We start from the raw sequence: 137,921 nt of genomic DNA on the forward strand, positions 1-137,921 counted from the left end.
ATACACTACACTATACACTACACTACTATACACTTCACTATACACTAAACTACTATACACTATACACTTCACTATACACTAAACTACTATACACTACACTATACACTACACTATACACTAAACTACTATACACTACACTATACACTACACTACTATACACTTCACTATACACTACTATACACTACACTACTATACACTACACTATACACTACACTATACACTACTATACACTACACTATACACTACATTACTATACACTACTATACACTACACTACTATACACTACACTACTATACACTACACTATACACTACACTATACACTACACTATACACTACACTATACACTACTATACACTACACTACTATACACTACACTATACACTACACTACATTATACACTACACTATACACTACACTATACACTACACTACACTATACACTACAATATACACTACACTATACACTACACTATACACTACACCAGTGGTTCTTAACAAGGGGTGCACGCTGCACCACCTTGAGTGTTTTCGAGATGCCCTTTCTGGAGGGTAGTGAGACATGGCCAGATTTATCTTTTTGCTTTTTTACGGAAGGTAAATAATCAAAAACACAAAGTCAAAGACAATGCGTACATCTTAACGCAACTGTTTTAATCCTTTTATACTAAGGTCCCATGATACTTCACAATCATCAAGCCGCTCTGCGTTTATTAACATCGTAACAACAATTAGTGTTTTTATTCTTAGTTCTTTCGGTAAAGTCACGTTGAAGGGAAACAACAAAATAATAAAATATATATAAAACAATAAGAAATTCTCACGACGTTTCGACCATAACACAAACGGTCGTCTTCAGGTGTGTTGGTTTGCATAAATTTATTTTTAAACGGTTTATTTAAACGGTGTATTAAAAAAAAATTATGCAAACCAATAAACCGTTTAAATACGCCGTTTAAAAATAAATGTATGCAAACCAACACACCTGAAGACGACCGTTTGTGTTATGGTCGAAACGTCGTGAGAATTTTATTGTTTTATATATATTTTATTATTTTGTTGTTTCCCTTCAACGTGACTTTACCGAAAGAACTAAGAATATGAATTACTGCAGTCACGAAAGCTTTAAATCAAAATTAGTGTTTTGTTGTTGTTGTTGTAACTATTGAGAACCAACGGGCTGCGATAACGGTGAAGATGACCACCGCTCTCGAACCGCGAGTTTTCCCCGTGGCAAATAGCAAGCGGATTTGTTCTGGAACGGGCAAACTTGCAGGACCTGTCTGGACTCGTGTCGAGAGTCGACCTTCAAACCGAGCGGCGTTCGCGTGGCATCATAAATGGCCCGGGTGGTTCACTACGCAGCGTCTACGATTTTGAAAATAACAAAAAAAGTGCTTTGTTGTAGAGGCGTTGTGATTGTGTGTACGTTGAAATTATTTCGCACCGTACGTAGCCAAACGTGATAACCTGTGGTTCTCTGCGGGTCTCTATGGGTCTGGGGAGTCTATGGGTCTCTGCATGTGTGTGTACGTTGAAATTATTTCGCACCGTACGTAGCCAAACGTGGTAACCTGTGGTGTCTCCATGCTCTATAATTATTTATTCATGAGTAAACTTGCTCAACTTCGCACTGTTGTACCGTTTGTTGCATATATTTGTTGTTTATTGATGTTGTTGGTGCTGTTGATGCTGTTGATGGGGTTGATGTTGCTGTTTTGATGCTGTTGATGTTGATGCTGTTGATGTTGAAGTTATTGGTGCTGTTGATGTTGTTGGTGCTGTTGATGCTGTTGATGTTGCTGATGCTGTTGTTGATGTTGTTGATTTTGTTGATGTTGTTGATGCTGTTAATGTTGTTGACTGTGGATGTTGATGCTGCTGATGCTGTTGTCGTTGATGCTGTTGGTGCTGATGTTGATCCTGTTGACGCTGTTGACACTGTTGATGTTGACGCTGTTGATGTTGTTGTTGATGATGCTGTTGTTGATGATGTTGTTGTTTCTCACCCCATCCCTGTATCCCACCTTGCTGGACGCCCGTGATTCCTCCCACAGTTGGTGCTGATGCGTTGCCATGGCTTTAGTGTCGCCAGCAACCAACAACCGCGCTGCTTCTGTATCCCTCGCTGACGATGTTCTCGCACACACCAAAGACAAAGATCCACCGTGTAGCCTTCACAGACTGTAGGGGCAAGTGCTGTTAGCGAGCACCTATAAAGGCCCGAACAGAACACTAGGGGGTGGGTGGCCAGCACCACGCCCGACCGCCTTTGTCTCCCCTAGTGGCGATGTTTACTGCACACCGCACCAGGTACTCATTTGAGGCTGTGTTGGTGGCCGTGATCGGGAATTGCACTCGGGTCGCCGGTGTTCGTAGGCTAAAATGCCAGGTATGGGGGTTGTTTGACCATACTTCACCACATTTGGTGGTAGTGGGATGGGGGAGGTGGGGTTCTGTATGATCATAAGGTCATGGGCCCCGAAAGTACGAAGTTTAACGGCCAGTCATGGCTCTCTGAGTGAAGACTAACCTCCAATCTATGGGTCTCATGGGTGACGTCTATGGCTCTCTGTGTGAAGACAAACCTAACATCTATGGCTCTCTGTGTGAAGTCTATGGGTCTCTGTGTGAAGTATATGAGTCTATATGTGAGTCTATGGGTCTCTGTATGAAGACTAACCTTTAGTCTGTGACTCTCTGTGTGAAGTCTATGGGTCTCTGTGTGTGGTGTATGCATCTTCATGTGACTATATGGGTCTCTGTATGAGTCTGTGTCTCTGTGGGAAAACTAACCTCCAGTCTATGGCTCTCTGTGTGAAGTCTATGGGTCTCATGGGTGAAGTCTATGGCTCTCTGTGTGAAGTCTATGGCTCTCTGTGTGAAGTCTATGGCTCTCTGTGTGAGTCTGTGGCTCTCTGTGTGAAGTCTATGGCTCTCTGTGTGAAGTCTCTGTGTCTCTGTGTGAAGTCTATGTGTCTCTGTGGGAAAACTAACTGAGTCTTTGACTTTCTGTGTGAAGTATATGGGTCTCTGTGTGAAGATTATGGGTGTCTGTGTTAGACAATGGGTCTCTCTGTGAGTCCATGGATCTCTGTGTGAAGACTAACCTCCAGTCTGTGACTCTCTATGTGAAATATATGGGTCACTGTGTGAAGTCTATGGGTCTCTTTGTGAAGCTTATGGGTCTCTGTTTGAGTCAATGGGTCTCTGTGTGAGTCCATGGTTCTCGGTGTGAAGTCTATGGGTCTCTATGTAAAGTATATGGGTCTTTAAGTGACTCTATGTGTCTCTGTGTGAGTCTCTGGGTCTCTCTGTGAAGACTAACCTCTAGGCTATGGCTTTTTTGTGAATTCTATGGGTCTCTGTGTAAAGACTAACTTCCAGAATGTTACTCTTTGTGTGAAATCTATCCGTCTCTGAGTAAAGTATATGGGCCTTCATGTGACACTATGGGTCTCTGTGTGAGTCTATAGGGCTATCTGTGAAGACTAACCTCTAGTCTGTGACTCCCTGTGTGACATCTATAGGTCTCTGTGTGAAGCTTATGGGTCTCTGTGTGAGTCAATGGGTCTCTGTGTGAGTCCATGGTTCTCCGTGTGAAGACGAAGCTCCAGTCTATGGCTCTTTTTGTGAAGTCTATGGGTCTCTGTGTGAAGACTATGGGTGTCTTTGTGAAGTCTATGGGTCTCTGTGTGAAGACTAACCTCCAGTCTATGGCTCTTTGTATGATGTCAATCGGTCTCCGTGTGAGTCTATGGGTCTCTATGAAGACTAACCTCCAGTCTATGGCTCTCTATGAGGTATATGGGTGTCTGTGTGAAGTCTGTGTTTTAATGTGACTCTATGGGTATCTGTATGAGTCGTTGGGTCTCTGTATGGAGACTAACCTCCAGTCTGTGACTCTGTGTGAAGTCTATGGGTCTCTGTGTGAAGTCTATGGGTCTTTATTTGAAGATGAACCTCCAGTCTTTTGCTCTCTGTTTAAAGTCTCTGAGTCTCTGTATGAAGACTATGGGTCTTTATGTGACTCTGTGGGTCTCTGTGTCAATCTATGGGTCTATGTGTGAAGACTAAACTCCGGTATGTGGCTCTCTGGTTGAAGTCTATGGGTGTCTGTGTGAAATCTATGGGTCTTTATGTGAGTCTATGGGTCTCTGTGTGAGTCTATGGGTCTCTGTGTGAGTCTATGGGTCTCTGTATGAAGACTAACCTCCGGTCACGGGGTTTTGATTGTCTCGAAGGCTTTGACCGTGTCAATGAAGCAAAAAGTGGGGGAGCTGTCGGTCCGGTTAAAATTCCAAACACACGCCCACACGTACACGCGCAGACGTACACACATTCGCACACACCCGCACACACAAGCGCACACAGATGAGACAGATACACGTACATTCACCTTGTTTTCACTCACCACACCGCAGGTTGGAATAACACGCTCACCAACTCGTTCACTCGCTCACTCACCCACTCGTTCACTCGCTCACCCGCTCATCCACTCGTTCACTCACCCACTCGCTCACTCACCCACTCGCTCACTCACCCACTCGTTCACTCGCTCACTCACCCACTCGTTCACTCGCTCACTCACCCACCCACCCACTGATCCATTATCCCACTCACTCACCCACTCAATCACCCTCTCATTCACCCACTCACTCACCCACCCACCCATTCAACCACCCACTCATTCACCCACCCACTGATCCACTCTCCCACTCATCCACCCACTCAATCACCCACTCATTCACCCACTCACCCACCCACCCATTCAACCACCCACTCATTCACCCACCCACTGATCCACTCTCCCACTCACTCATCCACCCACTCAATCACCCACTCATTCACTCACCCACTCACCCACCCACCCACTGATCCATTATCCCACTCATTCACCCCACACACTGGCCACACTGGAGGTCACAACAACTCACCCACTCACTCCACGCAGGTCCCACGCTCATGTGCACACGAACACACAATGCCACAAACCAGAAGCAATCGCATAAACCACACACGCACACACAGACAACTACACACGCAAGCCAAGGCAAAGATCCCCACTGTAGCCTGTAACAGACTGGAACGGCATCTATGAGGTCGGCACAGCACACGAAGGGGTGGGTGGCCAACACCACGCCCGACCGCCTTTGTCTCCCTCGTGGCGATGTTTACCACATCGCGCGCAGGTACTCATTTGAGGCTCGTGGGTGGGAATCGAACTCGGGTGGCCGGGTTCGTAGTGCAGCTACACACAAGGACACACACACAGAGGTAGGAGAGCAGAGTCTGGACATCTGTAGAAAAAGAGCTTCATAGCTCATCGGATTCCTCCAGGATAAACACACATTGTGATTCTGGTGACCTCTCTATGTGCTCTTGGAAAAGGCCCTTTGCCTGAAACGTCGCCTGTTGTGTACCCTTTTTTGTTAATTTCAAGGCCACATGCACAGTGTAATAACACGCACACGTGCTTTCAATTAAGAAACTTAAGTTATTTAGAATATAATGGAACAATAATTAAAGTCAAAGCTGAAATGAGCATTGAGGAATTGATGCTCATCTTCTGTTTACAGCTCTGCAGAGCCAGTCACTGGAAATTCCACATTAATATGGCGGGCAGGGGGGGGCGAGTCTGTCCATAGGACAACCACTGTCGACCTGTCCACAAGGCGGTACTTATTTTTATCCACCCCAGACGGATGATGATGATGGAGTGATTCAACTCGCCGAACCGGGATGTGAACTCTCAACCTACCAAATTTGGTGGTCCGGGATCAGAATATTTCAGACTTTGTATTTTATTTTAATACTTGAGGGGGAATACGATCAGCTAAAAAGCTATTTTTCTACAGATGTCCAGGGGCTAGGAGATGTTAACGACCTCGCCTGGTATACAGGAGTTCGTGGGTTCGATCCCGACCCTGACGATGCCTGCTGCTGCTGCTGTATATGTTTGGATGTTGCACGTTGTCTCCGGATCCGGATTTTCACCTCCACATGTAGAATCAACATCACGCGTTTAGAGTGTTTGGTTGCTGCTGTAGATTTCCACGTGATAAGGCCACTTTTTTGAGCTATCATTTGTGGCCAGGTCGCTTCTGAAAATAACATAATAGTTGACGTTTAATTTAGATACTGATGCTGCTGCTGATGATACTGCTGCTGCTGATGACACTGATGCTGATGATGATACTGATGCTGATGATGACACTGATGATGCTGCTGCTGATGATACTGCTGCTGCTGCTGCTGCAACCGAAGGCACCGATGCTGACGCTGCTGCATCTACTGCTGCTGATGATGATGCTGCTGCTGATGCTGATCTTGATGAGTTGAATGCCGCTGCTGATGATGATACTGCTGCTGATGATGCTCTTGAATGCCGCTGCTGATGATGATGATACTGCTGCTGATGATGATCTTGATGAGTTGAATGCCGCTGCTGCTGATGATGATGCTGCTGCTGATGATGATCTTGATGAGTTGAATGCCGCTGCTGATGATGATACTGCTGCTGATGATGATCTTGATGAGTTGAATGCCGCTGCTGATGCTGCTGCTGGGGCTGCTGATCGGCGATACGGACCGAACCTGACCTGGCCTCCAACCACGACTCACCTTCATCTCAACGCCCCCCACCCCCCACCCACCCCCACCGTGACCTTGACCTTGACCTTGACCTCACCCGCACCCCCCGCGCGTCCAGTTTCACCTTCCCACAACTTCGCGCACCCATCCGGGCCAAACATTATTCAGCAATGCCCATATTTAGACATTCCCTCTGTTGCCCGAAGCAAACGCCTATCCCTCGATCACCCCCTCCCCCCACCTCCCAATCCCCCTCCCCCACTATCCCCCCCTCCCCCTATCCCCCCCCACCTCTATCCCACCACCTCCCCCCCACTATCCCCACACCTGTCGATCCCCCCCCACTACACCTTCCCCCATCCCCCCACCTCCGTATAGCCCCCTCCCCCTATCCCCCCTACCCCCCTGCCCTATCCCCCCTCCCCCTATCCCCCCCCACCTCCCTACCCCCCACCACGACCCCCTCCTCCCCTAGTGGGAGGAGGCTTCTGGGAAATTGCACGGAGCGACGCCGGTGATTGGACAGCCTCCGTGTGATGTCATTTCTGAGTAGCAGGCGCGAGCGGCGAGGGGTGTGGGGGGGGGTGACGAGGGGTGGGGGGGGGTGACGAGGGGTGAGGGGGGTGACGAGGGGTGGGGGTGGGGGTGACGAGGGGTGGGGGTGGGGGTGACGAGGGGTGGGGGTGGGGGTGACGAGGGCGGTGGGGAGTCGTAGGGAAATCCCCGACAATGAAAATATTTCCCCCACATTCTGTAACCTTGCTGGCTCGCCCCTAGGTCGACTCAGCCTTTCTCAAATGTGGATCTTGTGGTGGTGGTGGTGCTGAGACAAGTGAGCATCGCCCGCTGCCGCTCGGGGAGACAAAGGCGGCCGGGCGTGGTTGCTGGCCACCCTTCGTGGCCACGATGACGGTCTTCATAGGTGCTGCTGCTGCTACTCGCTAACAGCACTTGCCCCAATAGGCTGTCTTTGTGTGTGTGTGTATTTGTCTGTTGTGTGACTTTGTGTGTTGTTGTTGTTTTGCGTGTGTGTGACTTAGTCTTGTGTGTGTGGTTTGTGCGTGGGGGGGTGAGTGTGTGTGTGTGGGTGAGTGTCTTTGTGTGTGGTGTGTGTGTGGGGGGGTGAGTGTGCTTGTGTGTGTGTGGTGTGTGTGTGTGGGGGTGAGTGTGCTTGTGTGTGTGTGGGTGAGTGTCTTTGTGTGTGGTGTGTGTGGGGGGGTGAGTGTCTTTTTGTGTGTGTGTGGGGGTGAGTGTCTTTGTGTGTGGTGTGTGTGTGTGGGTGAGTGTCTTTGTGTGTGGTGTGTGTGTGTGTGTGGTGTGAGTGTCTTTGTGTGTGGTGTGTGTGTGTGGTGTGAGTGTCTTTGTGTGTGGTGTGTGTGTGGTGTGAGTGTCTTTGTGTGTGGTGTGTGTGTGTGGGTGAGTGTCTTTGTGTGTGGTGTGTGGGGGGGTGAGTGTCTTTGTGTGTGTGTGGTGTGTGTGTGGGGGGGTGAGTGTCTTTGTGTGTGGTGTGTGTGGGTGAGTGTCTTTGTGTGTGGTGTGTGTGGGGGTGAGTGTCTTTGCGTGTGGTGTGTGTGGGTGAGTGTCTTTGTGTGTGGTGTGTGTATGTGGGGTGAGTGTCTTTGTGTGTGGTGTGTGTGTGGGTGAGTGTCTTTGTGTGTGGTGTGTGAGTGTGTGTGGGTGGGTGTCTTTGTGTGTGGTGTGTGTGTGGGTGAGTGTCTTTGTGTGTGGTGTGTGAGTGTGTGTGGGTGGGTGTCTTTGTGTGTGGTGTGTGTGTAGGGGTGAGTGTCTTTGTGTGTGTGGTGTGTGTGTGTGAGTGTGCTTGTGTGTGTGTGTGGTGTGTGTGTGGGGGTGAGTGTCTTTGTGTGTGGGGGTGAGTGTCTTTGTGTGTGTGTGGTGTGCTTGTGTGTGTGTGTGGGGGTGAGTGTCTTTGTGTGTGGTGTGTGTGTGTGGGGGTGAGTGTCTTTGTGTGTGGTGTGTGTGTGTGGGTCAGTGTCTTTGTGTGTGGTGTGTGGGGGGGGTGAGTGTCTTTGTGTGTGGTGTGTGTGGGGGTGAGTGTCTTTGTGTGTGGTGTGTGTGGGGGTGAGTGTCTTTGTGTGTAGGGTGTGTGGGTGAGTGTATTTGTGTGTGGTGTGTGTATGTGGGGTGAGTGTCTTTGTGTGTGGTGTGTGTAGGGGTGAGTGTCTTTGTGTGTGGTGTGTGTGTGGGTGAGTGTCTTTGTGTGTGGTGTGTGAGTGTGTGTGGGTGAGTGTCTTTGTGTGTGGTGTGTGTGTAGGGGTGAGTGCCTTTGTGTGTGGTGTGTGAGTGTGTGTGTGAGTGTCTTTGTGTGTGGTGTGTGAGTGTGTGTGGGTGAGTGTCTTTGTGTGTGGTATGTGTGGGGGGGGGGTGTCTTTGTGTGTGTGGTGTGTGTGTCTTTGTGTGTGGTGTGTGTGGGGGGGGGTGAGTGTCTTTGTGTGTGTGGGGGGTGAGTGTCTTTGTGTGTGGTGTGTGTGGGGCGGGGGGTGAGTGTCTTTGTGTGAGGTGTGTGTGTGTGGTGTGTGTGTATGTGGGTGAGTGTCTTTGTGTGGTGTGTGTGGTGTGTGTGTCTTTGTATGTGGTGTGTGTGTGGGGGGATGAGTGTCTTTGTGTGTGGTGTGTGTGTGGGGGTGAGTGTATTTGTGTGTGGTGTGTGTGTGTGTCTTTGTGTGTGGTGTGTGTGTGTGTGGGGGGTGAGTGTCTTTGTGTGTGGTGTGTAGTGTAGTGTGTAATGTGTGTGTCGTGTAGTGTGTAATGTGTGTGTCGTGTAGTGTGTAGTGTGTTATCATGGTGGGCAACGGGAGGTTGTTGTGCATCTGTTAATTGTGTCATTCGGTGAACCTGTAACGCACCTGGGTGTGAACCCGTGACCTTGTTGCCGGCACACCTCACGTGACCTCAAAAGCCCCGTGGTCACGTGACCACCACCATCACTTGGCAGCGATGTTTTTTTGTGGGTTGTCGATGGTTTGTGTATCACAAAGGCAAAGATCCCCCAGCTTCACGTGCTGTCGAGGGGCAAGTGCTGTCAGCGAGTTATCAGCGGCAGTCACAAGATGTTCATTTTTTTTAACTATCTCAACCGGTTCTGGCCATCGCCTAGGTCGACTCAGCCCGAAATGTCTAAACCTGGTGCGCTGTGTGCGTGCATACCAGCGTCGACTACATTGTCCTGTGACTACCTCGGGTGAGATTCAAACTCGCAGAGACCAGGAGAGAGAGAGGGAATCCAATAAAATCCGCCATGTTAAACAAACCCCAAAGCACATTACCGGTTGGATTAGACCCACATGAATTATATCAATATATATTTTTGTTACATGTCAACGTTCTCACGGCTGCAGACTCGGGGCGCTGCGTGGAAGCCCAATAAGTAAACAACAACAACAGCCGCCATTAAGTGTAGGTGACGTCACCACGACGCTTGTGCCAGGCTAGGTGTACCTTGAGGCCACGTGAAGTGTCGAACGCCCGCTGGCATAAGGTCACGGGGCAGACCCAGCAGGTGCCACGGGTCGACTGACTGAGATGACCGAGACGACTGGCCGATGCACCACCTGTGCCCCCTACCGTGCCAACTTGCTGTGCTTTATCCACCCGGCGCTCCGCTCGTTGTTGTGAGCGTCGCGCGCACACACACTCACTCGCACACCGCCCAGTTTCAAGTCGCCGTAAATATTCTTGACGAGTGCTGGATGAATGGAGTAGCAGCACGAGCAGCAGCAGGCAGACACATTTGCAAAAACCAAAAAGTGTGATGTGTAACGTCCACCATGAACCCCGTTGCAGCTGCAGATATGGATCGTTTCAATGCTCACGTGTCATTGTGTCGAGAGAGAGCGAGCGGCTGCTGTTAAATTGGTGGTGGGGTGTGGGAATATTTTCTTGTTTCCTGCCTCGAGCCCCAACCTTGATGTATCAGACTCATGATTTATTTGAGTAAAAACCTTGGATGGCGAGGAGCACAATTCGTTCCGGAAACGTGTGTGTAATCCAAAGCACTCGTATATCAAAGCACTCGTATATAAGGTGTGAGCACGTGACGCTCGGCAGTACAAAGCGTCTACACGTACTGCTCGTACTTGCAAGACCCTCGCTCGTTTATCTAATTATTATTTATTTAAAACGTTTGCTCGTCTTGCAAAACACTCGCAGACCAAGTTACTCGCAAATCCAAGGTTTTACTGTATTTTTAAAAAATATATATGATGTATTCATATTAGTAACTTCATTAGCATTGAGTCTATTGTTGTTGCACCACCGATCGTAGTTTTTACATTATTCGCGTTCCACCCTCCAGTCTAAATAAAGATTCGTGTTCACTAACTGACCCAACCACCAGTTTGAGGTGCCTCGCTGCATCTTCTCACGAGGACATGAGCCACAACAATTATAGCAGTCGACGTTCACCCTTGTCTGGGCAGAATAAAACCGACGTTGCGTTAAGGTGTTCGAACGTACCCAAAGAGGTGATGCATTTTCGCAAGGCACCATCAAGTCTGCACTAACCACACACAGTACCCGCGGTAAAACATGAAAACAAACACGCTCTGACGGCAACATTGTTTCGCATTGCATTTGAAACGCATTCGGCCTGCGCCAAGGGACGTGCTTCTTTGGTGACCTCGTGTCACCACCGGTGTCGAGCCATAGAACAAAAACGCAGAAAAAAATTGGGAGCAGTACAAAGACACAATGCTACGCATCTTCTTTGGTTCTTACGGTAAAGTCACGTAGAATGAGAGTAAAATAATAAATTAATAAAATAAAATAACACAAATTGCTCACGACGTTTCGGCCACAACACAAGCGGCCTTCATCAGGTGAAGGGACGAGACTGACTGGTAGGATTTAATTGTGTTATTTTATTTTATTACTTTATTAATTTATTCTCATTCTACGTGACTTTACCGAAAGAACCAAAGAAGATGAATCATTGCAGTCACGAAAGCTTTAAATCGAAATGCTGCGCATGTTACGCATGTTGAACTTGGGACTCTGTATTTTTTATTTGCCAGCATCAAAATTACGACGGAGAAAACAAAAGTAAGATGTTTCAAAAACACGCAAATAGCTGGCACCTCTTGAAAATAATCAAGGCTGTATTAAGCACACGCGCATTTGTGGCAAAAAAAAATAAACATGGAAACAAACATGCTCCGTCTGAAATTTCGATTTGAAGCTTTCGTGACTGCAGGGATTCATATTCTTGGTTCTTTCGGTAAAGTCACCACGTAGAAGGGAAACAATAAAATAATAAAAATATAAAACAATAAAATTCTCACGACGTTTCGGCAACAAAGCAAGCAGGCCCCTGCCAAGCTTAGCGGCGTTCATTAGGACGCTGTCTTTCTGACAGCTGTGTTCTTCACCTGAGGACGGCTGCTTGCGTTGTGGCCGAAACGTCGTGAGAACTTTATTTTATTACGTTTCATCTTAATTATTTTATTATTTCCCTTCTACGTGACTTTACCGAAAGAACCAAGAAGATGCTTCCTCCCTGATTTGAAGCTTTCGTAACTGCAGAAATCCATACTCTGTGGTTCTTTCGGTAAAGTCCACGTAGGTAGAAAATTAAAATAAATCACAACGCTTCGATCGCAACACCAGCGGTCGTCCTCGGGCGGATAAAAAATATAGCATCCAGCAGTGGAACTGCTGAACCAGCTCTAATAGTAACAATGAGGGCCCAGTCTCACCACCAATGTCAGAGCAGAGAGCAGCTCCAAAAAGACATTGCCACACGTAGCACGACAACTTGCTCGGCTTCAAGCAGTTACAGTGAGGGAAAAAAAGTATTTGATCCCCTGCTCATGTTGTACGTTTGCCCACTGACGAAGAAATGAACAGTCTGTAATTTTCATGGTAGGTTTATTCGAACAGTGAGAGACAGAGTGTGCGGTGCCACAACAGCGAAGCCGCTCCGTCGAAACCGGAGCCATCGCTGTGCTGCTGCGACCGAGAAGCCACCCGGCTCCCGTCACAGCTCTCCCCCCACATAAACACTCAACACTCACGTAGGGCCTCGTGGGGAGGGGGGGGGGGGCATCTGCCCTGGGTTTTTACCCGAGAGGCCCCCTCGTGGGGGTGCTCCACGGTTTCTCAGGCTCAGGGAATTGGCAGACACCCCCCCCCCCCCCGCCCCAGGCCAAATGGCACTGCGGTGCCGTGGTTTAACTTAAATGACCACCAACTCTTTGGTTCTATTCGGTAAAGTCACGTGGGTAAAAAATAAAACAACAAAAATCACGACGTTTCGGCCACAACACAAGCGGCCTTCATCAGGTGAAGGGACCAGGCTGTCTCGAGGACAGCGCTGGAGTGAAACACAGCCACGCTCAGACCGCGACCTTTAAGCTGTGTGCGAGGAAACAAGGTGCCTTGACAAAGGAATTAGCATAAAAATTAGCATTTGATTGGCCGACTTAGCATGATGAACGGTGTAGAGGTGGTGTACATGCGGGTGAACATGCCGGTTGGCGAGGGGGGGAGGGGGAGTTTACCTATTGATGGTGTGAAAGGGGAATTTAAGAGCTGCGAAAGTTTGGGGTACCACTACTTGAAAAATATACTGTACCATTGAAAATTAGTTTAATGTTTGGTTCGATTTAGAACATCTTTCCAATGGTTGCTTAATTTGAAACCATCTTCTCGGTTGAAATTGTGTCTGTGCTTGTAGATCTGAATTGCCTCGTGAACAAATCTCTGATAAAAACCCGTGGGTTTGCAAAGAACCTTGGTATCGGAGAAAATTTTATCGTGATCACCCACAGCGTTGTAACAGTGATCAGCTACGGCAGAAGAATTCGTTCTGCCGTGTTTCAAATCTGATTTGTGCTCGCGAATTCGGTCAGAGACATGTCACTGTGTCTCCCAGATATAGCAATCACCGCAGGTACAGCTCAATTTGTAAAACCCGGGGTACTGTAAGTCAGGAATGACATCCTTCACAGATGGGATCAGATTACGAATTTTGTGTACTGTATTGAATCCGACCTGAATCTTGTTTGTTTAGAATTTTGGAAATCTTTTTAGTAACGCCTGCTATATATGGTAGTGTGATGGTTTTGACTGGAGTATCAAGTGGTTGTTTCTGTATGGAGGGAGAAACAGCTTGGCGGATGGTACGGTCAGAGTATCCATTCCTTTTGAGGGCCAGGTGTACATGTTTTAATTCACTGGTCAGGTGGTGTTGGTCCGAAATGCAATGAGCCCTATGGTATAAAGTTTTGATGAGAGAATTCTTTTGGGCTGGGTGGTGGTGGGAATCAAGTTTCAAGTAGGAATCTGTGTGGGTGGGTTTCCTGTAGACAGAATGCCCCAATGAGCCATCAGGTCTCCTCTCAAACAGAACATCTAAGAATGGTAGCTTGCCATCTTTCTCCAATTCCATGGTGAATTTGATGGCAGGATGTCTGGAATTGATGTGGTGTAGGAAAAGGTTCAGAGCTGGGAGGCCATGTGGCAAAATGACAAAAGTGTCATCCACATATCTCTTCCACAGGGAAGGTCTGAGGGTGGAAGTCTGGATGGCGTCTGATTCAAATTTCTCCATGAAAATATTGGCTATCACTGTGACAAGGGGGATCCCATGGGGGTACCCTCATTTTGTTTGTAGAAGGAGCCATTCCAAGTAAAGTAGGTATTGTTGAGGCAGTGCTTAACCAGTGCAGGTGTATCGGGGTCTAGTCCATGTTGGACCAAATTTTCAATTATTTCAATGGTATCTTGGTGGTACCTTGGTGAACAAAGAGACCACATCGAAGCTGACAAGGATATCGTCAGGGGACAGTAGAACATCTTTGACTATAGAGATCAATTGGGCTGAGTTAAGTACTGCTGAGGCAGTCTTGCCAGTGAAAGGCAGCAAGGTATCTGACAGAAAACGGGCTAGTCTAGAGGTAGGGGAGTTGATCGTGGAGATGCCCAGGACACACGCGGACCAGCAGACAGGTGGGGAGCGGGGCAGCGTGGGTTAAGCGTCTTTACCCATGGTGCACCGCGGGTTAGCGTCTCTACCCATGATGCACCGCGGATTAACGGCTCTACCCATGATGTACCGCGGATTAACGGCTCTACCCATGATGCACCACAGATAGGCGGCACGAGGGCTTTGAAGGGAGCATAAAAAGGGGACGCTTTGGGGAAGCACGGGGCCATTTTTGACTGGAGATCAACAGGAGGGAGGGATCGAGGAGCCGTCACCTCACTGTTACTCGCACGTCCGTGAGACGGGGCAGAGAACAGCCAGATTCCGTTTACAGCATCATCTTTCCAAAACCTCCATCGCTGCGAGGTCGGACCGTAAGTATAAGGGAGAGAGGTAAGACAAAGGGGCGAAATTCGGAGAGAAAATAGAGAGCGGACAGGTCGATTAAGTATCAGGCAGTAGAGGGATAGGTTAGACCTGTCCTGCTGGCCCGTGCTGACACGCACAGTCTAGTTCGTTTATTCGTGGGGAATAAACCGTCCGTAGGGTATAAACCGTGTCGTGTTGTCTCTGTGAGTACGAAGGGGCGGTGCGTGGTGTGGCGAGCCTGCACGCTGTGATTCCTTTGTTAGCGCACGAGACGGGGTTTCACTCCTGCGCGCTGTGGTTTCTGTGTTTACGCACAGGTATGTAATTTCGCCCGCGTGTGTACGCTTATCGCGCACGTTAAACCGTGAGCCTGCGTAGCTCGCCGTGATTGTAAAGTGGTTAGTGCAGCCAGTTAAATCATGCCCCGAGGAGCAGCAGCGAAGGGGGGGGGGGGGGGAGCGGGAGGACGGGGGGGTCACGGGAGGACGGGGAGGCGGGGGGCAGCAGCCCCTGCAAATAACAACAAAAACATCCAGAAAAACGCATGTCAAAAATGTTATAAATTGATTTGCACTTTAATGAGCGTTTTATACATCTTAACACAACTCCGGGCCTGGGCCTCCCCTAGGTTGACTCAGCGTCAAATGAGTAACCTGGTGCGGTGTGTAGTAAACATCGCCACTCGGGAGACAAAGGCGGCCGGGCGTGGTGCTGGCAAACAACCCCCCCCCCCCCATGTAGCACGGTGCCGGCGATCGTCGGCGCTGCTACTCACTAGCAGCACTTGCCCCGACAGTCTGTTGCAGGCTACACGGGGGATCTTTGTCTTTGTGTGTGCGCAGCAAATGGGCGCATTCATGCGGTTGCTTATTACGACTAGCGGAGATCCTTAAACTTGAGCGCTAAGTGCATTTGTGTGGGACACATGTCAAGGTCGCGATGCATAATGTCATAGACTCGCCACTGACCATGGACCCAGCAATGTCAATACACTTAGCACTGCCCATAGACTTAACACTGCCCATAGACTCAGCACTGCCCATAGACTCAGCACTGCCCATAGACTCAACACTGCCCATAGACTCAGCACTGCCCATAGACTCAACACTGCCCATAGACTCAACACTGCCCATAGACTCAGCACTGCCCATAGACTTAACACTGCCCATAGACTCAACACTGCCCATAGACTCAACACTGCCCATAGACTCAGCACTGCCCATAGACTCAACACTGCCCATAGACTCAACACTGCCCATAGACTCAGCACTGCCCATAGACTTAACACTGCCCATGGACTCAACACTGCCCATGGAGTCAGCACTGCCCATAGACTCAACACTGCCCATAGACTCAGCACTGCCCATAGACTCAACACTGCCCATAGACTCAACACTGCCCATAGACTCAGCACTGCCCATAGACTTAACACTGCCCATGGACTCAACACTGCCCATGGAGTCAGCACTGCCAATAGACTCAACACTGCCCACAGACTGAGCACTGCCCATACTCAACACTGCCCATAGACTCAACACTGCCCATAGACTCACCACTGCACCATTGACTCAACACTGCCCATAGACTCAAAACTGCCCATACTCAGCACTGCCCATAGACTCAACACCACCCATAGACTCAATACTACCCATAGTCTCAACACTACCCATAGACTCAACACTACCCATAGACTCAACACTGCCCATAGACTCAACACTGCCCAAAGACTCAACACTGCCCATAGACTCAACACCACCCATAGACTCAACACTACCCATAGACTCAACACTACCCATAGTCTCAACACTGCCCATAGACGCAACACTGCCCAAAGACTCAACCCTACCCATAGACTCAACACTGCCCAGAGACTCAACACTGCCCATAGTCTCAACACTGCACACAGACTCAACACTGCCCATATATTCAACACTGCCCATAGACTTAACCCTACCCATAGACTAAACACTGCACCATAGACTCAACACTGCACCATAGACTCAACACTGCACACAGACTCAACACTGCCCATAGACTCAAGTGCCCATAGACTCAACACTCCCCATAGACTCAACACCACCCATAGACTCAACACTACCCATAGTCTCAACACTACCCATAGACTCAACACTACACCATCGACTCAACACTACCCATAGACTCAACACTGCCCAAGACTCAACACTACCCATAGACTCAACACTGCCCAGAGACTCAACACTGCCCATAGACTCAACACTGCCCAGAGACTCAACACTCCCCATATATTCAACACTGCCCATAGACTCAACCCTACCCATAGACTAAACACTGCACCATAGACTCAACACTGCACCATAGACTCAACACTGCACACAGACTCAACACTGCCCATAGACTCAAGTGCCCATAGACTCAACACTCCCCATAGACTCAACATCACCCATAGACTCAACACTACCCATAGTCTCAACACTACCCATAGACTCAACACTACACCATCGACTCAACACTACCCATAGACTCAACACTGCCCATAGACGCAACAGTGCCCATAGACTCAACACTGCCCTATAGACTCAACACTACCCATAGTCTCAACACTGCACCATAGACTCAACCATAGACTCAACACTGCCCATAGTCTCAACACTGCCCATAGACTCAACACTGCCCAAAGACTCAACACTGCCCAAAGACTAAACACTGCCCAAGACCTAACACTACCCATAGACTCAACACTGCCCAGAGACTCAACACTGCCCATATATTCAACACTGCCCATAGACTCAACCCTACCCATAGACTAAACACTGCACCATAGACTCAACACTGCACCGTAGACTCAACACTGCACAAGGACTCAACACTGCCCATAGACTCAAGTGCCCATAGACTCAACACTCCCCATAGACTCAACACCACCCATAGACTCAACACTACCCATAGTCTCAACACTACCCATAGACTCAACACTACACCATCGACTCAACACTACCCATAGACTCAACACTGCCCAAAGACTCAACACTGCCCATAGACTCAACACTGCCCATAGACTCAACACTGCCCATAGACTCAACCCTACCCATAGACTAAACACTGCACACAGACTCAACACTGCCCATAGACTCAAGTGCCCATAGACTCAACACTCCCCATAGACTCAACACCACCCATAGACTCAACACCACCCATAGACTCAACACTACCCATAGACTCAGCACTGCCCAACGACCCAACACTACCCATAGACTCAGCACTGCCCAACGACCCAACACTACCCATAGTCTCAACACTACACCATAGACTCAACACTGCCCATAGACTCAACAGTGCCCATAGACTCAACCCTGCCCATAGACGCAACAGTGCCCATAGTCTAAACACTGCACCATAGACTCAACCATAGACTCAACACTGCCGATAGACTCAACACTGCCCATAGACTCAACACTCCCCATAGACTCAACACCACCCATAGACTCAACACCACCCACAGACTCAACACTACCCATAGACTCAGCACTGCCCAACGACCCAACACTACCCATAGACTCAGCACTGCCCAACGACCCAACACTGCCCATAGACTCAGCACTGCCCAACGACCCAACACTGCCCATAGACTCAGCACTGCCCAACGACCCAACACTGCCCATAGACTCAGCACTGCCCAACGACCCAACACTGCCCATAGACCCAACACTGCCCAACGACCCAACACTGCCCATAGACTCAGCACTGCCCAACGACCCAACACTGCCCATAAACCCAACACTGCCCAACGACCCAACACTGCCCATAGACTCAGCACTGCCCAACGACCCAACACTGCCCCTGTACATGAAGCAGTCCCACATCCTTAACCTCCCTCCGTTCCTATCTTTAAGCCTCACCACCTCTCCACTCCCTTCCCCTCCCCTTCGCCCTCCACCCCTCCCCGCGACCTCTCTAAGCACCGCGTCTAACGCTGCTGCTGCTGCCGCTCGAGACCTCGTAGCAACGCTTCCTTGCCCATCTACATCATTACATTGTCACCGTTCCGTACGACATGTCATCGTGCGATTTGAGTGAAAGTGTTCTGTAAATAAACGAGATCAGATACAGAGTTACGTCACACCGTTCTTGAATTGAAGCAAGGCTATTCTTATAGGAGCTGGGGGGAGCTGGAGGGGGACGATGGTGGTGGTGGTGGTGGCGACGATGGGAGACGAATTCCAGAATTCCAAAGCGGGGCAGTACGAGGGAAGAAGCAGAGAGAGAAGTGAGGTGAGCTGCAGGGTGATTAGGTGGGTGAGTGAGTGGGTGAGTTAGTGCGTGTGTGGGTGAGTAAGTGGGTGAGTGAGTGGGTGGGTGAGTGGGTACGTGGGTGAGTGGATGAGTGAGTGAGTGGGTACGTGGGTGGGTGAGTGGGTGGGTGGGTGAGTGGGTGGGTGGGTGAGTGGGTAGGTGAGTGAGTGGGTACATGGGTGAGTGGGTGAGTGAGTGGGTGGGTGAGTGGGTACGTGGGTGAGTGGGTGAGTGGGTTGGTGAGTGAGTAGGTGGGTAAGTGGGTACGTGGGTGGGTGAGTGGGTGGGTGGGTAAGTGGGTACGTGGGTGGGTGAGTGAGTGGGTACGTGGGTGAGTTAGTAGGTGAGTGCATACGTGGGTGGGTGGGTCAGTGGGTGGGTAAGTGGGGAGTGAGTGGGTGAGTGGGTACGTGGGTGGGTGAGTGGGTGGGTGAGTCAGTGGGTGGGTGAGTGGGTACGTGGGTGGGTGAGTGGGTGAATGAGTGGTTGGGTTGGTGGGTGAGTGGGCGAGTCAGTAGGTGAGTGGGTGACTGGTTGCTTTTGTATTACAAATAATGATAGAAAAAACGACGACTTGCATAGCTTCTGTGCCACTCTCCGCACTCCTGGTATGCAGGAGGTCGTGGGTTCAATCCCGACGCTGACACCTGGTATATATTTGGAGGTTGCGTCTCTCTAACCCCCCCTCCCCTCCCCACATGGTCGCGTGGATTTTTCTCCGGGTCCTCAGGTTTTTTTTTGCCTCCACATTTCGAACGAACGTCACCACGCGTTTAGAGAGTAATTGGCTGCTGCTGCTGTAATGTCCATGTGACCATGATGATGGTAAGACGACTTGGTTGCTGCTGCTGCTGCTGCTATCATTTGTGAGCTACGTAGCTCATATTCAGAAGCCACCCCAGGCTATCACGAACGATAACAGCTCAACGAAATTGGCTCAGGTGGAATTGTTTCTAAAGGTGGAGGGGAAAAAATTCACGCGACCACGGGGAGAGAGACAGAGAGAGAGACGCAAACTTCAACTACACAGGTGTCAGGGTCGAGATCGAACACACGACCTCCTGTGTTCCAGGCGAGGTAGTCAACATCTCCTAGCCACCGTGATGATGGTGAGAGACGCAAGCTCCAAATACACAGCAGGTGTCAGGGTCGAGATCGAACCCACGACCTCCTGTATACCAGGCGAGGTAGTCAATATCTCCTAGCCACCGTGATGATGAGAGAGAGACACGCAGACTCAAATCACACAAGAGGTGTCTGGGTTGAGATCGAACCCACAACCTCCTGTATACCAGGCGAGGTAGTTAACATCTCCTAGCCACCGTGATGATGAGAGAGAGACACGCAGACTCAAAACACACAAGAGGTGTCTGGGTTGAGATCGAACCCACGACCTCCTGTATACCAGGCGAGGTAATTAACATCTCCTAGCCTCCGTGATGATGATGAGGGAGAGACACAGACCTCCTGTATACCAGGCGAGGTAGTTAATATCTCCTAGCCACCGTGATGATGAGAGAGAGACACGCAGACTCAAATCACACAAGAGGTGTCTGGGTTGAGATCGAAACCCACGACCTCCTGTATACCAGGCGAGGTAATTAACATCTCCTAGCCACCGTGATGATGAGACACAGACCTCCTGTATACCAGGCGAGGTAGTTAACATCTCCTAGCCACCGTGATGATGAGAGAGAGACACGCAGACTCAAAACACACAAGAGGTGTCTGGGTTGAGATCGAACCCACAACCTCCTGTATACCAGGCGAGGTAGTTAACATCTCCTCGTCACCGTGATGATGATGAGGGAGAGACACAGACCTCCTGTATACCAGGCGAGGTAGTTAACATCTCCTCGTCACCGTGATGATGATGAGGGAGAGACACAGACCTCCTGTATACCAGGCGAGGTAGTTAACATCTCCTAGCCACCGTGGACGCCCTCAGTACTGTGGAGGCACCAGCCGCAAGGGTTAGTGGATCGCCAACAGATGGGCTGTACGTGCGCACGTTTAACTTCTCTCGCGCCGTACGTTGACAACCGTGCCAATCGGAGGTGCGAATCTCCCTTCCCGTGGGAGTCGAGGAGCCTTATCCCTGGCTCCGCTAGAAGGCAAAGTGTGTCGACCAATCCCCATCTGTTCCATCTGTATGGGGGATAGAGCGTTGTCCCCTCGCACAAGGCGTGGGGTTTTCTCCGGGTGTATATGGTTTCCTCCTCCTCCCCATGTCAATAATAAACACAACTCATCATTGTTTGTGTTGAACTTCTTTCGCACCGTACGTAGCCAACCGTGTTAATTTTGCAGGGGTGGGTGAGTGTGTGGGTGAGTGGGTTATGTGAGTGGCTGAGTCACTATGTGAGTCTTAGATATGCGTGTATGTTGAACTTCTTTTGCACCATACACAGCCATTCGTCAGGGTTGAGAAACTCAAAACGTGGCTTTGAAGTAATATAAATACGTTAGTATTATTCTGCTAAATAAATACATGAGTATTATTCTTGTAAATAAATACATTATTAGTCCTGTCAATAAATGCAGTATTACCGTAACTAAATACTTGAGTATTATTGTCAATAAATACATTATTTCTTGAGCTAAAATCCTCATCACCCTCCCCGACCCCCAGTTCTCCTTGAAGGATTAAAATCGCGAAATATCAAACACAATTGCACGTGCTAAAGGGCTTAAAATAAAACTTATTTTTGAAGTCCTTTCTTTACTTTACACCGAACACTCACACGTGTACGTCTGCTGCACCCACTCGCTTTCTGTTTTAGTTTCGTGGCTAGACATCGCCTGCACAGTTGGCGTCTTCAAAAGTGAAAGTGGCGGCGGCGGCGCGCAATGGCGTTACGGCATCCGATGGACGTCGCGATGATGATGATGTTGCCTTCGCAGCGACGTCACAACGGCGACGTCTGCCCAACGCCATTATCACGTAACGCGACAGAACGGACGGCCAGCTGAGCAGAGCGCCGACACGTGGGTGCGCAGGCAGAAACCGACACTTGGGAACCAGCTTTGACGGCAACAGAGATGAATAAAACAGGTTCTGGAGCACCAGGCACAATCCTATTATGACGCATTGCAAAGCCTTCGACAACAACGCAACCATTAAAAAATATATCTTCGCGTATCTCGACGCCCACCCAGGAGGAGATTGGGCACAGCACTCAATATCACAATCTCCAACGCTGTAAACGGTTCGAACATATTTCCCCCTCCCCCGCACTCTTTTTCCCCCCGGAGCCCGGGAGGTTCGGCTCACCGGACGCGCCCCCAGACGGTCCCGCACGCGACGATCGCGGTCGTACGACGGCCTGCGAGTGGCTCCCACGCACACAACCACCCTCCCCCCCCCCCACTGTGTATTCCTATGTACAGACTTCTTGACGCTGGCAAGATCGGCAACTGCTGGACTATTTACAAAGACGCGTGGGAGCGCTGTGTATTTACAGGACACGCGATGTGACAGTTCCCCACTGTCTGCTAGCACATGGAACATCCTTCGGAACGCATCTCCGTCGTTTATACGTGTTGCAAACCTCACTGCAAAGTTAAATTCGTACTCGCCGTCATTTTATTGCGTGCAACACGTCCGTTCCGTGCAAATGAATACTTTACATTTGTGCACGTGCACGTATGGTGGCGGTCTGCTTTGAGTCTTCCAACATCGTACGTAAAAACCTTTTAATCCCCCCTTTCCCAGCTGCAGGTTGGCTCTTTTAAGGGCCAAAATAAAGACGTCGCCGGCGATTCCCCGATTCATTTCAACCGAATCCGAGAAATATTGATCTGCTCAATGTGTTTGTTTTTGTCAACGAAGTGGCCTGCCGCGACGTTTTTAAAGACACTTTTTAAAAGTTCAAGTACGCGCGCTAACGATATGACGACACTGGCAACGACATTGACGATAAATGATATCACAGTGACATTGACGATGTCCCAATGACATTGACGATGTCACAATGATGTCACAATGACATTGAAGATGTCCCAATGACATTGACGACGTTGCAATGAACGATAACAACGGTGACATTGGCGACGTCCGCGGCGACGTCACGGCGACGTCCACGACGACGACGACCGCGACGTCACCGGCGACGTCACGGTGACGCTGATCGCGGCGACGTCCGCGATTAACCGTGACGTGACGTCACGGTGACGTCCTGGCGACGTGAAGCACGCCAACAACGCATCTCTCACGCGAGCAGTGGGAGAAGCAGCAAACATAGATCACAAGTTAAAAAAAAAAACCCCAACCCCCGCCTCAAACGTTCCTCCCTCTGGGTCTCTTATAAGACAGTAACATTACATTCATTAACGCAACCTACTACATCTCCTCGCCACTGGGTGCCCGCTGGCTAGGAGATGTTAACCGCCTGGTACGCAGGAGGTCATTGGGAGTTCCATCCCGACTCCTGACGCCTGCTGCTGCTGCTGCTGCATATTTGGAGTCTGCGCGTCTCTTTCACTCTGCCCCTCCTGCCCCCCAGCCCTCCTCCCGGTTCCCCTCCACGTTTATAGAATCGACGGGCGCACCCTTGGCTAGCGGGTGGCCTGCTATAGATTCCCGCACGACGACAACGACGATGGGCGATGAAGGCACTTCTCGTGGCAGTCTACTTGTCGTTCGTGGCAGGGTCGCTTCTGAAAGAAGATCTGCAGCTCAGCGGGGGAAGCCTTCTGTGGTGATAAATAGTTTTAGTTCCATTATTTACGCACGCAGGGACGAGACCAAACTTCGTGCAGCATTGTCGCTAACCAACAGGCGCAAGCTCGACGGGGGGGGGGGGGGGGGGGATTCGACCAATCAGAACGATGCCGATTTGAGCAGCAGCAGCAGCCAGCAGTGCCAGCCGACGTCGAGTTATGTTCGCTGCGGCGACAAAACGCGAGGTCCGTACAAATCCCACCACGTACAAACACAGACGCACGGCGTGATCGTCACCACGACAAAGAACGGCGTGATCGTCACCACGATGACTGAACTACGCCGAATCGGTGCATTTCCCGGGTCGTGCCGCTGCGCCCGCTGGGTGTTACCGTCGGGGCGGCGCGACGTCGTCCTCGCTCCGGCGCCTCGCTGCTCGCTCCTTTGCGGGGGAGTCACTCGCGTGGCGCTGACTACCCCCCCCCCTCCTCTTCCCCACTCATCTAGGGGCTGGGTGGGTCGGTGGCCCTGCTCGGCAAGCGAGATTTAGTGTGTGGTTACAAGAGGGGCGCTCCCCCCCCCCCCCACCGCCGCCCCCGCGGAATCGCTGCCCGACGCGCGATAATCTGGCAGCCAGCGGGATTGAGGAAGAAAAATTAATTATAGTAATTATTATAATTGTCGAAATTAAGTATCATCATAATCAGAGGGGCACGGCCCACACAGGCAGCCTCCGGAAGCGCGGCAACACGACGCTTCCCCTCAAAAAACCACGCGCAGAGGGCAACGGACGGGGGAGAGAGAAGCCCTCTCTCTCCTCCCTCTTCCCTCCAGCGCGATGGCCGTGGACAAGTGGCGATGGCGGCGGCGGCGGCGGCCTCTTCATCATCGCCTGAAGGCGCCCATCATCTTGGCGCCGAACTGGTACGTCAGCTTCTTCTTGATCTTGCGGATCTCGCCCGTCGCCTCGTAGTTCCGCAGCGCCCGCGCCAGCTTCTGGTAGGTCATCGCCTTGCGGTTGCCCTTCCGCTGGCCCCACTTCTTCGCCAGCTCCTCCTTGTGCTGCGACGAGAACTGGAAGATGCCCTGGCGCTCGTCCACCCACCAGATGCAGTGGCACATCCTCTGGTCCTGGAGGATCTCCATGAGGAACTGGTACAACCTCGTCTTGCCTCGCTTCCCCACTGTTGGGGAGAGAAAAATTGGTCACACGACGCACAAGAGACACGAAGTGGGCCCCCCCTCCGCCCCGTGTGTAGCCTGCAACAGACTGTCCAGCGAGCAGCAGCATCTACGAGGGCCGGCAGTGTGGCTCACGAGGGGGTGGGTGGGGCCAGCACCACGCCCGGCCGTCTTTGTCTCCCCAGTGGCGATGTTCACACATCAGCACCGGGTACTCATTTGAGGCCGAGTTGACCGAGGGGAGGCTCAGATAATCGTCACACGCCGCACACCGCACACACAAAGACAAATATCCCCCCCCCCCCCCATGTAGCCTCAACAGACTGCTGGGGCAAGTGCTGTTAGCGAGTAGCAGCACCTACGGAGGATACCGGCACTGTGGCACACGAGGGGGTGGAGTGGCCAGCAACCACGCCTGGCCACCTTTGTCTCCCCAGTGGCGTTGATGACACTGCTTGTTGTTGTTGTTTAGTTTATTGCCCTTCATCCCCGCACCTCCGATTAGCACGATTGGGCAACACAACATACCGAATCAGAATATTGTGTTCATACTACAGGAAGAATCCGATGAGCTATGAAGCTCTTTATTTTACAGATGCCTGGGGGGGGTGGGGGTGAGTAGGAACGTCACAACGACGACACTACGCTTGCTGCTCTCTCACCTCCTTTCTCCCTCTTCACAGTCACACCACGAGGTAGCTGCTGCTGCTGCTGCTGCTGGTGCTGGTGGTGCTGCTGGTGGGTGGCGGTGGCGGCCCTGCTGCTGCTGCTGCTGCTGGCCGTCGCCGCCAGCGACGCTGCCGAAGGGCGGCAGCTCAACCGGGCGGCACCTCCTCCGGCAGCCCTCCTCGTCCCCCCTCCTCCTCCTCCTCCTCCTCGTCCTCGCTCTCCGTGTCGGAGATCTGCAGCGTCGGGACGTCGCTGTCGTAATCGGCGTCGTCCGCCGAGCTCAGCGTCGGAGACGGCACGGAGGGAGCCGTGTGGGGCTGTGCACGCACGCGGAGACAAAGCTTCCCCTTGTAGGCTCTGCCCACTGACGGAGGGGGCAAGTGCTGTGTGCGACCCACTGTGCTACCCCGCACCCACACACCGCACCTGCGCGAAGATCCCGGCGGAGCCCGCATCGGCCCCGGGGGGGGGGGGCAAGTGCCGTTAAGCGAGGAGCAGCACCTGCCCGTGGCACGCGAGTGGGGAGGGTGGCCGGCACCACGCCCGGCCGCCTTTGTCTCCCCTGTGACAATGTTTACTGCACACTGCACCAGGTGCTCATTCGAGTCGGCCGAATCGACCTCGGGGAGGCCCCCAGGACCGGTTCAGAAAATCGTCACCGGCGTTGGCCGTGAGCGGGAATTTAACTCGGGTCGCCAGGTGCGTAGCGCGCTAACCGCTCCGCGCACACGCACTCGTACACGCGTGTGGTCACCTACAGCTTAATAAGACAGGGTTCTGTGTTGGAACTCTGTCTTACTACACGCAAGCCCGGTGGCAATGCACCCATGGTTTTCGTGGGGAGCCGTGGGAGAGAAAAACCGCGAGGGTTGGGGAGGACTTTCGGTGCGTCAAGTCACGTGACGTTGTTTCAGCGAACGTCACCGCACGGTTTTACTCGGTCCCCACCGCACGCACTCACAGACGGACTGAAGGACAGGGGGCGGACGGACGGACACGGGGGGCGGACGAACTGATGGACGGACGGACAGGGCGGCAGATGGACGGACAGGGGAGCAGATGGAAGGACAGGGGGCCAGACGGACTGATGGACAGACAGATGGACAGGGGGGCGGATGGACGGAGAGTGGGGCGGACGGACGGACAGGGGGCCAGACGGACTGATGTTCTGATGGACAGACGGATGGACAGGGGGGCGGATGGAAGGACAGGGGGCCAGACGGAGTGATGGACGGACAGGGATGTGGACGGACGGACACGCGAAAAGGGGTTGCGAGGGGAGACTAATCAGCGTCGCACATCGGAGCTGGCCGAGAGACGGAATCAAAATTCACCTCATCGAGCAGGGACTGGTAGGAGGACTCGGAGCCTTCGTACCCAGACAGCGTCACGTCGCTCCCACTGATAAAGTTTTTATCTGCGGGGAGAAAGAGAGCGAGAGAGTGAGTGAGTTAGTGAGAGAGAGTGAGTGAGTTAGTGAGAGAAAAAGTGAGTGAGAGCGAGTGAGAGAGAGCGAATGAGAGTGAGAGGGTGAGTGAGTGAGTTAGTGAGTGAGAGAGAGAGTGAGAGAGAGTGTGAACGAGTGAGTTACTGAGAGAGTGAGAGAATGAGAGAGTGAGTGAGTGAGAGTGAGCAAATGAGAGAGAGTGTGAGTGAGTTAGTGAGTGAGTTAGTGAGTAAGAGTGAGTGAGTTAGTGAGTAAGAGTGAGTGAGTTAGTGAGAGAGTGAGTTAGTGAGAGAGTGAGTTAGTGAGAGAGTGAGTTAGTGAGAGAGTGAGTTAGTGAGAGAGAGTGAGAGAGAGCGAGTGTCTGAGAGTGAGTAAGATAAAGATAGAGACAGAGAGAGAGTGAGTGAGTTAGTGAGAGAGAGAGCTAGAGAGATAGAGACAGAGTGTCTGAGAGTGTGAGTGAGTTAGTGAGAGAGTGTGAGTGAGAGATAAAGATAGAGACAGAGAGAGAGTGAGTTAGTGAGAGAGTGAGAGACAGCGAGAGAGATAGAGACAGAGTGTCTGAGAGAGTGAGTTAGTGAGAGAGATAGAGACATAGAGTGAGTGTCTGAGAGAGTGAGTGAGTTAGTGAGAGAGATAGAGACAGAGTGAGTGTCTGAGTGAGTTAGTGAGAGAGATAGACATAGAGTGAGTGTCTGAGTGAGTGTCTGAGTGAGTTAGTGAGAGAGATAGACATAGAGTGAGTGTCTGAGTGAGTTAGTGAGAGAGATAGACATAGAGTGAGTGTCTGAGTGAGTGTCTGAGTGAGTTAGTGAGAGAGATAGACATAGAGTGAGTGTCTGAGTGAGTGTCTGAGTGAGTTAGTGAGAGCGAGAGGCATTCGGTTCACGGTGTTGTACTTGTAGATGGGTTTTGAATCTGATTTGAATCCCATGGTTCTGTATGGGATGAGACGCGGGTTCTGTATGGGATGAGACGCGGGTTCTGTATGGGATGAGACGTGGGTTCTGTGTGGGATGAGACGTGGGTTCTGTATGGGATGAGACGTGGGTTCTGTATGGGATGAGACGCGGGTTCTGTATGGGATGAGACGCAGGTTCTGTATGGGATGAGACGCGGGTTCTGTATGGGATGAGACGTGGGTTCTGTATGGGATGAGACGTGGGTTCTGTATGGGATGAGACGCGGGTTCTGTATGGGATGAGACGCAGGTTCTGTATGGGATGAGACGCGGGTTCTGTATGGGATGAGACGTGGGTTCTGTATGGGATGAGACGTGGGTTCTGTATGGGATGAGACGCGGGTTCTGTATGGGATGATACGCGGGTTCTGTATGGGATGAGACGTGGGTTCTGTATGGGATGAGATGCGGGTTCTGTATGGGATGAGACGCGGGTTCTGTATGGGATGCGATGCGGGTTCTCTATAGGATTAGACGAGGGTTCTATATGGGATGAGACGTGGGTTCTGTATGGGATGAGACGCGGGTTCTGTATGGCATGAGACGAGGATTCTGTATGGGATGAGACGCGGGTTCTGGAACGTTGAGATTTATAAGGGGCACGGGGTGATCAATCAGGTCAGAATTGGTCTGTAATAAGGTAGGGCACTGATAAGGGGTTGACAGGCCTGAGACTGTACCTGAGTTCCCGCACTTCTGCAGCTCGTGTATGATGTACTGATCGATGATGTCCAAAGGGTCATCATACTTCTACACAGACGGAGGGAGACGGGGAGAGAGACACATGACCGAGTGTCCACACGTCGCTTAACGTTTGTGCACGTTCGCTCACATCCGAGGGGAGTCAAACCACGTTTCATTTTGTTAATTTATTACAAACTGACATCGGCAGAATAGGTTTCAGAATCGAGAGTTTTGAATGACACTCGGATCCAAGAGACTGGGTTACAGGATCACAGGAGTCTTGAGACTCGGGGAGACCGGGTTTCTGTATCAGAGTCTGGATTGAGAATTGGATCCAGAAGACCGGGTTAGAGGATCAGGAGTCTTGAGACTCGGGGAGACCGGGTTTCTGTATCAGAGTCTGGATTGAGAATTGGATCCAGAAGACCGGGTTAGAGGATCAGGAGTCTTGAGACTCGGGGAGACCGGGTTTCTGGATCAGAGTCTGGATTGAGAATTGGATTCAGAAGACTGGGTTAGAGGATCAGGAGTCTTGAGACTCAGGGAGACCGGGTTTCTGGATCAGAGTCTGGATTGAGAATTGGATCCAGAAGACCGGGTTAGAGGATCAGGAGTCTTGAGACTCAGGGAGACCGGGTTTCTGGATCAGAGTCTGGATTGAGAATTGGATCCAGAAGACCGGAGTTTTCCGGATCAGGAGTCTTGAGACCTGAGGAATGCCTTCTTGACTCGTGACTTTCATTTGACCTCCGCCGCCTTTTTTACAAAGGCCTAGCACGTTTTCGGGCAGGGCAGGGCAGTCCGACAGGGTTAAGGCATTTTTCTCCGCTAAACACCCGCGCGTGTCTTAGACTCTCAGTCAAAGCAGGGCATCGCCGGCGTGCCGACGCGTGGGCTTATTTACCAAGGAAATTTGTGAGCACGGCAAGGCGAGCTACCGTCTTTGGCAATCGTTTGCATGCCCAGGACGGCTCAACGTGGCCATGTCCCGAGACAGCCCCCTGAGCGCAGCACAGCTGAAAAAACCTCGGTTCGAATCCAGGGTGTGTGTCGGCCGCGCGTGAATGCCTCAAAAGTCTCGTCGTCACCACCAACCACCCATGCATCAGAGTCTCCCCCGTGGTTGACAATCTCTGGGCCCCACTCCACTGCCTAGCTCGGTGGCCTGGCCTCCTCCTCCACTGTGCACACCACATGTCCCACCCATCACTACCTCCTCGTCATAGCCACAACACCTTCCTGCCCCCTTCTATTCCCAGCCTACAAGTTGATCAACCCGGTCCTGTCGTAAATATGAAGTAATGAAACGTCTCCTTACCAGGCTGTTGTCCGTATCCGAGCTGAACAAATGGAGGAAACACAGAGAAAGGCAGAGGGGAGGTTAATTTGCCCACGCTCAAAACAAACCCACACACACGCGTGCGTGCACACTGTACAACTGTTAATAAAATGCGCGACATCGCTTGCGAAAAGCAAAGATGTTGTCAATCTTGATTCGTCAATCTTGTGTGTGTGTGCGTGTGTGTGTGTGTGTATTGGGGAGCGGTGATGTAGCGGTTAGCTAGCTGCGCTACAAACGGGGTTCGATGCCCGCTCATGGTAAACACCAGTGATGATTATCTGAACCGGTCCTGGGCCTCCCGCCCCCTAGGTCGACTCAGCCTCAAATAAGTACGTGGTGCGGTGCGTAAACATCGCCACTAGGCAGACAAAGGTGGCCGGGCGTGATGCTGGCCACCCACCACCTCGTGTGCCGTGCCGACCTTCATAGGTCAACACAAAAACAGCACTTGCTCAAAAGTCTCTTAAGACTGAAAGGGGCATCTTTGTCTTTGTATATATATACATTATGTATGTGCGTGCGTGTGTGTGTGTGAGCGAGTAGTCACCTGTATGTTAATGATGCTTCATCGTCATAGCTTGACGCTGCAAGACAGAAAAAAAGCAGGTTTCTTTGATTAGATTACACAAGCCATCAAAACAAGTTACGTAAAACGCACCGCTTAAAGCCAGCGCACATGAACATTGCGGTGTCGCTGTCCAATGTACAACGCACGGAAGATTTTCCGCATCCAAAACAGAACCCCGTCTCAATAAGAATTGGCTTAACCCTTTCTGGAAATGAAATAAGCCAAAAGGTGATAACCTTGGCAACGGAATCACGACCGCATTGACCACATGTACTTGTGGTGAGCATGCAAACAAAACATGCCCTCGTAATATATGCATTGTCTTTGAAGCTGACTTTTGTCGATGTTTGTATGCATGTATGCATGGCTCGTGCGTTTACCTAATGCGTCTCGCAGCTCGGCATACATGGGCTGCATGGTGTGCATTGCCAGCATCTTCCGGATGAGAAAGGCTCTCAGACCAAACTCTGCAAAATGCACAAACCAACCGCACAGGGAGGAGGAGGAGGAGACACAGGCACGGCCGTGCGTTATACCACCGTGCGTGCATCCTTACGCTCGCTTTAAACTTAAACTATTATTTCACCTTGATTTGATGCTTTCGTGACCGCAGGAATCCATACTCTTTGATTATTTCGGTAAAGTCCACGTAGGTATAAAATGGAACTAAATAAATCACGACGTTTCGATCGCAACACAACAAGTGGTCCGTCATCAGGCGGGAAAAAAAATATAATCCAGTGGTGGAACTGCTGAACCAGCGAGAGAGCTGTTACAACAACAAGGAGGTTATTTACGTGGTGATGGGTAACCATGTTAAGGCCCCACTAAGCTGCTATGCAGGTCTCTTTCAGAAGCGATCACACATGATAGCCCAATGAAGTTGGCTTATCATAATCACCACGTGGAAATGTTATAGCAGCAGCCAAAGAACTTTAAGACGCGTGGTGACGTTGACGCTAAACATGTGGAGGGGGAAACACCGGAGGACCCGGATATTAATCCACGCGGCCACCGCGGGGAAAGATAGAGAGACCCAAACTCTAAATATACAGCAGGCGTCGCCGGGGTCGGGATCGAACCCACGACGACCTCCTTGCGTACCAGGCGAGGGAGTTAACATTCCGCGCAATAAAAAACACGCGTGACGTAACTCGTGTGATTCCGTGACCACGTTCATAACGTGTGATTTACCACGCAAAGCCCACTGAGCAACCAGGCTCTTGTTCGGATGCGACCTGGCCACAGGTGATGATAGCTCATCATCGCTAGAATGGCTTGCTTGATATCACCATCACCATTACTCACACGCACGAACACACTCACACTGACGCACGCTAACTCACACGCACACTCACAAACTCTCTCGCACACTCACTCACAGGGACGACAACAACCTCCGTTCGCCTCGAAGCAGCGGTAAATGTCACCACAGCGCTTGTGCCAGGCTATGTGCACGTTGAGGCCACGTGAAGTGTCACACTGACACACACTCCCCACAGACTCTCACTCACCACACACACATATGCTAACTCACTCACACAGACTAACTCACTCACACTCTGCAGAAGAGGGCAGAGAAAACACGCGATCTCGGGCTAGCGCAAACACGTGCATGCATGCACACAGTAATTTATCGGAATGCAAAGACAAAGATCCCCCGTGTAGACTTAACAGACTGTTTGGGAAAGTGTTGTTAGCAAGTAGCACCTTATGAAGGCTGGGGCGGCACACACGAGTTAGGTGGGTGGCCAACACCACGCCCAGCCGCCTTTGTCTCCCCAGTGGCGACGTTTACACACCGCACCAGGTACTCATTTGAGGCCGAGTCAACCTGGGGGGGAGGCCCAGGACCGGTTCATTGGGTCGCCTGGAGTTTCGCAGCGCAGCAGCGGCGCTAAAGCAAAAATCCACCCCCTCGTACAGAGACAAAGCTCCCCCGTGTAGCATTTAACAGGCATTCTAGGGCAAGTGCTGTTTGCGAGCAGCACCAGATCAAAGTCAATATGAGGAATTGGCGTATGTCTCTATACAAAGATCCCCCGCATAGCCTGCAACAGAGTGTTGGAGCAAGTGCTGCTCGCGAGCACCACCGATTAAGGCCGGCGCACAATGCATGCACACACACACACAGACATACACACACACAACACACGTGTGTAGAGACACACACGTGTGTAGACACACACACACACGTGTGTAGAGACACACACACACGTGTGTAGAGACACACACACACGTGTGTAGAGACACGCGCACACCCCCATCACACACATGAGACGCAAAGACACAACGACGACGCCTTTCTCAACTAAGCGGCGGTGACGTCACCACGGCGCTCGTGCCAGGCTATGTGCACGTCAAGACGGACACACGCACCATGCACACACACACTCACTCACCCTATAGCAATCAAGCGGGCGGGCGGACCAACTCTCTCCTCCCGACTCTCTTCTTGGCTGGCCGACGTCGTGGTGGTGATGGCACCAAGGGTGACGAGCGATGGCGAGCGTGCGTGCGAGCGTGCGTACGTGCGAGCGAGCAAGCGAGAGAGGAGGTTGAGTTGGGGGGGTGGGAGTCTACGCGTGGCCCAGGCTTGCTAGGACTGTGTGTGTGTGGGGAAGCGCAGGGAGGTGTATTTATAGAGAGAGGCGCGCAGCAAGAGGGGGCGGGGGATGTGGAACGGATTTCACCACGGCCCATCTCTAGTAAATGACGTCGCGGCAGGGGGCGGGGACGTCGTGATGTCACTGCCGAGCGGCCGCCGCGGAGAGAGCCAGGGCCACGTGTCTTCCCAGAACCCCCCGTGACGTCACGCGGGGGGGGGGGCAGCACCCCCATCCCCCCACCCCCTACGCCGAGATGTGTAGTGTGTTATTATACATGCATGGATGTGTAGTGTTATTATACATGCATGGATGTGTAGTGTGTTATTATACATGCATGGATGTGTAGTGTGTTATTATACATGCATGGATGTGTAGTGTGTGTGTTATTATACATGCATGGATGTGTAGTGTGTTATTATACATGCATGGATGTGTAGTGTGTTATTATACATGCATATATGTGTAGTGTTATTATACATGCATGGATGTGTAGTGTGTTATTATACATGCATGGATGTGTAGTGTGTTATTATACATGCATGGATGTGTAGTGTGTTATTATACATGCATGGATGTGTAGTGTGTGTTATTATACATGCATGGATGTGTAGTGTGTTAGTATACATGCATGGATGTGTAGTGTGTTATTATACATGCATGGATGTGTAGTGTGTGTGTTATTATACATGCATGGATGTGTAGTGTGTGAGGTTATACATGCATGGCTGTGTAGTGTGTTAGTATACATGCATGGATGTGTAGTGTGTTATTATACATGCATGGATGTGTCGTGTGTGTGTGTGTTATTATACATGCATGGATGTGTAGTGTGTGTGTTAGTATACATGCATGTATGTGTAGTGTGTGTTATTATACACGCATGTATGTGTAGTGTGTGTTTTATTATACATGCATGTGTAGTGTGTGTGTTATTATACATGCATGGATGTGTAGTGTGTGTGTTAGTATACATGCATGTATGTGTAGTGTGTGTTATTATACACGCATGTATGTGTAGTGTGTGTTTTATTATACATGCATGTGTAGTGTGTGTGTTATTATACATGCATGGATGTGTAGTGTGTGTGTTAGTATACATGCATGTATGTGTAGTGTGTGTTATTATACACGCATGTATGTGTAGTGTGTGTTTTATTATACATGCATGTGTAGTGTGTGTGTGTTATTATACATGCATGGATGTGTAGTGTGTGTGTTATTATACATGCATGGATGTGTATTGTGTGTGAGGTTATACATGCATGGATGTGTAGTGTGTGAGGTTATACATGCATGGATGTGTAGTGTGTGTGAGGTTATACATGCATTAACGTGTAGCGTGTGCGATTATACATGCATGCGTGCCTTCCCAGAACCCCGTGACGTCACGCACGGGGGGTAGAAACCCCCACCCCCTCTTATCCCCCACGCCCAGAGGTGGCTTACAACCGGAAGGTCAATGTTGGATTCTACATGCATGCCTGTGTAGAGGGTATGTGTGGGATTCTACATGCATGGCTGTGTAGAGGGTATGTGTGTGTGTGGAATTCTACATGCATGTCTGTGTAGAGGGTGTGTGTGGGATTCTACATGCATGCCTGTGTAGAGGGTGAGTGTGTGTGGGATTCTACATGCATGTCTGTGTAGAGGGTGTGTGTGGGATTATACATGCATGCCTATGTAGAGGGTGTGTGTGGGATTCTACATGCATGCCTGTGTAGAGGGTGAGTGTGTGTGTGATTCTACATGCATGTCTGTGTAGAGGGTGTGTGTGGGATTCTACATGCATGCCTGTGTAGAGCGTGAGTGTGTGATTCTACATGCATGCCTGTGTAGAGGGTGAGTGTGTGTGTGATTCTACATGCATGTCTGTGTAGAGGGTGTGTGTGGGATTCTACATGCATGCCTGTGTAGAGGGTGTGTGTGGGATTCTACATGCATGCCTGTGTAGAGGGTGAGTGTGTGTGTGATTCTACATGCATGTCTGTGTAGAGGGTGTGTGTGTGTGATTCTACATGCATGCCTGTGTAGAGGGTGTGTGTGGGATTCTACATGCATGTCTGTGTAGAGGGTGTGTGTGGGATTCTACATGCATGCCTGTGTAGAGGGTGAGTGTGTGTGTGATTCTACATGCATGTCTGTGTAGAGGGTGTGTGTGTGTGATTCTACATGCATGCCTGTGTAGAGGGTGTGTGTGGGATTCTACATGCATGCCTGTGTAGAGGGTGTGTGTGGGATTCCTCATGCATGTCTGTGTAGAGGGTGTGTGTGGGATTATACATGCATGTCTGTGTAGAGGGTGTGTGTGGGATTCTACATGCATGCCTGTGTAGAGGGTGTGTGTGGGATTCTACATGCATGTTTGTGTAGAGGGTGTGTGTGGGATTCTACATGCATGCCTGTGTAGAGGGTGAGTGTGTGTGTGATTCTACATGCATGTCTGTGTAGAGGGTGTGTGTGTGTGATTCTACATGCATGCCTGTGTAGAGGGTGTGTGTGGGATTCTACATGCATGCCTGTGTAGAGGGTGTGTGTGGGATTCTACATGCATGTCTGTGTAGAGGGTGTGTGTGGGATTCTACATGCATGCCTGTGTATAGGGTGAGTGTGTGTGATTCTACATGCATGTCTGTGTAGAGGGTGTGTGTGTGTGTGTGATTCTACATGCATGCCTGTGTATAGGGTGAGTGTGTGTGGGATTCTACATGCATGCCTGTGTAGAGGGTGTGTGTGGGATTCCACATGCATGCATGTGTAGAGGGTGAGTGTGTGTGTGATTCTACATGCATGTCTGTGTAGAGGGTGTGTGTGTGATTCTACATGCATGTCTGTGTAGAGGGTGTGTGTGGGATTCTACATGCATGTCTGTGTAGAGGGTATGTGTGGGATTCTACATGCATGTCTGTGTAGAGGGTATGTGTGGGATTCTACATGCATGTCTGTGTAGAGGGTGAGTGTGTGTGTGAGATTCTACATGCATGCCTGTGTAGAGGGTGAGTGTGCGTGTGATTCTACATGCATGTCTGTGTAGAGGGTGTGTGTGGGATTCTACATGCATGCCTGTGTAGAGGGTGTGTGTGGGATTCTACATGCATGTCTGTGTAGAGGGTGTGTGTGGGATTCTACATGCATGCCTGTGTAGAGGGTGAGTGTGTGTGTGCTTCTACATGCATGTCTGTGTAGAGGGTGTATGTGGGATTCTACATGCATGCCTGTGTAGAGGGTGAGTGTGTGTGTGATTCTACATGCATGCCTGTGTAGAGGGTGTGTGTGGGATTCTACATGCATGCCTGTGTATGTGTAGAGGGTGTGTATGGGATTCTACATGCATGCCTGTGTATGTGTAGAGGGTGTGTGTGGGATTCTACATGCATGCCTGTGTATAGGGTGTGTGTGGGATTCTACATGCATGCCTGTGTATGTGTAGAGGGTGTGTATGGGATTCTACATGCATGCCTGTGTATGTGTAGAGGGTGTGTGTGGGATTCTACATGCATGCCTGTATATAGGGTGTGTGGGATTCTACATGCATGCCTGTGTAGAGGGTGAGTGTGTGTGATTCTACATGCATGTCTGTGTAGAGGGTGTGTGTGGGATTCTACATGCATGCCTGTGTAGAGGGTGAGTGTGTGTGGGATTCTACATACATGCCTGTGTATAGGGTGAGTGTGTGTGGGATTCTACATGTGTGTATGTGCAGTATATGATGTGTGTGTACACATGTACATGGCATGTACTGTGTATGTGCATTGCACATATGCACACGGCGTGTACTGTCTATGTGCATTGAGGCCGAGTCGACTTAGGAGAGGCCCAGGACCGGTTAAGATAATCATCACCGCTGTTGGTGGCCGTGAGCGGGGATCTAAGTCGGGTCACAGCCGGGTTCGTAGCGCCGCGAACTAACCAAGCTCCCCCATACACACACACACAGTGACACACACACACAGTGACACACACTAACCACAACTCCCCCATACACACACACACACACTGACACACATACAGTGAGGGAAAAAAGTATTTGATCCCCTATAATTTTAATGGTAGGTTTATTTGAACAGTGAGAGACAGAATAACAACAAAAATCCAGAAAACGCATGTCAAAAATGTTATAAATTGATTTGCATTTTAATGAGGGAAATAAGTATTTGACCCCCTCTCAATCAGAAAGATTTCTGGCTCCCAGGTGTCTTTTATACAGGTAACGAGCTGAGATTAGGAGCACACTCTTAAAGGGAGTGCTCCTAATCTCAACTTGTTACCTGTATAAAAGACACCTGTCCACAGAAGCAATCAATCAATCAGATTCCAAACTCTCCACCATGGCCAAGACCAAAGAGCTCTCCAAGGATATCAGGGACAAGATTGTAGACCTACACAAGGCTGGAATGGGCTACAAGACCATTGCCAAGCAGCTTGGTGAGAAGGTGACAACAGTTGGTGCGATTATTCACAAATGGAAGAAACACAAAAGAACTATCAATCTCCCTCGGCCTGGGGCTCCATGCAAGATCTCACCTCGAGGAGCTGCAATAATCATAAGAACGGTGAGGAATCAGCCCAGAACTACACGGGAGGATCTTGTCAATGATCTCAAGGCAGCTGGGACCATAGTCACCAAGAAAACAATTGGTAACACACTACGCCGTGAAGGACTGAAATCCTGCAGCGCCCACAAGGTCCCCCTGCTCAAGAAAGCACATATACATGCCCGTCTGAAGTTTGCCAATGAACATCTGAATGATTCAGAGGAGAACTGGGTGAAAGTGTTGTGGTCAGATGAGACCTAAATGGAGCTCTTTGGCATCAACTCAACTCGCCGTGTTTGGAGGAGGTGGAATGCTGCCTATGACCCCAAGAACACCATCCCCACCGTCAAACATGGAGGTGGAAACATTATGCTTTGGGGGTGTTTTTCTGCTAAGGGGACAGGACAACTTCACCGCACCAAAGGGACAATGGACGGGGCCATGTACCGTCAAATTTTGGGTGAGAACCTCCTTCCCTCAGCCAGGGCATTGAAAATGGGTCATGGATGGGTATTCCAGCATGACAATGACCCAAAACAAACGGCCAAGGCAACAAAGGAGCGGCTCAAGAAGAAGCACATTAAGGTCCTGAAGTGGCCTAGCCAGTCTCCAGACCATAATCCCATAGACAATCTGTGGAGGGAACTGAAGGTTCAAGTTGCCAAACGTCAGCCTCGAAACCTTAATGACTTGGAGAAGATGTGCAAAGAGGAGTGGGATAAGAGGAGTGGGATAAAATCCCTCCTGAGATGTGTGCAAACCTGGTGGCCAACTACAAGAAACGTCTGACCTCTGTGACTGCCAACAAGGGTTTTGCCACCAAGTACTAAGTCATGTTTTGCAGAGGGGTCAAATACTTATTTCCCTCATTAAAATGCAAATCAATTTGTAACATTTTTGACATGCGTTTTTCTGGATTTTTTTGTTATTCTGTCTCTCACTGTTCTACCATTAAAATTATAGACTGATCATTTCTTTGTCGGTGGGCAAACGTACAAAATCAGCAGGAGATCAAATACTTGTTTCCCTCACTGTAGTGACACACACACAAACCACAGCTCCCACACACTCACACTCACTCCACGAATCTCACACAAAGATCTCTCCCGTATAGCCTGAACAGACTGTACGGGCAAGTGCTGTTAGTGAGCACCTATAAAGGCCAGGACGGTACACGAGGGGGTGGGTGGCCAGCACCACGCCTGGCCGCCTTTGTCTTCCCTGAGTAGCGATGTTTACACACCCAGGTACTCATTTGAAGCCGAGTTGACCTCGGAGAGGAGGCCCAGAACCGGTTCAAACAAATCGTTACCGGTGTTGAATGTGAGCAGGAATTGAACCCGGATCCGCCGGAGTTTCGCGGCGTAGCAACACGCTTAACCGCAGGCTGCACCACCGCTCCCCGGGCGGGCACACGAACAACACAACGCGCACACAAATACAAAGTTCACGACGAAATCTTCACAAGCGTGGGATTACGCAGAGAGAGAGCGAAGAAGACTCAGATATGACCGACGGCGACACCACAACGTGTATAGTGGACTATACTAGGGGACTGACAGCAAGTGAAGAGGATTCCGGTGTTGGGGCAGCGTGGCTGCAGGGAGCCGCGTGGCGCGTCGGACGAGCCCGATGATGACGGTGGTGACGGTGGTGACGGTGGTGGTGGCAAGGCAAGCCCAAGCAGCGTCCCGTAGGTCTCAAATGAGCACTGCACCCAGTGCAGTGAGTGTAGTAAACATCGCGCCACTGCGGAGACAAAGGCGGCCGGGCGTGATGCTGGCCACCCACCCACCTCGTGTGCCACCGTGCCGACCTTCATAGGTGCTGCTACTCGCTAACAGCACTTGCCCCAACAGTCTGTTAAGGCTACACGGGGGGGGGGGGATATTTGTCTTTGTGTGTGTGGTGTGCGGTGTGTGACGATTATCTGAGCCTCCCCTCGGTCAACTCGGCCTCAAATGAGTACCCGGTGCTGATGTGTGAACATCGCCACTGGGGAGACAAAGACGGCCGGGCGTGGTGCTGGCCCACCCACCCCCTCGTGAGCCACACTGCCGACCTTCATAGGTGCTGCTACTCGCTTAACAGCACTTGCCCCAACAGTCTGTTAAGGCTACACGGGGGACCTTTGTCTTTTGCACGTGTGTTCTTGTGCTAAGGTGAGTGGTGGCGCTGTGGTTAGCGTGCAATGCTACGGGACCACACATTTCCCCCGTGATCTTCCCGTCCTGATAACGCGGTTTCACCTGGTGACCCGAGTTTGACTCCTCCTCACACCTAACAGCAGTGGCAGCAAGTGACACACTACAGATAGTCCCCCGAGTTACACGAGGGTCCGACTTACGACATTTCGATCTCGCGATGGCGATATACGACAAAATTGTTAGATATTTTAAATTTCGCGCGGCAGGCAAAACTCAGCAGCAGCAGCGTACGAGGTACGATACTGGACGTCGGGACGCTGCCAGAAAGTACGCGTCTCCCGCCCTGTGTGGTTGATGCCTCACTCTCAACAGGGGTCGACGGAGTTAAGTTGTCCTCGGTGTTGGCGCGTGTATTTTTTTTCTGTGTTTTTTTTCGTGTTTCAAAGCATGTTAAGAGTTTTTTTTATAGGTTAGATAGCATTGTTTCCTGGGGGAATTTTTTTTTTTCTATTAAATTGCAGTTCATATTGGTAGGCTAAGAATTTACTTTTTTCACTTTACATTTTACTGTGTAATACAGTATTGTAATTAATAAATACATAAGAGTTTAACATGTAGGCTTTCGCGACCGATATTATTCATAATAAAGGTTTTTGGGTTAGATCGCGTTATTTATAAATGTGTCGTAACCCTCCACCACCCGACACGGCCAATCAGCAAAAAAAGTGTCACGTTGACAAAAGACAAATAATTCACTACTTTAGCCCACCGGTGTGTTGAAGAGTGAATCCACAACATTTACAGTTTGAGTACGACGTTTCGCTGGTAATTACATCCAGCATCATCGGGCAATTCGCCAGAATGGTAAAGCCCTCGCTTGCTCCCGGTCTTAAATAGAGCAGCAGGGTGACGTCATCATTGAACTAATTTCAGGTGCAGTGATTTGAGGCGGAGGGGTGGTATTGTAATTATATAATCGATTGGTAATTAGTCAATGGTTATGATTAGTAATGAGTTGTAGATTAGTAATTAGTTGTAATGTGTGTTATTGTGATTATATGCTACGTTAGTAATCCGTTAATTAGTATGTGTTTCCCCTATAAGGAATTGTAATATGTACTATTTAATAATACGCTTCCAAGCCGCACTAAGCCTGTAGTCTTTGCCAGTAATAATTCGTTTCACACAACACTTCAACGTTATCAAAATCAATTGAGTGTCCTTGTTGACAAGCATGTTCTGACACTGCCCACAGTTGTGTTTGAGATCATTTAATATTTCTTTGGTGTTGTTTTAGGGCTTCACCATTCTGGCGAATTGCCCAATGAAGCTGGATGTAATTACCAGCGAAACGTCGTACTCAAATTTTAAATGTTGTTGATTCACTCTTCAACACACCGGTGGGCTAAAGTAGTGAACTATTTGTCCTTTGTAAACGTGACACTTTTTTACTGCTTGGCCGTGTCGGGTGGTGGAGGGTTACGACACATTTATAAATAACGCGATCTAACCCAAAAACCTTTATTATGAAATACATAGTTTATACAGTACGGTACTGAAAATTGCTCCGTTTTGCTAAATTATCACCATTCTTTAAGACTCCTGGGTAGGCTAAGGCCATCTTCGACTTACGATATTTTTGACTTACGATGGGGTCGTCGTAACGCATCTCCATCCTAAGTAGAGGACTACCTGGTATTTATGTGAACCAAGTCGTGGTCCTCCTTTGGGTTGACTCAGCCTCAACTGGGTACCAGGTGCGGCCTTCACAGGTCGGCCGGCGAATAGCACCTGCCCCCAAACAGTCGGGCTCGGAGCTTTGCCTGGTAGGATGGGGAATAGTTTAAGTCGTATTAGTATGCGTTTCGGGTGATGTGTTGACCTGCCGTGTACATTGCACTCCGATCGTGTTTGTTGTTGTAACGTTCTTACCCCGTGACCCCCCGTACTGGACATCTGTGAGCTTCATAGCTCATCGTATTCCTCCTGCAGCCTTGAATAAATACTGTGACGCTTCTGAGTCTGTCCGCGTGCGAATCCACGTGTCTGTGTGTGTGTGTGTGCACACGAGTCCATCTGTTCAATGCACGTGTCTCTCACGGCACGTGTCTCTATTTATCATCCTTTTACTTTGAAGTATATACCATCTGTCGTCGATTACCTGCGCTGATGAAGGTGCTTGCGTAACTAACAACGAAGTGAAGCGATAGATATGTATTTATATTTTAGCAGTTAAGGGCCACTGAGCTGCTTGAGATACAGCTCTTTATCATCAGCAGCAGCATCAGAAACATCTGCAGCATCAGTAGCATCATCATCATCATCAGCAGCAGCAGTATCATCAACATAGCAGCAGTATCATCAGCAGCATCAGTATCATCATCAGCAGCAATATCATCAGCAGCAGTATCAATATCTTCAGCAGCAGCATCGATATCAACAGCAGCAGCATCAGTATCATCATCAGCAGATTCAGTATCCTTGCCATCAGATTCAGTATCATCAGCAGCAGATTGAGTATCATCAGAAGCGACCTGGCCATCGCGAATTACAGCTCACGCGAAGTGGGCTCATCATCATCGTCGAGATCATCATCGTCGTCGTCACGTGGAAATTCATAGCAGAAGCCAAATAACTCTGCACGCGTGGCGATGTCGATTCTAAATGTGGGGGGGGGGGGGGGGGGACCGGAGGCCCCGGAGAAAAATCCAAGCGACCACGAGAGAGAGACACTCAAACTCAAAATATAGAGCAGCAGGCGTCAGGGATCGAACCTATCAGAGGTCGTGCATAGCTCTCAGTGGCGTCCTAATATAGAAACCCAGAGACCCACAGAGACCCACAGAGACCCAGAGACCCACAGAGACCCAGAGACTCACAGAGACCCACAGAGACCCAGAGACTCACAGAGACCCACAGAGACCCACAGAGACCCAGAGACCTACAGGAACCCAGAGACTCACAGAGACCCAGAGACTCACAGAAACCCAGAGACCCAGAGACCCAGAGACCCACAGAGACCCACAGAGACCCACAGAGACCCACAGAGACCCACAGAGACCCACAGAGACCCACAGAGACACACAGAGACCCACAGAGACCCACAGAGACCCACAGAGACCCACAGAGACCCACAGAGACCCACAGAGACCCACACAGACCCACAGAGACCCACACAGACCCACAGAGACCCACACAGACCCACAGAGACCCACACAGACCCAGAGAGACCCACACAGACCCACAGAGACCCACAGAGACCCACAGAGACCCACACAGACCCACAGAGACCCACAGAGACCCACAGAGACCCACAGAGACCCACAGAGACCCACAGAGACCCACAGAGACCCACAGAGACCCACAGAGACCCACAGAGACTCACAGAGACCCACAGAGACCCACAGAGACCCACAGAGACCCACAGAGACCCACAGAGACCCACACAGACCCACAGAGACCCACAGAGACCCACAGAGACCCACAGAGACCCACAGAGACCCACAGAGACCCAGAGACCCACAGAGACCCCACAGAGACCCACAGAGACCCACAGAGACCCACACAGACCCACAGAGACCCACACAGACCCACAGAGACCCACACAGACCCAGAGAGACCCACACAGACCCACAGAGACCCACAGAGACCCACAGAGACCCACACAGACCCACAGAGACCCACAGAGACCCACAGAGACCCACAGAGACCCACAGAGACCCACAGAGACCCACAGAGACCCACAGAGACCCACAGAGACCCACAGAGACCCACAGAGACCCAGAGACCCACAGAGACCCACAGAGACCCACAGAGACCCACAGAGACCCACAGAGACCCACAGAGACACACAGAGACCGACAGAGACCCACAGAGACCCACAGAGACCCACAGGAACCCAGAGACTCACAGAGACCCACAGAGACCCACAGAGACCCACAGAGACCCACAGAGACCCAGAGACCTACAGGAACCCAGAGACCTACAGGAACCCAGAGACCCACACAGACCCAGAGACCCACAGAGACCCAGAGACCTACAGGAACCCAGAGACCCAGAGACCCACAGAGACTCATAGAGACCCACAGAGACCCACACAGACCCAGAGACCCACAGAGACCCACAGAGACCCACAGAGACCCACAGAGACCCACAGAGACCCACAGAGACCCACAGAGACCCACAGAGACCCACAGAGACCCACACAGACCCAGAGACCCACAGAGACCCACAGAGACCCACAGAGACCCACAGAGACCCACACAGACCCAGAGACCCAGAGACCCACAGAGACCCACAGAGACCCACAGAGACCCACAGAGACCCACAGAGACCCACAGGAACCCACAGGAACCCACAGGAACCCAGAGACCCAGAGACCCAGAGACCTACACTCGTATGTATGCATGTAGGTGAACTTCTTTCGCACCGTACGTAGCCCAGCCGTGTTAATCAGAGGTGCAGGGGAGGCGGGGGGAAGGACAACAAACTAACCTGGGGTCCCCAGGTTAAGAACCACTGCACTACACTATACACTACTATACACTACACTACTATACAATACACTACTACACTACACTACTATACACTACACAATACACTACACTACTATACACTACACTACTATACACCACTATACACTACTATACACTACACTATACACTACTATACAGTATACGTTACTATACACTACACTATACGCTACTATACACTACACTATACGCTACTATACACTGCTATACACTACACTATACACTACACCACTATACACTACACACTACTATACCCTACAATATACACTATACACTACACTATATACTACTATACACTACACTATACGCTACATTATACGCTACATTATACACTACACTATACACTACACTATACACTACACTATACACTACATCAGTGGTTCTTCTTAACCTGGGGTGCACGTCGCGCCCCCTGAGGGTGCGTGATTCCCTTTCTGGGGGGTAGCGAGACATGGCCAGATTTATTTTGGTAAAGAAGGTAAATCAAGACGCAAATTAATCCCCGGGGCACGTGAAGTTATAAAATTACTTCGTTTCATCACACCCCTGCTGTGTGTTTATTAACATTATAACAACAATTTTGTAACGCTTGAGAACCAAAGGGGGGGAGAATAAGGCTTGCCCTAAAGGTTTAGAGAATTACTCATCGAGACGATAACTTTTTTTGAATAGAAGGTACATCATTGGCACGCAAATTAAACCCACAATAAGTTACAAATTACTTCGTTTCATCACACTCCCTGTTGTGTGTTTAACATTATAACGCTTTTCTTGCAACGATCGAGAAACCAAAGCGGGTCGGAAACTCGACTGCAGTGGAGAGGTGAGAGGAGCACCACCGGTTTAGACGATGATTAACAAGTAGGGCAGCTCTCAGCTGGGCCTCATCGCCCATACCCCTGTGTGGAGTGCGATGGACTGCGATGGAGATGGAGTGAGATGGAGTGGGATGGAGATGGAGTGCAATGGAGATGGAGTGAGATGGAGTGGGATGGAGTGAGATGGAGTGGGATGGAGTGAGATGGAGATGGAGTGAGATGGAGATGGAGTGGGATGGAGTGAGATGGAGTGAGATGGAGTGGGATGGAGTGAGATGGAGTGGGATGGAGTGAGATGCAGTGAGATGGAGATGGAGTGAGATGGAGTGGGATGGAGTGAGATGGAGTGAGATGGAGTGGGATGGAGATGGAGTGCGATGGAGATGGAGTGAGACGGAGTGAGATGGAGACGGAGTGGGATGGAGTGAGATGGAGATGGAGTGAGATGGAGATGGAGTGGGATGGAGCGCGATGGAGTGAGATGGAGTGAGATGGAGATGGAGTGAGATGGAGTGGGATGGAGTGAGATGGAGTGGGATGGAGTGAGATGGAGTGGGATGGAGTGAGATGCAGTGAGATGGAGATGGAGTGAGATGGAGTGGGATGGAGTGAGATGGAGTGAGATGGAGTGGGATGGAGATGGAGTGCGATGGAGATGGAGTGAGACGGAGTGAGATGGAGACGGAGTGGGATGGAGTGAGATGGAGATGGAGTGAGATGGAGATGGAGTGGGATGGAGCGCGATGGAGTGAGATGGAGTGAGATGGAGATGGAGTGAGATGGAGTGGGATGGAGTGAGATGGAGTGGGATGGAGTGAGATGGAGTGGGATGGAGTGAGATGGAGATGGAGTGAGATGGAGTGAGATGCAGTGAGATGGAGATGGAGTGCGATGGAGTGAGATGGAGTGAGATGGAGTGAGATGGAGATGGAGTGCGATGGAGATGGAGTGCGATGGAGATGGAGTGAGATGGAGTGCGATGGAGATGGAGTGAGATGGAGTGAGATGGAGATGGAGTGAGATGGAGTGCGATGGAGATGGAGTGGGATGGAGATGGAGTGAGATGGAGATGGAGTGAGATGGAGATGGAGTGGGATGGAGATGGAGTGAGTGGGATGGAGATGGAGTGAGATGGAGTGAGATGGAGTGAGATGGAGTGAGATGGAGTGGGATGGAGTGAGATCCATGGAGTGAGATGGAGATGGAGTGGGATGGAGATGGAGTGAGATGGAGTGAGATGGAGTGGGATGGAGATGGAGTGCGATGGAGTGAGATGAAGTGAGATGGAGTGGGATGGAGTGAGATGGAGTGGGATGGAGTGAGATGGAGTGGGATGGAGTGAGATGGAGTGGGATGGAGATGGAGTGAGATGGAGTGAGATGGAGATGGAGTGGGATGGAGATGGAGTGAGATGGAGTGGGATGGAGTGAGATGGAGATGGAGTGAGATGGAGTGGGATGGAGTGAGATGGAGTGGGATGGAGATGGAGTGAGATGGAGATGGAGTGAGAAGGAGTGAGATGGAGACGGAGTGGGATGGAGATGGAGTGAGATGGAAATGGAGTGGGATGGAGTGAGATAGAGATGGAGTGAGATGGAGTGGGATGGAGTGAGATGGAGTGGGATGGAGTGAGATGGAGATGGAGTGAGATGGAGTGCGATGGAGTGAGATGGAGTGAGATGGAGTGGGATGGAGTGAGATGGAGATGGAGTGAGATGGAGTGCGATGGAGTGAGATGGAGTGCGATGGAGATGGAGTGAGATGGAGTGCGATGGAGATGGAGTGAGATGGAGTGCGATGGACATGGAGTGGGATGGAGATGGAGTGAGATGGAGTGAGATTGAGATGGAGTGGGATGGAGATGGAGTGAGATGGAGATGGAGTGAGATGGAGTGAGATGGAGATGGAGTGAGATGGAGTGAGAGTGAGATGGAGTGAGATGGAGTGAGATGGAGTGGGATGGAGTGAGATGGAGTGAGATGGAGATGGAGTGGGATGGAGATGGAGTGAGATGGAGATGGAGTGAGATGTAGTGAGATGGAGAGAGATGGAGTGGGATGTGGAGTGAGATGGAGTGAGATGGAGATGGAGTGGGATGGAGATGGAGTGAGATGGAGTGAGATGGAGTGGGATGGAGATGGAGTGCGATGGAGTGAGATGGACTGATATGGAGTGGGATGGAGTGAGATGGAGTGGGATGGAGTGAGATAGAGTGGGATGGAGTGAGATGGAGTGGGATGGAGATGGAGTGAGATGGAGTGAGATGGAGTGAGATGGAGTGGGATGGAGTGAGATGGAGTGAGATGGAGATGTAGTGAGATGGAGTGAGATGGAGATGTAGTGAGATGGAGTGTGATGGAGTGCGATGGAGTGAGATGGAGTGTGATGGAGTGCGATGGAGTGAGATGGAGATGGAGTGAGATGGAGATGGAGTGAGATGGAGTGAGATGGAGTGGGATGGAGATGGAGTGCGATGGAGTGAGATGGAGTGAGATGGAGTGAGATGGAGTGGGATGGAGTGAGATGGAGTGAGATGGAGTGGGATGGAGTGAGATGGAGTGGGATGGAGTGAGATGGAGTGGGATGGAGATGGAGTGAGATGGAGATGGAGTGAGATGGAGTGAGATGGAGTGGGATGGAGTGAGATGGAGTGAGATGGAGTGAGATGGAGTGAGATGGAGATGTAGTGAGATGGAGTGAGATGGAGATGGAGTGAGATGGAGTGAGATGGAGTGGGATGGAGTGAGATGGAGTGAGATGGAGTGGGATGGAGTGAGATGGAGTGAGATGGAGTGAGATGGAGATGGAGTGAGATGGAGTGGGATGGAGATGGAGTGAGATGGAGTGAGATGGAGATGTAGTGAGATGGAGTGAGATGGAGATGGAGTGAGATGGAGTGTGATGGAGTGGGATTCCCCTTTGGCTGAAATGGGGCCCCCTACTTTGTAGTGTTGTGTGTGTGTGGTGTGTGTGTGGTGTGTGCGGTGTGTGTGTGGTGTGTGTGTGGTGTGTGTGTGGTGTGTGTGTGTGTGTGGTGTGTGTGTGGTGTGTGTGTGGTGTGTGCGGTGTGTGTGTGGTGTGTGTGTGTGGTGTGTGTGTGGTGTGTGTGTGGTGTGTGTGGTGTGTGTGGTGTGTGTGTGGTGTGTGTGTGGTGTGTGTGTGCGGTGTGTGTGTGCGGTGTGTGTGGTGTGTGTGTGTTGTGTTGGTCATTCACTGTCGCAAGAGGCAGCGCAGCATGGGGGAAGTCCCCTCAATCCATCAGAGAGCCAGCCAGCTGCTGGCGAGCACCACCACCACCAACACCACCAACAGCAGCTGTTGGGTCTTGTCGTGTCTCTCTCTCCCTCCGGCTTTTCCCTGGAAAGTCCCTCCCGACCAAAGCAGATCGGCGTCCTGGGTTTTTTTTTAATTGGATTTCCCGCCTCCCCTCCCCGGTGGTTTCCAACTATAATAAAGATGAAAGTCTATCATAATGGGGCCTTGTTTCTGGGGCTGTTGCCGTGGAACCCACCGCCACCCGACACAACACAACCGGTGAGGCTTTGTCACGTGAAACAACACGTGACCAATTCGTTCACGAGTTCAGCACTAACCGGCTGTGTGAGTTGGGAGAGTAAACCCACTACAGCATTTCCAATTGTGGTGGAGTGTATAGTGTAGTGTATGGAGTAGTGTATAGTGCAGTGTATACTAGTGTATAGTGTAGCATACTAGTTCAGCATTAACCGGTTGTGTACCGTAACATTTCGCCGGAAATTACATCAACAAGCAGCATCGTTTGTTGCCAGAAATCCCGACGAGGCGTCCAATAGGAGAGTGCTCGCTCATCGCTACCAGCTGTCTCGTGTCCGCTGGTCTGTGTTGTCTGTCTGTCTGTCTCGTGTGTCCGCTGGTCTGTGTGTTGTCCATCTGTCGGTGTTGTGTGTCCGCTGGTCTGTGTGTTGTCCATCTGTCGGTCTTGTGTGTCCGCTGGTCTGTGTGTTGTCCGTCTGTCTGTCTCGTGTGTCCGCTGGTCTGTGTGTTGTCCGTCTGTCGGTCTTGTGTGTCCGCTGGTCTGTGTGTTGTCCGTCTGTCGGTGTTGTGTGTCCGCTGGTCTGTGTGTTGTCCGTCTGTCTGTCTCGTGTGTCCGCTGGTCTGTGTGTTGTCCATCTGTCGGTGTTGTGTGTCCGCTGGTCTGTGTGTTGTTCGTCTGTCTGTCTCGTGTGTCCGCTGGTCTGTGTGTTGTCCATCTGTCTCGTGTGTCCGCTGGTCTGTGTGTTGTCCGTCTGTCGGTCTTGTGTGTCCGCTGGTCTGTGTGTTGTCCGTCTGTCGGTGTTGTGTGTCCGCTGGTCTGTGTGTTGTCCGTCTGTCTGTCTCGTGTGTCCGCTGGTCTGTGTGTTGTCCATCTGTCGGTGTTGTGTGTCCGCTGGTCTGTGTGTTGTCCATCTGTCGGTCTTGTGTGTCCGCTGGTCTGTGTGTTGTCCGTCTGTCTGTCTCGTGTGTCCGCTGGTCTGTGTGTTGTCCGTCTGTCGGTCTTGTGTGTCCGCTGGTCTGTGTGTTGTCCGTCTGTCGGTCTCGTGTGTCCGCTGGTCTGTGTGTTGTCCATCTGTCTCGTGTGTCCGCTGGTCTGTGTGTTGTCCATCTGTCGGTCTTGTGTGTCCGCTGGTCTGTGTGTTGTCCGTCTGTCGGTCTTGTGTGTCCGCTGGTCTGTGTGTTGTCCGTCTGTCTGTCTCGTGTGTCCGCTGGTCTGTGTGTTGTCCATCTGTCGGTGTTGTGTGTCCGCTGGTCTGTGTGTTGTCCATCTGTCGGTCTTGTGTGTCCGCTGGTCTGTGTGTTGTCCGTCTGTCTGTCTCGTGTGTCCGCTGGTCTGTGTGTTGTCCGTCTGTCGGTCTTGTGTGTCCGCTGGTCTGTGTGTTGTCCGTCTGTCGGTCTCGTGTGTCCGCTGGTCTGTGTGTTGTCCGTCTGTCGGTCTTGTGTGTCCGCTGGTCTGTGTGTTGTCCATCTGTCGGTCTTGTGTGTCCGCTGGTCTGTGTGTTGTCCGTCTGTCGGTCTTGTGTGTCCGCTGGTCTGTGTGTTGTCCGTCTGTCGGTCTTGTGTGTCCGCTGGTCTGTGTGTTGTCCATCTGTCTGTCTTGTGTGTCCGTCTGACTGTCGCGTATGTCCGTCTGACGGTGTGCCCATCTGTCCGCCTGTCGGACAGACGGGCAGGGAGCGGTGGTGCAGCGGTGAGCGCGTGCTGCGTTACGAACCCTCTCTTAGGTCAACTCAGTCTCAAATGAGTACCTGGTGCGGTGTGTGTAAACCTCGGCACTGGGGAGACAAAGGCAGCCGGGCGTGGAGTTTGCCACCCACCCCCTCGTGTGCCGTGTCGGCCTTAAAAGGCACTCGCCAACAGCACTTGCCCCAACAGTCTGTTAAGGCTATACAGGGGATCTTTGTCCTTAACATATATAGTGTACACACATGGGCTTAATAGGCGCTCGCAGACTGCACTTACGCAACACCACGTCGGAGGGCTTTCCAATTTAAAGATGCGGGGGGCATGCACGGTTTGATAGGCGCTCGCAAACTCTACGTACCGTAACAGCATTGCAACGGGCTGTGTCTGTGTGCATATTGAGCTTGCATATTTACAGGGAGCGGCATCATTTTTTGCCTTCATGGATTCTCCCAAACCCACGCACGGCACCCGTCCCGGACGGCTGCTCTTGTAAATGAAAGGAACTTGCAAACAAGCGCAAACGTTTACGAGTGGACCTTGAAGTAAGTTGCGCTTGACGAAGAGCACGTGGGCCAAAATCGATGGGCTGTTGTGATCGTGATGACAAACGACGCCGACTCAACAACACGGCACACTTGATGGATAATATAATCACCCACGCAATCACAAAGACTAAGCGTCCCACCCACCGTGTACAGCCCTTTCACAGACTTTGTTGGGTCCACTGCTGTTCCGGTAGCGAGTAGCAGGGAGCGCCTATGAAGGCTGGCACCGTGGCACACGACAGACGGTTGTGGGGTGGTCAGAACCACGCCCGGCCGCCTTTGTCTCCCCAGAGGCGATGTTTTTACACACACCGCACCGAGGGACTCATTTGAGGCTGAGTCGACCTAGGGGAGGCCCAGGACCGGTTCAGATAATCGTCGCCGGTGTTGGCCGTGAGCAGGAATCGAACTCGGGTCGCCGGGTTTGTAGCGCGGCGTAGCGCTAACCGCTGCACTACCGCTCCCCACACGCCATGCATGCACACACACACACAAATACCGTCCTTGTAAATAAAAGCTATTTCATTAATATTTTTTTACTGGGTAAGGCCCCACTGAGCAATGTCGCTCTTTGTCAGACGCGACCCTGGCTATCATCTTATACGACAGCTCACGAATTGGCTGGGATTGTCATCGTCGTCATTGTGTAAAATCAACGCGATCACGGGGGGAGAGACACGCAAACTCAAAATATACAGCAGCAGTAGGCGTCAAGGTCGGGATCGAATCCACGACCTCCTGTATACCTGGCGAGGTAGTTAACATCTCTTAGCTACCGTGATGATGATGATGAGAGAGACATGCAAACTCAAAATATACAGCAGCAGGCGTCAAGGTCGGGATCGAACCCACGACCTCCTGTATACCAGGCGAGGTAGTTAACATCTCATAGCTACCATGGCGAGATGTTAACTACCTCGTCTGTACGTTACACTGACTATGCATGCATCATGTAGACACACACCACCCTTGTAACGTGTGATGACTATGCATGTATCACGTAGACACACACACCACCATTGTAACGTGTGATGACTATGCATGTATCATGTAGACACACACACCACCATTGTAACGTGCACTCACTATGCATGTATCACGTAGACACACACACACCACCCTTGTAACGTGTGATGACTATGCATGTATCATGTAGACACACCACCACCCTTGTAACGTGTGATGACTATGCATGTATCACGTAGACACACACCACCACCCTTGTAACATGCACCGACTGTTGCACGTATGGCACAGACACACCCAGACACACAGAGACAGACACACACAGACACACAGAGACAGACACACACACAGACAGACACACAGACAGACACACAGAGACAGACACACACAGACACACAAAGACACACAAAGACAGACACACACACAGACAGACACACAGACACACACAGACAGACACACAGAGACAGACACACACAGACACACAGAGACAGACACACACAGACACACAGAGACAGACACACACAGACACACAGAGACAGACACACAGAGACAGACACACAGAGACAGACACACAGAAAGACACACAGACAGACACACAGAGACAGACACACACACAGACACACACACAGACACACAGAGACAGACACACACACAGACAGACACACAGACAGACACACAGACAGACACACAGAGACAGACACACACAGACGCACAGAGACAGACACACACAGACGCACACAGACACACAGAGACAGACACACACAGACGCACACAGACACACAGAAAGACACACAGACACACACAGACAGACAGACACACAGAGACAGACACACACACAGAGACAGACACACACAGAGAGACAGACACACACAGAGACAGACACACACACAGAGACAGACACACACACAGACACACAAACAGAGACAGACACACACACAGAGACAGACACACACACACAGACACACAGAGACAGACACACAGAGACAGACACACAGAGACAGACACACAGAGACAGACACACAGAGACAGACACACAGAGACAGACACACACAGACAAGACACACACAGACAAGACACACACAGACAAGACACACAGACACAAAGATACAAAGATCCCCCATATAGCCTTAACAGACTGTAGGGGCAAGTGCTGTTAGCGAGCACCTATGAAGGCCGGAACGGTACACGAGGGGGTGGGTGGCCAGCACCACGCCCGACCGCCTTTGTCTCCCTAGTGACGATGTTTACACATCGCACCAGGTACTCATTTGAGGCTGAGTCGACCTAGGGGAGGCCCGGGACCGGTTCAGATAATCGTCACTGGTGTTGGCCGTGAGCGGGAATCGAACCCGGGTCGCCAGGTTCATAGCGCAGCGCGCTAACCGCTACACTATCGCTCCCCACACACAGACAAGACACACACACAGACACACACACAGACACACACACAGACACACACAGACAGACAGACAGACACAGAGACAGACACACACACAGACACACACACAGAGACAGACACACAGAGACAGACACACAGAGACAGACACACAGAGACAGACACACACAGACAAGACACACACACAGACACACACACACAGACACACACACAGACACACACAGACAGACAGACACAGAGACAGACACACACACAGACACACACAGACAGACAGACACAGAGACAGACACACACACAGACACATAGAGACAGACACACAGAGACAGACACACACACAGACAGACACACAGAGACAGACACACAGAGACAGACACACACAGACACACAGAGACAGACACACACAGACACACAGAGACAGACACACACACACAGACACACAGAGACAGACACACACACAGACACACACACACAGACACACACACAGAGACAGACACACACACAGACAAGACACACACACAGACACACACACACAGACACACAGAGACAGACACACACACACACACAGACACACACACAGACACACACACAGACACACACACACAGACACACAGACACACACACACAGACACACAGATACACACACACAGACACACACACACAGACACACACACAGACACACACACAGACACACACACAGACACGCGCGTGTGGGAGGATTGCGTGGCATGCGTTGTTTGTTGTAAACGCGTCACTTATGAGCAGCAGCAGCGGCCGGCGCTTCTGCTGATGATGAACAAAGGATCCTTGGGGGTGAGGAGGTGGGGGGTGGTCAGGGAGGGAGGGCGAGATCATGGCGGGGGGTGGGGGTCAGCGGGGGAAGCTTTCCCCGATGTGACGACTGTCGTGGACCTCCCGGGTCCGAAGTCGAACCTGTGTTTTGAAGGTGGATGGGTAGGGGGAGGAGGAAGGAGGCGGGGGGAGGGGTTGTACACACACGACGCGACGCAGTTTCCCGAAAGAGGGGGAGTTGTTGTTGCAACTGCTTGGGGGGTGTGTGTGTGTGTGAGCAACACTCAAATCGGGAGTCTTCATTCATTCCGCGATTCGTTCGTCACCCGCGTGGCGATTCACTCATTCAGGAATCCACTCATCGGCTCCTCACTCACTCACTCACTCCTCACCGTTCGTTCGGCCATCCGTGCATATGCGCCACGTGTTTCATTCGCACGTTAAAGCGCGCCCATCCATTGCACTGCTTCGTCTGCATTCAATCTCGCCGATTCGTTCGCCGACTCGTTCACTCACGTGGCGACTCACTCTCCTTCCGCGTCCATTCGCTCGTGCGTTCAGCCACTCGCGAACACGCCGAACGATTGGTGCGTTTTTTTTGGGGGGGAGGGGGGGGGTTAACGCGCCACATCTCATCGATTCGTCCTATTGGGGGCTCGTTTGCTCGCGCGGCATTTCATTCCCGACCCGCGTGCATTCATTGGGGCCATTCTGGCGTTCAAAAATCGACGCGTTTTCATTCACGCATTCCTTTTTTCATTCACGCATCGACACGCAACCTTTCGATTCATACGTCGAAAACACGCTCGTCGCAGTCGCCTTTGCCGGGCCGCATTCATTCCAATTGATTCGTTCGCCGAGTTGTCCACTCGCGCGGCGATGGGCTCAGCGGCGAGCGCGCCTTTTCATTCATTTGTGAACGAAAGCGGTTGTTAATCGCCCGCCGCGGTGGTGAATGCACGGTCACGTACACGTCTTGCTATGATGGATCCACTGTTATTCAACCACTCCGTGTCTCTTTCATTCTTCATCGTCGTCATCATCATCATCATCCACAACCAATCCACTGCTGGATGAAGGATTTAAATCACTCCGTGTCTCTTGCATGGATAACCCACTACAACTAAAACGCCTTTTGGCGTCATCTGGTCGAGCACCAATTGGGTCGAGGCTCAAAACAAAGCCGTCCCTTGGTGTGGCCCAATCAGTTTCAAGGACAATGCCAATATATTATCATAGTGTATGAATTTTAGTTTGTATTTTGTGGTTAATGCAGTAACATGAATCCTGGTAAAAAGGTTTCAGTTTTGTTGCCAGAAAAAAAGGGGAAAAACCCTATTATTATATCTTGGTACTGGCAAAGGAGGTCTAATGATGTAGTATACTAGTTCAGCACTAATCGGCTGTGTGTTGGAGAGTAAACCCACGACAACGTTTACAATTAGAGTAGCCGTGACGTTTCGCCGGTAACTACAACAACAACCAGCAGCAGCATCATCAGGCAACAGCCACAGAGTTCTGGATAAATTCTACATTTGAAGCTTTCGTGACTGCAAGGATCCATACTCTTTGGTTCTATTCGGTAAAGTCACGTAGTAGGTGAAAAATAAAACAACGACGCTGTCCGCTGGACAGTTTGGTCCCTTCACCTGATGAAGGCCGCTTGTGTTGTGGCCGAAACGTCGTGATTTTTGTTGTTTTATTTTTTACCTACGTGACTTTACCGAATAGAACCAAAGAGTTCTGGATAAATCCTCACTCCTCCTCACGTGATAAACCCTTGTCGGGTGGTGGTGGTGGCGGCGGCGAGTTCAACGACACCATTCATCTTTACGCGATCCAACCTTAAAAAAATAAACTCTATTATGACTTTGTATTTATCTTTGTAAAATAAGAAGAATAAGATATTTTGTTTAATTTGTTTTACCAGGAGCAAGGCCCCACACGACTGAGCTACGGGGTCGCTCTTCCGTCAGAAGCGACCTGCACATCACAAATAATCCGCCTCAACGAAGTGGGCTCATCATCATCGTCGTCGTCATCGTCGTCGTCATCATCATCATCATCATCGTCGTCGTCGTCATCGTCGTCGTCATCGTCGTCATCATCATCGTCGTCGTCATCGTCATCGTCATCGTGGTCATTGTCGTCGTCATCGTCGTCGTCATCGCGTGGAAATTTATTGCGGCCAAAATACCGCCCAGAACCAACATCTGTGGTGGACAATATTGGGAGCGTTCCTCGAAGTTTAGCAAGAAAGATGACGAATAAACAAAGACGTGCTTTGAGACGTCGAACGTATCTGGCAATTAAATAATAACAAATATTTATTTTAAAAAAAGTAAATAAACCGCGCAGATTTTGTGGGCGTAGCGGTCGGCTCATTCGCTGCTCCACGCAAACCCCTTGGTGGGGTGCCCAGATCGGCTTCCGGCCACGGGTGGCAATCAGTGGCGGAGCGTGGACCGGCTGTCTGCCTCCTCGCCGCCCCTTTCACTCGCCAAACTGGGCTCTTCGTGCATTTACAACATGGGCCGCTTCATACAACATTGGTGTCATTTTTAAAACGTATAATTATTTTGCACCCTTCAGTTACGCACGCGCGTCCCTTCGATGGAAACATTCACAGTGGTTTGTCAACGTCTATCGGTGTATTTTATTCACGAAATCTGAACATGTTTGTCAATAACACAGTCTCTCTGTGTGTGTGTGTGGTCTCAAAGGGCAACGTTTCAGGCAATGAGCCGTCTTCATAGCACACAAAGGGCCAATCAGCCCTTTGTGGATTTACAAAGGGGCGCTATACAGCATTGTTGTTATTTTTAAAACGTATAATTATTTTATTTCCATTCCACTTCCTTTTGCACGCTTCACTCAAAGGGCAACGTTTCAGGCAATGTGCCATCTTCATAGCACACAAAGGGCCAATCAGCCCTTTGTACAGCATTGTTGTTATTTTTAAAACATAGAATTCTTTTATTTCCATTCCACTTCCTTTTGCACTCTTCACTTCCGCAAGTTCATCCCTTGAATGTAAACATTCCCGACGGCTCGTCAACATTTATTCGTGTATCTTTAACAACAAAACTGAACACGTTCGTCAATGACGCACCGTCTCTCCGTGCCTGTGTGTGTGCCTGTGTGGTCTCAAAGGGCAACGTTTCAGGAAATGAGCCTTCTCCTCCATAGCACGTTAAGTGCGGCGCTATGCAGAAGGATAATTTTCCGCCCCCCACCCTTCTCGTGATGTGAGACAAAGGCGGCCGAGAAACATGAAGAAGGGTTATTGCTCGAAACGTCAACAAATTAATTATTCATTCCCCCCCCCCCACCTTTAAAGGCCAAAGACAAAGATCCCCCATATAGCCTTAACAGACTGTAGGGGCAAGGGCTGTTAGCGAGTAGCACCTATGAAGGCCAGCATGATACACGAGGGGTTGGGTGGCCAGCACCACGCCCGGCCGCCTTTGTCTCCCTAGTGGCGGTGTCTTTATACACTGCAACCAGGTACTCATTTGAGTCTGAGTCTACCGAGGGGAGGCCCAGGACGGGTGCAGAAAATCGTCACTGGTGTTGGCCGTGAGCGGGAATTGAACTCGGCTCTCCAGGTTCGTAGCGCAGCGCGCTAACCGCTACACTACCGCTCCCCCCCCACACACACACTTGTTAACTAACTCCTACTATATTTATTTTACCAGGTAAGAAAGCTCCACTAAGGTTGTTTTTGACCGGGTCCTGGGACATCCGTGAGGTCAGCTCGGTATTAAATGAATACCTGGTGTGTGTGTGTGGATGTCTGTGTGTGTGTGGGTGTCTGTGTGTGTGTGTCTGTGTGTGTGTGTTAAATGTCAGGGGGGAGCGGTAGTGTAGCGGTTAGCGCTACGCTGCGCTATGAACCCGGCGCCACGGGTTCGATTCCCGCTCACGGCCAACACCAGTGGCGATTATCTAAACCGGTCCCGGGCCTCCCCTAGGTCGACTCAGCCTCAAATGAGTACCTGGTGCGGTGTGTAAACATTGCCACTGGGGAGACAAAGGCGGTCGGGCGCGGTGCTGGCCACCCACCCCCTCGTGTAACGTTCCGGCCTTCATAGGTGCTCGCTAACAGCACTTGCCCCTACAGTCTGTGAAGGCTATACGGGGGATCTTTGTTAAATGTGAGCACCTCCTCCTCGTGTGCCAAACATCGCCGGCCTAAACGGCAGGCGCCCTCACCACGAACCTCACTCGCCCCAACAGTCTGTTGTCCGAATGTTGTAGAATGTGACCAGGTAAGGGGCCGTCCATAAATGACGTCACGCGATTTGGGACGATTTTTGACCCCCCCCCATCGTCATAAAAAGTCAGACCCCCCCCCCTCAAATATGACGTCATAAAGCTCTGTCCCCCCCCCCCCCAAAAAAAAAGAAAAAACATGCTTCAAATCGCTTTAAACTATTGTTGTCATTGTAGTGCGTATTTAATGTGGCGCTGCACTCAGATGTTGCAGGAGAAAACATTTATTAAAACGTCTATTTAATTAAGTAGAACGTGTTGTCAATATTTATTTAAAGTTGCGCATTTTGATGTGACGTCACATTTCTCAAACCCCCCCCCCCACCTCGTCACACATCGTCACAAATGTCTGACTCCCCACCCCCCCCCCCAGGTGCGTGACGTCATTTATGGACGACCCTAAAGGCCCCAACTGAGCTTATGTCGCTCTTTTTCAGAAGCGACACTGGCGATCACCAATGATAGCTGCTCAATGAAATGGCGCCTTATCATCATCACGTGGGAATCTATAGCAGCAGCCAAATCTATCAACGCGTGATTTCGATTATAAATGTTTAGGGGGGGGAAAAATAAATAAAACGGGAGTGAAAAATCCACGCGGCCAAGGGGAGAGAGACACCGCATACTACAAATATACCGGCGTCAGGGTCGGGATCGAACCCACGACATCCTGCACAACAGGCGTGGGAGCCTTTGTTATTGACACGGTGCGTGTTGATTTGTTGTTGTTGACTGTTGCTTGCTCACCACTGCCAATGCAGCAGCAGCAGCAGCAAGCAAACAAGCAGCAGATAGTTTATTGAATATCGTTCTACAAAAGTCGGTCTTGTCACCTAGATAGGACCCGCAGGAAGGGAAATCCACACTACCACGTGGAGAGCGAGAGAGAGAGACGCACACTCCAAATATGGTCGGGTCGCCTTCCGTAACCACCGTTCGCACCGCCACTCAAATTACATTGAACACCTCCAGTCACCCCCCATGCCTTCACAGCCCCCACCGCCCCCCCTCCATGACCCCTCCCCCCTGCCCCTCTCTACTACCTTTGTCGAAAAATGACGTGGGACAGCCTTGCTCAAAAGTGACGCGGCACACCAGCGGACAGCACGGAGATGACCGCACACACACGCGCGCACATTCCACTCGTGTGTGCGTGCGCACGTGTGTGTGTGTGAGCGGTGGCGCTGTGGTTGGCACGCCGCGCTACAAATCCGGTGACCCGAGTTCGATTCCCGCTCACGGCCAACACCAGTGATGATTATCTGAACCGGTCCTGGGCCTCCACTGGGTCGACTCAGCCTCAAATTATTACCTAGCGCGGTGTGTAGCAACCATCGCCACCGGGGAGGCTATATGGGGGGGTCTTTGTGTGTCTTCACAGGTTTAATAAGATCTAAAACGGCAATGATGCAATAGCAGGCCACATGCATGCGTGCAACAGCATGCTGTACTATACATGCATGCTGTACTATACATGCATGCTGTACTATACATGCATGCACGATGCTTTGCATGAGGTGTGTCTGTGCGTTTCCCGTGCGTGGGGGAGCGGTAGAGTAGTCGCGGCAAGCGCACAGTGACGAGTCTCTGAAAACAGTCCTGGGCCTCCCCTAGGTCGACTTAGCCTCAAATTATTACCAAGCGCGGTGTGGAGTAAACATCGCCACCGGAGAGACAAAGGTGGCCGGGCGTGGTGCTGGCCACCCACCCCCTCGTGCCGGCCTTCATTATTAGGTGATCGCGAACAGCGCTTGCCCCAACAGTCTGTTAAAAGATCACATGGGGGATGTTTGTCTTTGCGTGTCTTTACGGGTTTAATGACATCTATAAATGGCGATGATGCAACAGCAGGCTACATTATGCATCCGTGCATAAAACATTTTTTGCATGGGGTGTGTGGGGAGTGGTAGTGTCACGGTTAGCTCGCTGCGATACGACCCGGGTTCCATTTCCGCTCACGGCCAACATCGGTGACGATGATCTGAACCGGTCCTGGGCCTCCCTAGGTCGACTCAGCCGCAAATGTGTACCTGGTGTGGTGCGTAAAAACGTCGCCACTAGGGAGACAAAGGCGGCCGGGCGTGGTGCTGGCCACCCACCCCCTCGTGTGCTGTTCTGGCCCTCATAGGTGCTCGCTAACAGCACTTGCCCCAACAGTCTGTTAAGGCTATACGGGGGATCTTTGTCTTTGTTGGCTTTGTAGGTGTGCCCCTTGTAGAGTTTTGAGTGGATGTGTGTGACAACACCACTTGCCCCAACAGTCTGTTAAGGCTATACGGGGCATCTTTGTCTTTGTTGGCTTTGTAGGTGTGCCCCTTGTAGAGTTTTGAGTGGATGTGTGTGACAACACCACTTGCCCCAACAGTCTGTTAAGGCTATACGGGGCATCTTTGTCTTTGTTGTCTTTGTAGGTGTGCCCCTTGTAGAGTTTTGAGTGGATGTGTGTGACAACACCACTTGCCCCAACAGTCTGTTAAGGCTATACGGGGGATCTTTGCCTTTGTGAATGCGGGGGGAACGGCGGGGCAGTGGTGAGCGCGCTGCCGCGCTACAAACCCCGGCAAAGACTCGAGTTCGATTCCCGCTCACAACCGATAACTGTGTCGAGGGTTTTCTTTTTGACCGGTTCCTGGGACATCCGTGAGGTCAGCTCGGCATTAAATGACTACCTGGTGCGTGTGAAATATCAGCACTGGGGAGACAAAGGCGGCCGGACGTGGCGCTGGGCCACCCGGGCCACCCACCCCCTGCTCGTGTGCCACAGTGCCCGGCCTTCATGGCAGGCGCTGCTCACTGCAATATCACTTGCTCCAACAGTCTATTGTCCGTATGTTGTATGTGTATGCGACTTAACTATTATGAACCATACTCGTTGGTTCTTTCGGTAAAGTCACGTAGGTAGAAATAAAATAAAATAAATCACGACCTTTCGATCGCAACACAAGCAATCCTCGTCACAAGCAATCCTCACCTGATGATGATTGCTTGTGATGATGATTGCTTGCGATGAGGATTGCTTGTGTTTTATTTCTACCTACGTGACTTTACCGAAATAACCAACGAGTATGGATTCCTGCAGTCACGAAAGCTTAAATTATTATGAACCATTTAAGGAAAGGGCCCCACTGAGCTATGAAGCTTTTTTTCAGAAGTGAACCTGGCTACCAACATCTATAGCTCAACGAAGTGCCTGAATATCGTCGTCGTCATCATCATCATCATCACGTGGTCATTAACAGCAGCAGCCAAAATACTTCAAAACGCACAGCTATTCTACATGTCGAGGGGGAAAACCGGAGAAAAATCCACGCGACAACAGGGAGAGCGTGCAAACTCCACATATGCAGCAGACATCAGGGACAGGATTGAACCCACAGCCTCCTGCATACCAGGCGAGGTAGTCAACATCTTGCGCGAAACCCACAACACAACCCACGCACCCAAAACCTTTTGAAGGCTCTAATTGGTTCATGGACTACGCGGCACTTATCGCTTTATTAGGTGCAGTAAAAGGCGCGCTTGCAATCGTCAGGTGAAGCAGTTGACAAAAGGGGGGAGGGGGGGAGTTTACGTGAAACCCAATGTCTCATCACCCCCGGCCTCTGGTTAATGAGTTACAGGTCGGGTCCAATTAGACTGCAAGGTAAAGCAATCTTGATTTGAGGCTTTCGTGACTGCAGGAATCCATACTCTACCTCCTTGACTCTACTTGCGTGGACGCGCTTGCCTCACAGCGCGGTCGGCAGCGCCGCAGCTTGTGTTACACACAGACGTGACATTAACTCGCTAATCCCCCTAAATCTCCCTGCCCAATCTCTCCCATCAACACAGCGCCAATCTCCCATTGACACTGCTGCTGTGCGCGTATGCGGGGACGGTGCTCTTATGCGGCTACGGAAGCTCATTCATGCTAATCTCCCTCCCTAATCTCTCTCTCCCTAATCTCCCCCATTAACACAACTGACGTGCTTGTGTCCGGGGATGGAATTCCTTTCCAGCTCAGACCCCGGCCGGCTTGCAGCATCGCCACATAAATAACCTCCTTGTTGTTGTAACAGCTCTCTGGCTGGTTCAGCAGTTCCACTGCTGGATTTTTTTTTTCCGCCCGAGGACGACCGCTTGTTGTGTTGCGATTGAAACGTCGTGATTTATTTAATTTTTTGTTTTATTTTATTTTCCTACCGACGTTACTTTACCGAAAGAACCAAAGAGTATGGCTGTCCTTAACGCTCGTGACGTCACTCCACATCGACCAGCCCCCTCATTAATATTCATGAGCAGGTGACGTCCTCCAAATGAGCTCCCCCCCCCCACCTCTCCTCATTAATAATCATGAGCAGGTGACATCACTCAATACGGAGTACTCCCCCACCCCCCCTCACTAATAATCATGAGCAAGTGACGTCACTCCACGTCGACCAGCCCCACTCATTAATAATCATGAGCAGGTGACGTCCTCCAAATGAGCTCCCCCCCCCCCTCACTAATAATCATGAGCAAGTGACGTCACTCCACGTCGACCAGCCCCCTTCATTAATATTCATGAGCAGGTGACGTCCTCCAAATGGACACCTCCCCCCCCATTATTGCCTACTATAATGAGCCAAGAATGTGTGCAACGCTTGTGACGTCACTCCACGTCAACCAGCCCCCCTCATTAATAATCATGAGCAGGTTACGTCATCCACATGGACCCCCCCCCCACATTAATAATCATAAGCAGGTGACGTCACTCCACATGGAGCACCCTCTCCCCTCATTAATAATCATGAGCAGGTGACGTCACTCCACATCGAACAGCCCCCCTCATTAATAATAACCATTATAAGGTGACATCCTCCAAATGGACACCCCTCCCACATTAATAATAATTAGCGGCTGACGTCACTCCACATGGGGGGGGGGGGGCGAGGCGCCTCCTCCCCCCTCCTCGGCGTCAACTGACAACCCTCACTACAAAGGCAGAACCCTCACGTCATCACGTGATCTCCGTCACGCTGTTCAGACATCGAAGTAAAAAGGACGTCACGTTGAACAAGGGATTATAACCTTAAAATGAAATAGGTCTGCGTCACCGCGCCCTTACAAACTGCGCACGCATCAATGCAATACCACGTCGCGGACTGATTTTCGCTTGAAAGTTTCAGATTTACTGCAATGCACCCGTCCTGGGACGGGCAAAAGGCTAGTAGCAATATGTTGCCAGTAACCATGGCTGAAGTAGCGTAACTTTTTGAGTTTTTATTCACATCGGCCTCGGCAGGCATCATTTTCAATTGTTTGAGCAAAGCGGGCGAGCGAAACCGATGGACCGGTTTCGACCCTGCTGTCTCTCATCAGCAGAGTCAGAGGCCTGCTTACACGGACGTCGCTGGCTTTGTCCAATGTTGTTGGCAACAGCGACTCCGTCTAATACGGTGGCGGGAAGGGGGGGGAGGTGGGGATGGGGGGTGGGCTCACGTTCAATGCCAAAAAAAGTGTCCGCGCAAACTCACCAACCAGGGACCACGCGGTGGCTAGGAGATGTTAACTCCCTCGCCTGGTATACAGGAGGTCTGTGTCTCTCTCATCATCATCATCATGGTGGCTATGAGATGTTAACTCCCTCGCCTGGTACACAGGAGGTCTGTGTCTCTCTCATCATCATCATGGTGGCTATGAGATGTTAACTCCCTCGCCTGGTATACAGGAGGTCGTGGGTTCAATCCTGACCCTGACGATGCCTGCTGCGGTATATTTGGTGTTTGCGTGTCGCTCTCTCATCATCATCACGGTGGCTAGGAGATGTTAACTCCCTCGCCTGGTGTACAGGAGGTCGTGGGTTCAATCCCGAACCTGATGATGCCTGCTGCGGTATATTTGGTGTTTGCGTGTCGCTCTCTCATCATCATCATGGTGGCTATGAGATGTTAACTACCTCGCCTGATATACAGGAGGTCGTGGGTTCAATCCCGACCCTGATGATGCCTGCTGCGGTATATTTGGTGTTTGCGTGTCGCTCTCTCATCATCATCATGGTGGCTAGGAGATGTTAACTACCTCGCCTTATCCACAGGAGGTCGTGGGTTCAATCCCGACCCTGACGATGCCTGCTGCGGTATATTTGGTGTTTGTGTGTCGCTCTCTCATCATCATCACGGTGGCTAGGAGATGTTAACTACCTCGCCTGATATACAGGAGGTCGTGGGTTCAATCCCGACCCTGATGATGCCTGCTGCGGTATATTTGGTGTTTGCGTGTCGCTCTCTTTCTCATCATCATCACGGTGGCTAGGAGATGTTAACTACCTCGCCTGATGTACAGGAGGTCGTGGGTTCAATCCCGACCCTGATGATGCCTGCTGCGGTATATTTGGTGTTTGCGTGTCGCCCTCTCATCATCATCATGGTGGCTAGGAGATGTTAACTACCTCGCCTGGTACACAGGAGGTCGTGGGGTTCAATCCCGACCCTGATGATGCCTGCTGCGGTATATTTGGTCTTTGCGTGTCGCCCTCTCATCATCATCATGGTGGCTAGGAGATGTTAACTACCTCGCCTGATATACAGGAGGTCGTGGGTTCAATCCCGACCCTGATGATGCCTGCTGCGGTATATTTGGCGTTTGCGTGTCGCTCTCTCATCATCATCATGGTGGCTATGAGATGTTAACTACCTCGCCTGATATACAGGAGGTCGTGGGGTTCAATCCCGACCCTGATGATGGCTGCTGCGGTATATTTGGTGTTTGCGTGTCGCTCTCTCATCATCATCATGGTGGCTAGGAGATGTTAACTACCTCGCCTGATACACAGGAGGTCGTGGGTTCAATCCCGACCCTGATGATGCCTGCTGTGGTATATTTGGTGTTTGCGTGTCGCTCTCTCATCATCATCATGGTGGCTAGGAGATGTTAACTACCTCGCCTGATATACAGGAGGTCATGGGTTCAATCCCGACCCTGATGATGCCTGCTGCGGTATATTTGGTGTTTGCGTGTCGCTCTCTTTCTCATCATCACGGTGGCTAGGAGATGTTAACTACCTCGCCTGGTGTACAGGAAGTCGTGGGTTCGATTGCAACCTGACGATGCCTGCTCTATATTTGGAGGTTGCACGTCTCTCTATTTCATCATCATCACGGTGGCTAGGAGATATTAACTACCTCGCCTTGTATGCAGGAGGTCGTGGGTTTGATCCTGACCTTGATGATGCCTGCTGCTGTGTATTTGGAGTTTGCGTCTCTCTCTCTCATCATCATCACGGTGGCTAGGAGATGTTAACTACCTCGCCTTACTCTTTCGTTTTTTCGGTAAAGTCACGTAGAAATAAGACATAATAAAATAACATAATACTATACTAATACTATACGACGTTTCGATTGCAACGCAAGCAATCTTCATCAGGTACAAAAGAGCTAAATTTAGGAGAGAGAGGAAATACATAACCGCAGATATATATGCAGACACCCAAATAGAGGGAATTAACAGATACACAAGGGGATACAAAGACGGAGGAGCACACTAAATCAAACAGGCTTTAGCAAAATTTTGAAGATCGTGGGTTCGATTGTGACCCTGACGATGCCCAACTGCTGTATATTTGTAATTTGCGTGTTTCTCTCCCCGTGGTCGCGTAGATATTTCTCCGGGTCCTCTGGTTTTTTCCCCTTCAAAATTAGACAACTTCCACACAATGATAAGCCACTTCCACTGAGGCCATCATTCGTGATGGCGACGTCGCTTATGAAAAATAGCTGCACAGCTCAGCAGTGGGACCTTACACCTGGCAAAATAAAACAAAATTTAAAGTTAGTTCGTAAAACAGTCAACCTCCGTCACCAAATTATCCACCGCCACAAAACACCAGCAGCAGCCAAAGGCCATAAAAGTGTGACACTGATTCTAAATGTGGAGCTGCAAAACCAGAGGACCCGGAGGAAAATCCACGCTAACCACGGGGGGAGAGACACGCAAACTCCAAATATACAGCAGCAGCAGGCGTCAGGGTCGGGATTGAACCCACGCCCTCCTGTATACCAGGCGAGGTAGTTAACATCTCCTAGCCACCGTGATGATGAGAGAGACGCAAACTCCAAATATACAGCAGCAGGAGTCAGGGTCGGGAATGAACCCACGGCCTCCTGTACACCAGGCGAGGTCGTCAACATCTTGAGCAAAACCCACAACCACCCACCCATCCACATCCTTTTGAAGGTTCTAATTAGATCATGACCCACGGGGCACTCCTATCGCTTTATACGGCGCAGTAAAAGGGGCGCTTGCTATCTCCAGGTAGAGCAGTTGGCGGATGGGGGGGGGGTTTACGGGAAATGCAATATACCTCATGGTTGCCTCTGGTTAATGAATTACAGTTCTAGATTTGAAGCTTTCGTGACTGCAAGGATCCATACTCTTTGGCCGAAACGTCGTGATTTTTGTTGTTTTAATTTTTACCTACGTGACTTTACAGGTTGGGTCCATATTCTTGGTTCTTTCGGAAAAGTCACTGCAAGGTAAAGCAGTTTGATTAGTCAGCAACAATGATTAAAAACAAAGTTTATATTCCCATCAGCCTTGGCAGGCATCATTTTCCATTGTTTGAGCGGGCGAGTGAAACCGATGGACCCGTTTCGACCGTGTTGTGTCTCATCGGCAGAGTCAGAGGCCTGCTTACACGGACGTCGCTGGCTTTGTCGAATGTTGTTCTTGGCAAGAGCGACTCCGTCTAATACGGTGGGAGGTGGGGGGGAGGTGGGGGCTCACATTCAATGCCAAAAAAACCGTCCCGCCCAAACTCACCAAGCAGGGGCCACGCATAGCATAGGAGATGTTAACTCCCTCGCCTGGCATGCAGGAGGTCATGGCTTCGATCACGACCCTGACGATGCCTGCTGTATAAATGGAGTTTGCGTGTCTCTCTGTTTCATCATCATCATGGTGGCTAGGAGATTTTAACTCCCTCGCCTGGCATGCAGGAGGTCGTGGCTTCGATCACGACCCTGACGATGCCTGCTGTATAAATGGAGTTTGCGTGTCTCTCTGTTTCATCATCATCATGGTGGCTAGGAAATGTTAACTCCCTCGCCTGGCATGCAGGAGGTCGTGGCTTCGATCACGACCCTGACGATGCCTGCTGTATAAATGGAGTTTGCGTGTCTCTCTGTTTCATCATCATCATGGTGGCTAGGAGATGTTAACTCCCTCGCCTGGCATGCAGGAGGTCATGGCTTCGATCACGACCCTGACGATGCCTGCTGTATAAATGGAGTTTGCGTGTCTCTCTGTTTCATCATCATCATGGTGGCTAGGAAATGTTAACTACCTCGCCTGGTATGCAGGAGGTCGTGGGTTCGATCCCCACCCTGACGCCTGCTGCTGCTGCTGTATATTTTGAGTTTGTGTCTCTCTCTCTCGCTCTCTCCCTGTGGCCGCATGGATTTTTCTCCGGGTCCTCCGGTTTCCACCCCCCCTCCACGTCTAGAATCCACGTCACGCATTTAGAGTTTGTCTGCTGCTATAAATGTCCACGTGATGATGAGTCCACTTCGTGTGAGCTATCATTTGTGATAGGCAGGTCGCTTCTGAAAAAGAGATACTCCATAGCTCAGGGGGCCCTTACCGATGGTAAAAATATAAAAAAATAGTGGAATCGTTTAGTTCCTGGTAAGCTTTCCGGTTTAAATGCAAATATAAACGAAGCCTCTTGCTCCGTCTCTCCAGATGTGAGTACAAACATTTATTGTGTAGTTAATTAATAATATTTGTGCATTACGGTGATTTCCTGAGCAGAATATATCACACCCTGTTTACACCGGGGTCTCAAAGACACACACAGAGACCCATAGACTTATATAGAGACCCATAGACTCACAAAGAGACCTATAGACTCACATAGAGATCCACTGACATGCAGAGACCCATAAACACACACAGAGACCCATAGACTTATATAGAGACCCATAGACTCACAAAGAGACCTATAGACTCACATAGAGATCCACTGACTCGCATAGAGACTCAGACTCACACAGAGACCCATAGACTCAACACTTGATCACCCCCTGTTAACAGGGGGTGATCAAGTGATCGAAATTCCCAATCCTGTATTCAAGTCTCTACCTTCACAGAGGGCAACGGCTGTTGAATTCCCCACGAAGTTGGGAGTCGATTTATTGACCCCCACCCCCAGAGGGAGGGATGATGGGCTGAGTAACCACCCCACCCCCCCGCTTCCCGGGGGGGCCCAGGGTTTGAACTCGTCAGCTCTCACCGCTGAGCCACCTGGGCGGAACATAAGGTCGTGACAGACTGGATGATGATGACACGACTGGATGATGATCATAGCCTGGATGATGATAGATGGGATGATGATGACAGACTAGATGATGATGATCATGATTATGGATAGAGAGATGATCGGCTGAGACGACCCCTAACCAGGACATGACCCCGCGACCTCCTGGTCACGAGCCGCGAGCTCCACCGCTAAGCCACCTGGCCGGATGTCCTGCCAATCACCCAGCTGTCCATCTGTGCAAGACTCCCACCACAGCCTCCATATGAACTCTGCAAAGGCCGTTATGAAGGGGCACCCTGGTGGCTAGGAGATGTTATCTCCCCACTTGGTATGCCGGAGGTCGTGGGTTCGATCCCGACCCTTACGCCTGTTGTATATTTGAAGTTTGCGTGTCTCTCTCTCCCCGTGGTCACGTGCCAATTTCTCCGGGTCCTCCGGTTTTCCCTCCACATTTAGAAGCGACGTCACGCGATTATTCACGTGTTTATTTGGCTCCCTTAAATTTCCACGCAGTGATGATGATGATGATAAACCGCATGGTTGCGACTATCGTTTGTGAAAAAGCACTACATAGCTCAGTGGGGCCTTAGCTGGTAAAATAAAAATTGTTTTAAATACAGTTAAGATACTGATGGTGCTGCTGATGGTGCTGCTGATGATGCTGAATCTGCTGATGATGATACTGAATCTACTGCTGCTGACATTTATGCTGCTGCTGATGATGATGCTGCTGCTCATGATATTGATGCTGCTGCTGATGATACTGATGGTGCTGCTGATAATAAATCTCCTGATGATATTGATGATGCTGCTGCCGCTCATGATACTAAATCTGCTGCTGATGATACTGAATCTGCTGATACTGAATCTGCTGATGATACTGCTGCTGCTTATGATACTGCTGCTGCTGATACTCATGCCGCTGCTGCTGATGATAAAGAGCTCTATAGCAGCTCAGTGGGTCTTACCTGGTAAAAAAAGAAAAGTAACAGTATACTAATAGTTATTGCAGTGCACAGGTCACAGTTCGTGAGTTAATCCACTGCTGGATGAAGAGGGGTTCCCTGGGCCATGCGGGTCGGGGGAGGGGGTAGGGGGGTTCATTCGCCGTACTTCACCGCGCCGGTGAGTGTGGGCTGGCCGAAGGTTCGGTATTCCCCGCGTAAGTCTGGTGGGTTTTCTCCGGTAACCGTTGGTTTCCGACCGCAATGAGCGGACACGCTGTTTATTATTTTAGCTGATTTCGCCTGCTGCTGATTTTTTTCCCCCCAAATAGTTGCATTATCGGCGGCCGCAAGGAAGGCGCAGGAGCCACTGAGCCGGCAACCGCTGAGAGCCTGGGTTCCAATCCGGGTTACAGACGCGCAGCCCGGGTTACACCGGGGTCTCAAAGACACACAGAGACCCATAGACTTATACAGAGACCCATAGACTCACATAGAGACCTATAAACTCGCATAGAGATCCACTGACTCGCATTAAGACCCATGGACTCACATACAGAGCCATAGACACACATAAAGACCCATAGACTCACACAGAGACCCATGGACTCATCACACAGAGACCCATGCATGGACTCACATAGAGACCCATGGACTCATCACAGAGAAAACCACAGAGAACCACTCATATTGGTCCTGACCAGGAATCGAACTCAGGTCGCCAGATTCGTAGCGCAGCGGCGTGCTTCCTGCTACACCACACTCACGTGCCAACACACTCTCACGCTGTCACGTGACTCAAAACACACACACACACTCATGTGCTGACACACGCACACGGCCGCAGGCATTATCATGAAGTGCCAAGTATGACTCAGACAACGCAGAGTAAAAAAAACTCCCTCCCTCCCTCCTGCCCAGCCGTGATGTAATGTAATCGCATATTCAGTCTCGGCAGGGAGAGTGAATTATACACGAACTGTGACCGTGGCTCCCGAGTTTAGAAGACAGAAACCCGGACGGGCTAAGGGATCGTGCTCGGACATCCGAAGCGATTTTTTTTTTATTTTACCCGGTGAGGCCCCCACTGAGCTATGTAGCTCAACAAAGTGGTGGCTTGTCACGTGGCAATGCACAGCGGCAGCCAAACAACTCTGAGCGCACGTTTATGAATGTAGAGAGAGAAAAAAGCGGAGCACCCGGGGAAAAATCCACGCGACCACGAGGAGAGACACGCAAACTCCAAATATACAGCAGCAGGCGTCAGGGGTTGGGATCGAACCCACCACCTCCTGCGTCGCAGGCGAGGTAGTTAACATCTCCGAGCCACCGTGATGATGATGATGATGAGAGGGAGAGACACGCAAAACTCCAAATAGACAGCAAGCATCAGGGGTTGGGATCGAACCCACGGCCTCCTGCATACCAGGCAAGAGAGAGAGAGAACATTTCGCCATCCAGGAGAGGTGCGTTATGTTCCGGGTTGTTGGTGTACGAGCTGGAGGGGCGGGATGTTATCTCACTCGCCTGGTACGCAGGAGTGCGTGGATTCGATCCCCACCCCTGACGCCTGCTGCTGTCTCTTTGGAGTTTGCGCGTCTCTCTCCCGGTGGGCGCGTCTATTTTTTTTCTCTGGGCCCTCCGGAATTTCCCGCCCCCCACCTCCCCCCCACACGATAGGATCAACGTGACGTGTTTAGAGTATTTGGCTGTTGGAATAAATGTCCGGGTAAGGCCTCACTGAGCTATTTCGCTTCTTTTTCAGAAGCGACCCTGGCGATTAGAAATGGCAGCTCAACCAAGTGGCGGGTTATCATCATCATCATCATCACGTGGAAATGTAAAGCTGTAAAATGCATGAATATTACGGACGTTTGTAGAAGATAACCCCCCCCCCCCTGCCCCCGGAAGCAGATTGCCCAGAACTATTGCTGAGAAATTCCCTTCAAGTAACGGGGAAGCGACACTTTCCGCACGCACCCCCCCCCCCTACTCCCTGCACTCCGAGAGGTCGGTCCGTATGGTGGCGGCCAAACTGATACTTTGAATTCTTGACGGCTGGAATTTATCCAAATTACGTGAAATAAAAGCCGCGGGCTTTTCTGCGCGCAATCATTGGTGACTGGGCTGAGACCATCAACTCGCTGCACTTGAGAACCCAGTTTAATCATAGCTCAGCTTATGTGGGTCTAGGGTTCTCTGTGCGAGTCTGTGGGTCCCTGTGAGAGTCTGTGGGTCTCTGTGTGAGTCTACGGGTCTCTCTGCGAGTCTGTTGGGTCTCTCTATGAGTCTATGGGTCTCTGTGTGAGTCTGTGGGTCTCTCTGCGAGTCTGTGGGTCTCTCTGTGAGTCTATGGGTCTCTGTGTGAGTCTGTGGGTCTCTGTGTGCGTCTGTGGGTCTCTGTGCGGGTCTGTGGGTCTCTGTGTGAGTCTGCTAAATTTAAGAGAGAGATAAAACACAGAACCGGAGACACACAGACAGACACATAAGCAGAGAGAGATAACACAGAGACACACACATTTAGCAATCTTTGGAAGAATGTAATCAACCAGGTAGGGTGTTGACTGTTACGTTAGCCGCCTCTGTGTTGTATTGCATTATATTTCTAAGTTTACGAGGTTCGTTTTCTCTTTCTTTTGTACCTGATGATTGCTTGTGTTGCAATCGAAACGTCGTATGCTATTATTTAAGTTATTATTTTCTCCTTTTACGTGACTTTACCCAAAGAACCAAAGAGTAATCTCCTGCAGCGACGAAAGCGCCAAATCAAGCATACGTTGATCTTGTTTCATTAAAAAAAGTCTACACAAACAAACAAACTCACTCAAAGAGGTGCCCAGCGCATGCAGTTTCTGCTTTAAGGCTGCGACAACGCGACGAATTGCGTTTCCCTGCCATCGGAAAGTTTCATAAATTAAAACTCACAAAAAATTAACGATCGGAGGGATCGCTCAAAGTGACGCACAGCCGACCATTTTGATTGTTGCTCTTTCGATTCAAAACGAATACGAAACGATCGTCGACCCATTGATCGATTGATGATGATGATGATCAGCGTGCTCAGTGATAATAATAAGACTTTCCTGGCTCCCGCCTAGCTGAAGACTCCGGCCCCACTGAGTGGATTAAAGCAGCAGATCCACAGCCAATCAGACATCAAACTCCGCCCCACTGTTGTAAAAATATTGCAACCACTATACTGTCGCAGGGCGATCACGTGGATTTCGGATAAACTGAAGCGCACATTTGTTCGGTTTTTTGCACAAGACTTATAATAAACATTTCCAAGACTAACAACGCATCACTGTTTTTATATTATTCATTTGGGTTTAAGGGAAAATCCACGAGTTGTTCATTTGTCAAAATCTCAGCATGCACGGATAATTTGGCAAATCGGATAAACCGCGCACACGGATAATCTAGAGTCTACGGTGTATTATATTACGGGTGCGTTATAACCCTCAGAGGTGGCAGGGATTATAAGCTTACAATATAATGGTTTGGGTGGTTTCCTTTGGTACAGTCATCTTGTCACCAGTCTGAGGCATGCAACTCATGACACGCACACAATCCGGCTTAGTCGCCGGTGGCAAACAAACTGGAATCACAACAATATAACTTCTGCATTGTGGGCTCAGCCGTTTTGACGTGGTCATTATGAACCCCCTCCGCCCGCCCACCCCCCTCTCCCACCAAGTCCCGAGAGTGAGAGACTCGAACCCAGGTTCCCAATCTCATCAAGTTACGGTTCCTCTCCAACACGGCCATCATGAATGTCCGGAAGATGTCCACAGTGGGAGAAGGATGTGGAGCTGTCAAGATTGGCCTCCATGGAGGAGGAGGCTCATGTGAAGGACGCTGCTACTGGGCAGTTGGAGGCAGTCGATCCTTCAGCAACAACAGGGGGCAGAGGAGCGACGCTGCTCACAACAACGAGCAGAGCGCTGGACGGCTAAAACGCAGCAAAGTTGGCACAGTCGGGAGCACAGGTAGCTGGGTGCATCTGCCAGTCATTATCTAGAGTCGGTCAACCCATGGCACCTGGCTGGGTCTGTCCCGTGACCTCCTGCACCTAGCCTGGCACAGCAGTCAATCCATGGCACCTGGCTGGGTCTGTCCCGTGACCTCCTCCTGCACCTAGCCTGGCACAGCAGTCAATCCATGGCACATGGCTGGGTCTGTCCCTTTACCTCCTGCACCTATCCTGGTACAGCAGTCAACCCATGGCACCTGGGTCTGTCCCGTGACCTCCTCCTCCTTGTGCACCTAGCCTGGCACAACAGTCAAGCCATGGCACCTGCCTGGGTCTGTCCCGTGACCTCCTCCGCCTCGTGCACCTAGCCTGGCACAGCAGTCAACCCATGGCACTTGGCTGGGTCTGTCCCGTGACCTCCTCCTCCTGCACCTAGCCTGGCACAGCAGTCAACCCATGGCACCTGGCTGGATCTGTCCCGTGACCTCCTCGTGCACCTAGCCTGGCACAGCAGTCAACCCATGGCACCTGGCTGGGTCTGTTCCCATGACCTCCTGCCAGCCAGCGAGCCTTCCACACTTCATACGTGGCCTCCGAGTGCACCTAGCCTGGCACAGGACGCCGCGGTGACGTTACCGACGCTCAGTGGTGAACGGCGGTTATTGTTGTTGTTGTTGTGTGCTCCCGCCGCGTCTATGCTCCTCGACGTCACCAACCTCACGGCATTGCCCCCACGGTGGTGAAGTATGGCCAAAAATATCTCCCCGTCATCGAGTCGACCCGCGTGGCTTGGGACGAGGCCTCTGATCCAGCAGTGAAGAAATCACGACTGATGATGCTAATTTAATGATGATGATGGTGGTGGTGGGTGGTCGTGGTCACACCACCAGCGTGGATTTTTTTTATCTGAACCGATCCTGGGCCTAAAAAGAGTACCTGGTGCGGTGTGTAGCGAACATCGCCATTGGGGAGACAAAGGCGGGCGGGCGTGGTGCTGGCCACCCACCCCCTCGTGTGCCACAGTGCCGGCCTTCATAGGTGCTGCTACTCGCTAACAGCACTTGCCCCGACAGTCTGTTAAGGCTACGCCGGGGATCTTTGTCTTTGTTTGCATGTCTCTCTCGTGTAGGGAGGCGGTGGTGTAGCGGTTAGCGTCGCTGCGCAACGAACACGGCGACCCGAGTTCGATTCCCGCTCACGGCCAACACCGGTGACGGTTATCTGTATCGGTCCTGGGTCTTCCCCCTGACCACCCACCCCCTCGTGTGCCACGGTGCCGGCCTTCATAGGTGCTGCTCGCTAACAGCACTTGCACCAACAGCCTATTAAGGCTACACGGGGGACCTTTGTCTTCTTTGGTGGCTTAACTGGGTGGTTGTTCTCAACTTTTTGCTGGCTCCCCCAACACGGTTCTGAGAAATAAACGCACGAATGCATGAACATCGATATTCAAAGGCAACTGTCCCATTTTGCGACGTATATCCCCAACTCAGCCGAGAAACCGCGAGCGGATCGAGGGCGAAATTCCGACGGACGTTCTGCGCCCGTGACACACACACAGGTTGTCCGTGCTCGCCGGCTACTCAATCATTCTAGGTCACCATACGCATCAACATTTTTACCCTCGTTATATTACATTGGCAGATTCATACGCAGCTATTCACCAATGACTCCTCTACGCGTACAATGATTCCACAACACGTTTATAAATCGCTTCACCATAACCCCCTTGGGATATTGCCAAGTGTACCCGCCAGGGGTCCGCGTACCCCCGGTTGATAACCACTGGTGTAGTGTATAGTGTAGTGTATAGTAGTATATAGTGTAGTGTATAGTGTAGTGTATAGTGTAGTGTATAGTAGTGCAGTGTATAGTGTATAGCAGTGTCGTGCATAGTGTAGTATATAGTGTAGTGTATTGTGTAGTGAATTGTAGTGGAATTAATGGTGTAGTGTATTATAGTGTAGTGCAGAGTGTTGTACAGTGTAGTGTATAGCAGTGTATTATATTGTGTAGTGCATAGTAGCGTAGTGTGTAGTGTATAATGTAGTGTGCATTGTAGCGTGCAGTGTATTTTTTGGCGTAGTGTGTACAGTGCAGTGTGTATAGTGTAGTACGTATATGCTGACTCTCATGCACGATCTAATTCCACACATGTATAAATCACCTAACTGTACCCCCTGAGACATTGCCACGTGTACCCCCCCCCGCCACACCGCTCCCCCCTTCCCGGCGGAGCACCAGTGGCTTTCAGAAGCAACGTGGAAATAAACCACGAGTTTGGGAGAGAGAAAAAAAAATATCCCAAAGGGGCTTCCCACACGGAACTCAAACCACCGCACTTGGAAGTGGCCACGCAATGCCCGGTGGAGTTCCCCTTAACTCTCTGGGCGGCTGCGGACGTGCTCACAGAGCGAACACGTGGCCGGCTGGCCTTGTCTTTCCTAACCCCCAGTGACAACAACACATCGCTCTCCCCTGGTGGTCAGACGCGGTGTCGCACCCCGGATTCATCGCCACTCAAAAGTCTCCCTAATTAACCTGAGGTGTGTTGTATAGTGTATAGTAGTGTAGTGTATAGTAGTGTAGTGTATAGTAGTGTAGTGTATAGTGTAGTGTATAGTAGTGTAGTGTATAGTAGTGTAGTGTATAGTAGTGTAGTGTATAGTAGTGTAGTGTATAGTAGTGTAGTGTATAGTAGTGTAGTGTATAGTGTAGTGTATAGTGTAGTGTATAGTAGTGTAGTGTATAGTAGTGTAGTGTATAGTAGTGTAGTGTATAGTAGTGTAGTGTATAGTAGTGTAGTGTGTAGTGTAGTGTATAGTAGTGTAGTGTATAGTAGTGTAGTGTGTAGTAGTGTAGTGTATAGTAGTGTAGTGTATAGTAGTGTAGTGTATAGTAGCGTAGTGTATAGTGTAGTGTATAGTAGTGTATAGTGTAGTGTATAGTAGCGTAGTGTATAGTAGTGTAGTGTATAGTGTAGTATATAGTGTCGTGTATAGTAGTGTCGTGTGTAGTGTATAGTAGTGTAGTGTATAGTAGCGTAGTGTATAGTGTAGTGTATAGTAGTGTAGTGTATAGTAGTGTCGTGTGTAGTGTAGTGTATAATAGTGTATAGTAGTGTAGTGTATAGTAGTGTAGTGTATAGTAGTGTAGTGTATAGTAGTGTAGTGTATAGTAGTGTAGTGTATAGTAGTGTAGTGTGTAGTGTAGTGTATAGTAGTGTAGTGTATAGTAGTGTAGTGTGTAGTAGTGTAGTGTATAGTAGTGTAGTGTATAGTAGTGTAGTGTATAGTAGCGTAGTGTATAGTGTAGTGTATAGTAGTGTATAGTGTAGTGTATAGTAGCGTAGTGTATAGTAGTGTAGTGTATAGTGTAGTATATAGTGTCGTGTATAGTAGTGTCGTGTGTAGTGTAGTGTATAGTAGTGTAGTGTATAGTAGCGTAGTGTATAGTGTAGTGTATAGTAGTGTAGTGTATAGTAGTGTCGTGTGTAGTGTAGTGTATAATAGTGTATAGTAGTGTAGTGTATAGTAGTGTGGTGTATAGTAGTGTAGTGTATAGTAGTGTAGTGTATAGTAGTGTAGTGTATAGTAGTGTAGTGTATAGTAGTGTAGTGTATAGTAGTGTCGTGTGTAGTGTAGTGTATAGTAGTGTCGTGTGTAGTGTAGTGTATAGTAGTGTGTAGTGTAGTGTATAGTAGTGCAGTGTATAGTAGTGTGTAGTGTATAGTAGTGTCGTGTGTAGTGTATAGTAGTGTCGTGTGTAGTGTAGTGTATAGTGTAGTGTATAGTAGTGTCGTGTGTAGTGTAGTGTATAGTAGTGTAGTGTATAGTAGTGTCGTGTGTAGTGTAGTGTATAGTGTAGTGTATAGTAGTGTAGTGTGTAGTGTAGTGTATAGTAGTGTAGTGTGTAGTGTATAGTGTAGTGTGTAGTGTAGTGTATAGTAGTGTATAGTGTATAGTAGTGTAGTGTGTAGTGTATAGTAGTGTAGTGTATAGTAGTGCATAGTAGTGTAGTGTGTAGTGTAGTGTATAGTAGTGTAGTGTATAGTAGTGTAGTGTGTAGTGTAGTGTATAGTGTAGTCTGTATGTAACGGGGGTGTGAGATGCCCTTTTTGGGGGTGCGAGACATGGCTAGTTTTTTTTAGAAGGTAAATCATCGAAACACCATTTAAGCATGGGGCACGTTAAGTAAAACTCCCTTGTTTCATCAAACCCTATGTGTTTATTAACAACCTAGTATTCACCATAGAAAAATAACGTTGTGCGCTTACCAAAGAACGTCTGTCCCTGCGACTTGTTGATTGTGATAGCGTATGCGGGGAGAATGGGAAATTGTCGTCGTCGCAAAACAAATGGCAAAGTCGTGTCGGTGGGGGTCAAGTCGATTCTGAGAATCGTTCTCTCTCTCAAGCCTTCATCATATTCATCACAGACAGATAGAGAAAGTTGTTTATATATAAAAAATCATTTTACATCTGGAAGAGTTCCATTGAAAACGACATTGCATGTGAATTTTCTCTCATTGTCCTTGCTGGGGGTTCGGTTCGATGCGGGCTTTCACCTGGTTGGGATTGCGGGATCGAGATAAGGCGACGTGGAGCCGCTGGCCGTGCGAGAAGACCGCCGTCTGCAGATCGATTCCAACGTGATGGAACGTCTGTCCCTGCGTCTCCGTCGTTCATGCACGGGGGCGCGTGGGTTTGCAGCGCCCCCTGCATGAAAACGACGGGAAATGCAGCGTTCATATCTCCATATATATAAAAGCCAAGGTTGTGATTATGTGCGTCTGTTCAAAATGTTTCGCGTACTTCCCGACATGCAATAAACTTGAAATTTTCCATGTGGGTACTTTCCAGACTGTACACCATGCAAAAATTATACAAATACACTTTTGTGGGGTTTTTTTGGGGGGTGGGGGGCTCAATAATGCATTTTTTTCACAATTGAGCTGTGACGTCAAATCTGTCACATGACCCGTGCATGTGGAAGCGTAACGCATTGTAGTGTAGTGGTTAGCGTGCTGTCGTCTGTGTGTGTGTCTGTGTGTGTGTATCTGTGTGTGTCTGTGTATGTGTGTGTGTATCTGTGTATGTGTGTGTATCTGTGTGTGTATCTGTGTGTGTCTGTGTGTGTGTATGTGTCTGTGTGTGTGTCTGTGTGTATCTGTGTATGTGTGTGTATCTGTGTGTCTGTGTGTGTGGGGGGGGGGAGTGGTAGTGTAGCGGTTAGCGCTACGCCGCCCTACGAACCCGGCGACACGAGTTCGATTCCCGCTTACGGCCACCACCGGTGACGATTATTTGAAGTGGTCCTGGACCCTCCCCTAGGTCGACTCAGCCTCAAACGAGTAACTGGTGTGGTGTGTGAACATCGCCAAAGGCGGCCGGGTGTGATGGATCCAAGTCCCGGGCGAAGCCGGGTAGTACAGCTAGTATTATTAATATAACATTGCTTCTTAAGGATTGAGAACCAATGGGGTCCAACAAGGTTGCAATAAAGGTTAAAAGGACCACTGCTATAGGTGTATATATGGGGGTCTCTATCCAAGTCGATTGGTCTCTGCGCACTACTATAGATCTCTACGTAAATCTATGGGTACTCTGTGTGTAAGTCTATTGGGTATCGCTGTACAAGTCTATGGGTCTCTATGTGCATCCATTTTTTTTATGTGTAAGTCTATGGGTCTCTATGTACGTCTATAGGTTTCTGTGTATGTCTATGGGTCTCTGTGTAAGCCTATGGGTCTCTATGTGTGTCCATAGATTTCTGTGCAAGTCTATTGGTTTATTTAATCTCCTGGTTAAAACTAAAAACGATTACTTTACCAGGTTAAGGCCCACTGAGCTATGTAGCTCTTTTTCAGGAGTATCATGGCCAGAAATGATCGCTCAACTAAGTGGTTTATCACGTGGATATTTATAGCAGCAGCCAAATTACTCTAAACGCATGTTAATTACACGCCTTCATTTAACTCACTGTCTGTTACTGTCATTGTTGTATCCTCAAATCTTGTAACTCAATTTTAACCCACTTCCCAATGTGGTATCGACTGCAAACTAGGTATACTTATGTCATACTGATGACAAATACTATATTCTATCATAAAAAAATCTATATTGTTAAACATTATTTTGTATATGTTATGTTTCGGCTTGGGTCTAATTGTCCACGCTCAACTGACGTTGGCTGTAATTGGCCCACGGTCCCTTACGATGTGGCGAGCTTCAGGGCCACTTCCTGGAGTCGTGGAGTTCTGACATTACTAGTAGGGTACATTTCATAAAAGCGTGTTTTTTTTTAGTTTTTAAAAAATATTACTTATTCTAAAATGTGGAGGGAAGAAACGGAGGACCCGGAGAAAAATCCACACGACCACGGGGAGAACGTGCAAACTCCAAATATATGTCGGCGTTCAGGGTTGGTGATCAAACCCCCGACCTGCTGTATAGTAGGCGAGAATTAGCCACCATGGTGCTACTTAATGGATCCATGGATTCCTGCAGGCACGAGAGCCTCAAATCAAGTTATTACGTAATAACAAAAATATTTAACTCGTCGTGGTTGCCGCTGTTGGACGGGTCACGTGACGCGTTAGCGCGTAATTCAATAGCGACCAGCAAATGGAGTTGACATCTTAAATTAAACTCTTTGGTTCTTTCGGTAAAGTCACGTAGTAGGTATAAAATAAAATAAATCACGTTTCGGGCGCAACACAAGCGTCCATCATCAGGTGGGAAAGCGATGGTCTGCTGCCAAGGCAGACTGTTAAAAACAATCATTTTATTTTATACCTACGTGACTTTACCGAAAGAACCAAAGAGTATGGATCCCTGCAGTCACGAAAGCTTCAAATCAAAATGGATACATACATACACGCGGGTCTATAAGTCTATGAAGGCCGACACGGCACACGAGGGGGTGGGTGGCCAGCATCACACCCGGCCGCCTTCGTCTCCCCAGTGGCGATGTTTACTACACACCGCACCAGGTACTCATTTGAGTAGGCTGAGTGGACCCAGGGGAGGCCCATGACCAGTAGAGATAACCATCACTGGGTGTTGGCCGTCAGCAGGAATCGAACTCGGGTTGCCGGATTCGTAGCACAGCGCGCGCTAACCGCTACACCGCCGCTCCCCCATTAGAGAGAGACGTGCAAAGACAACGTTCTGCCGTATCACCTTTAACAGGCTGTTGGGGCAAGTGCTGTTAGCGAGCAGCACCTAACACATAACACACACACACAAGAGACAAAGACCTCCCGTATAGCCTGAACAGACTGTTGGGGCAAGTGCTGTTAGCGAGCAGCACCTATGAAGGCTGGCACGGCACACGAGGGGGTGGGTGGCCAACACCACGCCAGACCGCCTTTGTCTCCCGAGTGGCGATGTTTAGACAACGCACTCATTTGAGGCTGAGTCGAGCTAGGCGAGGCCCACGACCGATTCAGACAAGCATTACTGGGTGCTGGGCGTGAGCGGGAATTGAACTCGGGGTCGCCGGGTTCGTAGCGCAGCGGCGCTAACCACTACGCCACCACAACCCTCTCCAGACACCCAGATCCAGGGCTCGAACCCAGCACTTGGTTAATCTCTCACACGGCCTGGCCCTGGACTGGCCAGAGGGGCAGCAGTCCGCAGGGCAAACGCCCGGTGTGTGGGGGAATTGCAATTGGGATCAGAGTGAGGGGGGGGAAGTTAGTTAAAATGTTATTTCAGGATGTTATCGATTCTTATCGATTGATAACCGATAATCATCGATTATAATAATCGATTATAATCGATGATTATCCGGCGGCTTCAGGCGGAGGGGGGGGGGGCGCTGGATTTAAAAAAACGCCAGATAATTACTAAATCATTATTATTTACTAATACTTCTTTTTCCACCTTCTTGTATAACATCACGTTTTTAGGCGCTGCGTGTACACGTTTACGTAGCGATTTAAGTTTTACTCTGTGAAATTGGTATAAACGTACAAGTAGACAAAATAAATATCCTACTTTTAAAAAGTTACCGTATTCACTGTTCCATACTTACCAGTCCAATCTCGAAGACTCTGCATCATGGGGGTGATGTACATACACGCAGTATTTTCATTGTTTAAGTTGTATGTAGTGTATAATGTAGTGTATATAATATTTAACACTGAATTTGAGCGTAGCCACTTTGTTACGTCACATGTAAACACGGTTGTGCCGATTGCCAGATTAGGTTACAGCCTTTGGAGCGGTTTCACCGAATCGGTTCCGGGACCGCCGGATAATCTTGGAACCCAGATAATCCAATGATCGACTGTACCTCCAATGTGTACAACGCTTCATTGCTCATTTACGCTATCGGTAGATTCTTCGTCACCTGCGATCCCATTTGTGTTTTTTTTTTTACCCAGCCCCAAATGGGGGAGCCACCAACTGAGATCCCGTGGGCAAGTTTTTGGGCCTAACTGGAGCCGGTTTTTAGTTTCCCCCCCCCCAAGTCCAATCACTGGACACGGCCCATTAGGGATCTCTCTCTGAGCCACACCACCACGTCTCAACAATGTTTAGCCTCTACCCAAGTCCCGTCACTGGACACGGCCCATTAGGAATCTCTCTTTGGGCCACCCCACATCTCAAACGCGGCGTTCCAAGATGTTTTAGTTTTAGTTGGTGGGACTTACACTTTGTTTCACGGCGTTTGATTTAATTCACGATCCACGTTTAATAATAATAATTAAAAAAAACACTCCTGGCCCGGCTTGGGCGTCTTGCACGTACGTGCGTGCGGGGTAGGGATAGAGGTGGGGGAGCGGTGGCACAACGGTCAGCGCCGCCGCACTGCGCCCCGAAGCCCTGCAGGGACCCCGAGTTCAATTCCCGCTCGCGGCCACAGCCAGCTGAGTGGCAACGCAGCCGTTGACCCGTTCACCGTTAATGTTTATTGACGCAAAAATAAAACGGTCATGGTGTGGTCACCGTTATGGACATCCACCCACCCACGCAAGCACGGACGCACGCACACACGCAGTGTTGCGCAATTTGAGGCTGTATGTGCCGGCAGCATCAGGTGACTCGGTAAAACGCCCCGCACATGCGCTCATTAGGGCACGGCAAGGTCTTCTACGTGTTGTTTAGCACGGTTGTTGTTGTTGTAGTAATTACCAGCGAAACGTGACGGCTACTCGAGTGTGTAAATGTCGCAATGGGTTTACTCTCCAACCACACAACTGGTTAGTGCTGAACTAGTAACGAATGGGAAATGTTGTAGTGGGTTTACTCTCCAACATACACGATCAGTTAGTACTGAACTAGTAACGAATGGGAAATGTTGTAGTGGGTTTACTCTCCAACCACACAACCGGTTAGTGCTGAACTAGTAACGAATGGTAAATGTTGTAGTGGGTTTACTCTCCAACACACACGACCGGTTAGTGCTGAACTAGTAACGAATGGGAAATGTTGTAGTGGGTTTACTCTAAAACCACATGATCAGTTAGTGCTGAACTAGTAACGAATGGAAAATGTTGTAGTGGGTTTACTCTCAAACCACACGATCAGTTAGTGCTGAACTAGTAACGAATGGACAATGTTGTAGTGGGTTTACTCTAAAACCACACGATCAGTTAGTGCTGAACTAGTAACGAATGGGAAATGTTGTAGTGGGTTTACTCTAAAACCACACGATCAGTTAGTGCTGAACTAGTGACGAATTGGGCACATTTGGTTCACGTGACAAACCGTGACTGATCGGCTGTGCCGGGTGGTGGCGGGTTTAACGACAACATTTATACTTTACGTCCCGGCAGCACTAGGTGATTCGGTCAAACGCCACGCATACGTGCTCATTGGTGGACAGCAAGGTCTTCGTCTTCTTGTTTGGCACGGGCTGCCGATTTAGCCGGTCTAGAGCGACGACTAGAATTTCACTCCGCGGTGCTCAAGCCCAGAGACGACCGCGTCAGGAGCAAGCGGCGGTTATCGCATCGTCGTTGCCGCGTGAGATGTCTCCTTATTCGTACTTGTGAATCCGGGCGGCGGGGGGGGGGGCACTGCGTCGCCGTGTGATAGAGTTGGTGCGCGAATCCAGCGAGTTATTCTCAACCTTTTGTTGCCTTTTGTTGGCTGTTAACCCCCCCCCCCCCCCCCCCGATCGACTCTTGTTGAATTTTGTTTCAACCGAGCGTACATCCCCCCCCCCTTGGCCTGAGCCCAACATGGTTGTGAGAAATAATTGTATTAAGAATGCACATCAATAGTTTAACCAAATGTCTGGTTGTGTGTGTTGGAGGGTAAACCCACAACATTTACAATTTGAGTAGCGTGCTGTTTCGCTGGTAATTACAACAACAACCAGCATCATGGGCCAATTTTTCTGGATGCCATTTTACCAGTGACACGTTACGGGACTCAAATTGTAAATGTTGTGGATTTATTCTCCAACCACACAACCGGTTAGTGCTGCACTAGTAACTAACTGGCATGCTTGGTTCACGTGACAATCCCTTACGGATTGGCTGTGTCGGGTGGTGGAGGGTTCACGACACATTTATATTTACGCGATATAACCCCAAAAAAACCTCTAGAGGGACTTCTTTACTTACGAACGAGTTAAAATTACAGAGGACTGTGTTCATAAGTCCATTTGTTCGCAAGTCCAACTTTGCTCCCGTAGATTCCAAACGTGTTGTACGGCACGTGCACTAAACACGGGAAATGGCTTTAAAAGTTGTATAATCTCCTGCAGATGCCACTGGTTCATGTTCTGCAGATGTAGATGCCACTGGTTCTTCACGATCTGCAGATGTAGATACCACTAGTTCATGTTCTGCAGATGTAGATGCCACTGGTTCTTCATGTTCTGCAGATGTAGATGCCACTAGTTCATGTTCTGCAGATGTAGATGACACTGGTTCTTCATGTTCTGCAGTTGAAGATGCCAATAGTTCATGTTCTGCAGATGTAAATGCCACTGGTTCTTCGTGTTCTGCAGATGTAGATGACAATGGTTCCTCACGTTCTGCAGATGTAGATGCCACTGGTTCCTCATGTTCTGCAGTTGAAGATGCCAATAGTTCATGTTCTGAAGATGTAAATGCCACTGGTTTTTCATATTTTGCAAATGTAGATGACACTGGTTCTTCATGTTCTGCAGATGTAGATGCCACTAGTTCATGTTTTGCAGATGTAGATGCCACTGGTTCTTCACGTTCTGCAGATGTAGATGCCACTGGTTCTTCACGTTCTGCAGATGTAGATGACACTGGTTCCTCACGTTCTGCAGATGTAGATGCCACTGGTTCTTCACGTTCTGCAGATGTAGATGACACTGGTTCAACACGTTCTGCAGATGTAGATGCCACCACCGCCATCTATTGCACGGCGGTTGAACTTACGACTCTCGGTCCGAACAGGCAACTGGACGTACGGTCAGGTTTGGCCATATCTCTGAAAGTTCATAAGTCGAACGTTCGCAAGTAGAGGAGTCCCTGTATCATAAACTGAGATCGTGTGTTAAAGCCCTGTGTCTGGGTCTTTCCGGGTGGTGGGAGGTGTGGGTCACAATGGCCCCGATGTGTGGGTTTTTGCCCAAGGTCTGGGCCATCTCGCGCTTATTCTCAGAGGGGAGGGGTTCATAATGACAGTGTCAAGTGTTATGGCCTTTAAAAGGAAAAAAAAAATCACAATAGGTGACATTTCAGGCAGTTGCCCTTCTTCAAAGGACGCCTTTACGAAGGGCAATTGACAAATGTTTTGCCTGTTTTATATACGTTTGGTTTGTTGTCCAGCCCCCGCACCTCCGACGAGCACGAATGGCTACGTACGGTGAGCAAGAAGTTCAAAGTACATACACGTGGTCCAGCTTGTTGTCCTTCCCCCGCAGCTCCGTGCTTTAGAACGGTTGGCTACGTATGGTGCAAAATAAGTTCAACACACGCACATACCAACACAGCAGCAGCAGAAACAGCGCCACCAAATAGCCCAATTACACGTCGTGTTTTTGGCAATTTAACTCTGGCTCTCTCTCTCTCTCTCCGCTAACCGTGGTTCTTGGGGGCTCTGCCCGAGCCACTCCAAGGACTTCCGGGTTCGTGCGAGTGTCACAACGGGCACGTTTAGGACGACGACGACGACGATAACGACAACCAGCAGCATCATCGGGCGACTGATGATGCTGCGACAGAGTTGTGGAGAAATCCACAAATCTGAGACCGAAACAGGAGGATTTCTGTCGCCAGATGAGGGCAGTTGTTTTTTGCTGTTGTAATGACCGGCGAAACGTCACGGATACTCGAATTGTAAATGCAGTTGTGAGTTTACTCTCCAACACACAACCGGTTAGTGCTGAACTAGTATCCTACACTATACACTACGCTATAATTGGGAATGTTGCAGTGGGTCTCCTCTCCAACCACACAACCGGTTAGCACTGTACTAGTATACTACACTATACACTACTATACACTACGCTATAATTGGGAATGTTGCAGTGGGTCTACTCTCCAACCACACAACCGGTTAGCACTGTACTAGTATACTACACTATACACTACACTAAACACTACTATACACTACGCTATAATTGTGAATGTTGCAGTGGGTCTACTCTCCAACCACACAACCGGTTAGTGCTGAACTACTAACTAATTGGTTTAACACGTAGGCTTTCGCCTAATTGGCCAGATGTTTGGTTCACACGACTAACCCTCACTGATTGGCTGTATCGGGTGATGGTGGGCGGTTTAACAAAACAGTTATATATGTCTACGCTATATAATCTAAACAAAAAAAAAACCTCGATTATACTCTTATATAAGTGCACAACTTTATCTATCTGTGATGAACACTGCACTTTCCTCATTGGCTTTTTTGGTAAAGTCACGTATGTAGAAATACAATAAAATTATATTAAAACAAAAAACAATCACGACGTTTTGATCACAACGCAAGCGATCTTCATCAGGTGTCAAGAACAAATCACGGAGGTAAATACAACAAGAAGATGAGAGACGAGAATTCAACAAACCTGAACAAACATTATGTGAAGCACATCCAGTCAGGCCAACAACACAGTTAGACACTTCCTGGCGGACCACGAATTTCAGAAGAGTGTTAAATTTCGTGTTCAACCTTTGGATTGCACATACCAGCATAGATAGAGTGACAAATACGAGGTACATGGTCAGTAGAAATACATATACAAGTCCACCAAGAGGTAAGGAGGGAGGAAAGATGGACAGGGAGGCAGATAGAGAGGGGGAATGGGGCAGAGGGATGAACAGAAGCTTAAATAGTAAATACGGTTGGAGGGGGGGGAGGGGCCAGAGCGAGAGCGGCAGCTCAAACACGCACATCTTACACATATAAAACGGCAGCTCAAAAAAGGACCACCTCTTGTAAATACAAAACGGCAGCTCAAAAAATGACTACCTCTTGTAAATACAAAACGGCAGCTCAAAAAAGGGAACATCTTACACATACACTTCCCCGTAGAAGTGTGATAATAAAGTATTAAAGCTTTCGTGACTGCATAAAATTACTCATTGTTTTTTTTTCGGTAAAGTCACGTATGTAGAAATACAATAAAATTATATTAAAACAAAAAACAATCACGACGTTTCGATCACAACGCAAGCGACCTTCATCAGGTGTCAAGAACAAATCACGGAGGTAAATACACCTGATGAAGATTGCTTGCGTTGTGATCGAAACGTCGCGATTCTTTTTTGTTTTAATATCATTTTATTGTATTTCTACATACGTGACTTTACCGAAAAAACCAATGAGTAATTTGATGCAGTCACGAAAGCTTTAATACTTTAACTGCACTTTCCGTCGCGTAGGTTTGCAGCGCCCCCTGCATGAACGACGAAGGCGCAGGGACAGACGTTCGATCACGTTGGAATCGATCTGCAGACGGCGGTCTTCTCGCACGGCCAGCTCCATGTCGCCTTATCTCGATCCCGCAATCCCAAACAGGTGAAAGTCCGCATCGAACCGAACCCCCAGCAAGGCCATCGACTTAACGACGAGAGAAAATTCACACGGAATGTCCTTATCGATGAAGTCTTCCAGTTGTGAAATTATATAATCCTTTAATGAAGAAATACAATTATGTAATTCAAAACATAATACAATTCAAAGATGTTTCATTTTAAACCTTCAAAACGGAGCATCGGGTGCTTGCGTGAATGCGTCGTTCGTGTGCTATTTTTTTGTGACTTTCCTGGTCGAAGGCCGTAAACGGCTGTGAGGGGCGCCGCAGGCTCCCCCGAACAACCCCGAGTGGATAATAGTCGTCACTAAAGCCCCTTACTACGACGAGTACAGCACTCCGTCGGAGGGGCAATAAAACATCAATGTCTTAAAAAGCAGGCTCTTAGCCCCACCGCCGCAGGCTAAACATCTCCCAGTGAGTTCATAATGGCCATGTCAGTGTCACCAATCCACTGCAGGAGCGCCACGGTGGCTAGGAGATGTTAACTATCTCGCCTGGTATAAAGGAGGTCATGGGTGCCATCCCGACCCTGACGCCTGCTGTATATTTGGAGTTTGCGCATCTCTCTCTCTCTCCCAGTGGTCGCGTAGATTTTGCTCCAAGCCCTCCAGTTTTTCCCCTCCACACTTATAATTACTTCAGTACAATAGCATTTTTGTTTACATCATTTGGATAAATGCCAGCCATTGAGAATTAAAAGTATCGGTTCGGCCGCCACCATACGAACTGACCTCTCGAAGTGCAGGAAGAGGGTGGGCGCGGAAAGCGCGCTGCCAAGGTCCTGGAAGGGAATTTCAGTCAGAAATATTTCTGGGATATCCGCTTCTGCGGGTCCGTTCTCTAAGGACGTGCATTGTTTAGATTATTTGGCTGCTGTAAATCTCCACGTAATGGTACGCTACTTCCATTGAACTTTAACCACGCATACTTGTGCTCAAACATGCAAGCAAATACGCTTTGGTAATGCATGGGGTACCGCGGTTGGAGAGATGTTAAATCTCTCGCCTGGTATGCAGGAGGTCGTGAGTTCGATCCCGACCCTGACGCCTGCTGCTGTATATTTGGAGTTTGCGTCTTTCTCTCCCTGTGGTCGCGTGGATTTTTCTTCGGGTCCTCCAGTTTTTCACCTACATATTTTGAATCAATGTCACGTGTTTAGCGTATTGGCTGCTGCTATTATTTTCCACGTGATAAGCGACTTCGCTGAGCTATCATTTGTGATATCCAGGATCGCTTCGGAAAAAGAGCGACATCGGCTCAGTGGGGCCTAACCTTGTGACGTAAAACTAGCTTAATACAGTAGAACCTCGGAGATCGAACGCACCGGAACTCAAACAAATCGGTGTTCTAACGATATTTCCGAACATTTTTTGCCCCGGAATCCGAACGAAATTCCGAAGTCAAACGGGCAATCGCGACTTGAAAGAACCTGTACACGGCTGAGACGCACAAGGCCAGCGTGCATGACGCTTGCCCAGACAAACAGGACTCCCCTTCCAAAAAATAACACCACCACCTCCTCCCCACCACCTTCCACTCAAGCCATCAACTCTCCTTACTACAGGTAAAGTGAAGTTCAATGTTCATTTATTTCATCTATTCCATATATTTATTCATTTATTCCATTCATTTATTGTGTTTCTTGTTTTTTTGTATGATTCTATGCATGCAATTACTGTAAACTTCGTGTAAAAATGCTTTATAATGAGAGATTTCTTGTGTCTGGAACCTTTTAATGTCATTTACATTAATTCTTATGGGGAAAATTTATTCGGTATTCGAATGGCCTTCTGGAACGAATTAAGTTCGATCTCCGGGGTACCACTGTAGTTTAGTTTTAATATGCCTGTGTTCTAGCCCTGGGTGTGTCTGCCCCTCTCTCCGGGGATGTTCATCATGGCCGTGTCAGGCTCCCCCCGAGTTGGCACCGCTGAGAACCTGGGTTCAAACCCTAGGTCTGGCTGTCTCTCTTTACCCACCTATCAATTTAACACGTAGGCCTTCGAGACGCGTATTGTTCATAATTAAGGTTTTTGGGTTAGAGGTTGCGTGAATATAAACGCCGTGTCGTTAAACCCGCCACCACCCGAAGCGGCAAAGTGGTGAGGTTTGTCGCGCGAACAAAACGTGCCAATGGTCTATTACTTCAACAGCACACCAATTGTGTGTTGGAGAGTAAATCCAATTTTGTTTACCTAACTTGTACTTTTTGATTTAAAGCTTTCGTGACTGCAGGGATTCATATTCTTGGTTCTTTCGGTAAAGTTACGTAGAAGGGAAACAATAAAATAATATATGTAGTTTTTATTATTTTATTGTTTCCCTTCTACGTGACTTTAGCGAAAGAACAAAGAATATAACTTGTACTTTTCCCTACTATCGTGTGTGTGTACTGTTTGTTGTTGGAACGTTCTTGCCCCGTGGCCCCATTAAAGGACATCTGTGAAAAAAAGAGCTTCATAGCTCATCGGATTTCTCCTCCAGTATGAGCAAACATTCTCATTCTGATTCACAACACGAGTACTGCGACATGCCGCTGGTGATTACGGCAAATCGCCTGATGAAGCTGCTGCCTGTGGTGGTTGTGATCACCGGCGAAACGCCAAAAGTACTCAAATTTTAAATGTGGCACGGGCTCAGAAAGTTACAAAAGCAAAATACCCCAAAAAAACAAACAAACGGTGCAAAATAGAGAGAATAGGTGAGCGAGTCACTGAATATAAGATTTACATTTTTTCACGATAAATTAATGACATAAGTCGCATATGATAATTGTTTTTTTACCCTTTTATCTGGCAACAAAACTGACACCTTTTTTTTACAAGGAGTCATGTTTACATTGACCACAATACCTGCGGTCGGAATGCAAACAAAAAATAACAACTCTTATAATGTATGTGGCACTGTCCTTGAAATTGATTGGTCCACACCCGAGACAGCTTTCTTTAGAGCTTCGTCTCACGTGGGTGTTGGACCAGAAGACGCCAAAAGGCGCACAACTCAAAGACAATGCACCATCAGAGTATGTGTGTGTAGCTAAAGAAAGCTGTCTCGGGTGTGGACCAATCAATTTCAAGGACAGTGCATACATTATCAGAGTTGTTATTTTTTGTTTGCGTTCCGACGGCAGGTATTGTGGTCAATGTAAACATGACTCCATGTAAAAAAGGTGTCAGTTTTGTTGCCATTTCTGTGACCAGTCACTAGCTAATCACTCAGTTATTTCAATGCTAAATTCGCCTAGTTATTTCAATGCTAAAATCTCCTGTTTGATTTGTACTAAGTGCCTCGGTGAATGTGTATGCTCTGACTTTAACGTAGCTATTTCTGTGACCAGTTACAAGCTAATCACTCAGCTATTTCAATGCTAAATTCTATGCTAATTCCTTTGTCAAGGGGTGCCTCTGCGGATGTGTATGCTTTAACTTTTAACATAGCTATTTCTGTGACCAGTCACAAGCTAATCACTCAGCCATTTCAATGCTAAATTATATGCTAATTCCTTTGTCAAGGCGCTTTGTTTCCTCTCACACAGCTTAAAGGTCGTGATCTGAACGTGGCTCTTTCACTCCAGCGCTGTCCTACCAGACAGTCTCGTCCCTTCACCTGATGAAGGCCGCTTGTGTTGTGGCCGAAACGTCGTGAGAATATTATTGTGTTATTTTATTTGATCAATTTATTATTTTATTCTCATTCTACGTGACTTTACCGAAAGAACCAAAGAAGGTAAAAAAACAATTATCATATTTTGTTACTGGCAAATGAGGTTTCCAATGGTATAAGTCGCATAGATAACGTGAAATGCTATTACAAAGTTACTGGGAAAAGTGAAATGGCGATAACATTCGTATCGTGAAAACTGCGATTTGTTGCTGGAACATTGTCGCTGCGTCCGTGGTTACAAAGGCCACCTTTCGTGGCTGCGTCAAAGAGATTTTACGTGGCTATAGCGCCACCTGCTGCCGGCTAAACGGTATTATTGTTTATTCAGAACATTCTAGTAATCTAGTGGTTCTAGATTTAAAGCTTTCGTGACTGCAAGGATCCATACTCTTTGGTTCTATTCGGTAAAGTCACGTAAAAAAACAACAAAAAATAAAATTTTACGACGTTTCGGCCACAACACAAGTGGCCTTCATCAGGTGAAGGGACCGTGCTGTCATGAGGACAGCGTTGGAGCGAAAACAGCCAAGCCCAGGTCGCGTTCACTCCAACGCTGTCCTCATGACAGCACAGTCCCTTCACCTGATGAAGGCCACTTGTGTTGTGGCCAAAACGTCGTGAATTTTTATTTGTTGTTGTTATTCTAGTGGTTCGTCACTCATTTTCCGATGGGGGAACCAGAGGGGTGCACTGTCGCCGTTAAGACATCATTAGTATGTGAGGGGCCGCCACACATTTGAAATCCATTGGGGGTTTGATAGCAGCACAGTGGCTCGGAGATGTTAACTACCTCGCCTGGTATACAGGAGGTCATGAGTTCAATCCCAACCGTGGTGATGCCTGCTGCTGTATGCCTGGTGTTTGCGTATCACTCTCTCATCATCATCAGGGTGGGCTAGGATATGTTAACTACCTCGCCTGGTGTACAGGAGGTCGTCGGTTCAATCCCAACCCTGATGCCTGCAGCATATTTGGAGTTTGCATCCCTCTGTCCCCGTGGTCACGTAGATTTTTTCCAGGTCCTCCGTTTTTTTTCCCCTCCACATTTGGAATCAACATCACCACGCATTTAAGGTGTTTGGCTGCTGCTATACATTTCCAAATGATAAGACATTTAATCGACAGAAACATGGAGAACCAGTGGCATCTACATCTGCAGAACATGAAGAATCAGTGGCATCTACATCTGTAGAACATGAAGAATCAGTGGCATCTACATCTGCAGAACATGCAGAACGAGTAGCATCTACATCTGCAAAACATGAAGAACCAGTGGCATCTACATCTGCAGGGCATGAAGAATCAGTGGCATCTACATCTGCAGAACATGAACAATCAGTGGCATCTACATCTACAGAATATGAAGAACCAGTGGCATCTACATCTGCAGGAGATTGTACAACTTTGAAAGCCATTCCCCGTGTTTAGTGTACACGCCGTACAACACGTTTAGAATCGACATGAGTAAAGTTGGACTTACGAACAAATAAACTTACGAACAGACCTCTGGAACATAACTTGTTCGTAAGTAGAAGAGTCCTTGTAGTTTTTTTTGGGTCCCTGTATATTGCAGTCAGATGGCAATTTGGCCATTGCGACGCTTCAAAGTCTTCTTTAACTACACATACTTGTGGTTAAACATGCAAACAAATATGCTTTGGTAATGCATGGGGCGCCGCGGTGGGGAGATGTTAACTCTCTCGCCTGGTACGCAGGAGGTCGTGGGTGCAATCCCGACCCTGACACCTGTATATTTGGAGTTTGCATGTTTCTCTCCCCGTGGCCACTTGGATTTCTTTTCTCTGGGCCTTCCGGTTATTCCCCTCCACATGTAGAATCAACGTGCATTTGTAATATTTGGCTGCTATAAATCTCCACATGACGATAAGCCACTTCATTGCGCTAATATTTGTGATAGTCAGGCCGATTCTAAAAACGAGCCATATAGCTCAGTGGGGCCCCACCTGTTAAAATTCAAAAAAACCCTTCAAGTTTAAACTGGCTGTGTCGGGTAGCTGTGGGTTAATGACAAAATGTACCGGGTAAAATAACAAATACTGTCGTAAAAAAAGTATTTTTCAGGATGGGCCTACCAATTTTTCGCAGTAGGGGGCGATGTTGCTTCTGCTTCTGGGTGATCCCAGTCGACTCAGCCTCAAATGAGTACCTGGCGAGGTGTGTAAACATCGCCACTTGGGGCGACAAAGGCGGCCGGACGTGGTGCTGGCCACCCACCCCCTCGTGTGCTGTGTCGGCCTTCACAGGTGCTTGCTAACAGCACTTGCCCCAACAGTCTGTTAAGGCTATACAGGGGATATTTGTCTGCCGGGTCCTGTAAATTATTATTCAACATCGCCTTGCCAGGCACGCTGAGGAGAGGCTTGCAGAGCCCCAATGTCGTTTCAGGCCAGGGCGGTCCTGCACAGATGTCATATTTTCTGTCCGTCTGCTCCAGCAGAGGTGTAGGGAATTCCAACAAGACCTACATCTCTGTTTTATTGACCTGGTCAAGGCCTATGATACCATCATTAGGCCTGGGCTCTGGGTTGTTCTTCGTGCTTTAGGAGTCCCTGACTCTCTGCTCCCTATCATTAAGGGCCTTCATGATGGTGAGCGGGCCCGGGTAAAACTACGTGGCCAGGAGTTGGAGCCATTTCCATCTGGTTCAGATACAATGGGAGGCTGATCAATGCCCGGGTGCAATCAAGGGATGGCTCCATATTGGTCAACCACGTTATGTATGCCGATGATTTGGCGATTTCTGCTCACTCAGAGGAGGAGTTGGAGGCGCTGCTGCTGAACCTGGAGCTTGCCACTAAGAGGTGGGGCCCCACCAAATCTAAGCAACTGCCTGGGTATTTTGTACCATCAGACGCTCCACTCCCACAACTCCTAATTGGTGATGGGGCAGTTGTGGAGAGAGTGTAGAGTTTCCCATACCTGGGCAGTGTGCTCATGACTGGCTCCGGTTTGACAGCAGAGGTCTCACTCCGAATCAGTTCAGCGGCATTATCATTTAATCGGCTACGTAACGCTGTGTGGAAGCTACCTGGTCTGTCGCTCCGCACTAAGCTTCAGGTCTTCTCGGCCATGGTCTTGACCTCCCTTCAAGGAACATCTTCGCCGGTTAGAAACAGTTAGGCCGGCCTGCCTACGATCCATCCTGGGTTTAACCAAAGAGTACGGATTCCTGCAGTCACGAAAGCTTCAAATCAAGATTAGTTAAATTCCCGATTTAAAGCTTTCGTGACTGCAAGGATTAATCTTCTTTGGTTCTTTCGGTAAAGTCACCACCACGTAGAATGAGAATAAAATAATAAATTAATAAAATAACAATAAAATTCTCACGACGTTTCGGCCACAGCACAAGCGGCCTTCTTCAGGTGAAGGGACGAGACCGTCTGGAGCGCTGTCCTCCAGACAGTCTCGTCCCTTCACCTGAAGAAGGCCACTTGTGTTGTGGCCGAAACGTCGTGAGAATTTCATTGCGTTATTTTATTTTATCATTTTTATTTTATTCTCATTCTACGTGACTTTACCGAAAGAACCAAAGAAGATAGTTAAAATCCGTTAAGAAATAAAGTTGTATCGATTCCTCCTTAACCCGCAAACGTCGATTCCACCGCCGCGGTCAATCCAAAGAGGAATCGAATCGACGTACACAACTTTACCATTTACCGACTCCACCGCAAAAATCCCGATGGGAGGAATCGATTGTCACGAATCGATAAGGGGAAAACACCCGCAAGAATCGATTCCCCGTCAACGCCCCCCTCCGACCCGCCATTGCGAGGAGTCGGTGACTCCTGAGGTAAAATTTACACATTTTTATTTATTTTAAACTCGCGACATCAAACACAGAGATTCTCCCATCCCCACCCAGAACAGGGAGGGACAAAGTGTGTAGTAGTAGTAGTAGCGAGTAGCAGCACACACGACGGGCCGACATTGCGGGTGGCTAACACCACACCCGGCCGTCTTTGTCTCTCCCCACCGCTGACGTTTACACACACGAGACGAGTCCGAACGGACTCGCCATACACACGCCGCACCAGGTGTAGATGACTCATTATAGGCCCGAATCGACGTGCGACACACGACAACAACACCAGGTAGTGATTTTAAACCAAGAGTTTACCTGCGACACACACACACACACACCACACGCGGCAGGCCATGCCCGACTCACTCTTACTGGCGGAGAAGGCGGAGGCCGCGTGGCGCTTCGTCCGCGCCTCCATGTTCGTGCTGGGGGAGAGTTCTGCGCGTTTCTACGCCGACGCGACGTGGAGCCGGGCCGTGTGGCGAGCGGCAGGGGACGAGGGGGAGACGTCTCCCGCTCGCGTTCTCGGCGCCCTGCTGGGTGACGTCGCGTCACGTGAGGAGGTCACCCGCCAATCGCGGTCGTTCACCGACGACCACGCCGCCGCCGGTTCAAATACAACCGCCGCCGGTCAGTTTTAATATTTTTTTTATTAAAAACAATTTTTTTAAAAATTAATTTATCGGTAAGGGTTTAACGCGACACAACAAAAAAAAATGCAGATACGTTTGTTTCGTTGTTGAAATGTCACGCGTGTGGGTTGAGTTTAAGTGGAGGCGTTCGCTACATTTACCGTACGGTATTTAAATGTGCCCTGTTACGTAACGTGACGCAGCCACACACCACTACGCGTTCAAATCCAACCACCGGTTAGTGAATAAAAACTAAATATTATTGTTTAAAATGTATACATATCTCAGTGGGTTTAAAAAAAGAATGCAGATGGATGTTTCATTGTTGATTTTAAAAAAAGTTCACTCGTGCCGGTTGAGTTTAATTTAACGTCTTGGCTACATTTATAGGACGGTATTTAAATGTGCCCTGGTGCGTCACGTCAGTAAATATATTTCTTTTTGTATTTGTTCTTAGTTGTTTAAAAGAATAAACATTTTTAGACGTTAATTCCATTTACTCTACGGTAGTCACGTGTGCCGCTGTTGCGTCACGTGACCCGGCCACTCACCACCACGGGTTTCCAATCCAACCACCGGTCCGTAAATTTTTTTATTTGTTGATTATTGTTTTTTTTTTATGACAGATTTATTTGATGTTTAATTTCGACTTAACGCTTTGTGTGTTGAGTGCAATCGAACAAGCGAACTACATTTACCGTACAATAGCACAATCTTTCGTGACTGCAGGAAATTAATACTCTGGTTCTTTCGGTAGAGTCACGTAGGTAGAAAAAAAAATAACTGATGAATCACAAGCCATCGTCTTCAGGTGAAACAACAGAGCAGGCGGACTGCTGAGGCAGGAGGAAACGTCGCGAGAGAGCCACCCCAAACCAGAGGCCACATTCGCCCGTGGTGGGCACAACCCCATAAGGAAAGTGGACGTGGCTAGCGATGGAATTTGCAAGTCAATAGTACGTCACGTGACCCGGCCACAAACCATGGGTTCAAATCCAAGCAGTTTGGTCAGTTCATGAATTAAAAACATTGTTAATACTGTGTGGGGGTCCTCCTGGTTACACCACCAGCAGCCCACAGGGGGATTATTGTGTCTGTCCGTCCGTCGTGCGTCCAGGAATGGGAGGGGTGGGGCTGGGTGGGGAGGGAGGGGAGGGTGGAGAGGGGAGGGTGGGGAGGGTGGGGGTGGGAGGGGTGGGGCTGGGTGGGGAGGGGCTGGTCACCCCGTGGTGCCCTTATAAACTCAACGTTTAACCTACTCACGCCGGCTTGTGCCCGCCCTCACAGTCGAGCATATTTGCGGAATACGCCACGTGGTGGTGCCGTTGACCCTGGCCATTGACCGAGCAACCCAACGTTCCTACCAGCTCCCTCCGCAGGAGAATGTGTTTTCTCAGTGGGTTTTAAAACATGCAAATGGATTTAATAACCCCTTTAAATTTCACGCATGTGGGTTGAGTTTAATTGAAGATCTTTATTGGAAGCTTTCGTAACTGCAGGAATCCATTCTCTTTGGTTCTTTCGGTAAAGTCACGTAGGTAGAAAATAAAATAAATCACGACGTTTCGGGTGCAACACAAGCGTCCGTCATCAGGGGGAAAGCGTGGTCTGCTGCTGAGGCAGACTGTTTGAAAAGGTTTGAAATGGGTGTAGCCCAAGGGTCATAAAGAAGTGGCCGGGGCGAGTGATGTTAATGTGAGAAATTAGCATGCAACGCTGGGAGCTCACACGAAATTGAATTCTCCAAGACGGAGGTACTCTGCAAAACTACCGGCTACCTTCAGAGATTTGTTCATGAAGCCATCCAGATATATAAACACAGAGGATGGGTACGATCTGAGCAATCATTGGAAGGACGTTATTAACCAGGTAAAGTCTTAACTGACTGTGATGTTTCCATCCTACCTGCCTATGTCAGCTGTTATTTCGACTCTCTGTGTTTCTCTCTCTATGCCTCTCTCTTAGATATCTCATGCTCACAGGCCCTTTGGATCGCACTCTCATGCTCACGTCTTTTGGCTTGCACTCTCATGCTCACATGCCCTTCGGATTACACCCGTTGGGTTGCACTCCCTCGTCGAGGAGGCCGCTCTCCTTATCTAGAGTTACATGCTAATCTCTCACATTAACATCATGCTACAGTGAGGGAAAAAAGTATTTGATTCCCTGCTGATTTTGTACGTTTGCCCACTGACAAAGAAATGATCAGTCTATAATTTTAATGGTAGGTTTATTTGAACAGTGAGAGACAGAATAACAACAACAAAATCCAGAAAAACGCATGTCAAAGATGTTATAAATTGATTTGCATTTTAATGAGGGAAATAAGTATTTGACCCCTCTGCAAAACATGACTTAGTACTTGGTGGCAAAACCCTTGTTGGCAATAAAAGAGGTCAGACGTTTCTTGTAGTTGGCCACCAGGTTTGCACACATCTCAGGAGGGATTTTGTCCCACTCCTCTTTGCAGATCTTCTCCAAGTGATTAAGGTTTCGAGGCTGACGTTTGGCAACTCGAACCTTCAGCTCCCTCCACAGATTGTCTATGGGATTAAGGTCTGGAGACTGGCTAGGCCACTCCAGGACCTTAATGTGCTTCTTCTTGAGCCACTCCTTTGTTGCCTTGGCCGTGTGTTTTGGGTCATTGTCATGCTGGAATACCCATCCACGACCCATTTTCAATGCCCTGTCTGAGGGAAGGAGGTTCTCACCCAAGATTTGATGGTACATGGCCCCGTCCATCGTCCCTTTGATGCGGTGAAGTTGTCCTGTCCCCTTAGCAGAAAAACATCCCCAAAGAATAATGTTTCCACCTCCATGTTTGACGGTGGGGATGGTGTTCTTGGGGTCATAGGCAGCATTTCTCCTCCTCCAAACACGGCGAGTTGAGTTGATACCAAAGAGCTCCATTCTGGTCTCATCTGACCACAACACTTTCACCCAGTTGTACTCTGAATCATTCAGATGTTCATTGGCAAACTTCAGACGGGCATGTATATGTGCTTTCTTGAGCAGGGGGACCTTGCGGGCGCTGCAGGATTTCAGTCCTTCACGGCGTGGTGTTACCAATTGTTTTCTTGGTGACTATGGTCCCAGCTGCCTTGAGATCATTGACAAGATCCTCCTGTGTAGTTCTGGGCTGATTCCTCACCGTTCTCATGATCATTGCAACTCCACGAGGTGAGAACTTGCATGGAGCCCCAGGCCGAGGGAGATTGACAGTTCTTTTGTGTTTCATCCATTTGCGAATAATCGCACCAACTGTTGTCACCTTCTCACCTAGCTGCTTGGCAATGGTCTTTTAGCCCATTCCAGTCTTGTGTAAGTCTACAGTCTTGTCCCTGACATCCTTGGAGAGCTCTTTGGTCTTGGCCATTGTGGAGAGTTTGGAATCTGATTGATTGCTTCTGTGGACAGGTGTCTTTTATACAGGTAACAAGCTGAGATTAGGAGCACTCCCTTTGAGTGTGCTCCTAATCTCAGCTCGTTACCTGTATAAAAGCCACCTGGGAGCCAGAAATCTTTCTGATTGAGAGGGGGTCAAATACTTATTTTCCTCATTAAAATACAAATCAATTTATAACATTTTTGACATGCAGTTTTCTGGATTTTGTTGTTATTCTGTCTCTCACTGTTAAAATAAACCTACCATTAAAATTATAGACTGATCATTTCTTTGTCAGTGGACAAACGTACACAATCAGCAGGGGATCAAATACTTTTTTCCCTCACTGTAATCCCTCACATTAACATATCCACTTCCATGCCCTCTAATGTCTCACATGAACATCATGCTAATCCCTCACATTAACATAGCCACTTCCGTGCCCTCTAATTTCTCACATTAACATCACGCTAATCCCTCACATTAACATAGCCACTTCTGTGCCCTCTAATTTCTCACGTTAACATCACGCTAATCCCTCACATTAACATAGCCACTTCCGTGCCCTCGTCCAGGATGCCGCTCTCCTATCTTACAGTTGCATGCTAATTTCTCACATTAACATCACTAGCCCCGGCCACTTCTTTACGTCCCTTGAGCTACACCCATTTCAAACCTTTTAAAACAGTCTGCCTCGGCAGCAGGCCATCGCTTTCCCACCTGATGATGGACGCTTGGTGGTGCGCCCGAAACGTCTTGATTTATTTTATTTTATACCTACTACGTGACTTTACCGAAAGAACCAAAGAGTTTAAGTGAAGATGTCAACTCCATTTGCTGGTCGCTATTGAATTACGCGCTAACGCGTCACGTGACCCGTCCAACAGCGGCAGCCACGACGAGTTAAATATTTTTGTTATTACGTAATAACTTGATTTGAGGCTCTCGTGCCTGCAGGAATCCATACTCTTTGATTCTTTCGGTAAAGTTACGTAGGTACAAAATAAAGCACGACGTTTCGGGAGCAACACAAGCGTCCGTCATCCGCTTTCCCACCAGATAACTGACGCTTGTATTGCGCCCGAAACGTCGTGATTTATTTAGTACCTACGTGACTTTACCGAAAGAGCCAAAGAGTACGTAATAACTTCTTCTTTGGTTCTTTCGGTAAAGTAAATATTCTCTAGTGAGAATATTATTGCGTTATTTTAGTTTATCAATTTATTATTTTATTCTCATTCTACGTGACTTTACCGAAAGAACCAAAGAAGATGAATCCTTGCAGTCACGAAAGCTTTAAATCGAAACATAATGACTTGTTTGCGAATATCTTGTTTTTATACAGCGCTTTTAAGCCAAGTCGCTTTACACGAGTGGTACAATTAGGGTAGCTTAAAGTGATACGGCGAATAGGGAGGGAGGGGGTGGGTATGGGGAGAGGGAAGTTTAGTGGGTACGGGAATTACGAGGAGAGGGGGGAACGGTGAGGAGAGATTGAGAGCGGAGCGAGTGGGAGGGGGCATTAAACGAGACGAGGGATGATTTAAATTCTGCCCTTGTAAGTAACGTTTAATCCGAAACATCATTAGGATCTACAAAATGCATTTAGATCAGAATCGGAGTATATATTTATACCGGAGGAATCCGATTAGATGTAAAGCTCTTTTTCACAGTTGTCCAGTGGAGGCACGGGGTACGAACGTTACAACAATAAACACTACACAAGCACAATTGGAGTGCAAAGTATAGGAGAGGTAGACAAAATACTTCAAAATACCCAAATGAAACTGAACAATTATTTATCTTGCCAGGTAAAGCCCACTGAGGTATTATTTTTCAGAAGCGACCTGGCCACAAATGATAGCTTAACAAAGTGGCTTACCACGTTGGAAATTACAACAGCAAAATGTTCTAAATGATTTCAAAATGCGCTTTTGTAAATGTGGAGGGGAAACAGCCGGATAATAAAAATCCACGTGACCACGGGGAGGGTGGCAGAGAGACACGCAAACTCCAAATATACAGCAGCAGGCATCAAGGGTTGGGATCGAACCCACGCTTCACTGTGTGGTGGCTCTGTTGCGCCGCATCACGTGACGCAACAGGTGCGGAGCGGGTGGGCGGTCTGGCGTGGATTGTTACATCGCAGGGAGGAGGCCTTCATCCAGCAGTGGATTGGCCATGGCTGATGATGGTGGTGGTGGAGAAGGCTTGGGGTCGCCTTCAGCAGTGAATTGACTAAGGCTGATGATGGTGGTGGTGGTGGTGGTTGAGAGGGTTTGGGGTTGCCTTCATCCAGCAGTGGATTGACCATGGCTGATGATGGTGGCGGAGAAGGCTTGGGGAGGCCTTTGTCCAGCAGTTGATTGACCATGGCTGATGATGATGGTGGTGGTGGTGGAGAGGGCTTGGGGAGGCCTTCGTCCAGCAGTGGATTGACCATGGCTGATGATGATGGTGGTGGTGGTGGTGGAGAGGGCTTGGGGAGGCCTTCGTCCAGCAGTGGATTGACCATGGCTGACGACGACGTATGTGTTGCGTGTGTGCTCACAGGTGCCACGTTCATGAGCGGGGGGAGGCTGACGGAGGTCGGTGTCTTTGTGAGGGAGGTGGAGAGGCACACGCTGGCAGGCCTCGGGCTGTGCACTTCACTCAAACCCAGCAGCATTCAAGGTGAACGATTGCGTTGACACTCGCAGACACAAAGATTTAACACGTAAGCGTTCGCGACCAATATTTTCCATAATAGAGGCTTTTCGGGCTAGATCGCGTAAATATACAATGTCGTTAAACCCGCCACGGCCATTTCGTAAGGTTTGTCACCTAAACAAAACATGCCAAATCATTGCTAGTTAAGCACACCCGTAATAACAATACAGGGGCTCATCTACTTATGAACGAGTTAGGTTCCAGAGGTCTGTTCGTAAGTCTATTTGTTCGTAAGTCCAACTTGACTCCTGCTGATTCCAAGCACGTTGTACGGCATGTAGACTAAACACGGGGGAATGGTTTTAAAAGTTATATAATTTCCTGTAGATGTAGATGCCACTGGTTAGTCACGTTCTGCAGATCTAGATGCCACCAACGCCATCTATTGCGCAGCGGCTTAACTTACGACTGTCAGTCCGAACAGGCAACTGGACATACGGACAGGATTGTTCGTATCTCTGAAAGTTCGTGAGTCGAATGTTCGTAAGTAGAGGAGTCCCCGTAATGCCACGTATATAGCGGCTTTTCATCAAGGATCTCAAAGCGCTGTACAGGACACAGCAGCAGCAGACACTCAGCATTAAAATAATTTTGATTATAAATACATCTTAATAATCCATTTACTAAATTAACTCACCGTTTAAATTTCGATTTAAAGCTTTCGTGACTGCAAGGATTCATCTTCTTTGGTTCTTTTGGTAAAGTCACCACGTAGAATGAGAATAAAATAATAAAATAACACAATAAAATTCTCACGACGTTTCGGCCACAACACAAGTGGCCTTCATCAGGTGAAGGGACGAGACTGTCTGGAGGACAGCGCTGGAGCAAACACAGCCAAGCTCAGACCGCGGCCTTTAAGCTGTGTGAGAAGAAACAGAGCGCCTTGACAAAGGAATTAGCATAAAAATTAGCATTTAATTGTTAAAGTCAAAGCCTACACATCCACAGAGGCACCTAGTACAAATCAAACAGGAGAATTTAGCATTGAAATAACTGAGGGATTAGCTTGTGACTGGTCATAGAAATAGCTATGTTAAAGTCAAAGCCTACACATCCACAGAGGCACCTAGTACAAATCAAACAGGAGAATTTAGCATTGAAATAGCTGAGTGATTAGCTTGTGACTGGTCACTGAAATGGCTACATATGTAGGCTTTGACTTTAACATAGCCATTTCTGTGACCAGTCACAAGCTAATTACTCAGCTATTTCAATGCTAAATTATCCTGTTTGATTTGTACTAGGTGCCTCTGTGGATGTGTAGGCTTTGACTTTAACATAGCTACTTGTGTGACCAGTCACAAGCTAATCCCTCAGTTATTTCAATGCTAAATTCTCCTGTTTGATGTGTACTAGGTGCCTCTGTGGATGTGTAGGCTTTGACTTTAACAATTAAATGCTAATTTTTATGCTAATTCCTTTGTCAAGGCGCTCTGTTTCTTCTCACACAGCTTAAAGGCCGCGGTCTGAGCTTGGCTGTGTTCGCTCCAGCGCTGTCCTCCAGACAGTCTCGTCCCTTCACCTGATGAAGGCCACTTGTGTTGTGGCCGAAACGTCGTGAGAATTTTATTGTGTTATTTTATTAATTTATTATTTTATTCTCATTCTACGTGACTTTACCGAAAGAACCAAAGAAGAACTCACCGTTTAACAAGCGGAAGCGTGTATAAATACGTTTTAGGACGCATTAAAAAAAATGACTCTCAGAGCGATCCTTCTGAAGTCTCATGGAAGAGCGTTCCATAGCCTGAGGGCTACACGGAGAAACATCTCGGTCACTCACAGAGCTAAGTAGCCTCGGCCTGGGAATGCAGAGGGAAGATCCCCCCCACATCTTAGGGACCTTAAGGGGGACTTATGGGTGCGGCTTGTCAATGATGTAGGCTGGGGCATCAAGATGGTCCTCCGCTTTGTTGCGTTAATAAGAGGATTTTATACTGGTTTCGACGTGAGACTGGAAGCCAATGCAGGAAGAGCCAACACGGACGTAATACAATGTGAAGGTGTTCTGGTTAACAACTTATAGCAGCCGCATTATGACCACGCCTTCACAGATGGCGCTGCTGCTACTCACTACTAACAGCACTTACCCTGACAGTCTGTTAAGGCTCTACGATTGGCGGAGTGTGGTGGGGGAGAGGTCGATCTTTATGTCTTTGCGTCTGCTGCAGATTTGGCTCCCGCACTGGACCTCAGGAACTGCATCATGAGTCCCAAGAAATGCCACGAGGTGCAGACGATGGTGGGGGCCGTGGCGAGCCTCGCCCAGAGCTGCGGACTCCACCAGGTGATATCTACGGGACGCAATTTTTTTGTAGACCAGTATCCAAAAACGAATGTGTGTAATTTAATGTATGTACGTTTAATTGTTTTCGCACCGCTGTACGTTGCTAACCGTGCTAATTGGCGGTACCTGGGGGAAGGTCGACAAACTAAACAATGTGTGTATGCCGAACTTCTTTCACTCCGTACGTTCAGTTTGTCAATTTAGATTGTTTAAAAGTGCGTAGCTCCAGTCGGTACCTAATATCGGAAGGATGAGCGTTCCAGACCTCCGCAGAAGCGGATGTGAAATTGCCGTGCGATGATGCGGTGACCACCGTCTTTGTTCCATGGCTAGCGAAAAGCCGCTGCTGCTGCTGCTGCTGCGAGGATGACCGGCGTTCGCAAATTACTCATTTGGGATCACACAATGCAGCAACATTGCCCCGAATGCGAAAATTTGGCTAGATCCTCCTTAAAAAACGTCCAGAATAGGCTTTCTCCTTTTCTGACAATAACACAGTTTCAGTTTCATTTATTAGGTATAACCCTGTGAGTCATGCAGCTCTTAACTCGGGTGCAACCGTGACAAAACAAAAACATGAACAAGAAACATCTTAAAGTAACCACACGCAACAGAAAAATCCTGGAAAAAACAGCAAAGTTTTCCAGAAAAAACACCGTATTTCAATGCTGTGTGCAAAAATCCCAGTGTGATGCAAGTCAAACAATAACAACCATAAGACAATGTAGATTAAAGTTATCAGGCTAACTCTGTACTACAACAAACAAACATGGCTAAACCAAAACGTTTTCAAAATTACCAAAATAAAGCTATAAAAACAATGTAACAGTGATCATAGGAACTTGTGATTCAAATTTAACAATAAACGATATGCATAACATGTACGACCAAACTTTGCAGCCATAACTGGCTGCATGAGTCATTCCATAATAGCAGGAGTATCAGTAGCAGAATCAAATTTGTTCAATACACCTTTAAAGATCCGCACTCAAGATCATACTTTGCAGCGGTCATCCGGAATGATACATTTGAATTCAGGCCATTCTGAATAGCAGTGGCAGCTAGGGGTGTACAACTCCTCTAGAGCAGTTTTGAGTGAAGATCTCACAGGTAGTGATCAAAGTTGCAGTTTATTGGCAATAGCATTCCAGACCATGGAGGTGTTAAGATGTTCAAACACCAAATAGATAAACTATTGCAAGGCCTTAAGTCTGCATTAACCACACGTTTTTGTGGCAGAACGTGCAAACAAACACGCTCTGATAATAAACTCGTGATGTTGATTTTAAATGCGGGGGGAAAAACTGGAGGAACCCGGAGGGAAATCCACGCGGCCACAGGGAGAGATGAGAGAGAGAGAGAGACATGCAAACTCCAAGTATACACCAGGCGTCAGTGTCAGAATAGAACCCACAACCTCCTTAATAGCAGGCAAGGCAATTAACATCTCCTAGCCACCGTGGCACCCCCAATGCGGGGGCCTTTGGGATTCTTAGCCTATGGCAGGGGATGGCCAACCCGTAACAAACCAAGATCCATTTTCCACGTGATGATGATGATGAGCCACTTCGTTGAGCGACATCAATTGTGGCCACGTTTGCTTCTGATAAAATAAAAATAAAAGTTTTTGTCGCTTTATTAAAGAGCCGCATGCAACTCGGGAGACGAAGGTGTGGCCCCCCCGCCGGCCTGTGGCTTTAACACCGCGGCCCGTTTTCACGCGTGCGTACGTACGCACGTCCTCGTCCGTGTCCCGAGGTGGTGGAACTGGGCTCGGGCAAGTCGTACCTGGGCTCGGAGCTCGCCTGGCGCTACTCGTTCCGCGTCGCCGGCCTGGACTCGAGTCCCACGGTGACGCGAGGAGCCGAGCGGCGGGAGGAGAGGCTGCTGGACAGACGGCGCGGAAGAGGAGGAGGCCGGGCGGGGAGGCCGGGCGAGACGCCGGCCGTCCCCCGGAGTGCACGCCCCGGCGAGGCGGGAGGTCACGCAACGGTGATCGCTCACGTGACCCCCGGCACGGACCTCCAAGCGGTCCTGGGCGACTCCGGGGTGAGACCACAGTGGCGAGATATTAACTACCACGCCTGTACGTGTGTATTTACGTGTTTTCGCACCACCGTACGGAGGCAACCCTGCTTATCGGAGGTGCGGGGGAAAGGACAGTAAGCTTGAGCACAAAAAGCAGTTCTCAAGACACTAGATGATGATTTAAAACTGCAGCGTGACTCCCAGTGGCTTCCTAATATCGGAAGAAAGAGCGTTCAAAACGGCCGCAGAAGCGCATCTGAAAGCGCGCGATGCGTAGACTTTCTTTGTTCGATGGCTAGCCAAAAGCCGCTGCGAGAATGGTATGGAGGACGTGGTGGGTTTCAATCCCGACCCTGACACCTGTTGTACATTTGAAGTTTGCGGTGTCTCTCTCTCTCCCTGTGGTCACGTGAATTTTTCTCCGGGTCCTCCGGTTCCCCCCCCACCACGTCCTCCGGTTTTCTCCCCTCCGCATTTAGAATCAGCGTCACGCGTTTAGAGCATTTGGCTGCTGTAAATTTCCACGTGATGAACCGCTTTGTTGAGCTGTCATTTGTGATAGCCAGGTCGCGTCTGAGCAAGAGCTACATAGCTCAGCGGGGCCTTACTTGGCAGAAGTGAGACTTGAACACTTCATGTGTCCTTAGAGTGCACCTGGCTTGTCACAAGCGCCATCGTGATGCTACCTCCACTTAGTGGTGAATGGCGGTTGTCATTGTGTGCCTGTGCAGCATGCATCTGTGTAGGTGTGGGGAGCGTTGGCGTAGTGGTTAGCACCACGCTGCGTTACAAACCTGGCGACCCGAGCTCGATTCCCGCTCTTGGCCGCCAACACCGTTGACGATGATCTGAACCGGTCCTGGGCCTCCCCTAGGTCGGCTCAGCCTCAAAACGAGCACCTGGTGCGGTGCGTAGTAAACATCGCCGCTGGGTGATACAAAGGCGGCCGGGCGCGGTGCCGGCCACCCGCCTCCACGCGTGCTGTGCCGGCCTTCACAGGTGCTCGCTCACAGCACTTGCCCCCAACAGTCTGCGCAGGCTACACGGGGGGGGGGGACCTTCGTCTTTGTTCTTGTAGGTGCGCGTGAGTGAGGGCGTGCTGCTGGCCGGCCTGCACGCGTGTGGCGACCTCTCCTCCACCGCTGTTCGTCTCTTCTGCTCCTCGCCGCATGCCCACGCCCTCTGCCTCGTCAGCTGCTGCTACCACCGCCTCACAGAGCAAGGAGACGCGGGTACGCACGCACGCACGCACGCGCGTAGGCACGCACGCATACGCATGTACAGTACAACCTTGGATTGCGAGCACAATTCGTTCCGGAAACGTGTTTGTAATCCAAAGCACTCGTATATCAGTTGTGATCACTCGACGCTCGGCAGACAAAGCGTAGACACGTACTACTGCTCGTACTTGCAAGACCCTCGCTCGTTTATCAAATTAACATTTATTTAAATTTTTTGCTCGTCTTGCAAAACACTCGCAGACCAAGTTACTCGCAATCCAAGGTTTTACTGTATAGGCACGCGCACACACACGCGTGCGTACGCACACGTACGTACTCACGCACACACACACACACGTAGGCACGCACGCACACGCATACTTAGGCACGCACACACGCATGCGTACGCACAAACACGTACGTAGGCACGCACACACGCGTGTGTACGCACACACACAGAGCGAGGGGGACACGTTTACATATGCGCGCACACATACACGTGCTTACGTACACACACACACGCGTACGTACACAGAGCGAAGGGACCCGCGTACGTATGCACACATGCCCGTACGCACACACACACACACACCCGTACGCACACACGCAAAGGGCACAAGGACATGCACACACATACAGCACAGGGACACATCTACATACACACGCATAGACCAAACAATCTGTTAAAAGTTACACGAGGGATCTTCATTTGTATTGTGTTGCACTGTGTGTTATGTTACCGGTAACCTGTACATTTACATATTCTGTCAGCGTGGTGAAGCACGGTTGAGAGTAAAACCTCATTGCCTTTTGTCATTTTTGCAGGTGAGAATCTGTCCTCCTTGCCAGGATTTCCTATGAGCCAGAAGCTGTCCTCGATGCAGTGCATGCTGGGAAGGAATGCCCGCATGACGGCATGTCTGGTAAGGGCAGCACCGACTTCTCTCTCTTTGTCTCTCGCTGCCTCTGAGTGACATGGCCATTATGAACCCCTTCACAGAGACATCCAGTCCCAGGGCTCAAACTGAGGATGGGCGCCACGGTGGCTAGGAGATGTTAACTACCTCGCCTGGTATACAGGATGTCGTGGGTTCGATCCCGACTCTGATGCCTGCTGCTGCTGTATATCTGGAGTTTGCGTGTTCTTTCTCTCTCACTCGTCGTGATCACGCGGATTTTTCTCCCACGTGATGATGAGCCACTTCGTTGAGCTATCATTTCTCGCCAGGTCACTTCTGAAAAAGAGCCACACAGCTCGGTGGGGATCGGTGAGCGGGAATCGAACCAGGGTTGCCGGGTTCGGAGCGCGGTTCTACCGCTCCCCACTATTCATATGCAATTAAAAATATATATTTTACCAGGTAAGGTCCACTGAACCTACGTAGCTCTTTTTCAGAAGCGGTCTGGCCACAAATTATAGCTCAACGGAGTTGCTTATCATTGTGTGGGCATTTATAGCAGCAGCCAAATACTCCAAATGCTCGTCGATTCTAAATGCGGAGGGAAAAAAGCGGAGGACCCGGAGAAAAATCCACGCGATGACGGGGAGAGAGACACGCGCAGACTCCAAATATACAACAGGCGTCGGGGTTGGGGTCTAACCCATGACCTCCTGCATATGGCCAGGTCACTTCTGATACATGTGCAGTGTCCTTGTTGGTGTTGTGTGTAGCACACTCAGTCGCAGACGAGGCTGTTGCAGGAGGCACCTTCTCTCTATTTCCGTTACACCAACCCCGGCCTCCGCTCTCGGCCACGTTGCCGTACAGCCCGGCCTAGACGCGACCCTGACCGCGTTGCACCGACGGCGTCGACCGAGACAGCCAACCGCTGTCCGGCCGCGCAAATTTGGGGCGAGGGCGGCAGCGGCGAAGGCGGCGAAGGCGCCAGCGACGACGAGACGAGACGAGACGAGTCCGCTCCCAGAACCGGCAGCCCGGAGCTCCCCGCTCTCCGCTGCTTTTATTCTACTCGGCGCGGCCTGGCTCCGCGCTGGCCGCGCCTCCCTTCTCGATCCCACGAGCGGGTCCCAGGGGCCTCCCGATGAGGCCTTCCGTGACCCTTGCCCCAGCTCCTCCGCCCTGCCGGCGCACACGGCCGTGTCCGTGCTCGGCGGCGCGAGTGCGCTGAACTGTCCACCGCGGTTGCCGCTGCTGGACAGCAGCCGGCGCTGTGTCACCACACGTACACACGTACCTACACACAAGTGAATGTTGCCTCCCCCGCCTGTGTGTCTCAACGCCCATCTAAGTGAACGTTCTTCCCCCCCCCCCTCCCCCCCCGTGTCTCCCGCAGTCTCGGGAACGAGCGACGCATGGCAAAGGGGTGAGTGTGCGAGCGCCTCTCCAAACATGAGTCACGCGCGTGGGAAGCTGCAGCCCACAGTGGGCGGTGGTGGTGGCGGTGGTGGTGGTGGTGGTGGCGGTGGTGGTGGTGGTGGTGGTAGCGGCGGCGGCGGTGGCGGCGGTGGTGGTGGCGGTGGTGGCGGTGGTGGAGGTGGCGGCAGTGGTGGTGTTGGTGGTGGCGGTGGTGGTGGTGGTGGTGGCGGTGGTGGAGGTGGCGGCAGTGGTGGTGTTGGTGGTGGCGGTGGTGGTGGTGGTGGTGGTGGCGGCGGTGGTGGTGGTGGTGGTGGTGGTGGCGGTGGTGGTGGTGGTGGTGGCGGCGGCGGCGGTGGCGGCGGTGGCGGTGGTGGAGGCGGCGGCGGTGGAGGTGGTGGTGGTGGTGGTGGTGGCGGCGGTGGTGGTGGTGGTGTAACGGTCGGCAGCACGACCGGTTCATCGTAAAGGTTTTTGTTTGTGGTTAGATCGCAGTATCGTTGTCACATCGTAACGCACGCGGTGTCTTACACAACGCAAATCCGATGTGACGCCATCGAAGTGAAACGGTTAGTCAACATCTGATAAGCTGAATTTGCATGCACTCAAACGGTGTTGTGGGTTTACTCTCCCGACACACACCCCAGCGTGTGCCGAAGCAGTCGCCAGCTGGCACGTTTTTGTTGACGTGACAAACCCCTCACTCTGCTTAGCCTTGCCGGGTGGCAGTGGGTTTTGACGACACAACGTTTATAGTCCCGCGATCTCTAACCTTCTCTATAAATACGGTCGCGTCCTCCTGTAATGCGGCCGGGGTCGTAGTAGTTGCGTTCCTGAAGAACACCACATTATGGAAAAATCACGTTATAATAAATATTATATAATATAGGGTAAAGCAGCAGAGTCCGTGATAACGGTGTGAGATGCGTAACGCAGGGCCTGAACAAAGACCGTGGTGCGTGCTGTAGAAGCGTCTAGAAGCATCATCCAGCAGCATCCCACAATGCCTTGTGTGATAATGATGATTATGCTACGCTATTCACGACACTACTATACACTGCACTATACACTACAACAGTGGTTCTTAACCTGGGGTGCACGCACCCCCTGGGAGTTCGAAATGCCCTTTCCGGGAGGTGCGAGACATGGTCAGATCTTTTTTAGAAAGTAAATTATTGAAAGCACAAATTAAGCGATGGGGCACGTTAAGTTACAACTCACTTCGTTTCATCAAACCCCCCCTGTGTGTTTATGAACATTATACAAACACGTAGGTAGAAAAAATAATATAGTAATACATCACGACGTTTCGAACGTGACTTTACCGAAAGAACCAAAGAGTATGGATTCCTGCAGTCACGAAAGCTTCAAATGAAGATTATAAAAAACATTTGTGCGATTATTAACATGATGTTGTGGTGCGTATGACGACTCGGAGGCAGATCTTCAGTCGGGGCTTCCGCCAGATGTTTACACAAGGGCTTACGCCGTGATTGGGTTAGGGAATAACACTTGTCCCCAGGGATAGGGGTCCTTTGCTCGGTCCTTCACCCGGACCCGCACTCTGCCTGCTCTGTACCACAGCTAGCTTCGCGGGCTCTCTCCTCTCTGCGTCGGCCGAGGGATCGGCCAACATCGGCCGACCGAGGAGAGTAGCCACTCCTATTGCTAACGCTGGCTTCTCTCCAGACTCCGTCAGCCCCTACCCCTGGTTCAATCTTCCACCCTTCAGGTTCCCGGGCCCCTGCAACGACCCCGCTTCCGTTCTCGGGCTCCGGCTTAAGTACCTTCCGGTGCGCGTGACGTCACATCCTGTAACGTCACCGCACCGGAAAATGCGCATGATGTCACAGCCTGTGGCGTTATCACACCTACTACTACTACTCTGCAATTATAAAAAAAAACACGATCCTAGTTCCGTTCGCTTCAATCCGCGTTATATGCAAGTCCCATCCGCGTTATAACACAATACACACATTTGCCATCGTGTTTTTTTTTACTGTATCCAATTCGCGTTCTGAAAACACCGCGCGCTACGATGGGAGAATGCGCCGGGAGTGTGAACCCACGGTGACATTCACAGCCTGAGCACTGTGACGCTCCGCCGGTAATTGCAACCGGCTTCATCTTCTTTGGTTCTTTCGGTAAAGTCACCACGTAGAATGAGAATAAAATAATACATTGATAAAATAAAATAACACAATAATATTCTCACGACGTTTCGGCCACAACACAAGCGGCCTTCATCAGGTGAAGGGACGAGACTGTCTGGTAGGACAGCGCTGGAGTGAAAAAAGCCACGTTCAGATCACGACCTTTAAGCTGTGTCAGAAGAAACAAAGCGCCTTGACAAAGGAATTAGCATATAATTTAGCATTGAAATGGCCGAGTGATTAGCTTGTGACTGGTCACAGAAATGGCTATGTTAAAGTTAAAGCATACACATCCGCAGAGGCACCCCTTGACAAAGGAATTAGCATAGAATTAAGCATTGAAATAGCTGCTAATTCCTTTGTCAAGGGGTGCCTCTGCGGATGTGTATGCTTTAACTTTAACATAGCCATTTCTGTGACCAGTCACAAGCTAATCACTCAGCCATTTCAATGCTAAATTATATGCTAATTCCTTTGTCAAGGTGCTTTGTTTCTTCTGACACACCTTAAAGGTCGTGATCTGAACGTGGCTTTTTTCACTCCAGCGCTGTCCTACCAGACAGTCTCGTCCCTTCACCTGATGAAGGCCGCTTGTGTTGTGGCCGAAACGTCGTGAGAATATTATTGTGTTATCTTATTTTATCAATTTATTATTTTATTCTCATTCTACGTGGTGACTTTACCGAAAGAACCAAAGAAGATGAATCCTTGCAGTCACGAAAGCTTTAAATCGAAATGCAACCGGCTTCTTGGGGCGATTTTTTTGTTGTTGTTCTTGTCGCTATCGTCGTTCCCACAATTGCGACGAACCGGCCGCGCCAGGTTGGCGTTGGCGGGTTTAACGACGGCGGCGTTCAGAATTTACAGAGAGAAAAAAAATGAACCTTTCCCGTGCGTGATATTGGTCGCAAAAAAGCACAACTTTGGGCCGGCCATCCAAAGCTCGCCGGTTCCATTCCACCTCCTTAAATGACGCCAACCACCGCCCACCACCCCACCCACCCTCTCGTCTCGCCTCTGTCCACCCATTTGACGCGGTTGGCTACGTGCGGTGCGAGAGATGTTCAGCATGCATGCATGCTAATGACTAATTGTCTGAAAGCATCTCAATGCCTAGAGCACTGCAGAGCTTTGGGTCTTTACGCCAGATCGCCGCCCGGCTGCTGCCGCCCCTTGCCGCTTGGGGAGTCTGTCCAACAGTGGATGCATCAAGCCTGACGTCGATTGCATTGTGTTGCGTGTTACCGTTGCGCGTGTGTGTGTGTGTGTGTCAGTGTGTTTGTGTGACTGTGGTGTGGAGAGTGGAGAGCGGCAGTGTAGGGGTTAGCGCGCCGCCGCGCTACGAACCCCGGCGACCCGACTTCGATTCTCGCTCGCAGCCAACACCGGCGACAATTGTCTGAACCGTTTCCTTGATCGACTCAGCCTCAAATGAGTACCCGGTGCGGTGTGCAAACATCGCCACTGGGGAGACAAAGGCGGCCGGGCGTGGTGCTGGCCACCCACCCCCCTCGTGCGCCGTGCCAGCCTTCAAAGGTGCTGCTCTCTAGCAGCACTTGCTCCCAACAGTCTGTTAAGGCTCTACGGGGGGGATCTTTGTCTTTGTCTGTATTAAGCTCCCGACAGATTCCCTGTTTTACTGGGCCGTGCTGCAAGTACTCATCCGAGACCATTACGACTCCGGCTCCAGGTAATGAACGTGAGGTGCGGTTCAATGGTTGTGCCCGGGTGTTAGAAACACTTGGGCCAGCAACAGCCACATGGCGTGCGGTTTTCGAGCCCCTGATTCTGGCTGTCTTGTCCCTCCCTTGGTGGGATCAGGAAACTCTGCACATGCAGGAATTGCCCGCTAGGTGTCTCTCTCTGTCTCTCAAGTCGGTTGGGGCAAGTGCTGTCAGCGTAGTGGGAACCTATGATAGGCACGGAATACAAGGGGGTGGTTAACCAGCCCAAAAACAAAGATCCCCCGTATAGCCTTAACAGGCTATTGGGGCAAGTGCTGTTCGCGAGTAACACCTATGAAGGCCGGCACGGCACACGAGGGGGTGGGTGGCCAGCACCACGGCCGGCCGCCTTTGTCTCCCCAGTGTGGTGATGTTTACTCCACACCGCGCCAGGTACTCGTTTTAGGCTGGGTCGACCTAGGGCAGGCCCAAGACCGGTTCAGAAAATTGTCACCGGTGTTATGTGGCCGTGAGCGGGAATCAAACTCGGGTCGCCGGGTTCGTAGCGCAGCGTAGCGCTAACCGCTACACTACCACCTACACATTCACACACTGTGAACACAATTACCACCCGCCTTGATCGACCCACTGCTGGATGAAGGCCTCCCAATAGCACCACCACCTCTCAGATCCTACGATGTCGTCGCTCCATCTACCTGGTGGACTTCCTCTATCACATAGGGCTAACAATGCCACAGTGATATCACATAGGGCTAACAATGCCACAGTGATATCACATAGGGCTGGCAATGTCACAGTGATATCACGTAGGGCTGGCTTTGTCACAGTGATATCACATAGGGCTGGTAATGCCACAGTGATATCACGTAGGACAGGCAATACCACAGTGATATCACATAGGGCTGGCAATGCCACAGTGATATCACATAGGGCTGGCAATGTCACAGTGATATCACATAGGGCTGGCAATGCCACAGTGATATCACATAGGGTTGGCAATGTCACAGTGATATCACGTAGGGCTGGCAATGCCACAGTGATATCACATAGGGCTGGCAATGTCACAGTGATATCACATAGGGCTGGCAATGTCACAGTGATATCACATAGGGCTGGCAATGCCACAGTGATATCACATAGGGCTGGCAATGTCACAGTGATATCACATAGGGCTGGCAATGCCACAGTGATATCACATAGGGCTGGCAATGTCACAGTGATATCACATAGGGCTGGCAATGCCACATTGATATCACATAGGGCTGGCAATGCCACAGTGATATCACATAGGGCTGGCAATGTCACAGTGATATCACATTGGCCAGGCAATGTCACAGTGATATCACATAGGGCTGGCAATGTTACAGTGATATCACATAGGGCTGGCAATGCCACAGCAATATCACATAGGACTGGCAATGCCACAGTGATATCACATAGGGCTGGCAATGCTACAGTGATATCACATAGGGCTGGCAATGTCACAGTGATATCACATAGGGCTGGCTTTGTCACAGTGATATCACGTAGGGCTGGCAATGCCACAGTGATATCACATAGGGCTGGTAATGTCACAGTGATATCACATAGGGTTGGCTTTGTCACAGTGATATCACATAGGGCTGGCAATGCCACAGTGATATCACATAGGGCTAACAATACCACAGTGATATCACATAAGACTGGCTTTGTCACAGTGATATCACATAGGGCTGGCAATGCCACAGTGATATCTCATTGGCCAGTCAATGTCACAGTGATATCACATAGGGCTGGCAATGTCACAGTGATATCACGTAGGGCTGGCAATGCCACAGTGATATCACATAGGGCTGGCAATGCCACAGTGATATCACATAGGGCTGGCAATGCCACAGTGATATCACTTAGGGCTGGCAATGCCACAGTGATATCACATAAGGGCTGGCAATGCCACAGCGATATCGTATATGCCAGGGAATGCTACACATCTCATTACTCGCCATGATCTGAGCACCGTTGTTCGGTGTTTTGTTATTGTTGTTGTTTCTCAGCGACGAGCACGTGGGAAAGGTGTTTTCGAAGAGCCGGAGCTTTGTCGATTACTGCCGAAGAGTCCTGGAAAAGATGTCGCTTGATCACGCCAAGGTAAAACTTTCCCGTGTTTTGTCCCCCCGCGCTCCGGTTAACCGCGTGGCATCCTACAACGATTAACGCCGCTGTAGTTTTCTGTTGGTTAACGCCACCGTAGGTTAACGCCTCCCTGGGTTAAACGACAAATAAATCTCGCAAAACAATTGCAAACCCTCCGTTAGAGGACGGAGGGTTTCGCGTGTCCGTGTCTGTGTGTCCGTGTCTGTGTGTGCGTGTCTGTGTGTGCGTGTCCGTGTCTCTGTGTGTGTCGGTATATCTCTGTCCCCGTGTTTCCGTGTACGTCATCAGGTTAAGCGCAGAATTTAATTGAATGTGATTTTGGTGTGACTGGCCTGAAACCATCTCTCGATGCAGTCCTGATACATGTCTGTAGTTTCACGCCACCATAGATGCTCTGCGATTCTTTGCTCGTGTGTGTGTATATACAGCTCACAGATTCTGAAATCCAGAGCTACCATGACCGTTACATCGACAGAAAGGTCGAACTTGAAGCTTTCAATCAGGTAAACTATTAATTTTACAAGTGAGATATTCTGTATTGTGATCTCTCTCTCTCTCGAAACAGCTCAAGCCTCCGGTCTCTGTGTGCGTGTCCGTGTCTCTGTGTGCGTGCCCATGTCTCTGTGTGCGTGTCCGTGTCTGTGTGTGTGTGTCCGTGTCTTTGTATGCGTGTCTTTGTCTGCGTGTCTCTGTGTGCATGTCTCTGTGTGCGTGCCCGTGTCTCTGTGTGCGTGTCCGTGTCTCTGTGTGCGTGTCCGTGTCTCTTTGTCTCTGTGTCCGTGTCTCTGTGTGCGTGTCTCTGTGTGCGTGTCTCTGTGTGCGTATCTCTGTGTCCGTGTCTCTGTGTCCGTGTCTCTGTGTGCGTGTCCGTGTCTCTTTGTCTCTGTGTCCATGTCTCTGTGTCCGTGTCTGTGTGTGCGTGTCTCTGTGTGCGTGTCCGTGTCTCTGTGTGCGTGTCCCTGTGTGCGTGTCTGTGTCTCTGTGTGCGTGTCCGTGTCTCTGTGTCCATGTCTCTGTGTGTGTGTCCGTGTCTCTGTCTGCGTGTCTCTGTCTGCGTGTCTGTGTCTCTGTGTGTGTGTCCGTGTCTCTGTCTGCGTGTCTCTGTGTCCGTGTCTCTGTGTGCGTGTCTCTGTGTGCGTGTCCGTGTCTCTGTGTGCGTGTCTCTGTGTGCGTGTCCGTGTCTCTGTGTGCGTGTCCGTGTCTCTGTGTCCATGTCTCTGTGTGTGTGTCCGTGTCTCTGTCTGCGTGTCTCTGTCTGCGTGTCTGTGTCTCTGTGTGTGTGTCCGTGTCTCTGTCTGCGTGTCTCTGTGTGCGTGTCTCTGTGTGCGTGTCTCTGTGTGCGTGTCTCTGTATGCGTGTCCATGTCTCTGTGTGCGTGTCTCTGTGTGCGTGTCCGTGTCTCTGTGTCGGTGTCTCTGTGTGCGTGTCTCTGCGTGTCCGTGTCTCTGTGTGCCTGTCTCTGTGTGCGTGTCTCTGTGTGCGTGTCTCTGTGTGCGTGTCCGTGTCTCTGTGTGCGTGTCTCTGTGTGCGTGTCTCTGTGTGCATGTCCGTGTCTCTGTGTGCGTGTCCGTGTCTCTGTGTGCGTGTCCGTGTCTCTGTGTCTCTGTATCCGTGTCTCTGTGTGCGTGTCTCTGTGTGCGTGTCTCTGTGTGCGTATCTCTGTGTCCGTGTCTTTGTGTGCGTGTTCGTGTCTCTGTGTGCATGTCCGTGTCTCTGTGTCCATATCTCTGTGTCTCTGTGTCCGTGTCTCTGTGTGCGTGTCTCTGTGTCCGTGTCTCTGTCTGCGTGTCCGTGTCTCTGTGTCTCTGTGTCCGTGTCTCTGTGTCCGTGTCTCTGTCTGCGTGTCCGTGTCTCTGTCTGCGTGTCCGTGTCTCTATGTCCGTGTCTCTGTCTGCGTATCCGTGTCTCTGTCTGCGTGTCCGTGTCTCTGTGTCCGTGTCTCTATGTCCGTGTTTCTGTCTGTGTCTCTGTCTGCGTGTCCGTGTCTCTGTGTCTCTGTGTCCGTGTCTCTGTGTCCGTGTCTCTGTCTGCGTGTCCGTGTCTCTGTCTGCGTGTCCGTGTCTCTATGTCCGTGTCTCTGTCTGCGTATCCGTGTCTCTGTCTGCGTGTCCGTGTCTCTGTGTCCGTGTCTCTATGTCCGTGTTTCTGTCTGTGTCTCTGTCTGCGTGTCCGTGTCTCTGTGTGCGTGTCTCTGTGTCCGTGCATCCAGATGAAAGCCGCCCTCGCTCCCTGTGTGGAAGCGCTCATTTTAACGGATCGCTTGTGCTACCTACAAGAACAGGTAAACACCTTAAACTCTTCATTTGTTAATTTATAAATACAAGCTAAGAAAATGTATCCATAATAGAGGTTTTTATTATGGATACACATCTATGCCTCGATATAAGGAACAGAACAGTAAGACTTCTCCACAAATCTGGCCGTCGCCTGATGAAGCTAGTCGTGATTACTGGTGAAACGTCGTACTCAGTTTGTAAATGTTGTGGCTTGGCTCTCCAACACACAACCGGTGTGCTGTACTAGTATACTACACTATACACTACACTATACACTACACTATACACTACACTACTATACACTACACTACTATACACTACACTATACACTACACTACTATACACTACACTACTATACACTACACTATACACTACACTACTATACACTACACTATACACTACGCTACTATACACTATGCTACTATACACTACGCTACTATACACTACACTATACACTACGCTACTATACACTACACTATACACTACACTATACACTACACTACTATACACTACACTATACACTACTATACACTACACTACTATACACTACACTATACACTACGCTACTATACACTACGCTACTATACACTACGCTACTATACACTACACTACTATACACTACACTACTATACACTACACTACTACACACTACACTACTACACAATACATTACTATACTCTACACTATACACTACGCTACTATACACTACGCTACTATACACTACGCTACTAAACACTACGCTACTATACACTACACTACTACACACTATACTACTATACACTACTATACACTACACTCCTATACACTACACTACTACACACTACACTACTATACACTATACAATACACTACTATACACTATACTATACCGTACACTACTATACACTACACTACTATACACTACACTACTATACACTACACTACTATATACTACACTACACTACTATACACTACTGTACACTACACTACTATACACTACACTACTATACACTAATATACACTACACTACTATACACTATACACTACACTACTATACACTACAACTATACACTACACTATACTACTATACACTACACTACGATACACTACACTATACACTACTATACACTACACTACTATACACTACACTACTATACACTACACTACGATACACTACACTACTATACACTTCTATACACTACACTACTATATACTACTATACACTACACTACTATACACTATACTACTATACACTACACTACTATACACTACACTACTATACACTACACTATTATACACTACACTACTATACACTACACTACTATACACTATACACTACTATACACTACACTACTATACACTACTATACACTACACTACTATACACTACTATACACTACACTATTATACACTACTATACACTACACTATTATACACTACACTACTATACACTACACTACTATACACTACACTACTATACACTACACTACTATACACTACACTACTATACACTACTATACACTACACTATTATACACTACTATACACTACACTATTATACACTACACTACTATACACTACACTACTATACACTACTATACACTACACTATACACTACACTATACACTACACTATACACTACACTATACACTACACTATACACTACACTACTATGCACTACACTACTATACACTACACTATACACTACACTACTATACACTACTATACACTACACTACTATATACTACACTACACTACTATACACTACTGTACACTACACTACTATACACTACACTACTATACACTAATATACACTACACTACTATACACTAATATACACTACACTACTATACACTATACACTACACTACTATACACTACAACTATACACTACACTATACACTATACTACTATACACTACACTACGATACACTACACTATACACTACTATACACTACACTACTATACACTACACTACTATACACTACACTACGATACACTACACTACTATACACTTCTATACACTACACTACTATATACTACTATACACTACACTACTATACACTATACTACTATACACTACACTACTATACACTACTATACACTACACTACTATACACTACACTACTATACACTACACTATTATACACTACACTACTATACACTACACTACTATACACTATACACTACTATACACTACACTACTATACACTACTATACACTACACTACTATACACTACTATACACTACACTATTATACACTACTATACACTACACTATTATACACTACACTACTATACACTACACTACTATACACTACACTACTATACACTACACTACTATACACTACACTACTATACACTACTATACACTACACTATTATACACTACTATACACTACACTATTATACACTACACTACTATACACTACACTACTATACACTACACTACTATACACTACTATACACTACACTACTATACACTACTATACACTACACTACTATACACTACACTATTATACACTACTATACACTACACTATTATACACTACTATACACTAATATACCCTACACTACTATACACTATACACTACACTATACACTACACTATACACTACACTATACACTACACTACTATACACTATACTACTATACACTACACTATACACTACACTACTATACACTACACTACTATACACTACACTACTATACACTACACTACTATACACTACACTACTATACACTACACTACTATACACTACACTATACACTACACTACTATACACTATTATACACTACACTACTATACACTATTATACACTACACTACTATACACTACACTATACACTCCACTACTATACAGGTTAACCTTGGGGCGCACGCTCCGATCGGCGTGATGGAAACTTCCCCCGCGCGTGAACGGTAGGGGGCGCGGTCGTGCCCCCCCGTGACATCGATTGTGAACGTTGACCAGGGCGTTGCCCACGCGGGCATCGTGCGGCTGTTCAACCCCATGGTGTCCCCCCGGTGCTTCGCCCTCGTCGCCAGCAAGACGGCCGAACCCGACTTCCTCACCTCCTCGCCGCCCTGAGACAACGTCGTCGTCACCCTGCCATCATCGCCCTCGTCACCACCATCATCACCATCATCACCAACATCATCGTCACTGCCACGATCATCACTACCACCATGGTCACCACTATCATCACCAACATCATCGTCACTGCCACGATCATCACTAACACCATGGCCACCACTATCATCACCATCATCACCAACATCATCATCACTACCACGATCATCACTACCACCATGGTCACCACTATCATCACCATCATCACCAACATCATCATCACTACCACGATCATCACTACCACCATGGTCACCACTATCATCACCATCATCACCAACATCATCATCATCACTACCACGATCATCACTACCACCATGGTCACCACTATCATCACCATCATCACCAACATCATCACTACCACGATCATCACTAACACCATGGTCACCACTATCATCACCAACATCATCATCACTACCACGATCATCACTACCACCATGGTCACCACTATCATCACCATCATCATCACTACCACGATCATCACTACCACTATGGTCACCACTATCATCACCAACATCATCATCACTACCACGATCATCACTACCACTATGGTCACCACTATCATCACCATCATCACCAACATCATCATCACTACCACCATGGTCACCACTATCATCACCAACATCATCATCACTACCACGATCATCACTACCACCATGGTCACCACTATCATCACCATCCTCACCAACATCATCACTACCACCATGGTCACCACTATCATCACCAACATCATCATCACTACCACGATCATCACTACCACTATGGTCACCACTATCATCACCAACATCATCATCACTACCACGATCATCACTACCACCATGGTCACCACTATCATCACCATCATCATCACTACCATGATCATCACTACCACTATGGTCACCACTATCATCACCAACATCATCATCACTACCACGATCATCACTACCACTATGGTCACCACTATCATCACCATCATCACCAACATCATCATCACTACCACGATCATCACTACCACCATGGTCACCACTATCATCACCATCATCACCAACATCATCATCACTACCACGATCATCACTACCACCATGGTCACCACTATCATCACCAACATCATCATCACTACCACGATCATCACTACCACTATGGTCACCACTATCATCACCAACATCATCATCACTACCACGATCATCACTACCACTATGGTCACCACTATCATCACCAACATCATCATCACTACCACGATCATCACTACCACCATGGTCACCACTATCATCACCAACATCATCACCAACATCATCATCATCATCACTACCACGATCATCACTACCACCATGGTCACCACTATCATCACCAACATCATCATCACTACCACGATCATCACTACCACTATGGTCACCACTATCATCACCATCATCATCATCACTACCACGATCATCACTACCACCATGGTCACCACTATCATCACCATCATCATCATCACTACCACGATCATCACTACCACCATGGTCACCACTATCATCACCATCATCATCATCACTACCACGATCATCACTACCACCATGGTCACCACTATCATCATCATCACTACCATGATCATCACTACCACCATGGTCACCACTATCATCATCATCATCACTACCACGATCATCACTACCACCATGGTCACCACTATCATCACCATCATCGTCATTACTACCACGATCATCACTACCACCATGGTTACCACTATCATCACCATCATCATCATCACTACCACGATCATCACTACCACCATGGTCACCACTATCATCATCACGGGCACCTCCACGAAGCGCCACTGCTGCCACTCACTGTGACGATCCAGAGACAACCCCCCCCCCCCCCCCCCCCCCACTATCAGTCGGCCCTGTGGGGCACAAGGACACCTTTCAAAATAACTCATTCACTCGCCTACTTGCTCACTCACCCACCCACCCACTCACCCATCCAAGTCACTCATACCTACTCGCTCACCCATCTAGTCACTCATCTACTCACCCAAATACTCGCTAGCATACCCACCCAACTATTCACCCACTCTCCCACCCACCCATTCACTCGCCTACTTGCTCACCCACCCACCCACTCACCCATCCAATTCACTCACACCTACTCGCTCATCCATCTAGTCACTCTACTCACCCACCTACTCAGTGACATACCCACTCACCCACCCACTCACCCACCTACTCACTCACCCACTCACTCACTCACCTACCCAATCACCCACCTACTGGCTCACCTACCCACCCACCTAATACCCACCCACTCACCCATCCACCCACCCATCCACCCACCCATCCACCCACCCATCCACCCACCCACTTACTCACCCACCTACTCACCCACCCAATCACCCATCCACTCACTCACCCACCTACTCACCTACCCACTCACCTGACACTGAGAACAATAGTTGTGAAGTTATCTCCGTGTCTACGTTACAGTTCTGTGTAGGATTCTTTTTTAGTAATTTGAAACTACTGCTTAAAGAATAAATATATTAATATATATTTGTTTACCTACTTTTCCTTTTGTGCTGAAAATCTCAGTGTGCATCTGCGTCCGCCACCCCATCCCACCCACCACCCCTACAACTGCCCACTCACGCAGCAGTGATCCGTCTGGTGGGGTAAAGTGTGTGTACTCCCACCGCATGGTGAAGTATGGCCGCAATGGTGGCTATGAGATGTTAACTACCTCGCCTGGTATACAGGAGGTCGTGGGGTCGATCCCGACCCTGACGCCTGCTGCTGCATATTTGGAGTTTGCGTGTCTCTCTTTCATCATCATCATCATCACGGTGGCTATGAGATGTTAACTACCTCGCCTGGTGTACAGGAGGTCGTGGGGGTAGATCCCGACCCTGACGCCTGCTGCTGCTGCTCTATATTTGGAGTCTGCGTCTCTCTCTCATCATCACGGTGGCTATGAGATGTTAACTACCTCGCCTAGTGTACAGGAGGTCGTGGTGTCGATCCCGACTTTGACGCCTGCTGCTGCTGTATATTTGGAGTCTGCGTCTCTCTCTCATCATCATCATCATCACGGTGGCTAGGAGATATTAACTACCTCGCCTGGTGTACAGGAGGGTCGTGGGTTCAATCCCGACCCCAACGATGCCTGCTGCTGTATATTTGGAGTCTGCGTCTCTCTCCCCAGGGTCGTGTGGATTTTTCTCCGGGTCCTCCGGTTTTTTCCTCCGCATTTTCACGCGTTTAGAGTTTTTGGCTGCTGCTATTAATGTCCCACGTGATAAGCCCACTTCGTTGAGCTATCGTTTGTGGGCAGGTCGCTTCCGAAAAAGAGCTACGTAGCCTCAACGGGGCTTTACCCGGTAAATAAAATAATTTATTTTCGGCTCACGTAGAGACCCGCAGACTCGCGTAGATCCCCAAAGTGCTCGCCACAAATGGACCACAAAGCCTCGCCGACCTCGTCAGGGATCACAAACCGTCGCCGCGCGGAACCCCGGTCATCCTCGCAGGTGGCTTTCGGCGAACCGTCGAACAAAGACGGTGGTCACCGCATCGCGCGCTCTCATATGCGCTTCCGCGGCCGTCTGGAACGCTCCTCCGATATACGAGGAAGCCGCTGGGAGGGGTGCTGCACTCTCAAGTCATCATCTAGATTGACAAAACTAATTTCTTTAGAACTGTTTGTTGTGTTTAGTTTGTTGTTCCCACCTGCCCCCCAAGCACCTTCGATTAGCGCGGCTGGCCACGTACGGTGGTGCGATATAAGTTCAATGTACGCACGTCCCGACGAAAAGACTCGCGTGATGGCACGTCGGCTTATACCCACAAGACTTGCGCAGACAGAGTGGTGGTGAAACCTGTTTCTTAGGTGTCGCGAGTTGTTGGCTCTTCGTCACGACCGACCATGACTCACACGGGAGAATTTGCCTATTCTTGCAAATGACACGTTTGGGTACATTCCAGCTCCCAACATTCTAAATTTGAGCGTCACTTCCACGCAAGGCGAGAGAAAGAGAGAGACGCGCAAACTCCATATACACCGCAGGCGTCAGGGTCGGGATCGATACCCACGACTATTTGAGGATAAGCCCACTCCGTTGAGCTATCATTTGCGATGACCACGTCGCTTCTGAAAAAGAGCCACATCGCTCAGTGGGGCCTTACCTGATCAAATGAGAGAAATCAACGCGACCATTGGGAGAGAGAAACACGCAAACTCCAAATATGCAACAGCAGGCGTCAGGGTCTGGATCTAACACACGACCTCCTGTACACCAGGCGAGGAAGTCAACATCTCCTAGCCACGGTAATGATGAGAGAGAGAGACACGCAAACTCCAAATATACAGCAGCAGGCGTCAGGGTCTGGATCTAACACACGACCTCCTGTACACCAGGCGAGGAAGTCAACATCTCCTAGCCACGTGTTTTTTTTTGCTTCTGAAGTAATGGCTCCGAATAATTTAAGTGAAACATGTGAAGTGCATTCGTCATTTGTGGGTGTGGGTGGTTGTAGTCTTCGGTACGGGGAGCGGTGGGCGCAGTGGCTAGCGCTACGCAGCAACCGGTGACGATTAATCTGAACCGGTCCTGGGGCCTCCTCCCCCTAGGTCGACTCGGCCTCAAATAAGTACTTGGGGCGGTGTACAGTAAACATCGCCACCGGGGGAGACGAAGGCGGTCGGGCGTGGTGCTGGCCACCCACCCCCTCGTGTGCCGTGCCGGCTTTTATAGGTGCTCGCGAACAGCAATTGCCCCTACAGTCTGTTCTTTGGGTCTTTCGGTAAAGTCACGTAGATAGGTTTAAATAAACAAAAAACTACGACGTTTCGATCGCACCACAAACGCTCGTCATCAGGCAGAGAGAAAAGGGGGGGGGGGGGTAAGCCTCTAAATGCAAACTGTAAAAGTTTAAAATGTGTGCGTAGCCCAGGTGTTCAAACGGAGTGTAGTCCAGCAGTGGCTGGAGCCCCGCTCTATCCACTGCTGGCCTAGGCTACTGGCTATAGCTTGCATGTCTCTCTCTCTCTCCCCATGGTGGCGTGGATTTCTCTCCGGGTCCTGCACCTGTTCCCTCCACATGCAGAATCACGCGTTTAGAGTATTTGGCTGTACTGCTGTACATTGCCACGTGATCAGCCACTCTGTCGCGCTTTCAGTTGTGGCCAGGCCGCTTCAGAGCTCAGTGGGCCTTAAGCCGGTAAAATGAAAACATTTAGTAGTAGTTATTGTGTGATCCCATTTGAGTAAACTTTTAGATAATTTACGTCTTTGTGGTGGGGAAGGGGATGATTGCTGGGCATTGTCAGTGACAATTTGTGGGAGTGGGGCGGTGGGTGGAGGTGTGGGGGGGTGTGGAAGGAAGAAACCTGGGAACCCGGAGGAAACCCATGCAGGACAGCAGGAGATCACACAAAATGCACTCACTAGAACAGGGAGAGATCACACAAACTACACTCTATAGAACAGGGAGAGATCATACAAACTACACTCACTCACTCTGTAGAACAGCAGGAGATCATTCAAACTCCACTCTGTAGGACAGGAGGAGATCATACAAACTCCACTCTATAGAACAGGGAGAGATCATACAAACTACACTCACTCACTCTGTAGAACAGCAGGAGATCATTCAAACTCCACTCACTCTGTAGGACAGGCAGGAGATCATACATACTCCACTCACTCTGTAGGACAGGAGGAGATCATACAAACTCCACTCACTCTGTAGAACAGGGAGAGATCATACAAACTCCACTCTGTAGGACAGAAGGAGATCATACAAACGCCACTCACTCTGTAGGACAGCAGGAGATCATTCAAACTCCACTCACTCTGTAGGACCGGGGGAGTTCATACAAACTCCACTCATTCTCACTGTAAAACAGGGGGAGATCATACAAACTCCACTCACTCTGTAGAACAGGGGGAGCTCATACAAACTCCACTCACTCTCACTGTAGAACAAGGGGAGATCATACAAACTTCACTCACTCTCACTGTAGAACAGGGGGAGATCATACAAACTCCACTCACTCTCACTGTAGAACAGGGGGAGATCATACAAACTCCACTCACTCTCACTGTAGAACAAGGGGAGATCATACAAACTCCACTCACTCTGTAGGACAGGGAGAGATCATACAAACTCCACTCTGTAGAACAGGGAGAGATCATTCAAACTCCACTCTGTAGGACAGGAGATCATACAAACTCCACTCACTCACTATAGAACAGGGGGAGATCATACAAACTCCACTCACTAGAACAGGGAGAGATCATACAAAATCTACTCACTCTATGGAATAGATAGATCATACAAACTCCACTCACTCTATAGAACAGGGAGAGATCATTCAAACTCCACTCTGTAGGACAGGAGATCATACAAACTCCACTCACTCACTCTATAGAACAGGGGGAGATCATACAAACTCCACTCACTCTGTAGGACAGGCAGGAGATCATACAAACTCCACTCACTCTATAGAATAGGGAGAGATCATACAAACTTCACTCACTAGAACAGGAGGAGATCATACAAACTCCACTCACTCAGTAGAACAGGGAGAGAGAATACAAACTTCACTCACTCTGTAGAACAGGGAGAGATCATACAAACTCCACTTGCTAGAACAGGGAGAGATCATACAAACACCACTCACTCTATGGAATAGGGATAGATCATACAAACTCCACTCACTCACTAGAACAGGGGGAGATCATACAAACGCCACTCACTCTGTAGAACAGGGGGAGATCATACAAACTCCACTCTGTAGAACAGGCAGGAGATCATACAAACTCCACTCACTAGAACAGGGGGAGATCATACAAACTCCACTCACTCACTAGAACAGGGGGAGATCATACAAACTCCACTCACTCTGTAGAACAGGGAGAGATCATACAAACTCTGCATCTAAAGGCCCCCGAGTCCGGGTATCGAACCCAGACGCTTCTTGCTGTGATGAGTGGCTGTTATTACCACGTTCTTCACACCCATTTGTAATTATTAGAGGTGGAATTTAGCAAACCTAAATATAGGGCCAGATATTGGTGACCGAGCTGAGACGGTAAACTCGCTGCACTTGAAAACCCGGTTTACTCAAGCTCAGTTATTTTTGAGTGAGACTCTTTGTGCGAGTCTATGGGTCTCTGTGTGCGTTTGTGGGTCTCTGTGTGAGCCTGTGGGTTTCTGTGTGAGTCTGTGGGTCTCTGTGTGAGTTTGTGGGTCTCTGTGTGAGTCTGTGGGTCTCTATGTGAGTCTATGGGTCTCTGTGTGAGTCTGTGGGTCTCTGTGTGAGTCTGTGGGTCTATGTGTGAGTCTATGGGTCTCTGTATGAGTCTGTGGGTCTCTGTGCGAGCCTGTGGGTCTCTGTGTGCGTTTGTGGGTCTCTGTGTGAGACTGTGGGTCTCTGTGTGAGTCTATGGGTCTCTGTGTGCGTTTGTGGGTCTCTGTGTGAGTCTGTGGGTCTCTGTGTGAGTCTGTGGGTCTCTGTGTGCGTTTGTGGGTCTGTGTGAGTCTGTGGGTCTCTGTGTGAGTCTGTGGGTCTCTGTGTGAGTTTGTGGGTCTCTGTGTGAGTCTGTGGGTCTCTATGTGAGTCTATGGGTCTCTGTGTGAGTCTGTGGGTCTCTGTGTGAGTCTGTGGGTCTATGTGTGAGTCTATGGGTCTCTGTATGAGTCTGTGGGTCTCTGTGTGAGCCTGTGGGTCTCTGTGTGCGTTTGTGGGTCTCTGTGTGAGTCTGTGGGTCTCTGTGTGAGTCTATGGGTCTCTGTGTGCGTTTGTGGGTCTCTGTGTGAGTCTGTGGGTCTCTGTGTGAGTCTGTGGGTCTCTGTGTGCGTTTGTGGGTCTGTGTGAGTCTGTGGGTCTCTGTGTGAGTCTGTGGGTCTCTGTGTGAGTCTATGGGTCTCTGTATGAGTTTGTGGGTCTCTGGGTGAGCCTGTGGGTCTCTGTGTGCATTTGTGGGTCTCTGTGTGAGTCTGTGGGTCTCTGTGTGAGTCTATGGGTCTCTGTGTGCGTTTGTGGGTCTCTGTGTGAGTCTGTGGGTCTCTGTGTGAGTCTGTGGGTCTCTGTGTGAGTTTGTGGGTCTCTGTGTGAGTCTGTGGGTCTCTGAGTCTATGGGTCTCTGTGTGAGTCTGTGGGTCTCTGTGTGAGTCTATGGGTCTCTGTGTGAGTCTGTGGGTCTCTGTGTGAGTCTATGGGTCTCTGTGTGAGTCTATGGGTCTCTGTGTGAGTCTATGGGTCTCTGTGTGAGTCTATGGGTCTCTGTGTGAGTCTGTGGGTCTCTGTGTGAGTCTATGGGTCTCTGTGTGAGTCTGTGGGTCTCTGTGTGAGTCTATGGGTCTCTGTGTGAGTCTATGGGTCTCTGTGTGAGTCTATGGGTCTCTGTGTGAGTCTATGGGTCTCTGTGTGAGTCTATGGGTCTCTGTGTGAGTCTATGGGTCTCTGTGTGAGTCTATGGGTCTCTGTGTGAGTCTATGGGTCTCTGTGTGAGTCTATGGGTCTCTGTGTGAGTCACCCATTGTTCCTCGTTGCTGGGTATCTGGAAGGGCGCCCGGATGTGTATTCGGTATGAGGGCCGAGATGGGGGGGGCGGCAGTGGTGCTGCGATTCTCCTGACCTCATGCTCTTCTTGATTAATATTTGACCCTCAGTCCCCCCCCCCCCCCCCCAATGTTCCGAGTAACTCATTGGTGGTTGGCCCAGGGAACCTTTTCTTTGTGCGCCCATACAATTTTAAGGCAATTTTAGTGGCGCCGCAATGTGACCTGTCCCGCGAGGGTCGGCCAATCTCCTGGCACCGGGAAACCGTGGGACTCTCCCCCTAGGGGCCCTTCGGGATAAAACCCGATGTGCCAGGCAATCCCCCGCCAGGACACTCCGTGGGTGCGCTGCGTGTGTGTGTGTGCTCGGTGTAGGGGCCAGGGGGGAGTCGTGGCACTTGCGGAGTTTCTCCGCGGCCGTGGCACCACACAACTCTCTTGTATCTTCTTTGGTTCTTTCGGTAAAGTTACGGAGAATGAGAATAAAATAATAAATTGATAAAATAAAATGACTCAATAAAATTCTCACGACGTTTCGGCCACAACACAAGCGGCCTTCATCAGGTGAAGGGACGAGACTGTCTGGAGGACAGCGCTGGAGCGAACACAGCCAAGCTCAGACCGCGACCTTTAAGCTGTGTGAGAAGAAACAAAGCGCCTTGACAAAGGAATTACCATATAATTTAGCATTGAAATAGCTGAGTGATTAGCTTGTGACTGGTCACACAAATGGCTATGTTAAATTCAAAGCATACACATCCACAGAGGCACCTAGTACAAATCAAACAGGATAATTTAGCATTGAAATAGCTGAGTGATTAGCTTGTGACTGGTCACAGAAATGGCTATGTTAAAGTCAAAGCCTACACATCCACAGGCACCTAGTATACATCAAAAAGGAGAATGTAGCATTGAAATAACTGAGGGATTCGCTTGTGATATATAACGACTTATTGTTGGTAGCTTAGCTGATTGGAGAATATATAGAGTTTATTGATAACATTGAGGTAGTTTATATTTAGTTTTTTATTGGTTTACTATGTAGTATTCATTATATAGTGTAGTGTATACCCAGTTACTGTTAATAGCTCAGCTTATTGAAGAATGTATTGAGTACATTTATTATATTGATGTAATTTAGACTTAGGTTTTTTCACATCGGTTTACTGTATGATAGTCGAGTTGTTGCAGCCCCTTTGGCGTCCATGTACTAGGTGCCTCTGTAGATGTGTAGGCTTTGACTTTAACATAGCTATTTGACTTTAACATAGCCATGTACCTGCTTTCGTGACTGCAAGGATCCATACTCTTTGGTTCTATTCGGTAAAGTCACGTAAAAAACAAAAAATAAAAAAAATTCACGACGTTTCGGCCACAACACAAGTGGCCTTCATCAGGTGAAGGGACCAGACTGTCTAGAGGACAGCGCTCGAGTGAGCACAGCCAAGCTCAGCTCAGAACATCTGAATCAGAGATTTGTTCACGAGGCAATTCAGATTTACAAACAGACACAATTTCAACCGAGAGGATGGTTTCAAATTAAGCAACCATTGGAAAGATGTTCTGAATCAAACCAAACATTAAACTAATTTTCAATGGTACAGTATAGTTTTTTCAAGTAGTGGTATCCCAAACTTTCGCAGCTGCTTAAATTCCCTTTTCACACCATCAATAGGTAAACTCTCCCCCCTCCCCCCCTTGCCGGCCTGCACTTGCTCCCCCTCTATGCATCGTTCATCATGCTAAGTTCGACAAATAAATGCAAATTTTTATGCTAATTCCTTTGTCAAGGCACTCTGCTTCCTCTCACACAGCTTAAAGGTCGCGGTCTGAGCTTGGCTGTGTTCACTCCAGCGCTGTCCTCTCGACAGTCTGCTCCCTTCACCTGATGAAGGCCACTTGTGTTGTGGCCGAAACGTCGTGAATTTTTTATTTTTTGTTTTTTACATGACTTTACCGAATAGAACCAAAGAGTACTGTGTGGGTTGTTTGAGGTTGGCCCAACGCTGCCCCAACGTTGGCTCAATTTTAGCCCGACGTTGAGTCAACGTTAGCCCAACGTTAGCTCAACGTTGCACCAACGTGGGCTCAACGTTGAGAAGCACTTTCCCAACCTGGTCTCATCCCCACCACCTCTTAATGTTATCGTATCCATCCTGGGTCCAACACCCCAACCCTAACCACCACTACCACCAACACTCCCCAACCACATCGCACCTTGTCAAAGGAATGGGAACGGAACGTTTTCAAAAGTGCGCAACGAAGCATGGCGAAGTGAACGCTTGGAATGCTCTAAAAATAAAAAGTCTCAATAATTTGCCAAAACATTTTTTTGCTTAACAAAAAATGCAAACAAACGAACTCACAATTTTATTTTCAACGTCCGACACGTGGGAGGATGAAACGTCAACAAGCTGCCCCAGCCGAGCCGATGAGCGAACCTCGACCCTGTGGAGTTCACGACTGCTAGCAGACTCAAGCTGCTATCAGTAGCCTCAAGCCATGTACCTGCTTGATAGGAGACTCAAGGTAGACCTGCCGCCAGTAGCCTCAAGCCATGTACCTGCTTGATAGGAGACTCAAGCTAGACCTGCCGCCAGTAGACTCAAGCCATGTACCTGCTTGATAGGAGACTCAAGCTGCTGTCAGTAGCCTCAAGCCATGTACCTGCTTGATAGGAGACTCAAGCTAGACCTGCTGTCAGTAGCCTCAAGCCATGTACTTGCTTGATAGGAGACTCAAGCTAGACCTGCCGCCAGTAGCCTCAAGCCATGTACCTGCTTGATAGGAGACTCAAGCTAGACCTGCTGTCAGTAGCCTCAAGCCATGCACCTGCTTGATAGGAGACTCAAGCTAGACCTGCTGCCAGTAGCCTCAAGCCATGTACCTGCTTGATAGGAGACTCAAGCTAGACCTGCTGTCAGTAGCCTCAAGCCATGTACTTGCTTGATAGGAGACTCAAGCTAGACCTGCCGCCAGTAGCCTCAAGCCATGTACCTGCTTGATAGGAGACTCAAGCTAGACCTGCTGTCAGTAGACTCAAGCCATGCACCTGCTTGATAGGAGACTCAAGCTAGACCTGCTGCCAGTAGCCTCAAGCTATGTACCTGCTTGATAGGAGACTCAAGCTATACCTGCTGGCAGTAGACTCAAGCCATGTACCTGCTTGATAGGAGACTCAAGCCATGTACCTGCTTGATAGGAGACTCAAGCTAGACCTGCTGGCAGTAGACTCAAGCCATGTACCTGCTTGATAGGAGACTCAAGCTGCTGTCAGTAGCCTCAAGCCATGTACCTGCTTGATAGGAGACTCAAGCTAGACCTGCCGCCAGTAGCCTCAAGCCATGTACCTGCTTGATAGGAGACTCAAGCTGCTGTCAGTAGCCTCAAGCCATGTACCTGCTTGATAGGAGACTGAAGATAGACCTGCCGCCAGTAGCCTCAAGCCATGTACCTGCTTGATAGGAGACTCAAGCTAAACCTGCTGCCAGTAGCCTCAAGCCATGTACCTGCTTGATAGGAGACTCAAGCTAGACCTGCCACCAGTAGACTCAAGCCATGTACCTGCTTGATAGGAGACTCAAGCTAGACCTGCTGTCAGTAGCCTCAAGCCATGTACCTACTTGATAGGAGACTCAAGATAGACCTGCCGCCAGTAGACTCAAGCCATGTACCTGCTTGATAGGAGACTCAAGCTAGACCTGCTGCCAGTAGACTCAAGACATGTACCTGCTTGATAGGAGACTCAAGCTAGACCTGCTGGCGGTAGCCTCAAGCCATGTACCTGCTTGATAGGAGACTCAAGCTGCTGTCAGTAGCCTCAAGCCATGTCCCTGCTTGTTAGGAGACTCAAGCTGCTGTCAGTAGCCTCAAGCCATGTACCTGCTTGATAGGAGACTCAAGCTAGACCTGCTGTCAGTAGACTCAAGCCATGCACCTGCTTGATAGGAGACTCAAGCCATGTACCTGCTTGATAGGAGACTCAAGCTAGACCTGCTGTCAGTAGACTCAAGCCATGTACCTGCTTGATAGGAGACTGAAGATAGACCTGCCACCAGTAGCCTCAAGCCATGTACCTGCTTGATAGGAGACTCAAGCTAGACCTGCTGTCAGTAGACTCAAGCCATGTACCTGCTTGATAGGAGACTCAAGCCATGTACCTGCTTGATAGGAGACTCAAGCTAGACCTGCTGCCAGTAGCCTCAAGCCATGTACCTGCTTGATAGGAGACTCAAGCTAGACCTGCTGTCAGTAGCCTCAAGCCATGTACTTGCTTGATAGGAGACTCAAGCTAGACCTGCCGCCAGTAGCCTCAAGCCATGTACCTGCTTGATAGGAGACTCAAGCTAGACCTGCTGTCAGTAGACTCAAGCCATGCACCTGCTTGATAGGAGACTCAAGCTGCTGTCAGTAGCCTCAAGCCATGTACCTGCTTGATAGGAGACTCAAGCTAGACCTGCCGCCAGTAGCCTCAAGCCATGTACTTGCTTGATAGGAGACTCAAGCTAGACCTGCTGCCAGTAGCCTCAAGCCATGTACCTGCTTGATAGGAGACTCAAGCTAGACCTGCTGGCAGTAGACTCAAGCCATGTACCTGCTTGATAGGAGACTCAAGCTGCTGTCAGTAGCCTCAAGCCATGTACCTGCTTGATAGGAGACTCAAGCTAGACCTGCCGCCAGTAGCCTCAAGCCATGTACCTGCTTGATAGGAGACTCAAGCTGCTGTCAGTAGCCTCAAGCCATGTACCTGCTTGATAGGAGACTGAAGATAGACCTGCCGCCAGTAGCCTCAAGCCATGTACCTGCTTGATAGGAGTCTCAAGCTAAACCTGCTGCCAGTAGCCTCAAGCCATGTACCTACTTGATAGGAGACTCAAGCTAGACCTGCCGCCAGTAGACTCAAGCCATGTACCTGCTTGATAGGAGACTCAAGCTAGACCTGCTGTCAGTAGCCTCAAGCCATGTACCTACTTGATAGGAGACTCAAGATAGACCTGCCGCCAGTAGACTCAAGCCATGTACCTGCTTGATAGGAGACTCAAGCTAGACCTGCTGCCAGTAGACTCAAGACATGTACCTGCTTGATAGGAGACTCAAGCTAGACCTGCTGGCGGTAGCCTCAAGCCATGTACCTGCTTGATAGGAGACTCAAGCTGCTGTCAGTAGCCTCAAGCCATGTCCCTGCTTGTTAGGAGACTCAAGCTGCTGTCAGTAGCCTCAAGCCATGCACCTGCTTGATAGGAGACTCAAGCTAGACCTGCTGTCAGTAGACTCAAGCCATGTACCTGCTTGATAGGAGACTCAAGCCATGTACCTGCTTGATAGGAGACTCAAGCTAGACCTGCTGTCAGTAGACTCAAGCCATGTACCTGCTTGATAGGAGACTGAAGATAGACCTGCCGCCAGTAGCCTCAAGCCATGTACCTGCTTGATAGGAGACTCAAGCTAGACCTGCTGTCAGTAGCCTCAAGCCATGTACCTGCTTGATAGGAGACTCAAGCTAGACCTGCTGTCAGTAGACTCAAGCCATGTACCTGCTTGATAGGAGACTCAATCCATGTACCTGCTTGATAGGAGACTCAAGCTAGACCTGCTGTCAGTAGACTCAAGCCATGTACCTGCTTGATAGGAGACTCAAGCCATGTACCTGCTTGATAGGAGACTCAAGCTAGACCTGCTGTCAGTAGACTCAAGCCATGTACCTGCTTGATAGGAGACTCAAGCTAGACCTGCTGTCAGTAGCCTCAAGCCATGTACCTGCTTGATAGGAGACTCAAGCTAGACCTGCTGTCAGTAGACTCAAGCCATGTACCTGCTTGATAGGAGACTCAATCCATGTACCTGCTTGATAGGAGACTCAAGCTAGACCTGCTGTCAGTAGACTCAAGCCATGTACCTGCTTGATAGGAGACTCAAGCCATGTACCTGCTTGATAGGAGACTCAAGCTAGACCTGCCGCCAGTAGGCGCGAGTCGTCAAGCTGGGGCTGCGTGGCTGAGATTTTGGTTCGGAGTCCCTGGTGCTTTGGGTGTCGGTTGGCTCCGTGCGCACACAAAGACAAAGTTCCCCCGTGTAGCCTCAACAGACTGTAGGGGCAAGTGCTGTTAGCGAGCGCCTGTAAAGGGCGGCACGGCACACGAGGGGGTGGGTGGTCAACACCACGCACGGCCGCCTTTGTCTCCCCAGCGGCGATGTTTACTACACACCGCACCAGGTGCTTATTTGAAGCTGAGTCGACCTTGGGGAGGCCCAGGACCGGTTCACATAATCGTCACTGGCGTTGGTCGTGAGCGGGATTCGAACTCGGGACGCCGGGTTCGTAGCGCAGCGTGCGAACTGCTACGCTACCGATCCCAATTCACACACACACTCACGCTCCACACACACTCACACACTATCCACACGCACACACACGCAGCACACACACACTCACACACACGCTCCACACACTCAGGCTCGACACACACTCACACACAAAGACTCACGCTCCACACACACAAACACACACAGTCACGCTCCACACACACACAAACACACACTCATACACACTCACACAAACACACACTCACGCTCCACACACACTCACACACGCTGCACACACACACTCACACACACACTCACGCTCCACACACACACTCACGCTCCACACACACAAATAAAGACACACCCACACTCACGCTCCACACACAAACACACACACACTCACACGCACGCTCCACACACACTCACGCTCCACACACAAACAGAGAACCATAGACTCACACACAGAGAACCATAGACTCGAACATAGACCCATGGACTCACACAGTAACCCATAAACTCACACAGAGACCCACAGACTCACACACAGAGACCCATAGACCACACAGAGACCCACAGACTCACACAGAGACCCACAGACTCACACACAGTGACCCATAGACCCACACAGAGACCCATAGACTCACACAGAGACCCACAGACTCACACACAGTGACCCATAGACCCACACAGAGACCCATAGTTTGCTGTGCTTCCCCCAGCACCTCCGATTCGCCACGGTTGGCTCGGTACAGGACGAAAGAAGTTCAAAGTACACGTACAAATCATAATCGCTGGCGATGTCAAAGAGCGTGCTCTTTATTTTAAATTTACTATTTTCGTCGGTCTGAACGCATGAGTGTTCAGCTGTTGCGCATTCCAGACGGTTTTTAGCAAGCTTTTGACCAGGTAAGGCACCCACTGAGTAATGTAGCTCTCTCTCTCACACAAACATACCATACGCGTCAACCCCTTTATAAGTGCCCTATCTTATTACAGACCAATTCAGACCTCATTGGTCACGCCGTGACCCCTTATAAATCTCAATGTCCTTCCAACAAAGTCTTATCACGAGGGAGAAACACACGCAAATAGACAACAACAACAACAAAATAAACCCAGCACTTTGCCAGTGTTTCAATGGCTGTACACCGGATGGAACTGAAAACTCAATTTTCCAGCTCCGCACGAACACGCGTTAAGCAGCATGGGTCTTACGGCCGTGACATTCGTACATGGTGGCAGGTTTTGATGAATGCCACAAATGCACCTCCACCCCGCCCGCCAGCCCGCCCGCCCGCCAGAATATCTTCGCCGAGTGTGCAAGCGATGGTCTCGCTCAGCCGTGGAATGGTTTCTTGAAAGGAAGAATTAAATAAATGAAAAAGAAACCCACAACTCCGCCCCCCCCCCCCCGCACGTAGAAATATGGCAGAGGGAGTACGTTCATCATAAAGGTTACCAGCGAAACGTCGTACTAACTTAAATTTCTAAGTGTTGTGGATTCACTCTTCACACACCGGTGGGCTGAAGAAGTCACGCTAGTTGGCGTTTTGTTCACGTGACACATCTTTGACTGATTGGCCGTGTCGGGTGGTGGAGGGTTACGACACATTTATACTGAACGCGATCTAACTAGCTTGACTACCCGGCTTCGCCCGGGACTTGGATCCACCACGCCCGGCCGCCTTTGTCTCCCCAGTGGCGATGTTCACACACCACAGCAGTTACTCGTTTGAGGCTGAGTCGACCTAGGGGAGGCCCAGGAGCGGTTGAAATAATCGTCACCGGTGGTGGCCGTGAGCGGGAATTGAACTCTGGTCACCGGGTTCGTAGCGCGGCGTAGCGCTAACCACTACACTACCACTCCCCCCCCCCCACACACACACACAGATACACACACAGATACGCACACATACACAGATACACACACACAGACACACACAGAGACAGACACACACAGACACACACACAGACACACACAGAGACAGACACACACACAGACACATACACAGACACA

At 49.4% G+C, this 137,921-nt stretch overlaps 2 protein-coding genes across 5 annotated transcripts; one reads left to right on the top strand and one right to left on the bottom strand.

Annotated features, from left to right (window-relative positions):
• Positions 1-24,536: 24,536 nt before the first annotated feature.
• LOC103091756 (uncharacterized) lies at positions 24,537-95,665 on the bottom strand. 3 transcript variants are annotated; one of them, XR_012930297.1, is made up of 8 exons: positions 33,093-33,475; positions 31,071-31,157; positions 30,670-30,706; positions 30,099-30,120; positions 28,777-28,846; positions 27,023-27,105; positions 25,682-26,005; positions 24,537-25,021 (listed from the first exon to the last, which is right to left on the bottom strand). XR_012930297.1 is itself a non-coding variant. In XM_076054230.1 (7 exons), the coding sequence occupies exons 1-7, from the start codon at positions 95,569-95,571 to the stop codon at positions 25,835-25,837; spliced, it is 516 nt and encodes a 171-aa protein (XP_075910345.1). In that variant the 5' UTR covers positions 95,572-95,665; the 3' UTR covers positions 25,709-25,834. The 3 variants fall into 3 exon arrangements, 2 of the variants coding, with proteins under 2 accessions (XP_075910345.1, XP_075910346.1); XM_076054230.1 differs by lacking the exons at positions 24,537-25,021; positions 33,093-33,475 and adding an exon at positions 95,526-95,665 and having other exon boundaries at positions 25,709-26,005; XM_076054231.1 differs by lacking the exons at positions 24,537-25,021; positions 33,093-33,475 and adding an exon at positions 39,392-39,672 and having other exon boundaries at positions 25,710-26,005.
• LOC116956513 (putative methyltransferase-like protein 25) lies at positions 94,982-121,550 on the top strand. Of its 2 annotated transcripts, XM_076054229.1 has the most exons (13): positions 94,982-95,141; positions 95,504-95,783; positions 101,724-101,843; positions 104,054-104,169; positions 105,928-106,218; positions 107,276-107,429; positions 108,243-108,340; positions 109,713-109,742; positions 113,502-113,575; positions 115,604-115,697; positions 116,132-116,206; positions 117,913-117,984; positions 120,927-121,550. In XM_076054229.1, the coding sequence occupies exons 1-13, from the start codon at positions 95,031-95,033 to the stop codon at positions 121,041-121,043; spliced, it is 1,632 nt and encodes a 543-aa protein (XP_075910344.1). In that variant the 5' UTR covers positions 94,982-95,030; the 3' UTR covers positions 121,044-121,550. The 2 variants fall into 2 exon arrangements, with proteins under 2 accessions (XP_075910344.1, XP_032834080.2); XM_032978189.2 differs by having other exon boundaries at positions 94,982-95,783.
• Positions 121,551-137,921: the final 16,371 nt, after the last annotated feature.

This window comes from Petromyzon marinus, chromosome 65 (genome assembly GCF_048934315.1).
Source record: "Petromyzon marinus isolate PM22_M1 ecotype Great Lakes invasive population chromosome 65, UKy_Petmar_22M1.pri1.0, whole genome shotgun sequence".
Taxonomy (NCBI): domain Eukaryota; kingdom Metazoa; phylum Chordata; class Hyperoartia; order Petromyzontiformes; family Petromyzontidae; genus Petromyzon; species Petromyzon marinus.

Excerpts from the sequence above, each read along its gene's own strand:
- LOC116956513 (XM_076054229.1), top strand. The coding sequence starts at position 95,031 with ATGGGAGGAATCGATTGTCACGAATCGATAAGGGGAAAACACCCGCAA. Across the intron at positions 108,341-109,712 it reads CCCGCATGACGGCATGTCTG|TCTCGGGAACGAGCGACGCA; the intron begins GTAAGGGCAGCA and ends TGTCTCCCGCAG. Across the intron at positions 117,985-120,926 it reads TGTGCTACCTACAAGAACAG|GGCGTTGCCCACGCGGGCAT; the intron begins GTAAACACCTTA and ends AACGTTGACCAG.
- LOC103091756 (XM_076054230.1), bottom strand. The coding sequence starts at position 95,571 with ATGGAGGCGCGGACGAAGCGCCACGCGGCCTCCGCCTTCTCCGCCA. Across the intron at positions 28,847-30,098 it reads CGGATACGGACAACAGCCTG|AAGTATGATGACCCTTTGGA; the intron begins GTAAGGAGACGT and ends CCGTCTGTGTAG. Across the intron at positions 26,006-27,022 it reads ACCAGTCCCTGCTCGATGAG|CCCCACACGGCTCCCTCCGT; the intron begins GTGAATTTTGAT and ends GTGCGTGCACAG.